Source organism: Spodoptera frugiperda, chromosome 28 (genome assembly GCF_023101765.2).
Source record: "Spodoptera frugiperda isolate SF20-4 chromosome 28, AGI-APGP_CSIRO_Sfru_2.0, whole genome shotgun sequence".
Taxonomy (NCBI): domain Eukaryota; kingdom Metazoa; phylum Arthropoda; class Insecta; order Lepidoptera; family Noctuidae; genus Spodoptera; species Spodoptera frugiperda.
The window spans coordinates 3,749,845-3,879,279 of record NC_064239.1 but is presented as its reverse complement, the minus strand read 5'-3'; the positions used below and the strand labels follow the sequence as shown (position 1 = coordinate 3,879,279).

Below are 129,435 nucleotides of genomic sequence, written 5' to 3'. Positions count from 1 at the left end.
ATTCGTGATCGTCCGCTGCTAAACTAAGCTGTAGGTACGCTGTCAGCAGGTGGACCGCGCGCTTACAGCCTTTTTATATTGACGTTATAAATTATTTCATACCACTTAGGATTGAAGGTTCAAATTTAAATGACAAGACAATAGTTGGGATGGAGTAGTGCTGTTACTGTATGCGATGACCATAACTTTGCTGTCACCTCACTTCTTATAAATCGAACAACATGTGAAGTAGTCTTACAAAAAATAATTTCTGGTACAAATCCTGTATTAGGAGTTACACATAATAAAAGTAATAACGAGAAACATAGCAAGTATCCAGTTCTTGCCACACTCATTATTGGAATTAGTTTTCTGATTCTGTCAATCTAACTTCTCGAGTTCCGAATGTTCCGATTGACGGGTCCGGAAAAGGATTCGGATGAGTAATTAGTTAGATAATGTTGTAAGGCATATTTTATTACGACTAGTAGGCAATATTACTGGAATAACATAGAATTTGGAATCGTCATCAGTTACCGTTATTTATAACACCGTTTTAGGAATTTAGCACTTAATCTTTGGTAGATATGGTAGTAAATTAATTTGTATCAACATCAAGAGATCCTTACAGCTCAGTGCTGGAGCTAAGCTACAGGCGTCTCATCCATGCAAAGGCTTGCCAGGTTTGGCAGAAGGGATAACTTCAAAGTTAAAAAAAAGTAGGTGTACCTATCAGCGCACTGCTGCTCTGTCTTTGTCACATGCGAATTAAAATTATTTATTGTACATATAAGAGTGGTAAGAACCACTCTTATATGTACAATAAATATATTCTAATTAACCGTTACCACATAGCCCAGTTCTATGTGAAATTGATAATGATAAACGTATTGGTATATGGTTCACTCACCTCTCTAGAATCACACCTTCCTCCACAAGCAGGTACCTTCACAGTGTCCCAGCATTTACGGCCGTGCTCATCAGTCTGTTCAGCCCTTGCCAAGTAGACTCGCAGTTTGCAAGGCGCAGTAGCATACACCAGTGTACTTATATATAATATCAGGAGTGGTATAAGGCACATTGATTTTAACATGGTTATCTGTAAAAAAGTCAAGTCAAATAATTTATTCCAATCAAAAATAAATAGGTACTTTTGTAATATCAACAAATAAAGAAATACATATTAGTCTGTCAGTCTGTCCGTTAGTGAAGGTACTCTTTCCAAAGTGAAACTTCGATGAGAGTAGAACGAGCAAGAAACTTCATTCGAAATTATTACATGAAAACTACATTCATTTGAGTATAGCTTATGAGGTTTCAATGGAACAAGTTAATAAGTGTTTATTATAAGAGTTCAATGTTAAAAATAAACTTATTTGTATGGCTACCAGTACGTGACATCAGAAATATTTCAAATATTGCACATTAGTCGACCTCACAGAAAAGCTAATGCTTTTAATGTTTGTAACTCAAAGGCAATTTAAAACTGAAACAACATCACTTGCAAACAGAACAAATAAATGATCATAGCTCCACAGAAGTGCACTACTATATTATTCTGTTAATCATTGCATAAATCTTCAAGTAGCATTGTGTAAATACACCGCAAGACTTCATTTTATTTAAAAGGGTAACACGCTGTACACTTCATAAACTATGCAAGGCAATACTAAATGCTAGATAACATAATCTCTGTGAAATTGTAGAGAGCTTTCTTAAATAATCCTCGAGAACACTTCATCAAGTTAGTTAAACACTTTCAGAGTGAGTTAAGATAACCAAGAGAACATCCAGTTAAAAAGATTAGTTAATTTCACTTTAATCTAAAGTTAAGAGCACTCACCGGCTTAACAAGGAGCGTAGTATTACTGAGAGAGGCTGCTAGGAACTGGTTGTCTTTTAGCTCAAACTCTTTTGTACACGCACTTTTTCCCCATGGGTTCACATCATGGTTTCCCATTCCGGCTGTTTAACAATAAACGGTCAAGTCAGCCAGTAAAAAGCATATAAAATAACAATATAAAATACGTCAAGGGAATTTTAGTATTGTATGCAAATTGTGAATTTTACAGCGCGTAAAGTAGGGCGTCCCTTACCTATGCTGCGATGTAGGATGAACCTTGAAAGACTTAGAGGAATTTCTTTGTAACAAAAGAAGCTTTTATCGTTCGCTCTTTGTTTTTTTATTCTGTATTGGTATTACGAGATAACGATGCCTAAAAATAACAAATTGTATGGCTTCACGTTAAAAGCTGGTTTGATTACCCCGATATAAATTGGAGTCTTCATAAGTAGACTATAAATACAACCTACGCATTATATTTAACAACTGGGCCTTGTACTCGTTACGTAAATTTGTTTCACAAAGACGGGTAACTTTAATTAAAGCTCATTAATAATAATTAATCGGTAAATACAGCGGACTGTAGATAGTTTCACCACTTCTGTAATCGCGAATATGTTGGAAGCTTCATTAACAATTACCGACCTCACTCACCGCGCACAGGGATTTTAAAATACATGTAAATGTTGTATTTACGATAATGTAGTCTTTAAAACACATAGTTTAACTGTCGTACTCGGATACAATTAATGGTTACTCAAACTATTCCTTAGTAACGAAAACTATTGCTAAGGAAATGGTTAAGTACCCATTAAATGACTCTGGGTACGGCATGAAGAGTGTGACATAAGTGGTAAACGAGCAGATATATAAATAATCTGATAAAAGCCTGTAGCACCTGAGGAGTGGTTTATAAAAAAGGTTTAAAGCTTCTTACTTGAAGGTGAAAATTTTCTGAACTATTATTAATATTGTCGCTAGGATTAAAGGCTATGTCGCTTTTAGGTTTGTTAGCTGTAAAGTTACCTAGAAAATAATATATATTGGCATTATATTTTGTTACTAACTGACTTGGTCGCTATGGCCATTACTATCGTCGAGATCTAGAAGCTGATTAAACATGGTATTATCAGAATTTTCCGTTTTGATTAATTCGGTAATCGTTATTTCTCGGTGGTGTTATGTTTCTCTAGATTTTGATCACAATACGTAGCTATTTTTATGAAATTAAAATTAATACATTTTAATTTTCAAGGCTTAAATGGCAGAAGCGCCGGGTTTCTATAGAAAGTTTCAATTGAAATTGCTTTTTTTTCTCTTCTGCAAGCGAACATTTCGAAGTTTCATTCTCAACCATATAACTGTCAAGGACAGTGAGTGATTTAAGTAGTGGAGACTCTGTGTTTCCAAAAGAGTTCAATCTATGACATGCTCTAATAATATTTAGAGTGAATAAATTGTCCATTAATAAATATGCGAGGTCCATTATTGGTCAACATTATCGCTTACCACAAAGCGAGTTGATCAAGGCAGATGAAAATATTTGTATAAAAGAATTATATAAGCTAGTTTCAAGGGTTACAAGTTTCTAAAGTCTTTGGCTATTATCACAAAGTGCCACTTTATTATGAACTATATTTTAAGCCAGTTAATAGGCTTCGTGCTGGCTCCTATTAAAAAAAAATGGGTGCTTATAAAAAATAACTGGTCCGGTGTCAAGATTTCGGTAATTGAAACGCAACTTGTTATTACTGCTTTAATATTTTATAAGTCGGAAATAGTAGGCAGCCATTTAATTTTGACAGTTAATGTTGAAACTTACTGTAATTTGAATAATTTGTAGGGAAATTGTTTTGGTAGTAAATGTGGAATAAATAATGCTATAATGATTTAAGGATAGGGATTTACAAGCAGCTATATATAGCTACGAACTTTTTTTATGAAAAACACTGTTATATCACAGTAATTTTTATGGACCAAAGTCACTTAACAGGTAGGTTCTGTGGGTAGATTATACTTGAAGATATAGAAGACTAATAATTAAAAACAAGCCTTTATTTGTACCTTATGAAATCAAAAACAGATTATTTGCATTATTCTACGGCCAGGGTTTTATTCTCGAACTCAATTCCAATCGATCGACATTGATATTGTAAAATTTCGTACTCTTGAGTTGCAACACTAGCGTCCATTGCATCCGTATTGCGTGGATATTGAATGTACTAAATGGTATTGAGTTTGGCTTTATTTTCCTTACATTGAATGCTATTCTAACAGCTACGATTGGGGTTTAAAAGTTTTGATGTTTTTGAAATTGAAATTGAACTGATTATTGCGATTGGTTTCAAGTGTAAGTGCCCAGGTTTCAGTAATTAATTATTATCTATTACATTCCTACCCTTTATTATAGGAACTCCCTTTTATCTTATAGTTATCATTTGGTAGAAACTTCAGATATATCTTTTAGTTCAATATTAGTTATCAGGTAACCTGCATACCCTAAACTAGTTTGATAAAATAATATCAAACAGTTACAAAGTCCACTGCAGCAGTTTAATGGAAAATACTTGATGCTTTGAAAATAGCTCTCTAAGCTATGAGGAATGTCTTTGAACATGGATCCATGCATGAAGCTTTGTGGTGTTTGGAAACCAGTTGGTTCATTTAATATATGGTATATAAGTATAAAAACTATAAAGTTTTTACTTATATAAGTTTGTAAACTAACATGGTCACTAACACTATCATTAGAACATAAGGCGGGGTATTTACCATGTTTATTTATGTCATATGTATGTTGCAAGCGCCATGATCACGGATGAACGTATCATACGTAACGTATAGTTCTTATGACCTTTCCCATAAATTTTGGATGTCGATCTCAAGCCACAGAACTAGTCTTTAATTAAACATATCCATGTCGGAATGACAAGAGCGCTACACAAAGGAAAATAATGTAAAGAAAATTAGCCTAAATATGGGCCACAATATAATCCATTACAAAATTAAGAAAACACTTCCTTCTACCAGCTTTGTTCTAAAACTTAGCACCATTGTTTGTGGCCTCATTCTCAAGGATTCTACTAAGTATATAAGCGACGTAAACAAAAAGAAATTTGAAGGTGAATGTTCAATTTTTTTTATGTTTGCAACATCGTACCATCCATCATTCAGGACACCCCAAAACGTCAAACTCGCAACACGATATTGGAAAAGCTATATAGCTAGCTAATTTTTTTTTATGAAAATATACTTATTTTTTGTTAGTAGAACACAAAACGGCATACGGCATTTAGACATCTATTAATTTACCAAGACCATACAACCAGATATCAACTAAATCTTACAATGGAAAAAGAGGTATATTTTGAGCTACAATTGACGAATTTCAACTCCATTACCTATACAATAAAACTTGTGGACTGGATACAATCCAGAATACCGGTTCCTACAGAACCGTTTTGCAACTTTTATGATTACAATCACAATGCAGCGGAGTTCGTTGAAATGTATCCAGAGAAATAATACTAAAATAAATAAAACTATTGCCGATGACGCTCTTAATTAAGTTCCTGTTCGAGCGAAATACAAGTTTATTCAATTACGGTAAATATTGCAGTGACATCGATTCAAATGGATTCGATTTATTTTTGAAACGATCCGCCGAATGTAAGCGTAGAATTGAGTTTCTGGAACTTTCTTGAATTCAAATTATATTAATTAGTGGAATTCTAAAAACAATTTAGTGCCTAGTAAAATATAGAAAATTAATACCGAGTTCTTCGTATTGTGGTATTTGTTATTGTTAGGGAACATGGGAGCTCTGAACATTAGTTTCGAAGTCAAGTGTAGATTTGGTGTTGGCGTTGTGTTGAATACGACATTGTGGTTACAAAGTTTTGTTTGAAAACTAATTCTTATACCTAGTAGATATAGGAAACTTACTTCAGTACGTATGTTTCTGAGACAGTATGTATAAGGATAAAAATTGTGTTACAGAATGAGAACGTGAATGTCGTGGTAGTCCGGAGATTTAAGGTAAGCGTCCACAGGCCCGGGTGTTTCTTCAAAAAACTTTAACTTTTATTTAACAAATCATTATTCTCCCGCGTTATTAAGCATCATGGTAGCTTATTGTCATCCTTATTTATATTTGATTGGTTGAGAGCAGTGTCACAGCTTAATTTATTGAAACCAAATTTTGTGTTTCAATCGCCAGAATTGTTAACTTTTGGGTGAGGATAATGACGCCGTTAACTTTTTGTGACTTTTTTTGAAGAATCACCCGCCCGCATCGTACGCATTCCACGCATCGTACGCGTATGGTATTCCGGTACGCATCGCATGTAGGCATTGCTGATGATGCGGTCCGTACGATGCGGATTGTACAGTGTACGCAGTTGTATGAGTTTCTATATAAGACAAACTATATATATAATCCGTTGCGTGTGATGCGTACGATTCGGGTCTGTGGACGCTTAGCTTTAAGATTCTCATACCTGCATATGGATTCAAATTTTACCAACGGTAAGTACCAATTTGAATTTTCGAGTTATAAGTTATTTCTAATATTATAATAGATATCACTCATAAACGGCGAAGAATACAAAGGAGAAAACCTAAGCTTATAATTTGTAATTATTATAATATTATTAAATCGCCAACCCACATTGAGCAAGCGTGGTGATTAATACTCAAACCTTTTCTGTGCGAGATGAGGCAGTACCCACTTATAGGGTGTTGTTGACGTGCTATAGGGTGTAGTAGTTTTATTGTCATTTATTGCATAATTTAACCAAAAAAAAAAAAATTAAACCAATCTAGAAAAAGTTCAGCTGTTAACAAAAAAAAAACAAACCTGAAAAAAAAACAACAACAAGAACAAAAGGGGCGAAACTTTATGCAAAAATAAGGGTTGAAGAAGACTTTAGAAGTTGTAAAGGCGCCCTTATATTTGTAAAAACTGTAAGCGAAATAAGAAAATCAGAATTAAGGTAAGCAAGGAACGTGTTGGGAATAAGATTTCATCTAGATAATTTAAAAGATGAAGCAGATAGTGTATTGTAGGTGGAATCGACGGGTAAAGGCAAAAATTTCTTTGAAAGCAAGAAATGCATGAACAACTTTTAAAACACCCTGTTGATTTTCCTTAGTGTTTTTGAATGAAAATTGTTTTCTTTTTTAATGAGATTGCCTATTGTGAGTTTGATAAGATTTTGAGAGCGATCCAATAGATTTTTATGGGATTTAAATGTTTCTGTTTATATTTCTGAGATTTTAAATGGTTTTGATTTTGTTTGTGTTTATTTTCTACAGAATTTGGTCATTTTTGTTTTTGTAATGCAAGTAACTAACTTCTGCCAACAGCTTTGCTCGTGTTTCCGTGGGACAAATAAGTAGCCTATATTTTATTCCAGACCATAATCTACTCTGTTCCGAATTTCATCTTAATCCCTCAAGCTGTTTTGACGTAATTGAGTAGCAAATATTCACGTATACTCATAAGCTTTCGCATTTCAAAGAGCAGATACATAAAATACGTATTGCTTTACCAAGGGATTTAATACAATTGTAACTATTGAGATCCATTTTATAATCCCTTTTAAAACGAAAAGTTTTGTTTATTTATACGTTTACGTATATGAATGTTAAACGATGTTCACCAAGCATTATTATACAATATTGTATATTTCATTGTTAGACCCTTTCTATTCATAATCGTTCATAATCCAATAAACAATTTCTGTTTTGATGTAGGGAACCAATGGATAAAGGCAGTGAGAGGATTATCAAGCGAGAATTAACATTGTTTTCTTGTATAATATAATAATAATAACTAAGATCTCTTGTATAATTATTACAATATTTCTGTTGTATTGAGGTTAATGACCTTGGTTATTCTTTGCATGAAGGGTTCAATGATTGCTTATTGTAAGGCAATAATTGTATTGTTATTTATTTTGTAACCTTGGGAGCAAAGAGTTGGTGATTCCTTATATGGAAGGTTCAATGTACGTACAATTATTGTTGAAGCGTTAAAGGCAAGAAACTTTAAATCATACAAAGGTCTCTTCTTACACGCAGAAGGTGCAATACTTAAAGCATTAATCACTGCACTTGCTCAATGCGGGTTGGCGATTAAAACTTATAAGCCCAAGATTCCTCATGATGTTTTCCTTCACCGTTTGACAGTGGTTGCTAAATGATCTTAGAAAATACATATAACTCGAAAAATTCACATTGATATTTAACGTAGGGAGGTTTCCGAACCGCATCCAGCGCATCCTCGTGCATGACAAGATGACCTCCAAAAATTGTTGAGTTTCGACAGCTGCAGCAATTAAAACAAAAAGATTTGAGACGAACTGTACAGTGACGATTAAAAAAACTTTTCATAAAATTCCTTAAAAAACATTGTTTTCCTTATTCAAGTAGATTTCTCGACCGTTTTTAATAAGATAAAGGTATTACAATAAACGTCCGGCGAACGCTAAGCTTTTGTCCCGTTTTACACTTTTGTACCTCTCTCTTAACTCTAAATTACATAACAATACTTCAGGTACCTATTAAGCTAATTAATGCTGCACTTTCTTTGTGAGTTGTTGCAACGTTAATTAGTATGGTAGCGTATTTTATTATTATCTGTAATTGTGTGTGTGTGTGCTATGTAATTAGATAGATTAGGTAACAAGCGTAAATTATTATCGGCTTACTCACGTAACTGTTTGACGAGGAACTCGACTAGTTTCAAGCCATGCTAGAGGTTCATATTACACTCAGTAGCATTACGCGACACATGACGCCGCAATTTTGCGCGCTGCTATTGTTGTTGCTGTTGTGAAACTTGTCGAGTTCCTCGTCAAACAATTACGTGAGTAAACCGATAACATAATAATTAATTTAGTATGTCTCACGAAAGTTATAATAAAACAAGCGTACATGTTTAAATGACAAGCAAGATCAATGGCTATTATGTATCGAAATAAATCTGCTTCGCTTTGTAGACAGTCATTGTAGTTGTATGGTCAGGTGGATCAGTAGAAGTAGATGACATAGTAGATAGACTAGATGACGTAGATATAGTAGATAAATGAAATGGCTGACTTTCAAATTTATAGATCAATCTCGGTAAACACCTATTGATTAAACATAAATATTTAATGTTTTTCGGTTTACTTACGTAACAGTTTGACGAAGAACTCGACTAGTTTCAAGTCATGCTAGAGACTCATATTCATGAGCATTATTCCGCGACATACTTACAAAGCGGCAACTATCGCGGTGCTATTCAAAAAGTTGCTACTGCATATAGTATGTCTCACGAAAGTTATAATACATACGTATGTATTATAACTTTAGTTGTTTAGTTAAATCAAATTTTAGTTCATTCTTCTATCTTCTCTATTTAATATCTCATTAGACAGGATTCCGATTTTCGAATCAATATTCTATTAATATTCAGTAAGTTTGCATATTTTGATCCTAAGACAAGCCTACGCAACTAAACAGGGACCTCCTAGATATAAAGTAATCTAAACAACTACCTTTCCACCCTATAAATATTGCTGATGAAATAATATTTCGTGATGCCGTAGCAACATGAAAACTGTATTTAACCCTTCTCGGTTTGTTTACATAGGACTTAACCGCTAAACAAAGGAGAATGGACTGTCTTGCAGATATCTACGCCGTGGAATATCTTTTAAAAGGGTCTGTATTAAGAGGTTTATGTTTTTGAGTAACTCTTTGTTTATTTTGTTTGATTTTGGGGTGTTTTTTTTAAGAGTTCGTTTGTGCTGTGAGTTTGTTGGATTTGGCAGTTTATTACCCCTTTTTATTAAAGCGTAAGTTATAAATTGGTGTTGCTGGTGTTGCGGGTGTCCTTATGCGGCGCTGATCGCTATTAGGTGACCCGTGTGCTCGTTTTCCACCTATTCCATAAAAAAAACTTACTTGGTGTTAAAAGTGCTCATATTCACCTTGAATCATCATGATCACTTACTATTTAATAAGTCTGCAAACAAACTGGTCAAACTGCTCGTATGTTACATATAAATGGTAATTTAGTATATTTGCCGATCGAGTACAAATTTCTTAGAACTTAAGACGAGATGTTCACCATGTTTATTTATGTCTATGAGTTTTCATAACTGTCCTTGTAAATATCCCGTCTTAAGTTCTAATGTAAGTGTTAGTGACCATTATCAGTTTAAAAACTTATATTACAAATTTCTTCTCTATATTATCCAAATTTTCTTGACAGAAAGTCTCCATAACTTTGTGTAATTAACCTTGAACTTTGGACCTTGGGTTCAGTGTCTTACGGGTCAAATTACTAGCAGATAACATTTCATCTTTAAAATCAATCCCGTAACCATTAGCGTTAGTAGCAGTAATGCTTAAAACTACAACAACAGCGAGGTTTTCTTTATTTTGTAGTTCTAAGAATATTAATAATAGCAACACCTTAAGAAATAATGAAGTAAATAGGTATAAAAATTCTCAGAATTCAACAAGAGAACAAGAAAATAAAGTATATAAAACAGAATTATTCATATAATAAACTTACCTATAAGAAGAGAGCAAAAAAGGAAAGTAATTAATTTTTATAAAAAACTGGCGGTCAATTCAGAACTGTGTTTCATAGAACTAAGTACCTTTAGAGGTATTTTTTCTTTTTATCCTCTATTGATAAGTATTTATAGTCTTCATTTTAATTAAGATATTTCAGGATTCACTCGCAGGTCCCCGTTCAGACTCAAACCTATTTATTTTGCACTTGTCGTGCTTGTTTTCATGTTGTTGGTTTTGGGTTTATTATTGCTGTATGCCATTTATTTATTATTTTGATTTGATTAATATTAATTTGATCTAACTTGACTGAATTTAATTTCAATGTATTCTTAATTTTATACAAATTCTTGGTAGTATTTTACATGATTTTGTTAATAAAAATGATAATGATATAAACTGCGAATACATGAACGAATGAGTGACGAATTTACAGCAAATTGTTGAACAAATATGTATAAAATCTAATGAATAAATTACAGAAATAAAATAATGAATAGCTAAATTACTAGTTCTTTCCTAAATACTCTGTTTTCTTTAGGTACATTTACTCAGAGAATTTCCTGGATATATACAATGCAAATTATTGTGACTTTCAAATATATCATTTTTAAGATGACTGCCTCGTTGGTCGAGTGGTCGCAAGTGCGACTGCCGAACAAGGGGTCTCAGGTTCGATTCCCGGGTCGGGCAAAGTATTACTGGGCTTTTTTCGGATTTTCGAAAAATTTCTCAGTGGTAGCACTACGGAGTCTGGAATTGTGTCCAGGATATGGCAATAGGCTCACCCCCTATTACATGGGACTTTAACACAAAATGGTGAAAAGTGGGTGTACATTGTATAGCGGCATTACGTGCCGTAATGTGCACCTCTGCCTACCCCTTCGGGGATAAAAGGCGTGACGTTGTGTGTGTGTGTGTGTGTGTCATTTTTAAGATTTGACGACGGTACAGAATCTTCCTTTTTATAAGACACATCATCATCATCATTATCATCAGCCGAGAGACATCTACTGCTGAACAAAGGCCTCCCCTTTAGTCCTCCACGTGGAACGACATGCCGCCACCTGCATCATATAAGACACAATCATAAATAAACATTTTGTAACAAAAAAAAACATGGTCGATAAAGATAAATCTGTTCCAGTCCATCCCCAAGTTACTATCAGTACCGCACCACAACTTCTCATAAAACATTAAATCAGTTATAGTTTTAACTTGCCAACCAAAATGGTAACCGTGTTCCACATTATAATAATGCCGTCGTACCGTGAACTTAAGTATTCCCCTAAAACTTATCCCCAACCTCAATGCATGCAGGAGATAAAAATAAACAGTAGTGACCATTTTACATTGACCTGTCTTAGATTCCATGTCTTCTGTGATATGGTTGTAATATCATACTTAAGGGTATTAGCGGAGGCCTTGGTAAAGTGGTTGGGGTGACGGCGAGGCATTCTTGCATTGGAGGCAGTCGACTAGACGGCGCCGGTCGGTGACTCATCCTACCATCCAGCTGCTTTATAGCTTTTCCGCTGAATCACTATAATTCATCATTGATTTAATTTTCGTGAGACGAACATTATAAAGGAGGATGTCCGCTTCGTTAGGTTGAAGAAGTTCGTCTTGTAAGTCTTTTGTTTCTTTAATAACCACTTTTGAATATCCATTAATTTTCATATTGATTTTAAGAGGAACGAGATTTTGTTGGAGCTTAGCTTTTATTGTGTTAAGATACTTCTCTTTACGAAGTTTGGACTCTTGGATTGGATGTTAAAATGAGCGTGACTTTTGGTTATGAAAATAATTAGCGAAATAAATTTTATAGCTATATATAGAAAAAAATATACCGGCCGAATTGAAAACCGCCTCCTTCTTGGGAAGTAGTTAGTCATAAGCAACTTACGATTGTCATAAATTAAAACTGATATTTTTGAAAACTTACAATTTTTATTTACACGTGGTACCTTCAAGATAATCGTAAGGAACGGATAAATTCAAACAAAAATACTTGCAGCACGCTATAAACAGAAATCTTAAAAAAAAAATTAAACAATAATACAAATATACAACATTCACAAACCATTTTATAACCAATATTTATTTTATTGCACCCCAATATCACTCAAGAAGAACTTGCAACTACTTGAAGCGCTTTAAGCAACACCCTTGTAGTATTTTGACATCCGACACTATATAACATTTTACTATAATGTTCTAAGTTTTGTCCCCTAAACATGAAACCCCTGCGTCGCAGTGCGGGTATCAATGAATGTTACACTCTTATAAATTGCTTTAATTTAATACATCGCCTTCGACTTTGATGGGGAGCGCATTTGGGAACATTTTTCTGGCCAAAATTACTTTAGCATTGCGAATGAATGAAAAAGAAATACTTTTAAGCGAAAATCTTCTTTGAGTGCAATAGAAATACGTAAAATCTTGAAAAATATTTTTTCGAAATCATTTGCATTGGTGAATAATCTCATGTCGTACTGCCGTACTCAAAGTCATAATTGTAACTTAACCCAGTTCTTAGCTATTGTTTTCGATTCAAAACCGTTACTAAGGATTAGTTTAAGTAATCATTAAATGTCTGTGAGTGTGATAGTTAAAGGGTTATCTTTAAACGGATATAACAGGCCACGATCATTGATGTTTCGATAACTTACTATATAATTAGGAGTTAAAATATTCCAGTTAAAGTTACAATGTCAATAAATTTATTTAAGGTAACAGATAGATTACATGCTCAACTTTTCAATTGCTTACTTTATCTTCATAATCATATATTTAAGCAAGAACTCGTGGATTCCATTCTTTAATCTAGCTAAACTATTTTGGACTATTTAATTTATGGCTGTGACATGACATTTGTAATATATTTAAGTTTCTGATTGTGGGTGTATAAAACCTACGCTTTTCGAGGAAATAAATTCTATTAAATTGTATAACAATAATGAAATGGTTTACATTTAATACTCCATTGACTTTGTTACTGTTTAAAGTTATTTAAATAATTTAATTTTTCTTCGAATTCATGAACACAGCTTTAGCGATTACAAATATGGTTGCCATACTACACTATAATTCCGATTTAAGGAGAAAAGTAGCTTTTGTATTGTTGGAATTTATGATATTGAAATTCTCTGTAAGTTGGTGGACTTTATAATTACGCCCAACCGATACTTAGTAAAGTATGACATTAAATTATACAAAGCTGAAAATGTATTCTCAGAATATCTACCAGTACTATTTATCTCATTATAAACTCCCAGTATTAAATTTATGTCATAGGTTGTGATTGTGGCTTCAACTTCATGGTCAAAGGAATACAAGATGTGGAGGCTGAGTCACTCTCGTCCGTTGGAGAGCACCCATAAAAACTAAACCCCTACATGTGGCCTCTGGGTGGGGCTAAACAGGTGACACTCAGGTGGTAGGTTTCGGCCGACGGCATTATAACCACCCACCGAGCAAAACCGTGTCGCCAAGCGGCCTAGCCGTGTTCCGCCACGATGCTCGGTGACGCCGTACGAGAGGATGGGTCGAAATGTTTGTTCCACTATGGGTAGACCGATCTGGCGTGCGCTGGTGTGGCTGCATCGGGTGGCCAGTCGCGGAGGGTAGCGGGATCCGAGGCACGGTGCACCGCTGGCCGACCGCAGATAGTTGGGGGCCCAATTAGCGTGCTAGCCACACGTGAAAGGCTGCCCCGCCATCTAGCGAAAAATCCCACGTATACGCCATCGTGCCGGTTGGCGACCGGAAGAGAGGGCCCGATGGATTTACGTGGGGGGGCTCGGGCGTCCCCGCAGTCTCCAGGCTGGCCTCCCATTGATGTGGCTAACTGCAGTGCGCGTCTGGGGTCGCCTGTGAGGAGGAACATTTCACTGGCATCCTCTCAGCAACTTATTTACGACTATGAAAACGAGAGCTAAGAAAAGGGTTCAACAGCGGCTGCACTCCTCTCCCTCAAAGTGCACCTCTCCAACATCCGAGGCTTGCACTCAAATCTCATTGCGGTCCATCACCATCTGGAGTCCGAGAACCCAACGCTCTTGTTTCTCTCGGAGACCCAGATCAGATGTCCGTCGGACGTATCATACCTGAACTACCCAGGCTTTTCTCTGGAGCACAACTTCGTTCCCCGTGCAGGCGTATGCCTATACGTCCAAGACGGCGTCTGTTACCGGCGTCTCCGAAACTTTGAGGACCCCAGTTTTTCAACCTTGTGGATACTGGTGGACACAGGCATAGAGAAAATCCTCTATGCCTGTGTCTACCGGTCGCACAGCGGAGATTTGGAGACGACCAGATTAGCTCAACACCTTGTGGAGACGGCGGATGCGGCTCGGCAAAGGTACCCTTCGGCCCAGTTGGTGTTACTGGGGACTTTAACGCTCATCACCAGGAGTGGCTGTTCCCATACCAGTGCACTGACCATGCTGGGAGGAAATGCGTAAGCTTGCGCTAACGCTTGGCCTGACCCAGCTGGTCCAGGAGGCCACAAGGGTGCCCGATGTCGACTCGCACACTGCCAACTGCCTAGACCTTCTGCTGACAACTGATCCAGACAGCTACTCGGTGTCAGTATCTTCACCCTTGGGTAGCTCTGACCACTGTCTGGTGAAATCCGTATCCACGTACTCCCCACCGGATCCTTGTCCCAGAGGATCTCGGCGGATGTGGCGGTACAAGTCAGCAGATTGGGATGGGATGCGATCCTTTTTTGCATCCTATCCTTGGCGGCCTGTCTGCTTCTCTACTGAAGACCCGTCAGCTTGTGCGGATGCCATAACAGGGGTGTTGCGTCAGGGCATGGAATACTACATTCCATTCTCTGACGCGACATCTTTCGGTGGGACTCGTCCATGGTTCGATGCCGACTGCAGACGTGCTGAAGCGCGAAAGCATGCGGCATACTTGGCATGGGCGGATGCCAGGCGTCGTAAGGCTGACGACACTCTTCAGAGGAAGAGAGCCTATAACAGGGCTGCCAAGTCATGCAAAAAGGCATTACGGATGGCCCGGTTCAACCACATTGGCCGAATAGGGAACAAACTGGCTTCTTACCCAGCGGGTAGTAAAGCATTCTGGTCCCTGGCCAAGGCGGTTGAATCGAACTTCTGCCGCCCTTCACTCCCACCTCTCCTGGGGCCTAACGGGACGCTGGCACACACCGCGGTAGAGAAGTCAAATCTGTTTGCTTCTCTATTTGCGGAATCTTCACGTCTTGATACTGGTGGCGCTATACCTCCTTCTCTAAATAACGTATGCGAGACGAAAATGTCGAAAATTCGCATCCGACAGAAGGAGGTGTATAAGACGTTGCGTAATCTCGACGTGAACAAGGCCAGTGGCCCCGACGGAATCCCGGCCGTGGTTTTAAAAACCTGTGCGCCTGAGTTGTCTCCAATCCTGACACGCCTGTTTCGACTTTCCTTGGAGTCTGGTCAAGTGCCGGTTGCATGGAAGCTGGCCAACGTGCAGCCTGTGCCCAAAAAAGGTAGTCGTGCCGACCCTAACAATTACCGACCAATCTCGGTCACGTCCATACTCTGTAAGAGTATGGAACGTGTACTCAACAACAGGCTCCTGGCATACCTTGAAGGTAACGACCTCCTCAGCGATCGATCGCAACCGATCCACTGGGGACCTTCTTGCGTATGCCACCCACATTTGGAGCGAGGCCATCGAGAAGCACGGGGAGGCAATAGCGGTCTCTCTCGATATATCGAAGGCCATTGACAGGGTTTGGCACGACAGCCTTATCGGCAAGCTTCCTGCATATGGACTTCCCGCTGATCTGTGCAGATGGATTGCAGACTTCCTGAGGGATCGGTCAATTCGAGTAGTCATCGATGGCTGCTCGTCTGACCAATTTGGTATCAACGCCGGAGTCCCTCAGGGGTCAGTACTTTCAGCAACGCTCTTTTTGCTGCACATCAACGACCTGCTTAAGCCCGGTATCTTTGGGTATGCAGATGACAGCACAGTTGTTGAAAGGTATGTGTCCGATGCGCGGACTAGCGGAACACAGATCCAGTCTCTAAGAGAATCCATGGTCGAACGGTTGAACTCGTCCTTGAAGGCGGTCTCCGATTGGGGTGACGCCAACTTGGTCAAGTTCAACGCTACCAAAACCCAGGCGTGTCTATTCTCTGCCAAACGGAGTCAATTTCCGCTGGCTCCTACTTTCCGAAATGTATCCGTTCCAATATCGGATCATCTAGAGCTTCTTGGCGTAACTCTATCGCCAACGCTAAACTTCGGCTCTTATATAGAGTCGAAGGCGCATCTGGCTGGTAGGAAGTTGGGTATCCTCTCGAAGGTGAGACGGTACTTCACACCGAAACAACTGCTGAGCCTGTACCAAGCGCAGGTTCGGTCATGTATGGAGTACTGTTCTCACCTTTGGGACGGCTCGGCTAAATGCCAGCTAGATGCGCTCGAACACATTGAAAGGCGTGCCAAGAAGCTCATCAACGATGATGCGCTTGTGGAGGCCCGGCTTCATAGCCTTGAACACAGGCGCAAGGTCGCAAGCCTTTCCGTTTTTTACCGGATACATTTCGGAGAGTGTGCGGGGGAATTGCACAACTTGATTCCCCCTAGTCCTTTTCATCATCGAACCACAAGACAATCGGCGAGGCGTCACCGCTTCATGGTAGATATCCCACCAACTCGCACGAAGCGCTTCGCTTCAAGCTTCCTTGTGCGAACTGCTAGGGAGTGGAACTCCTTGCCGGAGTCTGTATTTCCGGATGGGTATAACCTATTCACTCGGGCCTTGAAGACTTCAAGGCCCGAGTGAATAGGTTGCTTATGGGCAGACGTGCTCCACCGTAGGCCGCATCATCACTTACCATCAGGTGAGATAGCGGTCAAACGTCGACCCATTAAATGTAAAAAAAAAAAAAACAAATATTCAATAGGTATAATACTACTTAATTATATCTTGAAAACAAAATCATACTATAAACAGCTGCGCAACGTATCACAAGTCCGATTCTCATACGGAACAACTCTTTGTGTGATCAACATATTGTTGTTCCGTGTTGGGTTGGACAAATTTGTATATTTATTAACGTACCCACGATACAAAAGAGGGTTATATTAAATTGACAACTTTTAATTACTATTCCTCAAATTAATTTCTATTCAAAACCAAAGTCTTTGCTTAACACTTAGCCATAATCGTAATCTTCATCTTCGCGGGCCATAAAATACTTAGTCTATAAAGCTCCAAGTTTATTCTTAATGCTGACGAACGATCGTAAAAGTTGACGCGGATCACCATTTATAATACTCCTGCATTTCCTACCAGTATTCTTTTAATGACGTCATTCGGTAATTTCTTGATGTGACCATAAAAAATATGGGCGACATCGCCACTTAGATATTGCTTACCATTAAAGTTTGGCACAGAAAAAGTTTTGAATTCATTGGCTGTTGGCGCAGTGGTTAGCGGAATGACTGCGGTGAAATACAATTTAGTTTCTAGTACAAATGCCAAATTATAGTCATCCATAGAATCTACCATATATTGTGGATTTTACTTTATATGTGGATAGCTTTTATAGGTAAATATGAATTCTACCTATAACTGCATATTGTTTTAAAATTCTTTTTATTGTAAAAATTGTGGTATTTTTTCTCTTTGCTACTATACAGTCTGTTTGAGACTTACACATCCAGTATCCAGTAAATATGCATTTTCTGTCACTCTTCAGTCATATTTCGTCACAATATTTTAAATTTCCTCATTTGATTCGTATAAAGACAATAAAACCGGGGTTTACTATCAATTTCCTATACTAGGAACTTTTCCAAGGGTCAGGGCGTCTCCGAAAGTGACAGCTTAAGCTTCTACTTAAGCTCCCTGCCCACCTTTCTGTCGTCTCTCGAATCTGCCATTAAGTAGCGGTATAAAAATGATTTTGGATTTATAAATATTTTGCGGTTTTGACATTAGTCGAAACCTAAAGACATTAAACATTTAACCGCTTGTATATAAGACATAATAGAAACAAATGCTGTAATATACGGTGCTGTACTTGTTGTTTGCTTGCTTCGGTCTAGAGTTTACTTCTATGGCGTGATCATGGCCTAGTTTTTTTTTATATGGGACAAGCCTGCCACAACCTCCCATACCGCTGCAACTCCTGTAAGCCAGGATCTACAGTAGATACAACCATGAAAACACCGGAACATTGAAGTCCGGCGCGTCCCAGGGACATGAATGACTGTCTTGGATCCCACAACGAAATAAATCAGAAGATATTATTAGAGGAGAAGAAAAAAAAAACGATAGTTTCCACTTCCCTCGGTGAATTTAATGCAGGAGACAGAATGACTTAAGCCTTAAGGCACAAAGAGACTCCACAACTGGGAGAAGCCCAGTCGCCAAGCACCACGGAAATTTGACTTAAAACTAAGTGGGTCCTATGTGTGAGCTGTTATACTTGCTTCCAATAATAGGTATGGCAAAAACGCCTAAACGCACGGAAATTTGTTCTAGACTCCACAAGGTCCGTATAATAGACCATCATGGCCTAGTTAATGATAGTAAAATAAAATATAACAAAACAAGTATAAAATTATTCTTTGGCCGTGAACTATCATCTACAACATACAAACAAGACTGCCATCATAACATTGCAAGAAAACCATCCATAATTCACGTGTTTTGGCCCATAAAATACCTCGCCTTAGAAAAAAAAAAATACAGTAACGCCAAACTTCTTTCCATATATAGCATTAATATGATTCTGAATAAGCAGGAAACCGTATAATGTTATATATAAGGGCCCAACTACCGAAAATATTATCCCGGATATGTAACCCAGAGATTTACCAAAGGTTTTGATTGAAGTACGTAGAATTTATGAATGAGTCTCTTTTAATAAGTTGGCAGAAATATACGAAAATTTCTTGGCATTTGGAATCTGATTAAGAAGACATATTAAATTTGCGATAGCTTACGTACTTGGTAGAATTTATATTTCTTTTAAAGGTTGCTTCGCAAATAGTACGATATAAATTAGTATCGTAGGTGTGCAAGTATGAGCTGCGGACTACCAAGCGGGTTTACCGGGGCTCTGGTTCGAAAAGCAGGAGTAGGAACGGGGTGGTTTTTAGTCAGTAAGAGTCTGACATTCCCTCTCGCCTCACCCAAAGTGAGAAAAGTCATTGGATGAATTTCCCGCCACAAAAAAGGTGTACTGTTATGAATAAACTTACATATAACATCATAATAATATAATATCAGGCTAAATTCAGATTTATTCAAACCTTATTTATTCGTACAACCAGAAAGAGTCATAAGTTTTTATAATCTATACCAGCCTGCATGAAGCCATTAGAAGTCAGACACAACCATAACTCATTTCAAAATTTCGTATTTCGAATGCTAACATGGAATTCGAAGCAGATATTTTTTTGGTACTTTTGGAAGTCGGTAATAAATCTCTTTTTTATGGAATTAAAACAGCTGTAAGCTTTATTAGTGGAATTGTACTGAGTTTTAATTTTATCATTTCTTGTTCTAAATGGTTGTACTTTTTGATGGTGGTCGATGAGAGCCAAGCTATCTATATCGTCTCTGATTTCCCTTGGGGACTTTAAATCCACGGATCCGGACATCTGGTGGAAATAAACCTGCCGATTCTAAAAAACTTTTGTGTAGCTGAGTTTCTACTAGGTAGTTCGCAGAAGTAAATACTTAGGTGCAACTTTATAAGTTATACGTTTTAGTTTGTTTACTGTAGACGCGCCAAAGTTTAAATGCTGAGGCAGAACAAAATCATTATTATTTACAACAAAATATTTCTGGGTACAATACTGCTGCACACGGTCCTGAGAACATTTTCCTCCTGTCAACGTAGACGCCAGCTATTACGCACCTACCCTTACAGTACCTATTTCTCATCTAATCGTGGGACACTGCGTGCTCACCACTCCTACTCGCTGGGACTAGGGGCATTCTACACTGCCTCTGGTACCGCTCATCTCAAGCATCGAAAGCCGTCTCTTCCCTTAGGGTGACTTAATGAATAATGACTGCTATACTTATATGTATAGTGTAATCATATTTTGATTCCAATTTTATTAATGCTATTTTTGTTTCTAAACTTTTATACAAAGGCTAGATTTACTGTATTACTCTACAGGTATGAGACAGATGAATATCAGATTATATTCGCGTATTTTCTCCACTTTTGGGATCAGCTATCATTATATATCTAAAATACACATTATTAATGCTTCTGTTGCTAGGAATTAAATAAAATTACAGTTAGTCTAAAAATACCTAATTATAACAAAATTACTCTCAATAATTCATAAGTTAATAAATTACCTTATGTAATTATATCAAGAATAAATCCAGTATACATTTAATTTGTACTTGGTAAATTAATTGTTGATTTAATTTACCCTGCCATGTTCGTAAACTCCCCTCCCTGTCTTTACTAAAGGGTAGGGGTAACATTCCCCTAGTTGATCCTTTTGACTTTTGATTACGCCTATGGGTATGCTTTGCTATGGAATGCGCTATAGAAGATTTGCGACCGTAGCGAAATATTGTAAAAGTTTCTTTTTTAATTATATTCATTTAAAGTTCTTTATTGGATTTATTATTTGTTTTGGTACAGAAGTCCAAATTACTTGATTTTCTGGTCTTCTGTAAACAAGTACCTACATTAATGGGTGTAAGTTCACTTCAGTCGCAAGAGAACATTTACCTTGAATATATTGTTTTTACCTTATAAATAATATCACATCTGAAAAGACAGACTGACAGCAAGATATTACGAAATATGCGCGTAGGTAACTGAATATTTACTCTTGAATATTTTCCTCTGTTTCGATGTAAATAAAATAGTCGTTTTAATTGGTACGATTCAATTTGGTGCTTCTTTAATTACTGTCATCCATTGAATGGTTGTTCGAACTATTTACTCGCTGTAGGCCCATTAATTTCGATACAGTGGAATACCTAGCGGGTTTACCCGGGCTCCGGGTAAAAAATCAGGAGTAGAAACGGAGTGGTTTTTGTTAGTAAGATTCTGATACTCCCTCTCACCTCGCCCAAAGCGGGAGAAGTCATTGGATGATTTTACCCCACAAAAAATAGGCACATTAATTTTGTTTGTTAATTCGATGGATCCGCTTCCTGCTACTGTTGTAAATAGTTTGTTAAATATAAACATTTGCTGTTTAAAAAATATAAATTTTTGTGATGTTTCGTTGATTTACTGATTATAGGTGTGACGAAATCTCGTAAGTATATGTAATAAACGTATATTGTACACTACGGACTTCATTATTTCAAACATCAGTAGGGAAAGATATACCTATATACGTACACGATGGTTTTCAGTAAACATTCAAATATATACGTAAATAGGTAGGAATAAAACTGAATATATTTTGTCACAAATCTCTCGCGCGCCTTAAGTGTCACATTTCAAGGTTCTGAAGTGTGCGAGGGCAATAACGTCTATCACGGTGTCACGCGATATGTCGCGAGAAATTCACCCAACAACAAACTTATAACAAAATGATAGTCCCCAAGGGAAATCGAAAGAAAACACTAGCAAGTTTATCGAGTGATTATAAATACAACATGTATGTACAGTTCCCGGTAGTCACTATAGCTTTGTCTGTTCCAATAATTGTATAATCCCTTATCTCTTAGCAATAGGGTCGATTTTTCTACTTCAAATGTTAGTTTGGCCGGTACACCTGTACAAATATGAAGTTTTTGTTCGATAAGTAACTGGATGATAATGGACACTTAAAGGGATGTCCAACGTTTGTGTGTGAACTGTTTTAGTGAAAGTAAGCGAGGAAGTAATCATAGAGGGTGGATTGAATTTTGTACCTTATTAATTATTTACATACAGTTATGATTTGTTTATATATTTATCTGAATTTATAATGTTTTTGGACACGTGTATGTTACTTAACTTCTATTTTGACGCATTGATTTGTATATTTAAGTGGATTCTAAGAATGTTTTTAACTTGGGGTGGTAGGAGGAATAAGATACCTATTATACCTTCTAAATATACCTTTTTAGTAAAGAAACAGTTTAATTTTAACTTTATAGACGTGTTAAAATTAGTTAGTTTCTTTGTATCTTTTAATGTATACTATTACAGGTATATGTATAGTTCAACCTTTATAGCGCTACTAAGGAAATACCAATTCATCATCTCGATCAAACCCGCCGTGCCTTAATGGCACAGCTTTTAAAAAAAAACTAGGTTAACCCTTTAAATAAACGAGATTTTACATGTATGATACTAACTTTTCTCGAAACTGACCTCAACGTATCAAAAGTGAAAATATCAGCAAAATATTTGTGCCCACGTTTCTTGGAAATTAATCATTTCAACGAACTAACCTTTGCTTTGATTTGGTACACGGAAAAACCTAGATATTTGGTATTCACAGGGTAAACCTATAGAATTATGTTAGAAAATTTAATAACACAAAAGTACTTTGACGGTTTTAGTGGTATTTTGTCCTTTACTCAAAGTATTACTGGGTTTTTTTCAGATTTTCGAAAAATTCTCGGTAGTAGCACGGAGTCTGGAATTGTGTCCAAGATATGGCAATAGGCTCATCCCCTATTACATGGGACTTATAACACAAATGGTGAAAAGTGGGCGTACATTATATAGCGGCATTACGTGCCGTAATGTGCACCTCTGGCTACCCCTACAGGGATAAAAGGCGTGACGTTGTGTGTGTGTTTGTCATTTACTGACTTTCTTTTCTACTAGCTGTGCTCATCTTATACCTTTAAAGTTGACTCGGTACCATTTCAGATATTTCTATTAAATTTTATCCAAACCTGTTTAGTTATTTTGGCGTAATTAACTATCTAACAGAGATTTATATCTAAATATATGTAAAGTTTCACATTGATAATACTAAATTAATTATTATGTTATCGGCTTACTCACGTAACGTTTTGAAGAGGAACTCGACTAGTTTCAAGCCATGCTAGAGGCTCATGTTCATGAGCAGCATTCCGCGACACCCGACGCGGCGATTGTCGCGCTGCTACTCCTGAAACTAGTCGAGTTCCTCGTCAAACAGTTACGTGAGTAAACCGATAACATAATAATTAATTTAGCATGTCTCACGAAAGTTACAATAAAATTCATAATACTAGTTTAGATACTCAGATATATGTTAGGAAACCTATTCCACAATCGGACAGCGTAAGTAAATTACGTGCTTTGATTTTTGTCTGACAGCTGTACATCCCAAAGGGAAAAGTGTTATATGATTCGAGTTATTGCGGTACATGACTTGAATAGGTCAGCGTTTATTAGCGTCCAAACTAAAGCTGGATATTCGGCCTATATAAAATAACTGAAACTGTTTTTTTCTAGCTACGGATTTGGTGTGGACTGCCTTGTTGGTCGAGTGGTCGCAAGTGCGACTGCCGGACAAGAAGCCTCGGGTTCGAGGCTACTACCGAGCTTTTTTCGGTATTTCTAAATTTTCTCAGTGGTAGCGCGGAGTCTGGAATTGTGCCCAGTATATGGTAATAGGCTCACCCCCTATTACACGGGACTCATAAGACAAATGGTGAAAAGTGGATGCAAATTGTCTAGCGGCATTACGTGCTGTAATGTGCACCTGTTTGGGGCGTATAGCCGCGCATACTGAGCGGTATGATCAACTCAAAAATGCTATCTTACTACAAAACATATTGTCAGGTGACAGTAAAACCAGCCTATAAGGGTCCTAGTATATCGTAGTACCGATCTAGGCATATGTTAATACTTTCCCAAATTCGGTCAAACATAATGTTTTTAGGATCAGTAGGGTTAGTATTTGGCATTATTTTTTGTGCTATATTAAAAAAAAAACATAGTAAAGTTATTAATAACATTAGGAATGCAATGTGTGCACAATTTGGTTCCATTCCTTAATTTTAAAAATTGTTATGTATATATTTTTAAAACGGTTTAACTTATCAGCTATGATTATTTTGTACATAAATTTGTTACCAGCATTTGTTCGTAGTTCCAAGAAAAATATAGGTATGTATTTAATAATTTATCTGTAATAATAAATTATTATCATTATGTATCATTAATTTATAATAATAGTCCGAATTTCTGTTGAATTAACGATTACAATGAATTTTAAATAAGTACAGTATAGTACAGATAATTATTGGTACTAGTGGTCGCCTAGTGGTCGAAATTCGACCATATACGATTTAATTTACAATACCACTTAACATACGTTCAAGGATAATTTGTATTTAACGAATTGCTATTAGTTTTGTAAAATTCAAATTAATATATTCCGGCGCATCATGAATAACCAAACCTCCTTCAATTAGAAACCTCTTTTCATATGAGACGTGAGAATATCTTCGCAATGTCTGTCAATTTTGTCGTTTTGTCAAATACGATACTATGTATGGTAGTGTGTGTAATGTTTTATTTATTAATTTAATGTATTTTATAAGCATTATTTTTGAAAAATATTAGCGTTCTGGACTTCTCCTACACATATACTATAAGTGTACCAAATTTTATGCTCCTACGTCCGCGCAATTTTCGTAAAAAGTGTTACAAAGTTTTTGCTTCACGTATTAATATATAGATAACAAAATTCATTTATTTTTAATGAATGTTGGTTTATTTTTAAAATAAAACCAATTTAATATGACTGTACATTTTAGTACGGTACGTCAACAGATACCTCATGTATTTATTGTGAATCTTTCGATCGTCAGTTTTCGATTCCCTAAAGAAACCCCACGTCGATGGATAGAACAAAAATGTTTTAGTAATTTTGGACTTCGTGTTCAAAATATTGATAATAAAAAGAAATAAAAACTAACATCAAGTATCGAAAAAATAATCCTCATTGGAGTCGTGAGGTAGGGTGCCCGAAAGACTGGCACTGGCATTGCCACGTTGAATGGCGATGCTTAACTTTTACTCAAGGTAGTAGCTAGCCTTTGGGCCACCCGAAGGGTCAACCATCCTCTTTACAACATCTTTGTATAGGAGATGTGCAGTTGGGTCCCACGGCCCTAAAGCCTCAACCTCAAAAGTTTCGAAAGTATAATTGCCAAATACTAAATTAATTATTATGTTATCGGTTTACTCATGTAACTTTTGACGAGGATTTCGACTAGTTTCAAGCCATGCTTTTTTTTTAAAGGGGAAATCATCCAGTGACTTATTCCACCTTGGGCGAGGCGACTCTTACTAACTAAAAACCACCAGGAACTCTTGCTTTTCGAGCCGGAGACCCGGTAAACCCGCTAGGTAGTCCGCAGCTCCAGATCAGGCATCAGCCCTACTGGGCCCCATTTGTCGTTCAAGCCATGCTAGAGATTCATATTCATGAGCCGATAACATAATAATTAAATTAGTATATCGCACAAAAGCTACAATACAATTATACAGGCTATATATACTTTCGCCGTTTTTTCTTTTTAGGTATTCTAAGTTGTAAGTATTTCAGTCATAATTAATATTTAAATATCGATTAAAAATATAAACCAGCAATAAATAATTCAATAGTAAAACTAAAACAATTGTTTTGTTATTTCAATCGCGTTATATTAATTAACAGATGTTCAATGACTGTCACGCCACGTGATTAATTGTTATTGTTAAATTAGCATTCGGTAAATGAATTCAAATATCATGATAAATGTAGCATAATACCTACTAATGCATTTAAAATATTATTCTCTTAAAACAATTATATATTTCGGGCCAATGAATTGAGGGTTCACCCACTATTACAAATGGGACTTATAACACAAATGGTGAAAAGTAGGCGTGAATTGTATATAGCGTAATATGCTAATGTGCACCTCTGCCTACCCCTTTGGGGATAAAAGGAGTGACGATATTTTTGAAGAATGTAATAGAGGGTGAGCCTACTGCCATATAACGGGCCCAATTCCAGACTCCGTGTCCTTTAGTATTTGTCTAAAAATTACCTCTGCTTAAATTATAAACATGACAAAAATACTTCAATTTATTAAATCTTGTTACCTTTGAACAATAAACCATTTAAGTTGCCAATAACAACTAATCAAAGTAAAGTGTCGGATGGCAACCAACAGGCTATAGCCTAAACCCCTTACGGTCATGGGTTCAGTACCCGCCATAAGCTATTGTGGTAAATTTGGCGTAACCCAAGAAATTAACGTTATTGGAATCCTTAATTGATTTAAACGGGGCTGTTAGTAAAATGTGTTCCTAATAGATATTATTAATCCTGTTTCAATTAATCGAGAATTTGTTCGTGTAATTTGATATAAGTAAAATGCTTAGTGGAAACCTGTAGCGTTGTTATTAAGGTCGTTTATCGTATAAATAATGCTGAATTCTAACTCAGTTTTTTATGGTTGTAAGCAATTGCCGCCGCCCGTAGACACCCGAAACACTAGACGCGTTAGAAGTGCGTTGCTGACCTTTTGAGGGTTAGGAATTTAAAGGTTGTTGGAGATCGGGGATTGGTAAGATTGGTAGGGGGGTAATCGGTAACCTCACTCACACAACGAAACACAAGCCAAGCGTTGTTTCACGTCGGTTTTTTGTGAGGTCGTAGTACCACTTTTGCCGAGCCGGTTCATTTGTGCCGATGCATGGCGTTTTGTATTTAATTTAAATTTCTCGGTTTATGTTGCTTTCATTGTAATATCAATATTTTTGAATGTATAAGTAGTTATTTCAAACGATTTACTCAGAAAAAACGCAAAAAAACGGTTTTTTTCAGGTAACCAGCTCCAAATTCTATTTTAAAACCTTCTTTGACTGGTAACCCACAGAATTATGTAAGTAAAAAGGCCAAATATTCAAGGGCTTTTCGACGTATAAAAGTTCCTTAAAATGATATACGACGTTATAAGACCAAGTAGTGGCTCCAAACTGACCTTTCCCATACGGTAATATATCACTTCTTGGCGTAATGTGGCCTATGGGACTACTAACCGATTTCAAATCGCTTCCCTACCTATTGTTGACATTATTCTGCTTCGCGTGAAACAGGGATGGAACTTCCTATGATAGATAGTTTGATATTTACGAGTGGAGTAAGATATTCTTGTCATTTTATCTACGTACGCTTCTATTACGTAAGTATATTTGTTTAAATAATGCTAATTCATGGCTGTTGAGTTATTTTTTTGGAACAAAAAGTGTGTAAAAGGTGCGTTTACAAACATACAAGTTCACATACACACAACACCCAGACCCGAAACAACAATTTATGGATTACACAGTATGGCTCCGAGCGGGAAACAAACCCGCTACACGTCATACGGTAACTGGTTGCCCAGCTACCGCGTCAACCGTGCAATCCAGTTGTTACTAGATTTTAAGGAAAATGATTTAAACAAGAACCAAGGTTATACATTTTGGAACGCCAGGATAGATGTCCACCAGTTTGCTAGTTTTAACTAGCAGCTCCAAAGCGTAAATTACAAAGAAGAACGAGCAAGAAACAGGCAGCCAAGCTAGCAAGACTTATATAAACGACGCTTTACTCTCAGTACTACAACAAATACTCAAAGATTTAGCGTATTAAGGGATTCTGGATACAATGTACATGTGGACTCAGCTCGTTGCTCTAAACTTTAGACTAAACGGCCCGCAACATGTTGATATAAAGTTCTAGAACAGTCGCTGGCTACATCTGCATTTTAGATCTGTGTTTTGTATTCTATGTACAGTGTAGGACAACCTGCAAGTTGGGTGCCAGGTGCATATTTCTGTTGTTTAATGTAACAATCATCGTTCAACAGTATTTTTATAAGTTTCTTGTATGACTGGGTGATCATCATTCTACCATAATTTACCGATAATATAATGAAATCTAGTATGAATTCATATTCACTGACAATTATGTTTTCTTTGAGGGGTGAAAATCATCCAATGACTTCTCCCGCCTTGGGTGGGGCGAGAGGGAGTGTCAGACTCTTACTGACTAAAAACCACCCCGTTCCTACTCCTGCTTTAAGCCGGAGCCCCGGTAACCCGGTTTTACGTTGTCGGCAGCTCCGTGTCTTGAAATATGTTATATACACTCGGCGTCACAAAAATCGCACCTCTTGGAAAATTGTAAGTTTAAAACATGTCCCGCCAGTAACGAATACATTACACATTATCAATATTGGTATCAATTGAAAGTACGTTTAACGACCTTTAAATTAACAACAGTTAGAATTCCTAAACACAACAGATCTCATCAGCACGAACGTAACCTAAAAAAATTTTGTCAAAATAATCAGAATGGGATAACATTCCTCAAGAGACTGTTGTCACATTAATTCGTCCATGAGAGAAAGCATGGAAGCAGTCATCAGGGCTAGGGAGGGTAACACTAGGTTTTAAGTTGTTTATTACTGATAAAATAAAATGTAACTTTTTAACCATTTGCATTTGCTTGCTTTTTTTATTCCCTGGTAAACAAAAAACCAAATCCATTGATTTATTCTTAAACTTAAATGAATTGCCTTTCCAGTGATACCTTACAGTCATATGTCTGCCATTGATTAATAGGGTTAAAATGACTATGAAGGGAACTTTTAAAGAGGTGCGATTTTTGTGACGCCGAAACCAAAAACTTACTGCTCAGTGGTCACGTCTGAAATTACTCGTCTAACAACACAGTCTTGTTTTCCCACGATGTGATATTCCTCTGTATTTGAACCTGAACATATTCACGTGTATTTCGCCTTCAGGATTTATAGGTGGTGTTCATAAATGAGGTTGTTGGAGACAAATTTATTGCCTTGTGACAATCGCCGAACACAGCGGTGCAATTAGGTGAACTATCGGGAGGGATATTGCCTCATTCATTCGTGAGAAACGAGGTTCATTCATTCATATTACTGAGTTACCGAGCTATGTTTGTTTGTTTAGGAAATTATTCGTTAACAATTTTACTTATCTCGTTTGTTTAGCTAGAAAAAGTAGATATTATTTTTCTTACTTATTTTGTAGGTAAATAAACTCTGCTACAACATTCAGATTCTCCACAGTATTTCTAAAATAGGTCGTATAGTAGGTCTAGTAATACTTTCCCCATTTTTATGTCATCATACTAGCTACATTGCTTTTAGAACTAAACTAGAGTCAGTCATTGAAACTTAGGAAATTGCAACGTCAAAAAGCACCAATTTTGAAGATTCATGCCAATTTTTCCAGTCGGTTTCCATTCAATTTCGAGGGAAAAAGAGAATGAATGATTGTGTGCGAGAGTCCCAAATTGAAGCAAATTTTTGGATGGTTTTCGCAGATATTTTTGATTCTGATCTGTTTGGTCGTTACAGAACTGTACTGTAACGTGTATACTACTTTTTACTGGAGACAAATTCTGATTTTGTGGTCCACTATTCTTAGGAGGATAGAAGGTCTTAGCAATATTAAACTACTGTTAAAGTCGGTCTTCCAATCTTCTACAAAAGTTTTGTAACATTTGTATAACAAAAATGTCATTACAGCAAAACTACGATAATATCTAATAGAACATCCCCGAGCAACGAGTGCACTTTTCGAGTATGGAAATGATCAAAATTTGTACGTGAACACCGTAGCAATGTAACACACACTTTAGATGAATTATTGCAGTCTATTCCGCAAACGACTGCAACACGTTGCATTAGCTTGTGAACAGGGTACAATTTTTGCTCTTTTACCGCGGTCTGTCAAGGCACTCTAAGCTTTATGGACACAATAGAGGTTTAAAAATACGACGCTTTACAACCAAGCATTCCACTCTGGCTTTTCGTCGTGTGGTGACAATACCTTGCTGGGTTTTGAAAGAATGTGTTTTGTCGACGGTGGTTTAGCTCTCTTGTGTTATTTTTCCAGTTATCTCATTCATCATGTGGAGTTATAGCTTTATGATTCTTATGATAAGAGCTAAATTTGCGTGGCTTTAATTCCCGAAGGAGAAGGCAAAAGTACATAGATCAAATATATTAACAATTGGTTTCGACATTTATGTAACGATATCTAAAAGGTAAGTAATAAAGTTGTGCTATACCTCAAACATAAGAAACGTTAATTATATTACTCGTACTATACTTATTTTGTGAATTCTCAATGTTTTATTAGATCTTGGAAACAAAACTAAAGATCACATGCATATTAATCCTCTTGTGACACTCAATGTTCACAGCTATAATTTTTCAGAGAAGTGTTATGGCGCGGCTGTGAATAACTTGTTTGGGTTCCCACCAAAAGATGTTTAGGACGATTGATATGCACGAAGTCGTACATTTTGGTTGTAGATTTCGGGTTTGGGTACAATATTACTGTTTCTCCTTCTCGAAACAAGACCGTAACGTAATTACTTATTCAATTATGTATTCCTGGTCTGTTTTCAGCTTGATGCAATAAGATTGCTATGTATTTTACGTTTGGATATTTATTTACATTTCTTATATGATATTGTTGTGATTTTATCTACGTTGTTGGTTTAAAACTGAAATTAATAATCGATATCATTGTAGAACCTGTGAATTAAAATCGAGTTTTGACGTATTAAGTTCTATTTTTATGTCTTAGACTGATCCAGAGACTTTGGACCAAGTTCAGATCTCTAGGCCAGGTAAAGTATTAAGTATTCGATTTTCAGCACTCAAAGTAAAATCAAATAGTCTGAAAATGAATCTTACCCAACTCATAAGAACTGTGACGAAATGTTACTATATCTTTGCAAGCATTCATAGGCCACGGTAACCACTTACCATCAGGTGGGCCGTATGCATTCATGCCGCGATCGTGGTTTAAAAAATACTGTTTCATATTCGTATATTGTTCCAAAAATATAATTGATGATGTTAAGGTTGCAAAAACAGAATAAACTTTTAGTTTGTCAAAATAAAATCTAATGTTCGGATATGGATGATTAGTGGCAGCCGCGGGGTAAAACATTTAACACAATTTACATGCTACATTCAAGCTTCGTTTACTGTGCACTATCGTGTAGTGACACGCTGGACTAAAACAATGCGAATATTGTTCTAACTTTATTTATTTAGCTTTTTTATGGTTGAAAGTATTTTTTGTATTGAAACAGGGATGGTATGGGTTTTTTTTGTTGGAAATTGTGGTCGAATGGGTTTTGCAATAATATGGATGCTTTTCTACTAGATACTTTGTGCTATGCTACGTTGCTGTGGATGCGTTTGGCTTCCACCAATCATATTCATTGATACACATAGATAGCACCCGTTCAACTAAGACATGTTTTTATATGGAAAGATTCGTGTTATTGATGCGTGAAAGTTTATCTATTATAGATACATCGCATACTCGAGCTGTGCATTTTGCTCGTGCAGCTACGTTACGGCGGCGCATTTTCATAGCACATCTTACTCGCACAGATACATAGCTTAGTATGAGTGCAAACGAGCACATAGTACACACTACATCTCTGGTGGAAAATCACCCTTATACACGCATTTTATGAATTCTACTAAATTGCCAATTTAATAAATTAATCAAATAGGATGGTTTCATTTATTATAGAATAACATTTACAATTGGATAGTATTTTATTAAAATTGTATGTAATTAACCATCCACGATATAACATTTATCTACCACTCATTTGTATCGCATCAAACAGAATCTAAATAAACAGAAGCACAATTTTCCAATCCCAGAGCTATGAAAGTAAATAATATAAAATATAACTAGAAAAGAAAAAGAAATCTGTAATCTTTAAAGGATCGGTCTAGCGCCTCGTTGGCAATCGTTCAATTGTGTGTAAACATACAAAAATATTGTGGTAGGTACCGTATATTTCAATTTGTATTTACTAAGCATTTTTACTGATTGAAATCGAAACGATTCTGTAAACGTATCATACCCAAGGGCAGAAACCTTTCTGTTTGTAAATGAAATGTCAATGAACTTTGGATTCCCAAAAAATATTTCTTATATTTTTTTAAAGTTCAAAGGTTGTTTAAGAATTATTGTGTAAGATAAACGGAGACATTGTTTTGCTAGTTATAGTTTAATTGGACTTGTAATGTATTCAAGGTATAAAAGGTGGTGTAATAATATTATTTTATGTAATCAAGGCCTATTATATAGTGATAAAAGTCAAAAACCCCCATAACGAGCACGGCTTCAGCATGGCTTCGGCTCCGGTTTGGCTTTAGCTCGGCTTCGGCACAGCGTTGTTTCTGTGTGTGTATTACCTACCGCCGCTACCGCCAGCTGATCTGGCAGCTCGCTTGCGGCGCGTTGCCTGCGAGTTGGAAGCGCGTGGGCGTCTCAACTACAGCTCAAGATGACTGTGCACTGGCCACTTGCCTTTGGATTTTTTTATTGACGTTATGAAATGTATCATACGACATACGATTTAAATTACAAGTTAATTGTTGGCTTGGAGTGATGTATCTTTAAAAATTCATCTTTCACAGCTGCCCTCTCTACAGGATTTGCCATTGTAATCTCCACACTTGGCTGGTGGGTAGGGTCACAGTCGAAAAGGCTCAGTTTGCTGTCCGACCTCTGACAAATTTGTAGTCATTGGATTTTCGTGGGAAGTGGAGAGGTGGTGATAAATAATAATGTACTGTAAACACCTGGCTTATTTTTTAAACCAGATATTTTAAATTCATTAATGAAGATCTAATATTTATTTATATTTGTGACATTCAAAGGTTTTAGGTCAACGAAAATTTAAATGGCAGAGTGGGCTTAATTCAATAAATAAATTATAATGATAGGTTTAATGTATTGTTTTACTACTTTCATTGTTTTACACCTACGTTTAAATAGTCGTTTGTTAAGTTCCTTTAAGTAAACAAAGAGTCGATTCAATTGTCATACACAGGACTGCTCCATGCTTTTACAAAATCGATTATTTTAAAATCGATTCGGAAACAACTTTTTCCTATTCTAGGATAAACATATAAATTCACATACACATGACACCCAGACCACAAATGATGATGGACCACACATAAAGAGTTGTTCCGTGCGGGAATCAAACCTGCTACACGCTGTGTGACAGATGGTTGCCCAGCTATCGCGCCAACCTTGTGGTTGCCTTGGTTTTCCTTCTTTGTTTTAAGAATTCCTTGTTTGAATTCAAAATGGTAACCACTCACCCAACTAAAGTATTATAATTACAGTGCACTTAAAAACAACATAAGATTAACACCATTTTACGTTTAAAAAATCTCCAAACTATAAGTAAAAAATAAAAAGATGTTGAAGGTGGATCCTTTCAATAAAATCTGAATGCCTCCATTCACTTTGGAACCACTTCGGAACTATAACTGCCGATATGCTAAAAAGGATTCCAGGAAATCTGACGATCGAAATTGCTTACTACGAAACTCTATGGAGGCGTAACAGTATCATTTCATTTTTAAAATTTAAAATCTCTTGTAATTTTAGTCCAAAGTCTTTAATAAGGAGAAGAAATAGCAACAAAAGCCTATCAAGGGAATAAAATTAATTCAATATTCAACCTTCCTTGCTTTGTTATAAAATTCTTATATTATTATTATTAAATCGAATTCCGGGATCTGGATTTTGTATGATTATAAAATAATGCCATGTTTTGTATTCTTCAAAGTAGATAGTAATGGTTCGCTTAGCAAAAATGTTAAGTGTACATTAATTTTTAATCGACTTCAAAAAAGGAGGTTCTTTGTTTAACCTGTATGTATCTATGTATGTTTGTGCGCGATTATCTCGTGTTTAGCCTAACCGATTTCAATGCGGTTTTCAGTATAGTATTTTTAGGACTTAGGTAAAGGTGTTAGAGATATTACCTGTTTAGGACGTAAAGAAAATTGAAGGTTCCCTTTTTTAAAGTTAATTGATATTTTTTAAAGTTAATCTCTAAATACATACATCAACGGTCCGCCGCAGTGTACAACTGTCCAGCAGCACATTGTAGAAGAATAGGAGTAGTGACAGATCTATTCTACTCCAACAACCCTTAAATTCCTAGCCCCGAAAAGGCCGGTAACGCACTTGTAACGCCTCTGGTGTTGCGGGTGTCCATGGGCGGCGGCGATTATTTACCATCAGGTGATCCGTTTGCTCGTTTACATAGCTTAGACATAAAGTCATAGCTTAGGTTAGAAATTACTTTTTGTATTGTAGTGTGTGTGACACAGTATATTACGTATAATATATAGATTTCCGATTTAAAATATTCCCAGAACTGAATTCAATTAAGCACGGCACACAAACGTCCAGTTAACAAAGGGAAATTACATTATGTTATTGACTTATGTATATGAAAATCTAATTTTCCATTTCCATTTTATGTAGGTACAGGAAAAAATTACTTGTTAGAATCATTCAAACAATACAATAGATAGCATTTATATATTTATTTTATTTTAATTATTATGTTATCGGTTTACTCATGTTACTATGTGTCGCGGAATCCTGTTACTGAACATGAGTCTCTAGCCTAGCTTGAAACTAGTCGAGTTCCTCGTCAAACAGTTACGTGAGTAACCCGATAGCATAATAATTAATTTAGAATGTCTCACAAAAGTTGTAATTAAAGTATTTACTTATCATACAATTGTTCTTACTGAAACACTCGTAGTATGGGAAATTCACCATTCTGTGATCAGCATATTTATAGACCATAGCCATTATAGACCATATAGTTTGTTCAGCAAATTCTAATCGTACCATTTTGTTCTTAATTATTTTCTGTGTTGACTGTGTTGTGTATAATAATGTATACAATAATTTTCAAAAGTTACATAATTGTAAAACGAAAAAAACGAACACCCGCTAAGTTTATTCGCAGTACTCGGCAGAGTACCCTACGCATTCACCGTTGTCATGCCAACCCTAACCGGCGAAACTTTACCTATAAACAACACCTGCCTTTCAGCCAGACGACTAATTATTGTTTAATCTTTATCAAAACTTTAGTTGAAAACATGGCTAGCTAATCAAAGGATGTAGAAGTAACTTAGCGTACTTTTAAACGAAGTTCGGTTTCGGTAATTAATATTGCTGGTATTAAAATAAGTCTATGAAGTCGGCGGTTCGTTCGGCGCTCGTTAGTTTAGGGTTGACTCCTGTCAGATATTTTTTGTTCTGTCTCCATCTCGATATTGGCATTTTTTCTCACTTTTAACTTTTGTACTGAAAGGTTTTCACTAAATTTTTTTGTGTAAATTTTTAATAGAAAGTTTTGGATTTTAGACATTGTTTTGATACTCGAACGTTTCATTTTTAAATGTGTATATAAAATTTTTATAAATGCTAGCCATATTTTCTTCATAATGGTTTCGTTTTGAATACACGAATTATTATCTATTATCTATATATATAAAAATCTATTGCTGTTCCTTTGTCTCGCTAAAACTCGAGAACGGCTGGACCGATTTGGCAAATTTTGGTCTTGAATTATTTGTAGAAGTCCAGGGAAGGTTTAAAAGGTGAGAAAATATCAAATAATTGACGGAAAAACCCTAAAAACTCCCCTTTCCTTTATCCCATACAAACGTTTTCTAACTAACACGTAGAGTCAATTTGAGCTTTATTGCTATTGGATAAAGTTCATTGTTGGATAAATGCTATTGGATACTAAAAAACAAATGCTATTGAATAAGTGTGCGTTGGAGACTTGGAGCACAGAATCCCTACTAATATTATAAATGCGAAAGTAACTCTGTCTGTCTGTAATTACGCTTTCAAGCCTAAACCAGTGAACCGATTTTGATGGAATTTAGTACTGCGATAGAATAGACCTTGATACTTTTTATTGTAAAAATAAGGAATAAAATGGTCATATGGAAATTCGTCATTTTAAAAGCTGTAACAGTAAAACTTTGTATTTAGATACTTAATGAGGAATGAAAGAACATGGTCTACTTTTTATTGCAAAAAAATAGGGGAGAGTGGGTAAAAATAGGGGATGAATAGGCAATATATAGGAAATTAAAGGATAATAATATAGATAACCTTGGCTACTTTTCATCATGATTATAAAATGATGAATCGGCGGTCGTGGTTTCTTTGGAATACATATCTTTAAAAATGCTAACAGTAACAACATATTCTCAAGTAATTCACATTTTAGATGACATACGGCAGCATTTTGACCACTAACACCACTACGCGGACGAAGTCGCGGGCAAAAGCTAGATTCGATAAATTTTCATTTGTACATGTCAAATATTTGTTGTTTCTAAATTCAAATTCTGTAAATAATGATTGACATTTATGCATAAACTATTTGAAAAGGGTGAATAAACAATTGTCTGGATATTTTTTAAATCTATTGAAAATGTTGAAAAGAGCATTAAGCATTAATAGAAATTCCTCAAATATTAATTATGCGTGCGTTCAGAAATAATGACAAATTATCAACAGTTACGCGTGTGTTCAGAAATTTATTTTGTGTAAATTAAAGTTTCTATTCACGTTTTCGAACAAACGATGCTCTTTCAATATAGTCTATTGGTGTGAATGACATTGACATTTGTATTGCGCGTTTTTTAAAATATGCAAAATGAAATGTATATTTTTCAATATTTCTGAGAGATTATCTTAATATTGTTTCGAGTTTTAAAGACTAAGAAGATTTTTATTTGCTAATAAGTGTTGTTAATCAAGGTAAGTTCACATCTTCATATTGATTTTAGTAACTTTTGGTGACTACACAATACTACAATTTGGTATACATTTTATTTTCAGTTGGAATTTCGTTTTTAACAATGCTACCAACCAGACGTACAAGCTTAGGCCACAGAACTCTAAATACAGCAAGTCAAAGAAATATAAGAGCAAATCAAACTGATGAGCATCGCGAAGCGCAAAATGAACTTGAACTGAATCGATATCAAGATAGAAATGTTGTGTTTAATCCCCACAAAGCTGCATTCATTTATAATGTGGCAATTGATTACAGTTCAGAGCAATTTGTTGCTATTGGACTAATGAACATTGTGTGTCCACATTGGGATTGAAATTCAAAAATGAAGCCTCTGGATTGTGTTGCGCCAGCGGCCAAGTCAAATTGACGTCATTGGTACCGCCACCAGAGCCACTACATTCATTGGTTCATTTTTTGACTCATATCCAGCAGTACAATAATTGCTTTCAAATTACATCATTTGGGGCAACAAAAGTTATACAAGACAAGATTTTGCCTACTTTTAGCAAGTAAGTATAATGGCAAACGTTTTTTTTTAGTTTTAAAACCATGTAGCTGGTGCAAAATATGTCGAGTCAGTGATGTGTTTATTTTGTAAACAATAAATCAAATACATAATAATAGTTCTTGGTAAAGCCTACTACCTAAAGCTGCCGTGGAAGGCTGTTTAATGTCGAGGTTAAAAGTAGTTTTAATTTGAAATGATGTAAAGTATTGTGGCAGTATTTTGCGAGCCACATGGTGGTACAATTTGCTATACAATTGCCTGTATACATATTTATATTCTTGCAGATTCAGGGATTCAAATATATCATCAAACAGGTTCCTTATTGCCAGTGCCTGTTGAAGACTATACATTTTTGCAAATATATTTTATGGACAATTCAGCAAGACACACAACAACTCAGTAAAGAGATCCATTGTGATGAACAACTTCAAACATTTTTCCTTCAACACAATGAATTAGTTGCATTAGACTGATGCATTAGACATTCACAAATGCATTAGACCGCATGCCATCAGATAATCACAAAATTGTCATCAGAGCCGATAAGGCGCCTGCAGAACAGTGAAATGATTGAATCCTATGAAATAAACACTATTATGAAAATATATTTTGTTTTTTTTTTTTTAATTAGTAAAGTCCTTTTCAGGTATAGTGAGATCAGGAAATTATGGATTCATTTTTATATGGAGGATATTTATAGATTCCAATTCAAATTGAATAGGGACTCATACATAACTCAGCTATACAAAATAAAGTAGAGCATCATTGCTACGCGAAAGCGGTACGAAGTTCGCTGGGTCAGCTAGTGGTTAATATAAATAGACCTTTGTTGAATGAAACTACTTTGTTAGAAAAGTGATTGCGGAGGAGACCAAAGCTCGCTTAGCGATGTCTCAACCTTTACACGTCATTGTTGTCGAACTAAATTCGATTTCCTAAGCTTCTATTTTAACAAACACTAACAAATAAAACATTAAGTAATAAATTTTCAACTTTGTTGTTAAATAATAGGGTTAAAAGTCTTTTAAAGCAATTTTCAAAAGGGGACAACTCTTTTAAGTATCTTATCTGAACATTATAGTTTATATTCCACGTAAGTAAGCCATATTTTTTAATTAAAAATTATACATATAGGTAAGTGTTGAACATTAAGAAGAAGAAAAAATTTTGTAAATTGAAATATTTCGATTTAAAATCGTTGAACGTTAGTAGTAAACATTCCGCTACACTGTTACCTTGTGAGCAGAGAAAGTTCTGGAATTGCTCATGTTCTTGCATAAGCGATGTAATAGAATCCTTTAAGCGGCGATATTGCTCGTTTTGCATGATACATTGCCTTAAGCGGTTCTGGCGTGCATCTTCCCATTTTTGGGAAACAAAAGAGGTTTTAAAAACATGCTTGTGTCATTACTTTGTATACATTGTGAGGATATATGTTTTTAATGTGCATAAGCATGGTTCGGTGGTCCATGCAATTTAAGAATGAGGTTCAGGATTTCAAGAGCGACTTGTTAAAAGTGAATTGGTAATCAATGGAAATTAACACCTCGTTTTATGTAACTGCTTGCTAAATGACTAGGCAATAGGTCTTACATACTGTTAGGTTCGGAGCAGCGGACTACCTAGCGGGTTACCGGGGCTCTGGCTTGAAAAGCAAGAGTAGGAACGGGGTGGTTTTTAGTCAGTAAGAGTCTGACACTCCCTCTCGCCTCGCCCAGGCGAAAAGAGAAAAGTCGTTTGATGATTTTCCCCCCTCAAAAAAGGGTACTGTTAGGTTTATTTTATAATATGTAAATGGTTACTCGCCATCAATACCTCTTTCATTAGTCCGTTTCCATCCATTACTGGACAGTTGCATTTGCCTTGTATAATAATTAATTAAGGATGTTCACTTTAATACAGATTTATACCTAACAACACCTTATAATAAAATCGATCTGGCAATGGAATTCCGATTCGATCTATATTCATCATTCACCAACCGTGACCAAGAGTACCAAAACGTTGAACCTATTTAAACAAAGATCCATTCCAATTGAAAGATTAAAGGTACCGCAAATAAATGTATCTATAGACGCTAACATTGGTTTGCTTTTAAAAGGATTCCTCATTTTGCAGCATTCTCTGAATCAATGTACATTCAATTTTCTGTGTAAGAGGCGAGGATGCAACGTATTTCAAACACATTTTTAGCACTTAGCTCCACACCGGCACATGTTCCATTAACTTTTTTACTCGAATTTTGGACCTGGATACTTACATTACCATTTTGTTGAGGTTGTTAAGAATATCCTGTTATTTCTGTTAATGTGATGTTGTCTAATGATAAGTGTTTAAACTGTATATCGATAATCTTTATGCTAGTTTTGTTTTTAACTGCTTGTGATCTTGCTGCATGGTAAGTAAATAGAAAGTGTAAATAGGGTAACATTTACGTACCCGTCAAGATATCTGGTAGTTTGATAGCGTGATGTTTTGTAATTATATGGAGTCAAAAATTTATAAAATAAATCTTCTCATTTTCAATCGATTTGATCTATTTCTTGTACGTACTAATAGACAAGCATCACTTAAAGTCAGGTAATTTAACACAACTAGTCTAAACAAGCTCAAATAGCAAACCTATCCGTTGGCCTTTGTGCTGAAACTTTACGAGCGACCTATGTACCTATCTAAGAAGTTATCGATACATGCGTACGTATCTCATATTGTTATTGGCAGAGATTATGGCGTAAGACTTGATCAGGGGTAAACTAGTCCTAAGTCAACAATGCGGTCCGTGGGACTGATACGCCAACTATTGGCGGCCAACCCCGCCAATACAAACCCACACATATATATAAGTACATACGTATTATACAGCGTGTTGTTTATCCACTACGTTATAGAGATTGCCCAATATTTTGAAAGAAACAGTGATGGAGCTCGTGTTATGGGAAAAACTGGGTGTGGATTTTATCGTGTAGACACAAACGTTGACGTATATTTGCATTTTTGTGTGGATACCGCGACAGTTATTTGTTTAGCAATGTATTCGATGTACAAGTACTTCAACGTTGTGTTACACAATATTGTGTAAAGGAATCAATTGATTCGATGATTGATGATAATTTTGTTTGCTTGGGGCTAATGGTTCATTATGAAAAATTAAGTTAAGGAAAATAATGAATAACAGTTTAGTAATTCCATAAATATAATATAGTTTAGTCGTTTGAAAATTGAACTTAATACGCTGAGGGCAATTTTGAACTACATGATATGAATCAATTTCGTTGTTGCAAATGTATACAAAACTTTTAGACATAACATTATGCTTTTAAGTATGTATTAGCTAACCTGTGAACCGCATGTAATAGGTTGTGAGCCTATTGCCATACACGGGACAATGCAAAAAAAGTACATAAAATATTGCACCTTACTGCTACAAGTTCTAAGGTCTAAATATAACATACGTGTATACATATACTAGTGAAAGTAGGTTATAAATCTCGACTCAGAAATATTGTTTGAATTCGGGTAAAGGTTAAGAGTATTGCAATCCCTTCCCTCCAATCAACATTTATGAGTTACGAGGGAAAAGAAAAACAAAAATGTTTAAGAATAATAAGATATGGGTAGGAAAGCCATATATTGTATTTATTCTGGTTCAGTATTTATCCTTTTTGCTAAGTCCAAGTTTGGGAATCAGGTGTATCTGCTAGTTTTTTGGTAATAGAATTTATGGAATTGACGAGTAATTTAAAAGGTTTATTTTTTTTTTGAAAGGGGTCCTTTCTCTTTTCTTTACTGCCTTTATTTTTTTCAGTCAGTAGATATTCCTAAAACCTAATGATAAATATTATGCTGAAAGCCGCATCATAATCAGTTTTGCCAAACGTGAGATAATATTACGCAAACATATGTACAACATACATTCGTAAATTGGTTAATAAAATAAAAACAAGCATTTATCAATTTAACATAATTATATTTTTATTTGGCCTCTTATCTTTACATTTGGATGTTATTTATAGTTACGTTGATAAAAAACCACAATATCGCTAAGTGCCACCTATGGTAGCTTAGGAGCTCTTTAAAATTAAACAGCAGTTCGTGAAAATGGGCCTACTCTTCAATTGTCCATTAAAAAAGTTATTGTCTACCATGCAGAGGGTTCTGCCCCATACCACTTTGAACCAAATTCTGAGCCCAGTCGTGGATACCGTCCCATGTTTTTATGAGTGGAGGTCTCTGAGGAGCTTGTGGCTGCGGTGGGTAATACTGAGGAGGTGGGTAGTACGGCTGTGGGTAGTACTGCGGCTGTGGGTAGTACGGCTGTGGTTGGTACTGTGGTTGGTACTGCGGAGGTGCGTGGTACCCGGACCCTCCTGTAGAAGACACAATGTGATTTATAAAATCAAGAGCCAAGCTATACCAAGTGTTTGGTAACAAAATTTTTTTAAACGTATTTTATGCTGAAACTTTGTGTAGAGATTCTATTCAACCTGTATTCTTCATTGCTTCTTGATGTATATGGGTATTTTGTTACACACTGTATAACTTAGTAGTTACAAGCCTTCTGGTTATTAACTATCACATTTTTAAAATTAACTAAAATTTACCGTAAGTTGACACCTGATTTGGATTTTGATCCACACGCGGCTCTTGCGGCTGCGGACTCGCAGAAATTTTCAATGTCACGAATATCAGTTATTGTAATACTTAGAATAGTGAGGGGGAAAATCATCGAATGATTTCTTCGGCACTGGGTGAGGCGAGAAGGAGTGGACTCTTACTGACTGAAAGCCACACCGTTTCAACTTTTGCCGAGCGGGCCGCGGGTCGCGTAGCCTAGACACGAGCCACGAAAACAACAAGATAATTCGGACGTCGGCGGGATATCCAGAGTGATAACTGCTATACATATGTGACGTGCAATTTATTTAGTATACCTATTTTTAATAATAAAATTATCAGTTAATGATAAACATAGTTTTATTTTTTGTACCCCTTCGGAAACTTGAGATTCAATATAATAAACGCCTCGGTATCGATGGAGCATAGAGGTACTCGTAGCTTGTGCTGCTTGGTCTGAGCGCCGCCGTGTACTCAGAGAAGCGACTTCTCGCGCCTGGCACTGGTTCAGTCGTCTCCATTTACAGTGAAGCAGTTATGGAGGAGACGGAGTATGTTAAATAATGATCCTCCCCATGTCCCTGTCACGCCAACGGATGCTCTGGTCTTCAGGGATTGTGTCAAGGAAGGCCTGCTCATGGTAATCAAGAGTCAGACACAGGGAGTGTTAGACTCGCCTCACATAGGGTGAGAAAAAGTTAATGATTTTCCTAAATTGTTGCGCTGATTTAGGCGAAACAAAGAGACAGACAAAAAGACAAACAGACAGACTTAGTTTGGGCTGCACGACTGCACGGTTGGTGCGAATGTTATTTCGGGTCTGGGTGTCATGTGTATGTGAAATTGTATGTTTGTAAACGCACCCACGATACCAGTCCAGTCAAATTAGACCAAAAAATCAGTAAACTCACGATAAATTCACTCCTAGCTGAAAATTGGTACAAACGTTCAAATCACAATTATAAACATTGTGCCAAAAGTCCCAATTGATCCCGTTTAAGGAAAAAATATTAGCGAGGTAAGAAGGTCCAAAAATGGGGATTGCGCGATTTTCTTGAAAACAGTAAGTTTTATCGCAAAATTATTTCCAGACATAATTTGTAGACCAGTAGAGTTGATAGTAAGGAAGATATTACATAAAAATTTTGGTAATTCACTCAAAAAGTTGAAAAACATTGAAGAGGAATTACGTCGTTACACACTCGACGAAAACCCAAAAAGACGCCGTAGATTGCGTATTTTGTCCAGTTCATCAGATTCATCGGGAGAGGATTCAACGTAATCAACTAAAAATGGTTAGTATTGAAAAATTTTACGTTATTTTTCCTTGTGATTGATATAAGTAGGTACCTACCGTCACAAACAGTTACCGTTTCCAATTCATAGACAATGCTAAACGGTATTGTGGACAGTCTTAAGGGCTGTTTCTTACCATAACTAGTACTGTGGATAGCTACCAGAACCAGCTAAAGAAATAGCCCCTTTTTTTCCAATGACTTCTCCCGCCTTAGGTGAAGCGAGAGGGAGTATCAGACTCTTACTGACTAAAAACCACCCCGTTCCTTCTCCTGCTTTGAGCTAGAGCCCCGGTAACCTTTTACGTTGTCCGCAGCTCCGGAAAAGAAATAGCGATCTTAGATAGAGGGACGGAGCTATGTAGGTTGTATAGCTCTTTCCCTCTTGCACTGCTCAATGATCGACCATTCTGACACAATTGTAATAGCAGACTAAGGGCCCAGGACTATTTCTTTACTATAAAAATCCTTTGGGATTGTGCAATGTCTACCTACACATATTGTTAATGAGTTTTGTGACCAGTACATAGGTCTGTTTCTTAGCTCCTCAGCTATGATACAGGCTAATAATTTCTACCAACTAAGAGTTGATTCTTACCTGTACAAGAAATTACATGACATTTGAGAAGTGTCCACCCACTTATTTAGTGATAATGAGTTTTGTAAACAATACATACATAGGTTTGTTTCTTAACTCATTAGCTACATTACACCCTAAACTTTAAAATGTTATGTATGTATGTATGTTTGCGTATAAATTATCTCACGTTTGCGAAACTGATTTTGATGCAGTTTTCAGCATAATATTTTTTATAAGGTTTAGGGATATTTACTGACTGAAAAATATAAAGGCAGTAAAAAAAAAAGAGAAAGGGCCCCTTTCAAAAATAATCTTATTCTCCTTCCATGACTTAAATTACTCGTCAATTCCTTGAATTCTATTACCAAAAAACTAGCAGATACACCTGATTCCCAAACTTCGACTTGGCAAAAAGGATAAATACTGAACCAGAATAAATACAATATATGGCCTTCCTACCCATATCTTATTATTTTTAAACATTTTTGTTTTTCTTTTCCCTCGTAACTCATAAATGTTGATTGGAGGGAAGGGATTGCAATACTCTTAACCTTTACCCGAATTCAAACAATATTTCTGAGTCGAGATTTATAACCTACTTTCACTAGTATATGTTATATTTAGACCTTAGAACTTGTAGCAGTAAGGTGCAATATTGTGTGTATTTTTTGCACTGTCCCGTGTATCTATGCCAATAGGCTCACAATCTATTACATGCGGTTCACAGTTTAGCATATACAAACTTAAAAAGTTGATTCAAGATTGCCCTCAGCGTATTAAGTTGCACTTTCAACTCATTAGCTCGTTATACACCATACAACATACATTCAATTAAATTGGTTAATAAAATAAAAACAAGCATTTATCAATTTAACATAATTATATTTTTAGGAAATTCCTGGCCTCTTATCTTTACATTTGGATATTATTTATACGTTCACAAAAAATCCAGAATATCGCTAAGTGCCAAGTATGTCAGCTTAGGAGCTCCTTAAAATTAAACAGCAGTTGGTGAAAATGGGCTTACTCTTCAATTGACAATTTAAAAAGTTATTGTCAACCGTTCAGAGAGTTCTGCCCCAAACCACTTTGAACCAAATTCTGAGCCCAGTCGTGGATACCATCCCATGTTTTTATGAGTGGAGGTCTCTGAGGAGCTTGTGGCTGCGGTGGATAATACTGAGGAGGTGGGTAGTACGGATGTGGGTAGTACTGCGGCTGTGGGTAGTACTGCTGTGGTTGGTACTGTGGTTGGTACTGCGGAGGTGCGTGGTACCCGGACCCTCCTGTAGAAGACACAATGTGATTTATAAAATCAAGGACCAAGCTATACCAAGTGTTTGGTAACAAAATTTTCTTAAACGCATTTTAAGCTGAAACTTTGTGTAGAGATTCTATTCAACCTGTATTCTTCATTGCAACTTGATGTATATGGGTATTTTGTTACACACAGTATAACTTAGTAGTTACAAGCCTTTTGGTTATTAACTATCACATTTTTAAAATTAACTAAAATTTACCGTAAGGTGACACCTGATTCGGATTTTGATCAACACGCGGCTCTTGCGGCCGCGGACTCGCAGAAACATCTCCCGTAAACCCTGCAGAAAAAACAATGATTTTCAATGTCACGAATATCAATTATTGTAGTGCTTAGAATAGTGAGGGGGAAAATCATCGAATGATTTCTTCGGCACTGGGTGAGGCGAGAAGGAGTGGACTCTTACTGACTGAAAGCCACACCGTTTCAACTTTTACTCCGAGCGGGCCGCGATATACTATTGCGCTTGACTCGCAAATCCGGCTGGGCATCGGTTTTCGTATTAATGTGTAGTAGTGGGATGGCTATAGTCAAGTAGAGCAGAAGAGGCCCATAGTCAAGTAGTGGACTCTCATCGGCTGTTAATAATGATGGTGATCAAAGAAAATACAATTTAAACAAACACAATGAAAAATTAAAATAAATATTTACTTACATGAGGTCCCCAAGAAAGCGACGAGGAGAACGACGCAAGTTTTGTTCAGGAACATGTTTGCTCTCTAGATCTCAAAGTTGACTGTGCTCTGAAGTTCATTGGGTTCACTTTTATTTAGCAGTCTAGATACGAGCCACGAAAACAACAAGATAATTCGGACGTCGGCGGGATTTCCAGAGTGATAACTGCTATACATATGTGACCAATTTATTTAGTATACCTATATTTAATAATAAATTATTACTTAATGATAAACCTAGTTTCATTTTTTGTACCCCTTCGGAAACTTGAGATTCAATATAATAAACGCCTCGGTATCGATGGAGCATAGAGGTACTCGTAGCTTGTGCTGCTTGGTCTGAGCGCCGCCGTGTACTCAGAGAAGCGACTTCTCGCGCCTGGCACTGGTTCAAGTCGGCTCCACTTACAGTGAAGCAGTTATGGAGGAGACGGAGTATGTTAAATAATGATCCTCCCCATGTCCCTGTCACGCCAACGGATGCTCTGGTCTTCAGGGATTGTGTCAAGGAAGGCCTGCTGATGGTAATCAAGAGTCAGACACAGGGAGTGTGAAATTGTATGTTTGTAAACGCACCCACGATACCAGTCCGGTCAAATGAGACCAAAAAATCAGCAAACTCACGACAAATTCACTCCTAGCTGAAAATTGGTACAAACCTTCAAATCACAATTATAAACATTGTGTCAAAAGTCCCAATTGATCCCGTTTAAGGAAAAACAGTAGCGGGGTAAGAAGGTCCAAAAATGGGTCTTGCGCGATTTTCTTGAAAACGGTAAGTTTTATCGCAAAATTACTGCAGACATAATTTGTAGACCAGTAGAGTTGATAATGAGGAAGATATTAGATAAAAATTTTGGTAATTCACTCAAAAAGTTGAAAAACATTGAAGAGGAATTACGTCGTTACACACTCGATGAAAACCCAAAAAGACGCCGTAGATTGCGTATTTTGTCCAGTTCATCAGATTCATCGGGAGAGGATTCAACGTAATCAACTAAAAATGGTTAGTATTGAAAAATTTTACGTTATTTTTCCTTGTGATTGATATAAGTAGGTACCTACCGTCACAAACAGGTACCGTTTCCAATTCATAGACAATGCTAAACGGTATTGTGGACAGTCTTGAGGGCTGTTTCTTACCATAACCAGTACTGTGGATAGCTACCAGGGTTCTTTCTTTACTATAAAAATCCCTTGGGATTGTGCAATGTCTACCTACACATACTAAGTGTTGTGAGTTAATGAGTTTTGCGAACAGTACATAGGTCTGTTTCTTAGCTCCTCAGCTATGATACAGGCTAATAATTTCTACCAACTAATAGTTGATTCTTACCTGTATTGTGTTGTGGATAGCTACCAGGGCTATTTCTTCACTACAAGAAATTACATGACATTTGAGATGTGTCTACCCACTTATTTAGTGATAATGAGTTTTGTAAACAATACATACATAGGTTTGTTTCTCAACTCATTAGCTACAATACACCTTAAACTTTAAAATGTAATGTATGTATTATTTTATGTATGTATGTTTGCGTACAATTATCTCACGTTTGGCGAAACTGATTTTGATGCAGTTTTCAGCATAATATTTTTCATTAGGTTTGGGGATATCTACTGACTGAAAAAAATAAAGGCAGTAAAGAAAAGAGAAAGGACCCCTGTAAAAAAAATATTCTTCTTCCATTACTTACTTGTGTTGATTTTAAATTACTCGTCAATTCCTTGAATTCTATTACCAAAAAACTAGCAGATACACCTGATTCCCTGATACTCCGACTTAGCAAAAAAGGATAAATACTGAACCAGAATGAATACAATATATGGCTTTCCTACCCATATCTTATTATTCTTAAACATTTTTGTTTTTCTTTTCCCTCGTAACTCATAAATGTTGATTGGAGGGAAGGGATTGCAATACTCTTAACCTTTACCCGAATTCAAACAATATTTCTGAGTCGAGATTTATAACCTACTTTCACTAGTATATGTATACATGTATGTTATATTTAGACCTTAGAACTTGTAGCAGTAAGGTGCAATATTGTGTGTATTTTTTTGTATTGTCCCGTGTATCTATGCCAATAGGCTCACAATCTATTACATGCGGTTCACAGTTTAGCTAATACATACTTAAAAAGTTGATTCAAGATTGCCCGCAGCGTATTAAGTTCCACTTTCAACTCATTAGCTACAATACACCATACAACATACATTCAATTAAATTGGTTAATAAAATAAAAACAAGCATTTATCAATTTAACATAATTATATTTTTAGGAAATTCTTGGCAAAATCTTTACATTTGGATATTATTTATACGTTCACAAAAAATCCAGAATATCGCTAAGTGCCAAGTATGTCAGCTTAGGAGCTCCTTAAAATTAAACAGCAGTTACCATTATATAATTCATTATATATATCATCCCATATTTTTATATAAGGACTTAAATCCTTATATAAGGACTCGAGTGCTTGTGTCAGGATAAATGGGGACTACACGGAGTGGTTTGGCATTAATCGGGGTGTTAGACAGGGCTGTGTAGCATCTCCTTGGCTGTTCAACTTATTCATGGACAGTTGTTTGAACGATTTGAAAGTAGGTGAGTGTGGGTTAAGAATGAGTGACACAGTAATCAAAACATTGTTGTACGCCGACGACCAGGTACTTATTGCCTCATCGGCCGAAGAACTACAACGAATGATCACTGTGATGAATGATGCTTTTGAAAGGAAAGGTATGAAAGTCAATGTGAACAAGACGAAAGTGTTGGTGATAGAAAGGAATGAATTAGTAACAGAATGCCAGGTAATGATAGGTGATGAAAAATTGGAACAAGTGAATGAGTTTGTGTACCTAGGTTCTTTATTTACGAGAGATGGAAAGTGTAAGGGAGATATTGAAAGGAGAGTGAAAGCGGGAAATAGTGTCAATGGTGCTTTACACTCTGTAATGTCGAGTAAAATTATATCCAGCAAAGCTCGACTTGCGGTAATACAGCGTGTACTAGCACCTACACTTATGTATGGTAGTGAATCATGGGTGTGGCAGAAGAAGCATGAAAGCAGGATTAATGCGGTGGAAATGAGAGCCTTGAGAAGTATGTGTGGAGTAAAACTGAGTGATCGAGTAAAAAATAGTGTTGTTAGAGAAAAGTGTGGTTTGAAAGACGATGTAGTGACAAGGATTGAAAGGGGAATGTTACGATGGTTTGGACATGTAGAAAGGATGGATGAAAACAGATTTACGAAAGAAGTATACAAGGCAAATATGAGTGGGACCGTCGGTAGAGGGCGCCCCAGACGGACATATAGCGACCAGATTGGCGATATATTAAAAAAGGGCCAAATTAAAAGTACCTTTAACCGACGAGCATGCATGAAAAGACTGATGACTGTTGATGAAGCGAAAGAAGTGTGTAAGAACCGTGGCAATTGGCGTTTCATTGTCTCTGCCTACCCCCATGGGAGACAGGCTCACGCCTGTCTTTATGTTATGTTTATGTATGTACGCCTCTGGTTATGTATGTATGTACGTATATCATCCCACGTTTTAAAGATTGTAGGCTGTGTCTGAGGTGCTTGTGGCTGCGGTGGGTAATACTGAGGAGGTGGGTAGTACGGCTGTGGTTGGTACTGCGGAGGTGCGTGGTACCCGGACCCTCCTGTAGAAGACACAAATAATTTTATTGACAGTAATATATATATCTATACATATAATAAATCTGTAGAAAGGTCAATTCTGTACATTGAAAATATTGAAAAAATAAATAGCAGGGGGTGTTACTGGATCGACACCAAACCCAAATATGTGATGAATGAAATGTTCTTAAAATTGTTAAAAAAATATTCCACGACAGCAAATGTCTATATCTTATGGTTGACTCACAATAACACGTATAACTCCCGATCGCTTAGCAGGTCGGAGCTTTCTGATTATATTTATCTACTCTTACGTTTATAACACATTCATTCATTCATTCATTCATTCATATTAGAATAAATCTGTACAAGGGTCAATTCTGTACATTGAAAATATTGAAAAAATAATTAGCAGGGGGTGTTACTGGATCGATACCAAACCCAAATATGTGATTTTTTTTGTCTGTCTTTTTGATTTCGATGAAACTTGGTATAATTATACCTTACTATCCTGGGCATAAAATATGATACTTTTTATCCTTGAAAAATACGTACAAAAAATCTTTATTTTTCAGTTTTATTCTACAGAACGCGAGCTCAACAGCAGTAGCTCAATAGAGGGATCTCCTTAATTATTATGGGCCTCGCCGTATTTGGGTCCAATCAATAGATAGATATTTATAAGATGTCATTGTCAGAGTTACTCAAAATGGAGAAATAAAACTTCCACGCGAGACCGACATCCGCGCGGACGGAGTCGCGGGCGGAAGCTAGTTTATTAATATACTATTTCAGTTTACAAGTTACACATAACAGAGGTATAATAACACTCAGAGTGAATTTACTTCAAGTGTGGTTGAGTTTTTGTGGGAGAGCAATGCTTCGGTACGAATGGACCGATTGACCGGAGTGATACTGCGGCTTCCCCAATAACCTTTAAATTCTTAATCCCCAAAAGGATAACAACGCACTTGTAACACTTCTGGCTTTTCGGGTGTCCATGGGCGGGAGCGATTGTTTACCATCAGGTGATCCACCTGCTCGCTTACCGGATTATACCATAAAAAAATCTTCTTGGCGAAACTATGACGCCAACTCGCAACTTTGGTACTTAACACAACTGGCTGGTAGGATAGAACTTATCGAGGATGGGATGATACTTCATACCGGAGCTATTACTGACCTTATGTCAAGCACAATGTCTTTATTTTTCATGCAAATTAAAATTAGGTAGATAGGTACTAGGCGATCACATTTACAGATGAAATGTTTCGTAATTAACGAGGGACCCTTGTAGTGTTGTGACACGTTTGTATGATTTATAAAATCAAGAACCATGCTACACCAAGTATTTGGTTCCAATTTTTTTAAACGTATTTTAAGCTGAAACTTTGTATAGAGATTCTATTCAACCTGTATTCTTCATTGCTTCTTGATGTATATGGGTATTTTGTTACACGCTGTATAACTTAGTAGTTACAAGCCTTTTGGTTATTAACTATCACATTTTTAGAATTAACTAAAATTTACCTTTAGGTGACCCCTGATTCGGATTTTGATCCACACGCGGCTCTTGCGGCCGCGGACTCGCAGAAACAACTCCCGTAAACCCTGCAGAAAAAACAATGATTTTCAATGTCACGAATATCAATTATTGTAGTACTTAGAATAGTGAGGGGGAAAATCATCGAATGATTTCTTCGGCACTGGGTGAGGCGAGAAGGAGTGAACTCTTACTCACTGAAAGCCACACCGTTAGCCACACTTTAACTCCGAGCGGGTCGCGATATACTATTGCGCTTGACTCGCAAATCCGGCTGGGCATCGGTTTTTGTGTTAATGTGTAGTAGTGGGATGGCTATAGTCAAGTAGACCAGAAGAGACCCATAGTCAAGTAGTGGACTCTCATAGGCTGTTAATAATGATGGTGATCAAAGAAAATATAATTTAAACAAACACAATGAAAAATTTCAATAAATATTTACTTACATGAGGTCCCCAAGAAAGCGACGAGGAGAACGACGCAAGTTTTGTTCAGGAACATGTTTGCTCTCTAGATCTCAAAGTTGACTGTGCTCTGAAGTGAATTGGGTTCACTTTTATTTAGCAGTCTAGATACGAGCCACGAAAACAACAAGATAATTCGGACGTCGGCGGGATTTCCAGATTGATAACTGCTATACATATGTGACCAATTTATTTAGTATACCTATATTTAATAATAAAATTATCACTTAATGATAAACCTAGTTTCATTTTTTGAACCCCTTCGGAAACTTGAGATTCAATATAATAAACGCCTCGGTATCGATGGAGCATAGAGGTACTCGTAGCTTGTGTTGCTTGGTCTGAGCGCCGCCGTGTACTCAGAGAAGCGACTTCTCGCGCCTGGCACTGGTTCAAGTCGGCTCCACTTACAGTGAAGCAGTTATGGAGGAGACGGAGTATGTTAAATAATGATCCTCCCCATGTCCCTGTCACGCCAACGGATGCTCTGGTCTTCAGGGATTGTGTCAAGGAAGGCCTGCTGATGGTAATCAAGAGTCAGACACAGGGAGTGTGAAATTGTATGTTTGTAAACGCACCCACGATACCAGTCCGGTCAAATGAGACCAAAAAATCAGCAAACTCACGACAAATTCACTCCTAGCTGAAAATTGGTACAAACCTTCAAATCACAATTATAAACATTGTGTCAAAAGTCCCAATTGATCCCGTTTAAGGAAAAACAGTAGCGGGGTAAGAAGGTCCAAAAATGGGTCTTGCGCGATTTTCTTGAAAACGGTAAGTTTTATCGCAAAATTACTTCAGACATAATTTGTAGACCAGTAGAGTTGATAATGAGGAAGATATTAGATAAAAATTTTGGTAATTTACTCAAAAAGTTGAAAAACATTGAAGAGGAATTACGTCGTCACAAACTCGATGAAAACCCAAAAAGACGTCGTAGATTGCGTATTTTGTCCAGTTCATCAGATTCATCGGGAGAGGATTCAACGTAATCAACTAAAAATGGTTAGTATTGAAAAATTTTACGTTATTTTTCCTTGTGATTGATATAAGTAGGTACCTACCGTCACAAACAGTTACCGTTTCCAATTCATAGACAATGCTAAACGGTATTGTGGACAGTCTTGAGGGCTGTTTCTTACCATAACCAGTACTGTGGATAGCTACCAGAACCAGCTAAAGAAATAGCCCTTTTTTCCAATGACTTCTCCCGCCTTAGGTGAGGCGAGAGGGAGTGTCAGACTCTTACTGACTAAAATCACCCCGTTCCTACTCCTGCTTCGAGATAGAGCCCCGGTAACCTTTTACGTTGTCCGCAGCTCCGGAAAAGAAATAGCGATCTTAGATAGAGGGACGGAGCTATGTAGGTTGTATAGCTCATTCCCTCTTGCACTGCTCATTGATCGACCATTCTGACACAATTGTAATAGCAGACTAAGGGCCTAGGGCTATTTCTTTACTATAAAAATCCTTTGGGATTGTGCAATGTCTACTTACACATATTGTTAATGAGTTTTGTGACCAGTACATAGGTCTGTTTCTTAGCTCCTCAGCTATGATACAGGCTAATAATTTCTACCAGCTAATAGTTGATTCTTACCTGTATTGTGTTGTGGATACCAGGGCTATTTCTTCACTACAAGAAATTACATGACATTTGAGAAGTGTCTACCCACTTATTTAGTGATAATGAGTTTTGTAAACAATACATACATAGGTTTGTTTCTCAACTCATTAGCTACAATACACCCTAAACTTTAAAATGTAATGTATGTATTATTGTATGTATGTATGTTTGCGTACAATTATCTCACGTTTGCGAAACTGATTTTGATGCTGTTTTCAGCATAATATTTTTCATTAGGTTTAGGGATATCTACTGACTGAAAAAAATAAAGGCAGTAAAGAAAAGAGACAGGACCTCTTTAAAAAAACATATTCTACTTCAATTACTTACTTGTGTTGATTTTAAATTACTCGTCAATTCCTTAAATTCTATTACCAAAAAACTAGCAGATACACCTGATTCCCAAACTTGGACTTAGCAAAAAGGATAAATACTGAACCAGAATAAATACAATATATGGCTTTCCTACCCATATCTTATTATTCTTAAACATTTTTGTTTTTCTTTTCCCTCGTAACTCATAAATGTTGATTGGAGGGAAGGGATTGCAATACAACCTTTACCCGAATTCAAACAATATTTCTGAGTCGAGATTTATAACCTACTTTCACTAGTATATATACACATGTATGTTATATTTAGACCTTAGAACTTATAGCAGTAAGGTGTAATATTGTGTGTATTTTTGGATTATCCTGTGTATGGCAATAGGCTCACAACCTATTACATGCGGTTCACAGGTTAGCTAATACAAACTTAAAAAGTTGATTCAAGATTGCCCTCAGCGTATTAAGTTGCACTTTCAACTCATTAGCTCGTTATACACCATACAACATACATTCTTAAATTGGTTAATAAAATAAAAACAAGCATTTATCAATTTCACATAATTATATTTTTAGGAAATTCCTGGCCTCTTATCTTTACATTTGGATATTATTTATACGTTCACAAAAATCCAGAATATCGCGAAGTGTCACCTATGTTAGTTTAGGAGCTCCTTAAAATTAAACAGCAGTTGGTGAAAATGGGCCTACTCTTCAATTTATTTATTTATTTATTTATTGTTAATATGTTAACACGGTTTAAGAAACCAATTACATTAACACACACAAAATAGAATTATAGAATTATAAAAATAAAATTGAAATAAAATTAAGAAAAACATAAAAAATACAACACTATAAAATTGGTAAAATAAAAACAAAAAACAATCAATAATATATACCATTGCACAATACACGTAAGGCAACGAAAAGGACTTACACTTCTATTATTTCACAAAATTGTCGTGACAGAATTAAAATTACAATTAAACGCATTACAAAAAAAATTCAATTGACAATTTAAAAAGTTATTGTCAACCGTTCAGAGGGTTTTGCCCCAAATCACTTTGAACGAAATTCTGAGCCCAGTCAGTGATACCATCCCATGTTTTTATGAGTGGAGGTCTTTGAGGTGCTTGTGGCTGCGGTGGGTAATACTGAGGAGGGGGTAGTACGGCTGTGGGTAGTACTGCGGCTGTGGGTAGTACGGCTGAGGTTGGTACTGCGGTTGGTACTGCGGAGGTGCGTGGTACCCGGACCCTCCTGTAGAAGACACAATGTGATTTATAAAATCAAGAGCCAAGCTATACCAAGTGTTTGGTAACAAAATTTTTAAGCTGAAACTTTGTATACAGATTCTATTCAACCTGTATTCTTCATTGCTTCTTGATGTATATGGGTATTTTGTTACACACAGTATAACTTAGTAGTTACAAGCCTTCTGGTTATTAACTATCACATTTTTAAAATTAACTAAAATTTACCGTAAGGTGACACCTGATTCGGATTTTGATCCACACGCGGCTCTTGCGGCCGCGGACTCGCAGAAATTTTCAATGTCACGAATATCAATTATTGTAATACTTAGAATAGTGAGGGGGAAAATCATCGAATGATTTCTTCGGCACTGGATGATGCGAGAAGGAGTGGACTCTTACTCACTGAAAGCCACACCGTTTCAACTTTTGCCGAGCGGGCCGCGGGTCGCGTAGCCTAGACACGAGCCACGAAAACAACAAGATAATTTGGACGTCTGTGGGATTTCCAGAGTGATAACTGCTATATATATGTGACCAATTTATTTAGTATACCTATTTTTAATAATAAAATTATTACTTAATGATAAACCTAGTTTCATTTTTTGTACCCCTTCGGAAATTTGAGATTCAATATAATAAACGCCTCGGTATCGATGGAGCATAGAGGTACTCGTAGCTTGTGCTGCTTGGTCTGAGCGCCGCCGTGTACTCAGAGAAGCGACTTCTCGCGCCTGGCACTGGTTCAAGTCGGCTCCACTTACAGTGAAGCAGTTATGGAGGAGACGTAGTATGTTAAATAATGATCCTCCCCATGTCCCTGTCACGCCAACGGATGCTCTGGTCTTCAGGGATTGCGTCAAGGAAGGCCTGCTGATGGTAGTCAAGAGTCAGACACAGGGAGTGTCAGACTCGCCTCACATAGGGTGAGAGAAATTTAATGATTTTCCTAAATTGTTGCACTGATTTGCTAAGCGGTATTGTGGACAGTCTTAAGGGCTGTTTCTTACTATAACTAGTACTGTGGATAGCTACCAGGACTATTTCTTTACTATAAAAATCCTTTGGGATTGTGCAATGTCTACCTACACATATTGTTAATGAGTTTTGTGACCAGTACATAGGTCTGTTTCTTAGCTCCTCAGCTATGATACAGGCTAATAATTTCTACCAGCTAATAGTTGATTCTTACCTGTATTGTGTTGTGGATACCAGGGCTATTTCTTCACTACAAGAAATTACATGACATTTGAGAAGTGTCTACCCGCTTATTTAGTGATAATGAGTTTTGTAAACAATACATACATAGGTTTGTTTCTCAACTCATTAGCTACAATACACCCTAAACTTTAAAATGTAATGTATGTATTATTGTATGTATGTATGTTTGCGTACAATTATCTCACGTTTGCGAAACTGATTTTGATGCTGTTTTTAGCATAATATTTTTCATTAGATTTAGGGATATCTACTGACTGAAAAAAATAAAGGCAGTAAAGAAAAGAGAAAGGACCCCTTTCAAAAAAACATATTCTACTTCAATTACTTACTTGTGTTGATTTTAAATTACTCGTCAATTCCTTGAATTCTATTACCAAAAAACTAGCTGATACACCTGATTCCCAAACTTGGACTTAGCAAAAAAGGATAAATACTGAACCAGAATAAATACTATATATGGCTTTCCTACCCATATCTTATTATTCTTAAACATTTTTGTTTTTCTTTTCCCTCGTAACTCATAAATGTTGATTGGAGGGAAGGGATTGCAATACTCTTAACCTTTACCCGAATTCAAACAATATTTCTGAGTCGAGATTTATAACCTACTTTCACTAGTATATGTATACATGTATGTTATATTTAGACCCTAGAACTTGTAGCAGTAAGGTGCAATATTGTGTGTATTTTTTAGCATTGTCCCGTGTACCTATGCCAATAGCCTCACAATCTATTACATGCGGTTCACAGTTTAGCTAATACACACTTAAAAAGTTAATTCATGATTGCCTTCAGCGGATAAAGTTCCATTTTCAACTCATTAGCTACAATACACCATACAACATACATTCGTAAATTGGTTAATAAAATAAAAACAAGCATTTATCAATTTAACATAATTATATTTTTATCCTGGCCTCTTATCTTTACATTTGGATGTTATTTATAGGTTCACAAAAAATCCAGAATATCGCTAAGTGTCACCTATGTTAGTTTAGGAGCTCCTTAATTTGACAATTTAAAAAGTTATTGTCCCAAACCACTTTGAACGAAATTCTGAGCCCAGTCGTGGATACCATCCCATACTTTTATGAGTGGAGGTCTTTGAGGTGCTTGTGGCTGCGGTGGGTAATACTGAGGAGGTGGGTAGTACGGCTGTGGGTAGTACTGCGGCTGTGGGTAGTACGGCTGAGGTTGGTACTGCGGTTGGTACTGCGGAGGTGCGTGGTACCCGGACCCTCCTGTAGAAGACACAATGTGATTTATAAAATCAAGAGCCAAGCTATACCAAGTGTTTGGTAACAAAATTTTTTTAAACGTATTTTAAGCTGAAACTTTGTATACAGATTCTATTCAACCTGTATTCTTCATTGCTTCTTGATGTAGGTATATGGGTATTTTGTTACACACAGTATAACTTAGTAGTTACAAGCTTTCTGGTTATTAACTATCACATTTTTAAAATTAACTAAAATTTACCATAAGGTGACACCTGATTCGGATTTTGATCCACATACGGCTCTTGCGGCCGCGGACTCGCAGAAACATCTCCCGTAAACCCTGCAGAAAAAACAATGATTTTCAATGTCACGAATATCAATTATTGTAATACTTAGAATAGTGAGGGGAAAATCATCGAATGATTTCTTCGGCACTGAATGATGCGAGAAGGAGTGGACTCTTACTCACTGAAACCGTTTTCACCGTTTCAACTTTTGCTCCAAGCGGGCCGCGATATACTATTGCGTTTGACTCGCAAATCCGGCTGGGCATCGGTTTTTGTATTAATGTGTAGTAGTGGGATGGCTATAGTCAAGTAAACCAGAAGAGGCCCATAGTCAAGTAGTGGACTCTCATAGGCTGTTAATAATGATGGTGATCAAAGAAAATATAATTTAAACAAACACAATGAAAAATTAAAATAAATATTTACTTACATGAGGTCCCCAAGAAAGCGACGAGGAGAACGACGCAAGTTTTGTTCAGGAACATGTTTGCTCTCTAGTTCTCAAAGTTGACTGTGCTCTGAAGTACATTGGGTTCACTTTTATATAGTAGCCTAGACACGAGCCAACAAAACAATAAGATAATTCGGACGTCTGTGGGATTTCCAGAGTGATAACTGCTATATATATGTGACCAATTTATTTAGTATACCTATTTTTAATAATAAAATTATTACTTAATGATAAACCTAGTTTCATTTTTTGTATCCCTTCGGAAACTTGAGATTCAATATAATAAACGCCTCGGTATCGATGGAGCATAGAGGTACTCGTAGCTTGTGTTGCTTGGTCTGAGCGCCGCCGTGTACTCAGAGAAGCGACTTCTCGCGCCTGCCACTGGATCAAGTCGGCTCCATTTACAGTGAAGCAGTTATGGAGGAGACGGAGTATGTTAAATAATGATCCTCCCCATGTCCCTGTCACGCCAACGGATGCTCTGGTCTTCAGGGATTGCGTCAAGGAAGGCCTGCTGATGGTAGTCAAGAGTCTGACACTCCCTCTCGCCTCGCACAGGGTGAGAGAGAGTTAATGATTTTCCTAAATTGTTGCACTGATTAAGGTGAAACAAAGAGACAGACAAAAAGACACACAGACAGACTTACTTTGGGCTGCACGACTGCACGGTTGGTGCGGTGGCTGGGCAACCGACTGCCGTACATCGGGTAGCGGGTTCGATTCCCGGACGGAGCAACACTTTGTGTGATCCACAAATGTTGTTTCGGGTCTGGGTGTCATGTGTATGTTTGTAAACGCACCCACGATACCAGTCCGGTCAAATTAGACCAAAAAATCAGCAAACTCACGACAAATTTAGTCCTAGCTGAAAATTATGAACATTGTGTCAAAAGTCCTAATTGGTCCCATTTAAAGAAAACACATTAGCGGGGTAAGAAGGTCCAAAAATGGGGATTGCGCGATTTTCTTGAAAACGGTAAGTTTTATCGCAAAATTACTTCCAGACATAATTTGTAGATCAGTAGAGTTGATAATAAGGAAGATATTAGATAAAAATTTTGGTAATTTACTCAAAAAGTTGAAAAACATTGAAGAGGAATTACGTCGTCACAAACTCGATGAAAACCCAAAAAGACGCCGTAGTTTGCGTATTTTGTCCAGTTCATCAGATTCATCGGGAGAGGATTCAACGTAATCAACTAAAAATGGTTAGTATTGAAAAATTTTACGTTATTTTTCCTTGTGATTGATATAAGTAGCCTACCGTCACAAACGTTTCCAATTCATGGACAATGCTAAACGGTATTGTTAAGGGCTGTTTCTTACTATAACTAGTACTGTGGATAGCTACCAGGACTATTTCTTTACTATAAAAATCCTTTGGGATTGTGCAATGTCTACCTACACATATTGTTAATGAGTTTTATGAACAGTACATAGGTCTGTTTCTTAGCTCCTCAGCTATGATACAGGCTAATAATTTCTACCAGCTAAGAGTTGATTCTTACCTGTATTGTGTGTGGATATCTACCAAGGCTATTTCTTCACTACAAGAAATTACATGAGATTTGAGAAGTGTCTACCCACTTATTTAGTGATAATGAGTTTTGTAAACAATACATACATAGGTTTGTTTCTCAATTCATTAGCTACAATACACCCTAAACTTTAAAATGTAATGTATGTATTATTGTATGTTTGCATACAATTATCTCACGTTTGGCGAAACTGATTTTGATGCTGTAGTATAATATTTTTCATTAGATTTAGGGATATCTACTGACTGAAAAAAATAAAGGCAGTAAAGAAAAGAGAAAGGACCCCTTTCAAAAAAACTTATTCTACTTCCATTACTTACTTGAGTTGATTTTAAATTACTCGTCAATTCCTTGAATTCTATTACCAAAAAACTAGCTGATACACCTGATTCCCAAACTTGGACTTGGCAAAAAGGATAAATACTGAACCAGAATAAATACAATATATGGCTTTCCTACCCATATCTTATTATTCTTAAACATTTTTGTTTTTCTTTTCCCTCTAACTCATAAATGTTGATTGGAGGGAAGGGATTGCAATACTCTTAACTTTACCCGAATTCAAACAATATTTCTGAGTCGAGATTTATAACCTACTTTCACTAGTATATACAGTACATGTATGTTATATTTAGACCCTAGAACTTGTAGCAGTAAAGTGCAATATTGTGTGTATTTTTTAGCATTGTCCCGTGTACCTATACCAATAGGCTCACAATCTATTACATGCGGTTCACAGTTTAGCTAATACATACTTAAAAAGTTAATTCATGATTGCCTTCAGCGGATTAAGTTCCATTTTCAACTCATTAGCTACAATACACCATACAACATACATTCTTAAATTGGTTAATAAAATAAAAACAAGCATTTATCAATTTCACATAATTATATTTTTAGGAAATTCCTGGCCTCTTATCTTTACATTTGGATATTGTGTATAAATAATTAAGTAAAAAATCTAATATAAAGTTCACAAGTCAAAAATAATAAAGTTCACAAAAAATCCAGAATATCGCGAAGTGTCACCTATGTTAGTTTAGGAGCTCCTTAAAATTAAACAGCAGTTGGTGAAAATGGGCCTACTCTTCAATTGACAATTTAAAAAGTTATTGTCAACCGTTCAGAGGGTTTTGCCCCAAACCACTTTGAACGAAATTCTGCGCCCAGTCAGTGATACCATCCCATGTTTTTATGAGTGGAGGTCTTTGAGGTGCTTGTGGCTGCGGTGGGTAATACTGAGGAGGGGGTAGTACGGCTGTGGGTAGTACTGCGGCTGTGGGTAGTACGGCTGTGGTTGGTACTGCGGTTGGTACTGCGGAGGTGCGTGGTACCCGGACCCTCCTGTAGAAGACACAATGTGATTTATAAAATCAAGAACCATGCTACACCAAGTGTTTGGAACCAAAATTTTTTTAAACGTATTTTAAGCTGAAACTTTGTGTAGAGATTCTATTCAACCTGTGTTCTTCATTGCTTCTTGATGTATATGGGTATTTTGTTACACACTGTATAACTTAGTAGTTACAAGCCTTTTGGTTATTAACTATCACATTTTTAAAATTAACTAAAATTTACCATAAGGTGACACCTGATTCGGATTTTGATCCACATACGGCTCTTGCGGCCGCGGACTCGCAGAAACATCTCCCGTAAACCCTGCAGAAAAAACAATGATTTTCAATGTCACGAATATCAGTTATTGTAATACTTAGAATAGTGAGGGGGAAAATCATCGAATGATTTCTTCGGCACTGGGTGAGGCGAGAAGGAGTGGACTCTTACTGACTGAAAGCCACACCGTTTCAACTTTTGCCGAGCGGGCCGCGATATACTATTGCGCTTGACTCGCAAATCCGGCTGGGCATCGGTTTTTTTGTTAATGTGTAGTAGTGGACTCTCATAGGCTGTTAATAATGATGGTGATCAAAGAAAATAAAATTTAAACAAACACAATGAAAAATTAAAATAAATATTTACTTACATGAGGTCCCCAAGAAAGCGACGAGGAGAACGACGCAAGTTTTGTTCAGGAACATGTTTGCTCTCTAGATCTCAAAGTTGACTGTGCTCTGAAGTTCATTGGGTTCACTTTTATTTAGCAGTCTAGATACGAGCCACGAAAACAACAAGATAATTCGGACGTCGGCGGGATATCCAGAGTGATAACTGCTATACATATGTGACGTGCAATTTATTTAGTATACCTATATTTAATAATAAATTATTACTTAATGATAAACCTAGTTTCATTTTTTGTACCCCTTCGGAAATTTGAGATTCAATATAATAAACGCCTCGGTATCGATGGAGCATAGAGGTACTCGTAGCTTGTGCTGCTTGGTCTGAGCGCCGCCGTGTACTCAGAGAAGCGACTTCTCGCGCCTGGCACTGGTTCAAGTCGGCTCCACTTACAGTGAAGCAGTTATGGAGGAGACGGAGTATGTTAAATAATGATCCTCCCCATGTCCCTGTCACGCCAACGGATGCTCTGGTCTTCAGGGATTGTGTCAAGGAAGGCCTGCTGATGGTAATCAAGAGTCAGACACAGGGAGTGTGAAATTGTATGTTTGTAAACGCACCCACGATACCAGTCCGGTCAAATGAGACCAAAAAATCAGCAAACTCACGACAAATTCACTCCTAGCTGAAAATTGGTACAAACCTTCAAATCACAATTATAAACATTGTGTCAAAAGTCCCAATTGATCCCGTTTAAGGAAAAACAGTAGCGGGGTAAGAAGGTCCAAAAATGGGTCTTGCGCGATTTTCTTGAAAACGGTAAGTTTTATCGCAAAATTACTGCAGACATAATTTGTAGACCAGTAGAGTTGATAATGAGGAAGATATTAGATAAAAATTTTGGTAATTCACTCAAAAAGTTGAAAAACATTGAAGAGGAATTACGTCGTTACACACTCGATGAAAACCCAAAAAGACGCCGTAGATTGCGTATTTTGTCCAGTTCATCAGATTCATCGGGAGAGGATTCAACGTAATCAACTAAAAATGGTTAGTATTGAAAAATTTTACGTTATTTTTCCTTGTGATTGATATAAGTAGGTACCTACCGTCACAAACAGGTACCGTTTCCAATTCATAGACAATGCTAAACGGTATTGTGGACAGTCTTGAGGGCTGTTTCTTACCATAACCAGTACTGTGGATAGCTACCAGGGTTCTTTCTTTACTATAAAAATCCCTTGGGATTGTGCAATGTCTACCTACACATACTAAGTGTTGTGAGTTAATGAGTTTTGCGAACAGTACATAGGTCTGTTTCTTAGCTCCTCAGCTATGATACAGGCTAATAATTTCTACCAACTAATAGTTGATTCTTACCTGTATTGTGTTGTGGATAGCTACCAGGGCTATTTCTTCACTACAAGAAATTACATGACATTTGAGATGTGTCTACCCACTTATTTAGTGATAATGAGTTTTGTAAACAATACATACATAGGTTTGTTTCTCAACTCATTAGCTACAATACACCTTAAACTTTAAAATGTAATGTATGTATTATTTTATGTATGTATGTTTGCGTACAATTATCTCACGTTTGGCGAAACTGATTTTGATGCAGTTTTCAGCATAATATTTTTCATTAGGTTTGGGGATATCTACTGACTGAAAAAAAAATAAAGGCAGTAAAGAAAAGAGAAAGGACCCCTGTAAAAAAAATATTCTTCTTCCATTACTTACTTGTGTTGATTTTAAATTACTCGTCAATTCCTTGAATTCTATTACCAAAAAACTAGCAGATACACCTGATTCCCTGATACTCCGACTTAGCAAAAAAGGATAAATACTGAACCAGAATGAATACAATATATGGCTTTCCTACCCATATCTTATTATTCTTAAACATTTTTGTTTTTCTTTTCCCTCGTAACTCATAAATGTTGATTGGAGGGAAGGGATTGCAATACTCTTAACCTTTACCCGAATTCAAACAATATTTCTGAGTCGAGATTTATAACCTACTTTCACTAGTATATGTATACATGTATGTTATATTTAGACCTTAGAACTTGTAGCAGTAAGGTGCAATATTGTGTGTATTTTTTTGTATTGTCCCGTGTATCTATGCCAATAGGCTCACAATCTATTACATGCGGTTCGCAAGTTAGCTAATACATACTTAAAAAGTTGATTCAAGATTGCCCGCAGCGTATTAAGTTCCACTTTCAACTCATTAGCTACAATACACCATACAACATACATTCAATTAAATTGGTTAATAAAATAAAAACAAGCATTTATCAATTTAACATAATTATATTTTTAGGAAATTCTTGGCAAAATCTTTACATTTGGATATTATTTATACGTTCACAAAAAATCCAGAATATCGCTAAGTGCCAAGTATGTCAGCTTAGGAGCTCCTTAAAATTAAACAGCAGTTACCATTATATAATTCATTATATATATCATCCCATATTTTTATATAAGGACTTAAATCCTTATATAAGGACTCGAGTGCTTGTGTCAGGATAAATGGGGACTACACGGAGTGGTTTGGCATTAATCGGGGTGTTAGACAGGGCTGTGTAGCATCTCCTTGGCTGTTCAACTTATTCATGGACAGTTGTTTGAACGATTTGAAAGTAGGTGAGTGTGGGTTAAGAATGAGTGACACAGTAATCAAAACATTGTTGTACGCCGACGACCAGGTACTTATTGCCTCATCGGCCGAAGAACTACAACGAATGATCACTGTGATGAATGATGCTTTTGAAAGGAAAGGTATGAAAGTCAATGTGAACAAGACGAAAGTGTTGGTGATAGAAAGGAATGAATTAGTAACAGAATGCCAGGTAATGATAGGTGATGAAAAATTGGAACAAGTGAATGAGTTTGTGTACCTAGGTTCTTTATTTACGAGAGATGGAAAGTGTAAGGGAGATATTGAAAGGAGAGTGAAAGCGGGAAATAGTGTCAATGGTGCTTTACACTCTGTAATGTCGAGTAAAATTATATCCAGCAAAGCTCGACTTGCGGTAATACAGCGTGTACTAGCACCTACACTTATGTATGGTAGTGAATCATGGGTGTGGCAGAAGAAGCATGAAAGCAGGATTAATGCGGTGGAAATGAGAGCCTTGAGAAGTATGTGTGGAGTAAAACTGAGTGATCGAGTAAAAAATAGTGTTGTTAGAGAAAAGTGTGGTTTGAAAGACGATGTAGTGACAAGGATTGAAAGGGGAATGTTACGATGGTTTGGACATGTAGAAAGGATGGATGAAAACAGATTTACGAAAGAAGTATACAAGGCAAATATGAGTGGGACCGTCGGTAGAGGGCGCCCCAGACGGACATATAGCGACCAGATTGGCGATATATTAAAAAAGGGCCAAATTAAAAGTACCTTTAACCGACGAGCATGCATGAAAAGACTGATGACTGTTGATGAAGCGAAAGAAGTGTGTAAGAACCGTGGCAATTGGCGTTTCATTGTCTCTGCCTACCCCCATGGGAGACAGGCTCACGCCTGTCTTTATGTTATGTTTATGTATGTACGCCTCTGGTTATGTATGTATGTACGTATATCATCCCACGTTTTAAAGATTGTAGGCTGTGTCTGAGGTGCTTGTGGCTGCGGTGGGTAATACTGAGGAGGTGGGTAGTACGGCTGTGGTTGGTACTGCGGAGGTGCGTGGTACCCGGACCCTCCTGTAGAAGACACAAATAATTTTATTGACAGTAATATATACAACGTGTAACAAAATACCCATATACATCAAGAAGCCCTGATGAATACAGGTTGAATAGAATCTCTACACAAAGTTTCAGCTTAAAATACGTTTAAAAAAAATTTGTACCAAATACTTGGTATCGCATGGTTCTTGATTTCAAATCATACAAACGTGTCACAACACTACAGGGATCACTCGCTAATATTACGAAACATTTCTTCTGTCAATCTGATCGCCTAGTCCCTGTCTACCTAATTTTTATTCGCGCGGCGGCGCGATTGGAAAAAATCATAACTTGGTACCATGAAAACATGAGTTTAAAAAACTCTTCCCGTATCGTTTGTTATGTTATCTAGAAACCGTGCAATTGATATGTATACCCCCTTTTTGTTACACGTTGTATATCTATACATATAATAAATCTGTAGAAAGGTCAATTCTGTACATTGAAAATATTGAAAAAATAAATAGCAGGGGGTGTTACTGGATCGACACCAAACCCAAATATGTGATGAATGAAATGTTCTTAAAATTGTTAAAAAAATATTCCACGACAGCAAATGTCTATATCTTATGGTTGACTCACAATAACACGTATAACTCCCGATCGCTTAGCAGGTCGGAGCTTTCTGATTATATTTATCTACTCTTACGTTTATAACACATTCATTCATTCATTCATTCATTCATATTAGAATAAATCTGTACAAGGGTCAATTCTGTACATTGAAAATATTGAAAAAATAATTAGCAGGGGGTGTTACTGGATCGATACCAAACCCAAATATGTGATTTTTTTTGTCTGTCTTTTTGATTTCGATGAAACTTGGTATAATTATACCTTACTATCCTGGGCATAAAATATGATACTTTTTATCCTTGAAAAATACGTACAAAAAATCTTTATTTTTCAGTTTTATTCTACAGAACGCGAGCTCAACAGCAGTAGCTCAATAGAGGGATCTCCTTAATTATTATGGGCCTCGCCGTATTTGGGTCCAATCAATAGATAGATATTTATAAGATGTCATTGTCAGAGTTACTCAAAATGGAGAAATAAAACTTCCACGCGAGACCGACATCCGCGCGGACGGAGTCGCGGGCGGAAGCTAGTTTATTAATATACTATTTCAGTTTACAAGTTACACATAACAGAGGTATAATAACACTCAGAGTGAATTTACTTCAAGTGTGGTTGAGTTTTTGTGGGAGAGCAATGCTTCGGTACGAATGGACCGATTGACCGGAGTGATACTGCGGCTTCCCCAATAACCTTTAAATTCTTAATCCCCAAAAGGATAACAACGCACTTGTAACACTTCTGGCTTTTCGGGTGTCCATGGGCGGGAGCGATTGTTTACCATCAGGTGATCCACCTGCTCGCTTACCGGATTATACCATAAAAAAATCTTCTTGGCGAAACTCTGACGCCAACTCGCAACTTTGGTACTTAACACAACTGGCTGGTAGGATAGAACTTATCGAGGATGGGATGATACTTCATACCGGAGCTATTACTGACCTTATGTCAAGCACAATGTCTTTATTTTTCATGCAAATTAAAATTAGGTAGATAGGTACTAGGCGATCACATTTACAGAAGAAATGTTTCGTAATTAACGAGGGACCCTTGTAGTGTTGTGACACGTTTGTATGATTTATAAAATCAAGAACCATGCTACACCAAGTATTTGGTTCCAATTTTTTTAAACGTATTTTAAGCTGAAACTTTGTATAGAGATTCTATTCAACCTGTATTCTTCATTGCTTCTTGATGTATATGGGTATTTTGTTACACGCTGTATAACTTAGTAGTAACAAGGTTATTAACTATCACATTTTTAAAATTAACTAAAATTTACCTTTAGGTGACCCCTGATTCGGATTTTGATCCACACGCGGCTCTTGCGGCCGCGGACTCGCAGAAACAACTCCCGTAAACCCTGCAGAAAAAACAATGATTTTCAATGTCACGAATATCAATTATTGTAGTACTTAGAATAGTGAGGGGGAAAATCATCGAATGATTTCTTCGGCACTGGGTGAGGCGAGAAGGAGTGAACTCTTACTCACTGAAAGCCACACCGTTAGCCACACTTTAACTCCGAGCGGGTCGCGATATACTATTGCGCTTGACTCGCAAATCCGGCTGGGCATCGGTTTTTGTGTTAATGTGTAGTAGTGGGATGGCTATAGTCAAGTAGACCAGAAGAGACCCATAGTCAAGTAGTGGACTCTCATAGGCTGTTAATAATGATGGTGATCAAAGAAAATATAATTTAAACAAACACAATGAAAAATTTCAATAAATATTTACTTACATGAGGTCCCCAAGAAAGCGACGAGGAGAACGACGCAAGTTTTGTTCAGGAACATGTTTGCTCTCTAGATCTCAAAGTTGACTGTGCTCTGAAGTGAATTGGGTTCACTTTTATTTAGCAGTCTAGATACGAGCCACGAAAACAACAAGATAATTCGGACGTCGGCGGGATTTCCAGATTGATAACTGCTATACATATGTGACCAATTTATTTAGTATACCTATATTTAATAATAAAATTATCACTTAATGATAAACCTAGTTTCATTTTTTGAACCCCTTCGGAAACTTGAGATTCAATATAATAAACGCCTCGGTATCGATGGAGCATAGAGGTACTCGTAGCTTGTGTTGCTTGGTCTGAGCGCCGCCGTGTACTCAGAGAAGCAACTTCTCGCGCCTGGCACTGGTTCAAGTCGGCTTCATTTACAGTGAAGCAGTTATGGAGGAGACGGAGTACGTTAAATAATGATCCTCCCCATGTCCCTGTCACGCCAACAGATGCTCTGGTCTTCAGGGATTGCGTCAAGGAAGGCCTGCTGATGGTAGTCAAGAGTCTGACACTCCCTCTCGCCTCACATAAGGTATGATGAATTTGATGATTTTCCTGCTGTTGCACTGATTTAAGCGAAACAAAGAGACGGACAGACAGACTTACTTTGGGCTGCACGACGGCACGGTTGGTGCGGTGGCTGGGCGCGGTTGGTGCGGTGGCTGGGCCGACTGCGGCACATCGGGTAGCGGGTTTGATTCCTGCACGGAGCAACTCTTTGTGTGATGTAAAAATATTGATACCTTTTAATAGGAAATTTCCTGATCTAGCATTTACGTCAGAAGTAATTTTGCGATAAAACTTACCGTTTTCAAGAATCGCGAAATACACATTTATTGGACCTTCTTACCCCGCTAAAATGTTTTCCTTAAACGGGACCAATTGGGACTTTTGACACAATGTTTATAATTGTGATTTGAAAATTTGTAATTGTGATTTGAAAATTTGTACCAATTTTTAGCTAGATGTGAATTTGTCGTGGGTTAAATGTCTAATTTGACCGGACTATACAGAAGACAAACCTAGTGTGGATTAAGGTTTCTTAAAAAAAATAGTATTTATAACATTATAATTTTATTCATGATACAAGTTATCTCTGTTTAATTACAAATTGGGTTTCTACGTATTTGTTATCAGTACTTTATTTTAATACAATTTATCACTTGACCTTAGGCAGTAAGATTTATTAGTTCATATACCTAGCAGCTCTTTGTGTGATCCAAAAACTGTTGCTTTGGGTCTGAGCGTCATGTGTATATGAAATTATTATATTTGTAAACGCACCCACGACACACGAGAAATACGTTTATTGTTAAAAGAGAATAGGTATTTTCGATTTATCAAAAGTTCTCAGTACTTAGGCGGAGTCTGGATTTTTGTCTAATACAATTACCTCCGCGAATTTACATAAGACTCATCTGCTTAAAAGTTAGCCTCTAGATTATGGTTCTGGGAATTTTATACGTTTATTAAAGCGTACAAAATACCTTTTTTAAAAGCTTATATTATTTGCGAAGCATACATTATGCAAAATGGTCTTTAAAACTATACAACGGATGCGAAGCCGCGGGTTAATTTAGTAAAGAATAGAATTAAAATTATTCTGTTGATTGTATTTAAGTGTAATGGATTGCAAATGGTCGACCCCACGTGTAGTATTCGAAACTGATTGCTAAATAAAACTAACGGTGTGAAGTTATTTAGCCAGTTAATGTAAATCACAAGTGTGGGAGAGCCATGCTTCGGCACGAATGGGTCGGCTCGACCGGAGTGATACCACGGCCTCACAGAAAACCGACTTGAAACAAAGCTTGCGTTGTGTTTCGTTGTGTGAGTGAGGTTACCGGAGGCCCAATTCCCCCCTTCCCAATCTTCCCCATCCCCATTCCCGAACAACAACCCTTAAATTCCTAACTCCCAAAAAGCCGGTAACGCACATGTAAAGCCTCTGGTGTTTCAAGTGTCCATGGGCGGCGGCGATTGCTTACCATCAGGTAATACGTCTGCTCGATTGCCGGCAAGTCTCATAAAAAAAAAAAAAATCAACTGGTTAGTGCCTCGTTAGCTGATAATTTGGCGCAAATAGGAAATGGTTCAGGTATAAAATGGATATTGGTTAGTGATATTCGTTCGATTATTTTGTAGATTGAAATTGGGATGGTATACATTATACCCTAATTCAATAGTAATAGAGGTTACAAAGCTATCAATGTTTACTCTATAGCTACCTAATTTATTTAATCTCATTGCAATTTGCAATTTTGATGGGATTATTACCAAGTTTCGGCTCTTGTATAATCTTATGTAACAGTCATTAATTTTATCACCTATCATATTTATATTCATTACTAATTCATCTTATTATTTTTAGTTTAAACACTAATCTATCAAATAGCAATATTCTTAAAACCCGATGATAGTATTTATTATAATTTAAATCGACTCATAAATCGATTCAGTTTTCGAACGTTGCAACACTGTCTCGGCCCGCCATTCGCCATTTTGGTGGGATTTTCGAATTGTCTTGTTGTTGAGAGACTCGCCGATATTTTTGTGCAGTAAAATAAAATAAACTACCTACTTTGTGAAAATTTGTGTTTAACTCAAGAACCCCATCCTTCTGAGCGTTTTTCAGCTCAGAAGTGGGATAACAGCAAAATATATTGTTTTGCTACGCCCACAAGTCAACATCTAAGATAATGGAACGAGGTAGCTCTGGTGAGAAACAGTGTCGAAGTCGTAGACTTCGAACACCTTTGCTCCCTGGGAGCCCAATACTACCAACAATGGGAGTCGAACGTGATGCAGGGAACAGCGGTGGTATGCGACGAAGCCGGAGCCGCGTGAGGCACGAACATGGAAGTAAAGATCGAAGCCGAAGCCGAAGCCGAAGCCGTCACCGCACCCACAGTATCCAACGTAGCCACCACAGTAACCGTGAGTTATCATATCAGAACCAGAATACAAACCGTAACTTACTTAAGAATAGACCCAGTCGCAGACGGGAAATATATGGTGGAAATCAGCAACGCAGTCGCAGTCGCAGTAGACCTAGAAGCAGCCGTCATAGCCGTAGTCATTCTCGCAGAGAAGCCAATCGACGAAGTCGCAGTGGTACTCGTAAACGGAACGATGAGAATGATGAGTTGCGTGAGAGGCTATGCCTGTTAGAACAAGAGGTGAAGAGACAACGTAGCCGCAACGTGATATCACATGATGTCGCTGGCAGCCACCGACAGCAGTTTTCCCCGTCCAGAATTATTCGTAGCCCCCTCGAAAGTGACAATGAGAACCCAGGTTCCCAGCGGCCAAGGGTCGAGCCTGCTAAGTTCTTTGAAGAATTTGTTAATATTTTTAAGGGCAGGGATCGTGAATCGTTTCCCGTGCTAAAGAATGTTCTTCCTGATTTTGATCCGCTTTCTCGAGAACAGACCATAGAGATGTGGATAAGTAAAGTAGACGAATGCGCGGAGATCTATAATTGGAATGACCGTCAAACGGTTCACTATGCCCTGCCCAAACTTGTAGGACATGCTAAGACCTGGTACCAGGGAGTAGGTTGAAATTGGGGTTTCTGGATCAGATGGGATCCAGAAACACCCAATTTCAACTATCATTCACATATTCGAAAATAGGGGTTCCGAGATTAGATCCAGAAACACTCAATTTCAACCATCATTCATATATTCGAAAATAGGTGCAATGATTTAATTATTCATGAAATTAATATTAAGGTATGTATTCTGCGACGCACCTGTATACGTGTAATGAGCAAGTGTGTATCTGTGCTAATACAACTTATCCATTCAGTATTCAATTGTGTATTCGATAATTCAATATCATCTATTCAGCACATTGCAGTGCAAATAATTGAATGCGGTTATACGTTCTCCGATGTCGTCTTATATAAAGCTTACGATATACGTCAGTGATGCGATAACTTATTTATGTCATTTCCACAAACAAGGTACACAAATATCATTATTAAAACTAGGGAGGTCCTGGGTTTGGTCCTGATTCGAAACAAGTATAACTAAGTATAGTTTTCTATTAGTAAAATATAAACACGGTTACACAGATATAGCTTGGTATGTAAAATGATGTATGTATGTATATATGTATGTCTTGATATGTTAGACCTTATCAAGGTATAGCACCCTATCTACTTCTACAGGAATGATCTATTTACTTAAAATTTTATGACGTAGAAATAAAAAGCAAATAATATTTAGAATGATTATATTTTAAATATCAATTACATGAAGTTGAACTTAACTTTTTAACTATTTTAGTAACTAAATACTCAGTTTCACTCATGATTTCATCAATATCGCTTCGCACTAAATATTGTATATTGACGCTTGCACTATCTGGATCACTGTCTATTTCGTCCATATGACGACCATCCACATCATGTACAATTATTTTTATTATTCGGCGAACGGTCCCGGACTCTTTACGCATGACAAAGGATTTGTTTTTAAAAGATTTTGATTTATTTTTTTTCTTCTTTAATTTTTCCTTTTCTATTTCTTGCTGTCTACTCTCCTCACATGCCTGTGCCGACACTTCGGCGTACCAGCTCTCTCGGTCTTGAGCATAGTAAAATGGATTAAAAACTGGATCTGAGCTCTCTATCAAATTCTGAAATAAAAATATGCATGATTTTAATTGCGTTATTAAATAGAATTCATTGTTAACATCGATAGTCGTTTAGATACTTACGTTACGTTGTTGGTCAATGTTATCTAAAACAGGACTGTAGGAAGGTGAGCGTGACATATTCAATTCTACGTCTAGACTTTGTTAAATACCTAGAAAAAAAAACACTCTAAATTAATATTTCATTTACTATTATTTTATCTCAAAAAGATAAATAAAAATAAAAACAACTATGATTAAAACATAGTGTTATGTAGAAATAAATATTGACTTATGTACTAGACATATTAAATAATGATTGTACCGTCTGATAATAATGTTGGTAATGTTTTTTAATTGTTGGATAAAATACTGAGAAATAATATTAAAACTTACCGATATTACACGATAAAGACAGCTGCAACAGTCAGGTGTGAAATCAGATTAGATTTTAAATAATTTTTCTCTTTATATATAATTTAATTGTAATCTATAGAGTTCAAAATCGTACGTTTTTGCTAGGTATTACATCCTATACGAAAATGGTGTGATGAAATTGAAAACATCTCAACACGTGCCCAACAACTTTGCAATGTAAGTTGTAATTCTTTTTAAGGGATGGATCAAAACATCAAAACGAAATAGCAATATCGATATACTATTGTTACGCCTGGCTTTGCCCGCTATTATTAAACATTTTTCATAGTTATAATTTTTATATCACCTGAAAAAAGAAGGTAATATTTTTATTAGTTATTAATTTACTTATAAAGAAGTGTCGGTACATCTATCTGCTGGGATCGAATACAAGATTGAGTGAATCGATATATATCGATTCACTTAATCTTATGTGGTGTGGTTTACACCTTCAAAAAGATTTAAAATTATTGATGAATCAGTACTTCTATAAAAAAGTATTTTATATATTAAATATATCTATATCTCTCTCTAAAATAAAAGTTTATGAAAACATCACTGTCTTTTGCTTGACGCAGTCGGGTAAAAATTTTTACAGTAAGCTAAACTTATTGTAACCACAAAAGAGATAGGCACAGAAGGTTGGCTCCATACAACGAGTGACGACAGATGCACGTAAACATAGACGGGTACGTACATCAGTTGCATGGATCCATGGCAAGTCGTGAGCCAGTGCCCGCGCTTCGCTTTTATGTTCGTTGCATTATTGCTCAATATAGGGAGCTGGCCTTCTATACTTATCTATTTTGTGACTTGTAACCGTGTAGTATTACAATATTGAAGACAATGTAAACTATCGTATTTGGATGCAGTCAACTGACACAGCATTTTGATTACACGTGCCATTTTTCATATTTGGGATAATATGACGTAGATTTACCACTATTTAAGAGGGTAGCAGTTGAAGTTCGATTGCAATACATTTCTACAAGGGCTAGTAGAATCACTGACTACCTACGAGATTACCAGTATCTACCAGATCTACAAGATGTAAGTAACCTTGGTTTACATAACCTTATTATCTATTATACAATTACGCTATTGTCCAATCATTCTACTATTCGATTATTCTACTACTCGATCATTCTACTATTCAATCATTCATTAATTGAGTAATATAATAAAACATACAAAACAATTATTTATCCACTTAATAATAAAATACTAATACTGTTTATTTAATAAACTTTACTTTACTTTCAGGTCCACGCAAATGGCCGATCAGTTGTTCCCGTCTTCAGATGAGTCAATAGTTGACGCTCCAGTCCCAGTCAAGACCAGTAAAAAGAAGCGGAAGACTGCAGAGAAGGCATCGGGTAGCCAGCCTACCGCTAGTAAGAAGACTAAGTCGAGAGCTACGGTGCGTGATCTCTTCGGCACGGATAGCGACGATGACGAACTGGATCACAGCGTCGGTAAAAAAGCAGCACCTATCTATTCCTATGTTACGCGTAGGCTAGCTAACGGTTTCTCACGACAAATTGATGAAGAGAAAACTGGGGCTTTTTATATTGAGCTAAAAGTTTATAATAGTGACGAAATCGAGCGGGTACCACCAGTCAATCGATGGCGGCACTCCGTTATAACTATCAAAAATAAAACTAATTCGGACACCGAGTCCTGGAGGCATTTAAATGCATTCATAAAGGAGACAAGGAAAGAATTTAAAAACCGTACACCTACTTTTATAAGCTCGTACCAGTAGAATTAAACAGCTGTATAATAAAGAATAGATAATGAAGTACGTAATCATAACTCTCAATTAATCATTTATATGGACCTGTATAATCATTAAACTGTATTTACTAATTAACCTAAGACAACTATGTATTTTAAATGTAGTTTTGTTTAATTAAATGTATGTATATCTTATAGTATGTATCATTTTTCTTTTCAGTGAAATCACCCTCTACTGATTCACCATCAAGTTATATGTATTGTGATAAATGTAAAACAGAGATACCGAAACCTGAATTCAGATATCATAAACGAACTAATATCCATAAATCGAATTGTTTGATAAAGTCAAAGTTTGAACATATTGATATAATAGCTACAGCATTTAAAAACAGAATAATGACATATCGCTTAAACCCATCTATAGAAGACGAGTACCTCCTGCCGGAGGCGTTCTTAGATGGAAAACGAGACGATGTTTATAAATTAATTGAGTTATCATTATTAAAACATACATGTATTAAAGTTAACTTTGAGCTGTTTGCTTACTTTGTTTTACCTAAATCAGGTGAGCAGCAGCTGAAGTCATTTAATACAAAATACGAAGTTATTTATAAGAGTACTGATTTTGATCAGATTTATTTAAATATGAGAGAAACTTTTAAGATGAAATTAACTGAATTTGAGCACTGTGAATCGGGATGGTCATTCACATCACTAAGTCATTTAGAAATAAATATAAATAAGTATTCTCCCATGAGAGGTGGATCTTATATAGAACTACCCGTTGTTATTAAAAATACGAAGAGCTGTATAAATGTCTACAATAACGATGAATATTGTTTTTTATGGAGCATCTTAGCAGGATTATTTCCAGTCAAAAACAATGTCTGTAGGACAAGCTCTTATCCGCATTTTAATTCGATATTTAATATAAAAGGGATGTCATTCCCACCATCCGCCAAAGACATCAGGTTGTTTGAAAAGAATAACAGTAATTTAAGTATTAATATTTACGGATTGGATCAACATTACACTGTAACTGGTCCTCTTTATGTGACAAATTTTAAGAAAGATAAGCATATTAATTTATTGTATTTCGAGAAAAATGACAGAGCTCATTATTGTTTGATCAAAGATCTTTTACGCTTAGTGAGACGTCAAGTTTCCCGTCATAAAGGTCGAATGTATTTATGTGAGACATGTTTGCAATTTTTTACTAGTGAAATGAAATTCCACTCTCATGCCTGTTCTAAAATTATAACATTATTACCAGACAAAAACAGCACGTTACAATTTAAGCATTTTGAGAGACAGCAAAAAATCAATTTTGTTATATACGCGGATTTTGAAAGTCTATTATGCAATTATGATGAAGAAAATACTAATAAAAATACTATAAAAAATAAATTACACCTGCCTTCATGTTTTGCATATTATGTATGTTGTTCACATGACACTAGTTTAAATAAATTTGTTACTTACACAGGGACAGACTGTGTACAAGTGTTTGTCAAAAAATTAATTGAAGAAACAAAATCAATACATAAGGTTTTGATTACTAAAAAAGCTATGAAACCTATGACTCCAGAACAAATGAATAATTATCGTAGTGCAAGTAGATGTCATATTTGTAAAAATTTATTATTTGATGACAAAGTGCAAGATCATGATCATATTACATCAGAATATAGAGGTGCAGCTCACTCACACTGTAATTTAATTTATAAAGTCTGTCCATTCATACCTGTCATATTTCATAATTTATCTGGCTATGATTCCCATATATTTATCAAGGAATTGTCTAAATATGATGGTGAAATAAAAATAATTCCAAAAACAAAAGAAAAATATTTATCCTTTACAAAAATTATTGAAACTGATAAATGTTATAAACCTTTGCAAATTAAATTCATAGATTCATTCCAGTTTCTTAGCACAAGTCTCGATAATCTGAGTAAAAGTTTAACAGACAGTGATTTCTTAAATTTAAAATCACATTTTCCTGATGACAAAAAATTCGAGTTAATACGAAGGAAGGGTATATATCCATATGAATATATTGATTCATGGCAGAAATATAATGAGACACAACTTCCACCAAAACATTGTTTTTACAATAGTTTGCAAATGAAACATATAACTGATAGCGAGTATGAACATGCGCAAACCGTTTGGAATTACTTTAATATTAGTAGTCTTGGTGAATATACTGATTTATATTTAAAAAGTGACGTATTATTATTATGCGATATATTTGAAAATTTTAGAAAAATATGTCTACAGCATTATAATCTCGATCCTGCACACTATGTAAGTTCACCTGGTTTAAGTTGGGACGCCATGCTCCTTTACACGGGTGTTCAACTCGAGTTGATTCATGATTTAGAAATTTATAAGATGATAGAAAAAGGAATACGTGGTGGACTAGCACAGTGCTCTCACCGATATGCTAAAGCCAATAACATTTACCTCCCTCATTTTGATGATTCTAGACCGTCGTCATATTTAGTATATCTTGACTGTAACAATCTTTATGGATATGCAATGACTAAAAAATTACCTATATCAGATTTTAAATTCATGACAAGTTTCGAAATGGCCAATTTTTGTTTGTTTGATATTCCTGACGATGCTGAGTACGGTTACATTTTAGAAGTTGACATGATGTATCCAGATAATTTACATAATTTACACAAAGATTTGCCTTTCGCTCCGGAAAAGTTCATACCCATAGGAGGGAAAACAGAAAAGTTAATCGCGAACTTGTATGACAAGTACAACTATGTTATACATTATATATATTTAAAAGAATGTATTAGACATGGACTTATTTTAAAAAAAATTCATCGGATACTCCAATTTAAACAAGAAAACTTTTTAAAAAAATATATAGACTTAAATACTCAATTACGTCAATCAGCTAAAACATCATTTGAAAGAGATTTCTTTAAACTTTTGAATAATTCAATATTTGGAAAAACTATTGAAAATAAACGAAAACAGGTTGATGTTAAACTGGTGACTAAGTGGAATGATAATAAGAATAGAACAAATAAAACATTATGTGCTGAGAAACTAATTGCAAAACCAAACTTAAAAAGTATTAGTGTTTTTAGTGAAGATTTTCTTGCAATTCAATTGGATCCTGAAAAACTTGTTTTAGATAGACCCATATATGTTGGCTTTGCCGTACTGGAATATGCTAAACAACATATGTATAATTTCCATTATGACTTTATTAAAAAAAAGTACGGTGACAATGCAAAACTGTGTTATACCGATACTGACAGTTTATTATACTTAATACATACACAAAACTTTTATAAAGATTTGAATGATAATATATTGAAATTTGATACTAGTAATTTTGACATTAATAATCCTTATTGTATACGAAAGTTAAACGATAAAATTCCCGGCTTGTTTAAAGATGAATTAGGTGGTGATGTAATAACCGAATTTATTGGATTGAGAGCAAAACTGTATTGTATTAAATCACTGAAAACACAGATTAATAAAGCTAAAGGTGTATCAAGGCCAATTACAAAAAGTTTAAAAATATCTAACTATAAGAAAGTTTTATTTAAGAATATTACTTTTAAATGTAAGATGAATATGATTAAATCAAGCAAACATGTACTGTATTCACAGGCAGTTAATAAAGTAATTTTAAATAGAATAGATGATAAAAGATTAGTTCAACCAAATCAAATAGATACATTACCTTGGGGTCATTGTGATTACATATGCTAGAAATTTTGTATTATACAATGTATACTGCTATGATTCAAAATATATAGTTGTATCTTAAATAAAGATAAGATTTGCCTAATAAACTATACATTTGGTTTATATTTGACTTTTATTTCCTACAGACTTATATAAATCCTGAAACCTATAACAATCATCATTTTGCAATGAGAATCTTGTACTCAACACCTGTTTGACTTAATATAACAAAATAAAACAAGTATATATGTGTCTGTTAAGTAGTTTTTGAATTAATAGGTAAGATGAAGTTGATCAAGCAACCCATATCCCTCAGTGTTAATAATATAAGATTAAATGACTCCGTTCACCATATCAGACATAGCGCTTTATTACCGAATACCATTCGCTGTATAATATGTGGTCCATCGAACTGTGGTAAAACGAATGTTATGATTAGTTTACTGCTGCATGAAAATGGGCTCAAATTTAGAAATCTGTATCTTTACTCTAAAACTTCTTTTCAACCTAAATACCGTTTCTTGACTGAAGTATTGAAAAGAGTACCACAGGTTAATTTCTACGAGTTTAATGATGATAAAGATGTCATTTCTCCGAGTGAAGCTTTAACAAATTCTGTATTCATTTTTGATGATGTTGCGTGTGAAAATCAAGTAAATATCCGAAATTATTTCTGTATGGGTAGACATAAACAAATAGATTGTTTCTATTTATCTCAAACCTATTCAAAAATTCCAAAACAATTATTACGTGACAATGTTAATTTTCTTATTATATTCAAGCAAGATGATGTGAATTTAAAACACATTTATGAAGAGCATGTTAGTTCTGATTTACAGTGGAAAGAATTCAAGAATATTTGTCGAACTGTTTGGAGTAAACCTTATAATTTTCTACTTATTAATAAAGAATCGTCACTAAATAATGGAAGATACCGACAGAATTTTGATATATTTTTTAAATTTGACTGACTGTTTTACATATAAGTAATTAACATGCCAAATCAAATTCAGTATAACTTGTTCTTTAGCTGAACGTAGTTGTTATATATAATATAACATGGAGAAAAATATTAAAATAGAATTAATGAAGTCTGTAGACTCCATAAAGAATAAAATAAAACAAATGAAAAACCAGGAACACTCAATGAATTTGTCACTTGATAAAATGTTAAAACCTGTCACAGATCCCCTTAAAACCCTTGTTGATTCGAATAAGACAATAGAGAAAATACAAACTTTTGAAAATACACACTCTAATTTTGAAGACATGGAATTGGATGACATTAATACTAGTTCATCAACGAAGTTTGAAGAATGCTACGATCCACAACCGAATCCTATACAGATCGTTAAAAAGTCTCTATTATGAAAATATATTTAGTTTTTTTTTTAATTAGTAAAGTCCCAGACGGAATTAGTGGATGATTTAGAAATATCATTAGAGGGTCGTGATATCCATGATATTTATGATGGGGTAAATATACCATTTGGAATAAGGAGTGCAAACAAAAAATTACTAATGGGTAATTCAATAGTTTCATTTTCTAAAATAGATAGTGTGAATGATGACAATGTCGTTTTAATTAAAATTGGTGACAAAAGCTACAATTTAACCCCTGGTTTAAAAGAACTTTTACTTCGAAGAAAACCTGATTTGAAACTAATATCGAGCAAAGATAAACTTGTCTATAAAGATATGTTGCATTATACAAATGCACATAAGAGAGATTTTAATCCCAATGGGCAAATAAGAGGCGATAAAGGTATAAAATATCGTGAAATAATCAAACCATTGTTTTCTGAAACGTTAAACAATAATGTTGTCACTAAATTTGGAAGAAGCTTACCAACCCTAAAGAAATACAAAAATAACACTGACTTGGTATATTGGGATGATCCTAACGAACTGGTTGACAGATTGAAACTATTAATTGCTTCGCGAGATGCCGGTAATACAAACCATGATAATGAAATTTTATCAATAATCGAAGAATTAAAAGAAGCTGGCATAATTAAATAATAAATAGTCATATTAACATGCTTTTTATTCAGTATTTTAGCTGAATTCAAGGCAAATATACTAAATTGTGAACATGAGTAAAGCTGACGTGGTAAACGAAATTCATAAAAATGCGAGGGTGAACTATCCACGAAGACGTGTTATCATGAAAGATATAGACGACTTGTGGCAAGCAGACTTAATTGATATGCAATCAATTTCAAAAGAAAATAAAAATTACAGATATATTCTTGCTGTCATTGATACATTTTCGAAATATGCTTGGGCCTTTCCTATGAGAAGTAAAACCAAAGAAGATATGTGTAACTCTTTCAAAACTTTGTTAGATAAAGGACGTGTTCCTAAAAATCTGCAAACAGATAATGGAGCAGAATTTTATAATAACAAATTTCAGAAGCTTATGAAATCGTATCATATTAACCATTATTCAACTTTCTCAACAAAAAAGGCTTCAATAGTTGAACGATTTATCAGAACATTGAAATCGAAAGTCTATAAAGAATTTAGTTTAAAAGGCAATTACAATTGGGTAAATAATACCCTCAATGATGTTATTTACAAATACAATCACACTCACCATCGCACTATTAATGAAATCCCTGCTAATGTGAACAATATTAATAAAAAACTGATATTAGAAAGGTATATAAAATTGTTAAAAAATGATAATTTAAAAAGCAAGTACAAAGTAGGTGATTATGTACGTATCAGTAAATACAAAGGAACATTTGAAAAAGGTTATACTCCCAACTGGTCAACAGAAATATTTAAAATTCGTAAAATACAAAATACAACTCCTATAACTTACTTAATCGAAGATACTATCAGAGGTCAGCCTATTTTAGGTGCATTTTATACACAAGAACTTCAAAAAACAAAACATCCCAATGTATATCTAGTCGAGAAAGTTCTTAGAAGAAAAGGTAACAGGGTTTTAGTAAAATGGTTAGGTCTATCTTCAGCTGAAAGCAGTTGGATTGATAAATCGAATGTAATATTATAAAACTCGAATCACGTAACTATTTATTACAGTATTCAAAGCAGAATCATCAGTCTTATAATGTGTTTTGGAGAGAGTAGTCTTCTCAATTGGCTTATTAATAATATACCATTTGAATTACATTTACCAGGATATAATTACTGTGGTCCTGGTACTAAATTAATAAAAAGACTTACACAAGGAGATAAAGGTATAAATAAGTTGGACGAATATTGCAAAGATCACGATATTGCATATCACAAGTCATCAAACTTAAAGGATCGACATAAGGCTGATTTAATTTTGTTAAAAATGGCGAAACAGCGAGCGGTTGCTTCCGATGCCAGTATAGGTGAAAAACTCGCGGCACGCTTAGTAAGTAAGGCTATGTCGGCAAAAATTAAAACTGGTTCTGGTTTGAACAAAAAGCATTCTCCAAAAATTACACCTGGAAAAGGGTTAAAAAGTAAATTAAAATCTGTTATTACAAAAGCAAAAAGACACATAAAAAAATTAAAACCTAAGACCAAGAAAATGGCTATAGAATTAGCTATTGCCGCTACCAGAGAATTAGCTGATGATTCATCGATTAAGCTCCCTCGTATTATTCCTATTCCAAAAACTGGCGGAGTACTACCTTTGATTCCTATTTTTGCGGGATTATCAGCGGCGGGGGCTTTAGCAGGCGGTGCAGCTGGTATTGCTAAAACCATAAATGAATTCAAAATGGCTAAAAAGCTGTATGAAGAATCGAAGAGACACAATGAAAAAATGGAAGCTCTATGTATTGGGAAAGGACTACACCTTAAACCACATAAAGGCGGACTTGGAATTTTTGTATCAAAAGAAAAAAACTAATAAATCGGCTACCCAAACGGGCCTTAACTAACTTTGACATTTTAAAGTACGGAAATAGAATTCCTTATTTTAGAGGTGTCTTTATGAGAGATGAGCTCCCTAAATATCCTAATAAAAAAGAATGTGGAGTTATTAATTTAGATAGTTCTAAAAATCCTGGTTCTCATTGGGTAGCCTATGCAAAATATAATGATTATGTTGAGTATTTCGACAGTTATGGAAATCTTAAACCTCCAAGGGAATTTATAAAATATGTAGGTTCTAACATTCAATATAATTATGAAAATATACAACGTGATCACCCCTTCAATTGTGGACATCTATGTTTAAATTTTTTAAAGAATTTTTGGTATAATCAAGAAATAAAATAAACAGGATCATATAAAAGAGTTCAGTATGCAAGCATGTCTACTACGATTACAATCTCTGGAAATAAATCAGAACTGGTCTCGTATTTTCAACCACCTCTTCATTTATCTGATCAATACGAGTGCGGTTTACTATACTTTTCAGTAATAAAAAAAGACCAAACGTGCCCGTTAATAACAACAGTTTAACAGCTGTAATCAGAATCGAATGTGATCTTGTGCACGGTTCATATTACAACGGATTACCGACTCATTTTATTCATGAATTTATATCTGATACTGCTCCAGGTCGCAGCTACACAGAAATACCTCAGAACGTTATTTACTTCCCAGTGAACAAAAATATAATTTCATCCATATCTGTCAGGATCGTAGATCAGTTTGGTTACTGCATTGACTTTGGTGAAGAACATATTCAATTACGTCTTCATTTAAGAAAAGCAAAATGATAGTATATAATAAAAACCCTCCAGTGAAAATAAAACGTCCTATTCCGTCAACAACCGTTAAGGTGCACAGACGTAAGAAAAACGTGAAGAAATTGACTAAATCAAATAAAGATTTTCTTAAAGCTTTAGGGTTTAAAGTATGAGTATACTACAGATTACTGATTTACCACACTTTGATAGTTCAATCGAAAGCTATGAAGTCCATTCATACAATCCCTACAATAACAGCTTTAGAGAAAACGATGAAATCAGAATCCCCATACATCAGCAAGACATATACGTGCTACCATCAGCCAGTTCAATCTACATCGAAGGCCAGGCAAAGCTGTTCGGTAAGGATGGGCATCCGAGCAAGAAAACTGTTACGTTCACTAATAACCCTGTTATGTATTTGTTTCAAGACATCAGATACGAAATGAATGGAATTGAAATAGATCGTATAAAAAATTCCGGAATAACATCAACAATAAAGTCATACATCTCATTAAATGAAGCAGAAAGTAAAGTTGCTGCATTGTGGGGTTGGAATTTAAACGGGTTCCAAAGTGATGGGCATTTTAGCGTTGTGGTGCCATTAAATAAGATTTTAGGGTTTGCAGAGGATTATAATAAAATTGTAATAAATTGTAAACACGAACTTATATTGAATAGGAGTAATTCTAACTTAAATAGTATTATTCTTACTGATGAAAACGTCCAGCTTCAAATAGATATACAAAGGGTTCAGTGGAGAGTACCACATATAAAAGTTTCAGATAGAGAACGTTTAACACTTTTAAAGCATTTAGAAAGAGATAAACCTATTCAGATGGCTTTTAGAAATTGGGATTTATATGAGTATCCTTTACTACCTAAAACCACAAAGCATTCTTGGTCAGTAAAAACTGCTTCTCAATTAGAAAAGCCCCGGTATGTAATTTTTTGCTTGCAGACTAATAGAAAAAGTAATAAATCAAAAGACAGCTCAGTATTTGATCATTGTGATGTGACAAATGTAACGCTATTTTTGAATTCTCAATATTACCCTTATGAACCTTTAGGTTTAAAGTTTTCTGAAAACAAGTACAGTATATTATATGAAATGTATGTGAAATTTCGTCAGTCGTATTATAGCAGCCCAATCGATCCCTTGCTTGATCTGAAAGATTTTAAAGAAAAAGCACCACTTTTTATTATAGATTGTTCAAGGCAAAATGACTGTTTAAAAACAGGTCCGGTAGACGTAAGGTTGGAATTTGAATGTTCAACATTAATACCAGATAACACAACTGCCTACTGTTTAATTATTAACGATCGACTTGTGGAATACAAACCGTTAAGTAACATTGTGCGCAGGCTATCATGACTGCAATTGTAGATGTTCAAGGTTTCAAAACAGAAGCTAATGAATTTATAATAAAGGAGATTGCGATATTATGCGATAAAAAAATACAGGTATTTCTAATAAAACCTCCATTTCCATTTTACAATTTGACTAAACAAGAACGGCGACAAGTAAGTTGGATTGAGCGCAATAGAAAGATACACTGGAATGAAGGAATTGTGCCTTACTCAAATTATCAGAATTTGGTTATAAATATTTTAAGAGATAAATGTGTTTATGTCAAAGGTTCAGAAAAAGTGTCATGGTTAAGAAACATTGTAAATAGTACTAATGTTAATAACTTAGAAGATAAAGGTTGTCCTAGTTTATTAAACTTATATAAAGAATATGAAAACTCTCATGATCTGTATAGCTGTATTAATCATGATTCAGTATGTGCATTAAAAAATGTTTTCTGTTTAAATAAATGGCGTATAGACAATGTAGTATAAACACTCTAAGTAACTAATAAATTTTTGAAATAAATATTTTCTTGTTTTATTCCTTAAAGGTCGATTATATAGTAATTCCCACAGTTCATGGTTTATTTCTCGAACAGATGATCGAATCAAACGTATTGGCTAAGTGAATACAATGAAAACCATATCAGGAAGTGCATCGAATGAATGATGAGTGATGTCATACAACATGCTTATCGTTAAAGTAAACAAAGGGCATGAAGTAGTCCGCTATTTTGTTACATATTTGATGACACGTTTGTGACGAGTGATTGAATATGAGTACATAGTACCTATTTTTGAATACAGTAAATAGTAGGGTAAATTGGGTGTTTCTGGACATGCATATTAAAATGAATAGATAAATATAGGAGCCACTAGATCATTCTTTTCAATTAAATGAATGATAGTGAAAATTGGGGGTTTCTGGATCTCCTCTGATCCAGAAACCCCAATTTCAACCTACTCCAGGGCTTGCCTACTATTAGGCATTCGTGGGAAGAGTGGAAGGCTTTATTGAGAGAATCTTTCCCGTCTACCGAGAACTATGCTGAACTTCTGACCGAAATGCTTAATAGAAAGGCACGCCTTGGTGACTCCTTAGAACTATACTATTTTTCCAAGATAAACTTATTAAATAGATGTAAAATATTTGGTAAGCAGGCCGTAGATTGCATAATATTCGGGATTGAAGACAAAAGCATTCGGTTAAGCGCTCAAGCAGGAAAATTTAACAAACCCGAGGAAACTTTAGAGTTTTTTAAGACAGTTAAGTCTCACCCTAGGGAGTATAGTGAGAGTATTCGGAGAGAAGGAACCAATAGAGATAAGCGTTTTCAAAGTTCTACTTCAATCGCGACCAGCTCTGAACCATCTAAAATTGTTGATAAAACTTTTAGAAATCGACCGAAAGGAAATGCGGTTTGCTTCAATTGTAAGGAAGCTGGTCATATGAGCTTTCAATGTCGTAAACCAATAACCAAATGCTCTGAATGTAACTTTTTAGGACACGACTCAAACACCTGCCCTAAAAAGACCTCCAGTAACTCTAACGTCTCTAGTAAAAATGATAGTAAACCTAAAAGTGTTCTTGAAGTATCCATAAATGATGATAGCAATGACAAGTATAGAGTAGGCATAAAAATAAACAGCGTAGCTATTGCTTGTCAAGTTGATTTAGGTAGCCAAGTTACTCTTATACGTAAGACCGACGCTCATAAAATTGGTCTTCAGTGGGACACCGTACAGGGTCCATTGTTGAGAGGATTAGGCAGTATTCCCTATCTACCCGTAGGTAAAGCTTTTGTTACAATTGAGATCCAGGATGTAAGAGAAGAACATGTAGAGGTCCTGATAGTTGATGATTCACTCATAAACATTCCAGTACTCCTTGGGCACAGTTTTACGGAACGACCTAATTTAAGAATAGTAAAGACAGCCACTGATTTACGAATCGAAAAGGTTGATGTAAGTGGTGAAGCTAAACTTCTGCTTATTACAGTTGATGATTTTGAATTAGATATAGGAGAACTTAGAGCAGTTTCAGTTGGAGCTAAAACGAATTATAGTGGTAATATTTATGTTGGAGGCTCGATAAGGGGTAGACCCGACAGGGAATACTATTTGTTACCTGGTGAATATCAAATGACCGATGGAGTGTGCCGCGTTCTAATACAGAGCTTAAGTTCTCATAAAATTCGTTTTAACAAGAATACATTGGTTTCTCGAGCTAGGACGACCTTTTCTCAGAATCGACTTTTAGATGTGTTACAGATAAATACCGATTCGGTTAATGGAACTCATGGTAATTCCGTGAAAATGGGAGAGGGACTTACTATTAGTGAAAAGGATAAATGTCAGGCTTTATTATCGAAGTATAAGGCTTGCTTTTCAACTGGTTTGCATGATTTAGGCTACACATCTGTGGCTGAAATGGAAATTCATTTAACTGATACAACACCAGTCGTATACAGGCCTTATCGACTTTCGCATTCGGAACGTGCCTATGTTCAAGGTTTGGTGGAGGAAATGGTAGAACATGGTATAATTCGTGAATCTAGCTCGCCTTATGCGAGTCCGATTGTCCTTGTTCAAAAGAAATCGGGTGAGAAGCGGTTGTGCGTGGATTACCGTGCCCTTAATCGACGCACGAAAAGAGACCACTACCCGCTTCCGCGCATAGAGGATTTGCTTGACCAGCTTTCAGGGCAGTCACTTTTCACGACGCTTGACCTTGCATCCGGTTACCATCAGATCGCCATTGCTGAAGCTTCCAAAGAGAAAACGGCATTTGTCACACCCGAAGGGCAATACGAATACAATCGTATGCCCTTTGGATTGGCAAATGCACCTGCTGTTTTTCAGCGGGTAATCCATAAAATTCTCAATAAAACTAAGGTGCCATTCGTCATCATATATATGGATGACATTTTAATTCCATCGAAAACATTCGATGAGGGCTTACAACGCCTCGAACAAGTCCTTAGCTTATTGCTGGATGCTGGGCTGACACTAAAAATGGAAAAATGCAATTTTTTCCAAGAGAAAATTGTATTTTTAGGTTTCGAGATCGGCAAATTCGGTATCAGACCTGGAGAACAGAAGACCCAAGCTGTGTCCAAGTTCCCTGTGCCGCGCAACCAAAGTGACGTTAGGAGATTTCTTGGCCTGGCCGGATTTTTCCGCAGGTTTGTCAAGGACTTTGCCCTACTGGCGAGACCTTTGACAAACCTGCTAAGAAAGGATACTGCTTGGCATTGGGCGGAGTCACAGCAAAACGCATTTGATACCTTAAAGAGGTTGCTAGTTGAGAGACCAATCTTAGCACTATATGACCATAGGGCCGAAACCCAATTACACACAGATGCGAGCAAGTTCGGCTTGGGAGGCATTCTGATGCAAAAGAACGGGAATAATTCGTGGCAACCCGTGTCTTATTATAGCCGTCAAACTAGCGCTGATGAACAAAAACTCCACTCCTTCGAACTAGAGACGCTCGCAGTCATAAACGCGTTAAATAAGTTCCGCACCTACTTATTGGGTATAAAATTTACCATCGTGTCTGACTGTAATGCATTACGGTCGACATTTACCAAACGAGATCTGATCCCTCGGATATCGCGGTGGTGGATCCAATTTCTTGAATACGACTGCAGTATTGAATATCGTCCAGGTGAGAAAATGACTCATGTTGATGCTTTAAGCAGAGGCGCAATCGTAGACCAACAAGAAACAATACACGTGCTCGATATTTTAAATGTTAGTGCAGATGATTGGATTTCAACAGTTCAATCCGCCGATGAAGAAGTAAGGCGCATCAAAGAAATCGTACAGGATCCTGAAACCGCCAAAATTGCTGCTGTTCATAAAGAGTATCAGGTCAAAAATGGTCGCGTATATAGGGTAATCGAAGGCGGAGGATTAAGATGGCTTGTCCCGAGGGGTGTGCGCTGGCAGGTGCTCAAAACCAACCATGATGACGTAGGTCATTTTGGTTTTGAGAAGACCTTGCAAAGGATCAAGTCGACATTCTGGTTCCCAAAGATGCGGAAATTTATTCGAAAGTATGTATCAGCGTGCTTGGAGTGTGCACACCATAAGGTCCCATCTGGCGCTAAAGAGGGTATGTTACATCCGATTCCAAAAGTGGATGTCCCACTACATACCGTACACGCAGATCATCTCGGACCATTTCCACGCAGCAAGCACGGTAATATGTATATTTTAGTGATTGTGGATTCTTTCACAAAATATGTCTATTTATCTGCAGTCCGTAGCACAAAATCAAAGGCAAGCATTAAAGTTTTTAAAACATATTTTAGTTTATTTGGGTGTCCATCGCGGCTGATTACCGATAGGGGTACCAGCTTTACCAGCAAGAGATTTAAAACGTTTGTTCAGTCTGTTGGGGTGAAACATATACTCAATTCAGTCGCAACTCCACGTGCTAACGGACAAGTCGAACGATATAATCGCACGATTTTGGCTTCCTTGGGAAGTATGACTCACGGAAAAAGTAGTGACATTTGGGACATCTTTCTTCCCGATGTCCAATTAGGCATAAATACCTCGATACATGACGTCACAAAAAGATCACCAACTGAATTGCTGTTTGGGCGAAAATTAGGCAACCCATCGCAAGGTATTTTGAATAATGTCTCTGAAGATATTTTAATAAGTGAGACCAACGAATCCATAGAGCAAATTAGGTCAGACGCTAGTGATCGCATTAAAGAAAACCAAAACAAAAATAAAGATCGTTTTGATAAGCATCGAAAATCACCAAATAAATATAAAGAGGGTGACCTAGTCAGGGTAGTAAGATCTATTGTTTCAGGCTCAGGAAAATCGAAGAAACTAGAATCCAAATGCCAAGGACCGTATCGAATCAAAAAGATCTTACCTAATGACAGGTTTATTATAGTAGACACGCCGCTTACACGGAAGGGAAAAGCATACGAGAATGTGGTAGCGATAGATAAAATTTACCCCTGGATGAGCTTCGATGCACCGTCATGTTCTTCTAGTGACGAACGTATCTAGTTATAAGTAATAGATCATTATTTTAAAAATATCAATTTGTGAATACAGTAGATTTAATTATAGACTTTGTCATATTATACCTAACCTTATAACTAAGCTATACTCAACAATGTTTCCACAGACAAGTATAGTTTTAAATCATAATATTTAATTTGTTAACGCATAGAATTACAATATTAATTTCATTGTTTTTATGTTATACCTCGCAAATATGTAACTTTAGCCGATGATCTACTTGTATGACATTATTTTATAAGTCATTAAATAGGTATTTCAATGAAACTGATTATCTTAGTAAGAGAATTTAATTAATTTAAGCGATTCACACCTTGCACAAAGCTTTGGTTGGTTTAAATAGAGCATGAGTGCGTTTTGAAAAGGATAACTTACCTTAAATGAGAGCTTTGGCAGATTCGAGCCTAGCATGAGAATTATTTTATCTGTTCAGTGAAGGTGTTTCATAGCACAGAGCTTGATTAGATGCGAGCTGGACATGAGTGATATGGCCCAGAGGGTCTTAGCACAGAGTTCAAGCGGAATCGAGCCTAGCATGAGAATTATTTTATCTATTCAGTGAGGGTGTTTCATATCACAGAGCTTGGTTAGGTGCGAGCTGGACATGAGTGATATGGCCTAGAGGGTCATGGCACAGAGTTCAAGCAGAATCTAACCACGTACAAGTGATATGATATAACACGCAGTCACAGCAAATTGATGGTGAAAGATGTGAAGTAACCTCCTTTTGTTTGGCTATATCTAATTATATAAAAGTAGAATTAAGTAGATTTGTTGCTTTCAGTACAAAAGTAAATTTAAAAAAAATTGTTCGAAATTGATAAATAACATTAAAAATTACTTAAATGATCAGTTAAAATTAATGTTTGTTTTAAAATAAATGTGACCTTAAACGAAGGGACCCGTTTATGTGACGGATGGCCGACTGTAACAGTCATTAATTTTATCACCTATCATATTTATATTCATTACTAATTCATCTTATTATTTTTAGTTTAAACACTAATCTATCAAATAGCAATATTCTTAAAACCCGATGATAGTATTTATTATAATTTAAATCGACTCATAAATCGATTCAGTTTTCGAACGTTGCAACACTGTCTCGGCCCGCCATTCGCCATTTTGGTGGGATTTTCGAATTGTCTTGTTGTTGAGAGACTCGCCGATATTTTTGTGCAGTAGAATAAAATAAACTACCTACTTTGTGAAAGTTTGTGTTTAACTCAAGAACCCCATCCTTCTGAGCGTTTTTCACTTAGTAGTATTATAAATGCGAAAGTTTGTGTGCAGTTTTGTTTCTCATTCACGTCGAAACAGCTGAAGGGATCGGGATACAACTTAGAACGGGGAAAGATTATGGTTTGACATACTAGATCAATAAAACGTCAACATATATTATGTAAGAAGTATTAAACCAACTGTTTATAACATTTCAATGACATTAATACCTATAGCTAATAGCTTTGACACAAGAAGGTTGCTTTAAAAACTCATTGCTGTTTCTATATTACGCAACCTCGGAGAAAATATGTAGTTAGTTGCAGCTACTTGCATAATAGACAATCGTTTTATTCACATTGTAATGTTGGCAATAAAAATGTCCAGCGGCCACAAGTTTTGTGCAGTTTGCAAGAAACTTATTGTTATTTCCCATCTGAACTGTCTATATCCCGACGAAGTGCGGATGTTTTGTGTAACATTTGCATTTTTCTATGACCAGTTACATGAATGTGAAGATAGTTGAAATAGTATTGTAGCAGACGTGTGTGGCTTCTGTCAGGTTCTACGCGATAAAGACTTGGGTATGTTTATACAATACTACTTAAAATTACAAAACTTTTTAGTATACTTCATACAAAACACCCAAAATTCATTCGGCGATAGGACTATGGACGGTCTTATTGTCACAAACAGACAGACTTACTTTGGGCTGCACGACTGCACGGTTGGTGCGGTGGCTGGGCAAGTGGGCACCCGACTGCGGCACATCGGGTAGCGGGTTTGATTCCCGCACGGAGCAACTCTTTGTGTGATGCACAAATGTTGTTTCGGGTCTGGGTGTCATGTGTATGTGAAATTTTATGTTTGTAAACGCACCCACGATACCAGTACGGTCAAATTAGACCAAAAAATCAGCAAACTCGCGACAAATTCACTCCCAGTTGAAAATTGGTACAAACGTTAAAATCACAATTATAAACATTGTGTCAAAAGTCCTAATTGATCCCGTTTAAGGAAAAACATTAGCAGGGTAAGAAGGTCCAAAAATGGGGATTGCGCGATTTTCTTAAAAACGGTAAGTTTTATCGCAAAATTACTTCAAACATAATTTGTAGACCAGTAGAGTTGATAATGAGGAAGATATTAGATAAAAATTTTGGTAATTCACTCAAAAAGTTGAAAAACATTGAAGAGGAATTACGTCGTTACACACTCGATGAAAACCCAAAAAGACGCCGTAGATTGCGTATTTTGTCCAGTTCATCAGATTCATCGGGAGAGGATTCAACGTAATCAACTAAAAATGGTTAGTATTGAAAAAATTTACGTTATTTTTCCTTGTGATTGATATAACTAGGTACCTACAAACGGTTACCGTTTTCAATTCATAGACAATGCTAAACGGTATTGTGGACAGTCTTAAGGGCTGTTTCTTACCATAACTAGTACTGTGGATAACTACCAGGGCTATTTCTTTACTATAAAAATCCCTTGGGATTGTGCAATGTCTACCTACACATACTAAGTGTTGTGAGTTAATGAGTTTTGTGAACAGTACATAGGTCTGTTTCTTAGCTTCTCAGCTATGATACAGGCTAATAATTTCTACCAGCTAAGCTTTGATTCTTACCTGTATTGTGTTGTGGATAGCTACCAGGGCTATTTCTTCACTACAAGAAATTACATGACATTTGAGATGTGTCTACCCACTTATTTAGTGATAATGAGTTTTGTAAACAATACATACATAGGTTTGTTTCTCAACTCATTAGCTACAATACACCTTAAACTTTAAAATGTAATGTATGTATTATTTTATGTATGTATGTTTGCGTACAATTATCTCACGTTTGGCGAAACTGATTTTGATGCAGTTTTCAGCATAATATTTTTTATAAGGTTTAGGGATATTTACTGACTGAAAAATATAAAGGCAGTAAAGAAAAGAGAAATGACCCCTTTAAAAAAATTCTTATTCTACTTCCATTACTTACTTGAGTTGATTTTAAATTACTCGTCAATTCCTTGAATTCTATTACCAAAAAACTAGCAGATACACCTGATTCCCTGATACTCCGACTTAGCAAAAAAGGATAAATACTGAACCAGAATGAATACAATATATGGCTTTCCTACCCATATCTTATTATTCTTAAACATTTTTGTTTTTCTTTTCCCTCGTAACTCATAAATGTTGATTGGAGGAAGGGATTGCAATACTCTTAACCTTTACCCGAATTCAAACAATATTTCTGAGTCGAGATTTATAACCTACTTTCACTAGTATATGTATACATGTATGTTATATTTAGACCTTAGAACTTGTAGCAGTAAGGTGCAATATTGTGTGTATTTTTTTTGTATTGTCCCGTGTATCTATGCCAATAGGCTCACAATCTATTACATGCGGTTCACAGTTTAGCTAATACATACTTAAAAAGTTGATTCAAGATTGCCCTCAGCGTTTAATACGCTTTCAACTCATTAGCTACAATACACCATACAACATACATTCAATTAAATTGGTTAATAAAATAAAAACAAGCATTTATCAATTTAACATAATTATATTTTTGGGAAATTCTTGGCCTCTTATCTTTACATTTGGATATTATTTATACGTTCACAAAAAATCCAGAATATCGCTAAGTGTCACCTATGTTAGTTTAGGAGCTCCTTAAAATTAAACAGCAGTTGGTGAAAATGGGCCTTATCTTCAATTGACAATTAAAAAAGTTACTGTCTACCTTTCGGGAATTTCTGCCCCAAAGCACTTTGAACGATATTCTGAGCCCAGTCGTGGAAACCATTCCATGTGTTTATGAGTGGAGCATTCTCAGGTGTTTGTGGCTGCGGTGGGTAATACTGAGGAGGTGGGTAGTACGGCTGTGGGTAGTACTGCGGCTGTGGGTAGTACGGCTGAGGTTGGTACTGCGGTTGGTACTGCGGAGGTGTATGGTACCCGGACCCTCCTGTAGAAGACACAATGTGATTTATAAAATCAAGAACCATGCTACACCAAGTGTTTGGTAACAATTTTTTAAACGTAGGTATTTTAAGCTGAAACTTTGTGTACAGATTCTATTCAACCTGTATTCTTCATTGCTTCTTGATGTATATGGGTATTTTGTTACACGCTGTATAACTTAGTAGTTACAAGCCTTTTGGTTATTAACTATCACATTTTTAGAATTAACTAAAATTTACCATAAGGTGACACCTGATTCGGATTTTGATCCACACGCGGCTCTTGCGGCCGCGGACTCGCAGAAACATCTCCCGTAAACCCTGCAGAAAAAACAATGATTTTCAATGTCACGAATATCAATTATTGTAGAACTTAGAATAGTGAGGGGAAAATCATCGAATGATTTCTTCGGCACTGGGTGAGGCGAGAAGGAGTGGACTCTTACTGACTGAAAGCCACACCGTTAGCCACACTTTAACTCCGAGCGGGTCGCGATATACTATTGCGCTTGACTCGCAAATCCGGTTGGGCATCGGTTTTTGTGTTAATGTGTAGTAGTGGGATGGCTATAGTCAAGTAGACCAGAAGAGACCCATAGTCAAGTAGTGGACTCTCATAGGCTGTTAATAATGATGGTGATCAAAGAAAATATAATTTAAACAAACACAATGAAAAATTTCAATAAATATTTACTTACATGAGGTCCCCAAGAAAGCGACGAGGAGAACGACGCAAGTTTTGTTCAGGAACATGTTTGCTCTCTAGATCTCAAAGTTGACTGTGCTCTGAAGTGAATTGGGTTCACTTTTATTTAGCAGTCTAGATACGAGCCACGAAAACAACAAGATAATTCGGACGTCGGCGGGATTTCCAGATTGATAACTGCTATACATATGAGACCAATTTATTTAGTATACCTATATCTATACATATAATAAAATCGTAGAAAAGTGCTGTCTGTACATTGAAAATAAAAATAAAAAAAATAGCAGGGGTTATTGTTATGTCGATGTCGAACCCAAAAATGTAATTAACTTTTTTTTTGTCTGTTTGTCTGTTTGTCTGTTTGTCTGTTTGTCTGTTTGTCTGTTTGTCTGTTTGTCTGTTCGTCTGTGCGCGCTAATCTCAGAAACGGCTGATCCGAGTTGGATGCGGTTTTCACGAATATATTGTGGGATGCTTAAATTTACATTTAGTGTTTGTTTCATGTCAATCGGTTCATAAATAAAAAAGTTATGTCAAATTAAAGAATCACGTCGAACATTCTATGCTTATACCATTAATCTCCGCAACTATTTGACGGATTTGGTTGAAATTTGGTACAGATATAGTTTAGAACCTTAGAAAGGACATAGATATATATTTTTATTTCAAAAATCAAAAAATAAAAATAAGAAATAAATTATTTATAAATAATTCTATGTCGATCGTTACACGACTTCGGTTCATGTTATTGTTTTAATTCATCGAAAAAAAGTAAATAAATAGTAAAAAGGTATGAAAAAAATAATATCAATATAATTAAACTTTTAGTACAAAGAAAATGCCCGAACGGAGTATAAATAAATAATCCAAGTTGTCTTTATCCTCGATAGATGGCGTTGGGATCGAAATAGATCGCGCTATGGTTTCGTTACATTCATTTGGTTGGGTATCGGCCGAGCGCTTCGGTACTATCGTAGAAAAAGTGTATTATCAGTCGTATGATTATTTGTCTGTAGTGGTCCTGCTGTTTCGTATATTCTAAATTGGTTTCGTTGTATTTGTCAATTAATAAGTTTATTTGTTGGGTTTTCCTGGTTTTTTGGTTAAACTATTTAACGTAGGTTTAGTTTGATATCGATTATTAGTAGTTACTGTAGTTAGTTTTTTTAATAAAATTGTAAGTCTAATTTATAAATTAATTAGATTAGATTTAAGTCGTTTCTTTTAAATTATTTAGTTTAAGCTTGGTTATTATAGCATAGAGGATAGGTTGTAATATAGTTTCTTTTTTAGGGTTCCGTAGCCAAATGGCAAAAAACGGAACCCTTATAGATTCGTCATGTCTGTCTGTCCGTCCGTCCGTCCGTATGTCACAGCCATTTATTTCCGAAACTGTTGGGCCTACATAGTTGAAACTTAGTAAGATGGTGTATTTCGGTAACCGCTATTAGAATTTAGAATAAAAATTTTTTTTCAGCTTACATATCCGTGATGGGTGTCTATGGATAGGTCTTTAAAAAAGACATTAAGGTTCCTAAAACCACTTTTCGTCAAAATCAATCGTTTGAAAGTTAGACGCTTCCAAAGTGGAAAAATGTGTGTCCCCCCCCCCTCTAACTTTTAAAATAAGAGAGTGAGAAAACTGAACAAAATATATGCTGTAGATTTCAATAGAAACTAACAACGAAAATTGGTTTGAACGAGATATCATTATTAGTTTTTAAGAAATAAAACATTTTCAAAAACCGCAAATATAACTTTGTCGTTCATACAAAGACTATGTAAAACCAAGTTATTTTACAACTTTTATATTATGTCATCTACTTGCTGTTACGGAACCCTTCATGAGCGAGTCCGACTCGCACTTGGCCGGTTTTTTAATTGTTATAAATTCGTAATTCGTAGCTTTCTTTAGTTTTAAGTTAGTTTAAGTCCGTTTTTAAACTATTTTTTCAATGCCCTAAGTGAGTATACATCTATTAAATTCAAACGCAGAGCTCATTATGTTGATTTTTGAAGAGTTCCCTGGAATATCTTCCACATCTCATTTTTGAAGAGATCCCGCGAGATCGGGAACTATGTGTTTAAAACCAAAAATTTGCCGGAAGTCACTATTCCACGCGAACGAAGTCGCGGGCAAAAGCTAGTTTAATAATAAAATTATCACTTAATGATAAACCTAGTTTCATTTTTTGAACCCCTTCGGAAACTTGAGATTCAATATAATAAACGCCTCGGTATCGATGGAGCATAGAGGTACTTGTAGCTTGTGCTGCTTTGTCTGAGCACCGCCGTGTACACAGAGAACTTACTTATATTACAGCTACAGAAAGCATATGCGTGAGGTATACTTAGGCATATTAGGACGTTTGCAATTTTTGCGTCGTTATATCTCGGATACGGTGGCTATTAGGAAAAAAATATTGATCTACAAATTATGTCTGAGGTAATTTTGTGATAAAACTTACCGTATTCAAGAAAATCGCGAAAAACACATTTTTTGGACCTTCTTACGCCGCTAAAATATTTTCCTTAAACGGGATTAATTGGAACTTTTGACACAATGTTTATAATTGTGTTTTGAACGTTTGTACCAATTTTTAGCTAGGTGTGAATTTGTCGTGGGTTAAATGTCTATTTTGACCGGACTATAGAGAAGACAAACCTAGTGTGGATTAACGTTTCTTAAAAAAATAGTATTTATAACATTATAATTTTATTCATGATACAAGTTATCTCTGTTTAATTACAAATTGGGTTTCTACGTATTTGTTATCAGTACTTTATTTTAATACAATTTATCACTTGACCTTAGGCAGTAAGATTTATTAGTTCATATACCTAGCAGCTCTTTGTGTGATCCAAAAACTGTTGCTTTGGGTCTGTGCGTCATGAGTATATGAAATTATTATATTTGTAACCGCACCCACGACACACGAGAAATACGTTTATTGTTAAAAAGAATAGGTATTTTCGATTTATCAAAAGTTCTCAGTACTTAGGCGGAGTCTGGATTTTTGTCTAATACAATTACCTCCGCGAATTTACATAAGACTCATCTGCTTAAAAGTTAGCCTCTAGATTATGGTTCTGGGAATTTTATACGTTTATTAAAGCGTACAAAATACCTTTTTTAAAAGCTTATATTATTTGCGAAGCATACATTATGCAAAATGGTCTTTAAAACTATACAACGGATGCGAAGCCGCGGGTTAATTTAGTAAAGAATAGAATTAAAATTATTCTGTTGATTGTATTTAAGTGTAATGGATTGCAAATGGTCGACCCCACGTGTAGTATTCGAAACTGATTGCTAAATAAAACTAACGGTGTGAAGTTATTTAGCCAGTTAATGTAAATAACAAGTGTGGGAGAGCCATGCTTCGGCACGAATGGGTCGGCTCGACCGGAGTGATACCACGGCCTCACAGAAAACCGACGTGAAACAACGCTTGCGTTGTGTTTCGTTGTGTGAGTGAGGTTACCGGAGGCCCAATTCCCCCCTTCCCAATCTTCTCCATCCCCATTCCCGAACAACAACCCTTAAATTCCTAACTCCCAAAAAGCCGGTAACGCACTTGTAAAGCCTCTGGTGTTTCAAGTGTCCATGGGCGGCGGCGATTGCTTACCATCAGGTAATACGTCTGCTCGATTACCGGCATGTATCATAAAAAAAAAAAATCAACTAGTTAGTGCCTCGTTAGCTGATAATTTGGCGCAAATAGGAAATGGTTCAGGTATAAAATGGATATTGGTTAGTGATATTCGTTCGATTATTTTGTAGATTGAAATTGGGATGGTGTACATAATACCCTAATTCAATAGTAATAGAGGTTACAAAGCTATCAATTTTTACTCTATAGTTACCTAATTTATTTAATTCCATTGCAATTTGTTATTTTCCATGGGATTATTACCAAGTCTCGACTCTTGTATAATCTTACTAGTATATTATAAATGCGAAAGTTTATGTGCAGTTTTGTTTCTCAATCACGTCGAAGCAACTGAAGGGATCGGGGTACAACTTAGAAGGGGGAAAGATTATGGTTTGACATACTAGATCAATAAAACGTCAACATATATTATGTAAGAAGTATTAAACCAACTGTTTATAACATTTCAATGACATTAATACCTATAGCTAATAGCTTCGACACAAGAAGGTTGCTTTAAAAACTCATTGCTGTTTCTATATTACGCAACCTCGGAGAAAATATGTAGTTAGTTGCAGATACTTGCATAATAGACAATCGTTTTATTCACATTGTAATGTTGGCAATAAAAATGTCCAGCGGCCACAAGTTCTGTGCAGTTTGCAAGAAACTTATTGTTATTTCCCATCTGAACTGGCTATATCCCGACGAAGTGCGGATGTTTTGTGTAACATTTGTATTTTTCTATGACCAGTTACATGTATGTGAAGATAGTTGAAAAAGTATTGTAGCAGACGTGTGGTTTCTATTAGATTCTACGCGATAAAGACTTGGGTATGTTTATACATTACTACTTAAAATTACAAAACTTTTTAGTATACTTCATACAAAACACCCAAAATTCATTCAAAAGGCGATAGGACTATGGACGGTCTTATTGTCACAAACAGACAGACTTACTTTGGGCTGCACGACTGCACGGTTGGTGCGGTGGCTGGGCACCCGACTGCGGCACATCGGGTAGCGGGTTTGATTCCCGCACGGAGCAACACTTTGTGCGATGCACAAATGTTGTTTCGGGTCTGGGTGTCATGTGTATGTTTGTAAACGCACCCACGATACCAGTCCGGTCAAATTAGACCAAAAAATCAGCAAACTCACGACAAATTCACTCCTAGCTGAAAATTGGTACAAACGTTCAAATCCCAATTATAAACATTGTGTCAAAAGTCCTAATTGATCCCGTTTAAGGAAAAAACATTAGCGGGGTAAGAAGGTCCAAAAATGGGGATTGCGCGATTTTCTTGAAAACGGTAAGTTTTATCGCAAAATTACTTCCAGACATAATTTGTAGATCAGTAGAGTTGATAATGAGGAAGATATTAGATAAAAATTTTGGTAATTCACTCAAAAAGTTGAAAAACATTGAAGAGGAATTACGTCGTTACACACTCGATGAAAACCCAAAAAGACGCCGTAGATTGCGTATTTTGTCCAGTTCATCAGATTCATCGGGAGAGGATTCAACGTAATCAACTAAAAATGGTTAGTATTGAAAAATTTTACGTTATTTTTCCTTGTGATTGATATAAGTAGGTACCTACCGTCACAAACAGGTACCGTTTCCAATTCATAGACAATGCTAAACGGTATTGTGGACAGTCTTGAGGGCTGTTTCTTACCATAACCAGTACTGTGGATAGCTACCAGGGTTCTTTCTTTACTATAAAAATCCCTTGGGATTGTGCAATGTCTACCTACACATACTAAGTGTTGTGAGTTAATGAGTTTTGCGAACAGTACATAGGTCTGTTTCTTAGCTCCTCAGCTATGATACAGGCTAATAATTTCTACCAGCTAAGAGTTGATTCTTACCTGTATTGTGTTGTGGATAGCTACCAGGGCTATTTCTTTACTACAAGAAATTACATGACATTTGAGATGTGTCTACCCACTTATTTAGTGATAATGAATTTTGTAAACAATACATACATAGGTTTGTTTCTCAACTCATTAGCTACAATACACCTTAAACTTTAAAATGTAATGTATGTATTATTTTATGTATGTATGTTTGCGTACAATTATCTCACGTTTGGCGAAACTGATTTTGATGCAGTTTTCAGCATAATATTTTTCATTAGGTTTGGGGATATCTACTGACTGAAAAAAATAAAGGCAGTAAAGAAAAGAGAAAGGACCCCTGTAAAAAAAATATTCTTCTTCCATTACTTACTTGTGTTGATTTTAAATTACTCGTCAATTCCTTGAATTCTATTACCAAAAAACTAGCAGATACACCTGATTCCCTGATACTCCGACTTAGCAAAAAAGGATAAATACTGAACCAGAATGAATACAATATATGGCTTTCCTACCCATATCTTATTATTCTTAAACATTTTTGTTTTTCTTTTCCCTCGTAACTCATAAATGTTGATTGGAGGGAAGGGATTGCAATACTCTTAACCTTTACCCGAATTCAAACAATATTTCTGAGTCGAGATTTATAACCTACTTTCACTAGTATATGTATACATGTATGTTATATTTAGACCCTAGAACTTGTAGCAGTAAGGTGCAATATTGTGTGTATTTTTTTGCATTGTCCCGTGTATCTATGCCAATAGGCTCACAATCTATTACATGCGGTTCACAGTTTAGCTAATACATACTTAAAAAGTTGATTCAAGATTGCCCGCAGCGTATTAAGTTCCACTTTCAACTCATTAGCTACAATACACCATACAACATACATTCAATTAAATTGGTTAATAAAATAAAAACAAGCATTTATCAATTTAACATAATTATATTTTTAGGAAATTCTTGGCAAAATCTTTACATTTGGATATTATTTATACGTTCACAAAAAATCCAGAATATCGCTAAGTGCCAAGTATGTCAGCTTAGGAGCTCCTTAAAATTAAACAGCAGTTACCATTATATAATTCATTATATATATCATCCCATATTTTTATATAAGGACTTAAATCCTTATATAAGGACTCGAGTGCTTGTGTCAGGATAAATGGGGACTACACGGAGTGGTTTGGCATTAATCGGGGTGTTAGACAGGGCTGTGTAGCATCTCCTTGGCTGTTCAACTTATTCATGGACAGTTGTTTGAACGATTTGAAAGTAGGTGAGTGTGGGTTAAGAATGAGTGACACAGTAATCAAAACATTGTTGTACGCCGACGACCAGGTACTTATTGCCTCATCGGCCGAAGAACTACAACGAATGATCACTGTGATGAATGATGCTTTTGAAAGGAAAGGTATGAAAGTCAATGTGAACAAGACGAAAGTGTTGGTGATAGAAAGGAATGAATTAGTAACAGAATGCCAGGTAATGATAGGTGATGAAAAATTGGAACAAGTGAATGAGTTTGTGTACCTAGGTTCTTTATTTACGAGAGATGGAAAGTGTGAGGGAGATATTGAAAGGAGAGTGAAAGCGGGAAATAGTGTCAATGGTGCTTTACACTCTGTAATGTCGAGTAAAATTATATCCAGCAAAGCTCGACTTGCGGTAATACAGCGTGTACTAGCACCTACACTTATGTATGGTAGTGAATCATGGGTGTGGCAGAAGAAGCATGAAAGCAGGATTAATGCGGTGGAAATGAGAGCCTTGAGAAGTATGTGTGGAGTAAAACTGAGTGATCGAGTAAAAAATAGTGTTGTTAGAGAAAAGTGTGGTTTGAAAGACGATGTAGTGACAAGGATTGAAAGGGGAATGTTACGATGGTTTGGACATGTAGAAAGGATGGATGAAAACAGATTTACGAAAGAAGTATACAAGGCAAATATGAGTGGGACCGTCGGTAGAGGGCGCCCCAGACGGACATATAGCGACCAGATTGGCGATATATTAAAAAAGGGCCAAATTAAAAGTACCTTTAACCGACGAGCATGCATGAAAAGACTGATGACTGTTGATGAAGCGAAAGAAGTGTGTAAGAACCGTGGCAATTGGCGTTTCATTGTCTCTGCCTACCCCCATGGGAGACAGGCTCACGCCTGTCTTTATGTTATGTTTATGTATGTACGCCTCTGGTTATGTATGTATGTAAGTATATCATCCCACGTTTTAAAGATTGTAGGCTGTGTCTGAGGTGCTTGTGGCTGCGGTGGGTAATACTGAGGAGGTGGGTAGTACGGCTGTGGTTGGTACTGCGGAGGTGCGTGGTACCCGGACCCTCCTGTAGAAGACACAAATAATTTTATTGACAGTAATATATACAACGTGTAACAAAATACCCATATACATCAAGAAGCCCTGATGAATACAGGTTGAATAGAATCTCTACACAAAGTTTCAGCTTAAAATACGTTTAAAAAAAAATTTGTTCCAAATACTTGGTTTCGCATGGTTCTTGATTTCCAATCATATAAACGTGTCACAACACTACAAGGAACACTCGCTAATATTACAAACCATTTGTTCTGTCAATCTGATCGCCTAGTACCTGTCTACCTAATTTTGATTCGCGCACCGGCGCGATTTGAAAAATTCATAACTTGGTACCATGAAAACATGAGTTTAAAAAACTGTTCCCGTATCGTTTGTTATGTTATCTAGAAACCGTGCAATTGATATGTATACCCCCTTTTTGTTACACGTTGTATATCTATACATATAATAAATCTGTAGAAAGGTCAATTCTGTACATTGAAAATATTGAAAAAATAAATAGCAGGGGGTGTTACTGGATCGACACCAAACCCAAATATGTGATGAATGAAATGTTCTTAAAATTGTTAAAAAAATATTCCACGACAGCAAATGTCTATATCTTATGGTTGACTCACAATAACACGTATAACTCCCGATCGCTTAGCAGGTCGGAGCTTTCTGATTATATTTATCTACTCTTACGTTTATAACACATTCATTCATTCATTCATTCATTCATATTAGAATAAATCTGTCCAAGGGTCAATTCTGTACATTGAAAATATTGAAAAAATAATTAGCAGGGGGTGTTACTGGATCGATACCAAACCCAAATATGTGATTTTTTTTGTCTGTCTTTTTGATTTCGATGAAACTTGGTATAATTATACCTTACTATCCTGGGCATAAAATATGATACTTTTTATCCTTGAAAAATACGTACAAAAAATCTTTATTTTTCAGTTTTATTCTACAGAACGCGAGCTCAACAGCAGTAGCTCAATAGAGGGATCTCCTTAATTATTATGGGCCTCGCCGTATTTGGGTCCAATCAATAGATAGATATTTATAAGATGTCATTGTCAGAGTTACTCAAAATGGAGAAATAAAACTTCCACGCGAGACCGACATCCGCGCGGACGGAGTCGCGGGCGGAAGCTAGTTTATTAATATACTATTTCAGTTTACAAGTTACACATAACAGAGGTATAATAACACTCAGAGTGAATTTACTTCAAGTGTGGTTGAGTTTTTGTGGGAGAGCAATGCTTCGGTACGAATGGACCGATTGACCGGAGTGATACTGCGGCTTCCCCAATAACCTTTAAATTCTTAATCCCCAAAAGGATAACAACGCACTTGTAACACTTCTGGCTTTTCGGGTGTCCATGGGCGGGAGCGATTGTTTACCATCAGGTGATCCACCTGCTCGCTTACCGGATTATACCATAAAAAAATCTTCTTGGCGAAACTCTGACGCCAACTCGCAACTTTGGTACTTAACACAACTGGCTGGTAGGATAGAACTTATCGAGGATGGGATGATACTTCATACCGGAGCTATTACTGACCTTATGTCAAGCACAATGTCTTTATTTTTCATGCAAATTAAAATTAGGTAGATAGGTACTAGGCGATCACATTTACAGAAGAAATGTTTCGTAATTAACGAGGGACCCTTGTAGTGTTGTGACACGTTTGTATGATTTATAAAATCAAGAACAATGCGACACCAAGTATTTGGTACCAATTTTTTTAAACGTATTTTAAGCTGAAACTTTGTATAGAGATTCTATTCAACCTGTATTCTTCAGTGCTTCTTGATGTATATGGGTATTTTGTTACACGCTGTATAACTTAGTAGTAACAAGGTTATTAACTATCACATTTTTAAAATTAACTAAAATTTACCTTTAGGTGACCCCTGATTCGGATTTTGATCCACACGCGGCTCTTGCGGCCGCGGACTCGCAGAAACAACTCCCGTAAACCCTGCAGAAAAAACAATGATTTTCAATGTCACGAATATCAATTATTGTAGTACTTAGAATAGTGAGGGGGAAAATCATCGAATGATTTCTTCGGCACTGGGTGAGGCGAGAAGGAGTGAACTCTTACTCACTGAAAGCCACACCGTTAGCCACACTTTAACTCCGAGCGGGTCGCGATATACTATTGCGCTTGACTCGCAAATCCGGCTGGGCATCGGTTTTTGTGTTAATGTGTAGTAGTGGGATGGCTATAGTCAAGTAGACCAGAAGAGACCCATAGTCAAGTAGTGGACTCTCATAGGCTGTTAATAATGATGGTGATCAAAGAAAATATAATTTAAACAAACACAATGAAAAATTTCAATAAATATTTACTTACATGAGGTCCCCAAGAAAGCGACGAGGAGAACGACGCAAGTTTTGTTCAGGAACATGTTTGCTCTCTAGATCTCAAAGTTGACTGTGCTCTGAAGTGAATTGGGTTCACTTTTATTTAGCAGTCTAGATACGAGCCACGAAAACAACAAGATAATTCGGACGTCGGCGGGATTTCCAGATTGATAACTGCTATACATATGTGACCAATTTATTTAGTATACCTATATTTAATAATAAAATTATCACTTAATGATAAACCTAGTTTCATTTTTTGAACCCCTTCGGAAACTTGAGATTCAATATAATAAACGCCTCGGTATCGATGGAGCATAGAGGTACTCGTAGCTTGTGTTGCTTGGTCTGAGCGCCGCCGTGTACTCAGAGAAGCGACTTCTCGCGCCTGGCACTGGTTCAAGTCGGCTCCACTTACAGTGAAGCAGTTATGGAGGAGACGGAGTATGTTAAATAATTATCCTCCCCATGTCCCTGTCACGCCAACGGATGATCTGGTCTTCAGGGATTGCGTCAAGGAAGGCCTGCTGATGGTAATCAAGAGTCAGACACAGGGAGTGTCAGACTCGCCTCACATAGGGTGAGAGAAATTTAATGATTTTCCTAAATTGTTGCTCTGATTTGCTAAACGGTATTGTGGACAGTCTTAAGGGCTGTTTCTTACCGTAACTAGTACTGTGGATAGCTACCAGGGCTATTTCTTTACTATAAAAATCCCTTGAGGTTGTGCAATGTCTACCTACACATACTGTTAATGAGTTTTATGAACAGTACATAGGTCTGTTTCTTAGCTCCTTAGCTATGATACAGGCTAATAATTTCTACCAGCTAATAGTTGATTCTTACCTGTATTGTGTGTGGATATCTACTAGGGCTATTTCTTCACTACAAGAAATTACATGACATTTGAGAAGTGTCTACCCGCTTATTTAGTGATAATGAGTTTTGTAAACAATACATAGATTTTTTCCTCAACTCATTAGCTACAATACACCCTAAACTTTAAAATGTAATGTATGTATTATTGTATGTATGTATGTTTGCGTACAATTATCTCACGTTTGGCGAAACTGATTTTGATGCAGTTTTCAGCATAATATTTTTCATTAGGTTTAGGGATATCTACTGACTGAAAAAATAAAGGTAGTAAAGAAAAGAGAAAGGACCTCTTTAAAAAAAATATTCTTCTTCCATTACTTACTTGTGTTGATTTTAAATTACTCGTCAATTCCTTGAATTCTATTACCAAAAAACTAGCAGATACACCTGATTCCCTGAACTCCGACTTAGCAAAAAAGGATAAATACTGAACCAGAATGAATACAATATATGGCTTTCCTACCCATATCTTATTATTCTTAAACATTTTTGTTTTTCTTTTCCCTCGTAACTCATAAATGTTGATTGGAGGGAAGGGATTGCAATACTCTTAACCTTTACCCGAATTCAAACAATATTTCTGAGTCGAGATTTATAACCTACTTTCACTAGTATATGTATACATGTATGTTATATTTAGACCTTAGAACTTGTAGCAGTAAGGTGTAATATTGTGTGTATTTTTTGCATTGTCCCGTGTATCTATGCCAATAGGCTCACAATCTATTACATGCGGTTCACAGTTTAGCTAATACATACTTAAAAAGTTAATTCAAGATTGCCCTCAGCGTATTAAGTTCCACTTTCAACTCATTAGCTACAATACACCATACAACATACATTCTTAAATTGGTTAATAAAATAAAAACAAGCATTTATCAATTTAACATAATTATATTTTTAGGAAATTCCTGGCCTCTTATCTTTACATTTGGATATTATTTATACGTTCACAAAAAATCCAGAATATCGCGAAGTGTCACCTATGTTAGTTTAGGAGCTCCTTAAAATTAAACAGCAGTTGGTGAAAATGGGCCTACTCTTCAAATTTGACAATTTAAAAAGTTATTGTCAACCGTTCAGAGGGTCCTGCCCCAAACCACTTTGAACGAAATTCTGAGCCCAGTCAGTGATACCATCCCATGTTTTTATGAGTGGAGGTCTCTGAGGAGCTTGTGGCTGCGGTGGGTAATACTGAGGAGGTGGGTAGTACGGCTGTGGGTAGTACTGCGGCTGTGGGTAGTACGGCTGAGGTTGGTACTGCGGTTGGTACTGCGGAGGTGTATGGTACCCGGACCCTCCTGTAGAAGACACAATGTGATTTATAAAATCAAGATCCAAGCTACACCAAGTGTTTGGTACCAAAATTTTTTTAAACGTATTTTAAGCTGAAACTTTGTGTACAGATTCTATTCAACCTGTATTCTTCATTGCTTCTTGATGTATATGGGTATTTTGTTACACACTGTATAACTTAGTAGTTACAAGCCTTTTGGTTATTAACTATCACATTTTTAAAATTAACTAAAATTTACCATAAGGTGACACCTGATTCGGATTTTGATCCACACGCGGCTCTTGCGGCCGCGGACTCGCAGAAACATCTCCCGTAAACCCTGCAGAAAAAACAATGATTTTCAATGTCACGAATATCAATTATTGTAGTGCTTAGAATAGTGAGGGGGAAAATTTTCGAATGATTTCTTCGGCACTGGGTGAGGCGAGAAGGAGTGGACTCTTACTCAGTGAAAGCCACACCGTTTCAACTTTTACTCCGAGCGGGCCGCGATATACTATTGCGCTTGACTCGCAAATCCGGCTGGGCATCGGTTTTTGTGTTAATGTGTAGTAGTGGGATGGCTATGGTCAAGTAAACCAGAAGAGGCCCATAGTCAAGTAGTGGACTCTCATCGGCTGTTAATAATGATGGTGATCAAAGAAAATACAATTTAAACAAACACAATGAAAAATTAAAATAAATATTTACTTACATGAGGTCCCCAAGAAAGCGACGAGGAGAACGACGCAAGTTTTGTTCAGGAACATGTTTGCTCTCTAGATCTCAAAGTTGACTGTGCTCTGAAGTTCATTGGGTTCACTTTTATTTAGCAGTCTAGATACGAGCCACGAAAACAACAAGATAATTCGGACGTCGGCGGGATTTCCAGAGTGATAACTGCTATACATATGTGACCAATTTATTTAGTATACCTATATTTAATAATAAATTATTACTTAATGATAAACCTAGTTTCATTTTTTGTACCCCTTCGGAAACTTGAGATTCAATATAATAAACGCCTCGGTATCGATGGAGCATAGAGGTACTCGTAGCTTGTGCTGCTTGGTCTGAGCGCCGCCGTGTACTCAGAGAAGCGACTTCTCGCGCCTGGCACTGGTTCAAGTCGGCTCCACTTACAGTGAAGCAGTTATGGAGGAGACGGAGTATGTTAAATAATGATCCTCCCCATGTCCCTGTCACGCCAACGGATGCTCTGGTCTTCAGGGATTGTGTCAAGGAAGGCCTGCTGATGGTAATCAAGAGTCAGACACAGGGAGTGTGAAATTGTATGTTTGTAAACGCACCCACGATACCAGTCCGGTCAAATGAGACCAAAAAATCAGCAAACTCACGACAAATTCACTCCTAGCTGAAAATTGGTACAAACCTTCAAATCACAATTATAAACATTGTGTCAAAAGTCCCAATTGATCCCGTTTAAGGAAAAACAGTAGCGGGGTAAGAAGGTCCAAAAATGGGTCTTGCGCGATTTTCTTGAAAACGGTAAGTTTTATCGCAAAATTACTGCAGACATAATTTGTAGACCAGTAGAGTTGATAATGAGGAAGATATTAGATAAAAATTTTGGTAATTCACTCAAAAAGTTGAAAAACATTGAAGAGGAATTACGTCGTTACACACTCGATGAAAACCCAAAAAGACGCCGTAGATTGCGTATTTTGTCCAGTTCATCAGATTCATCGGGAGAGGATTCAACGTAATCAACTAAAAATGGTTAGTATTGAAAAATTTTACGTTATTTTTCCTTGTGATTGATATAAGTAGGTACCTACCGTCACAAACAGGTACCGTTTCCAATTCATAGACAATGCTAAACGGTATTGTGGACAGTCTTGAGGGCTGTTTCTTACCATAACCAGTACTGTGGATAGCTACCAGGGTTCTTTCTTTACTATAAAAATCCCTTGGGATTGTGCAATGTCTACCTACACATACTAAGTGTTGTGAGTTAATGAGTTTTGCGAACAGTACATAGGTCTGTTTCTTAGCTCCTCAGCTATGATACAGGCTAATAATTTCTACCAACTAATAGTTGATTCTTACCTGTATTGTGTTGTGGATAGCTACCAGGGCTATTTCTTCACTACAAGAAATTACATGACATTTGAGATGTGTCTACCCACTTATTTAGTGATAATGAGTTTTGTAAACAATACATACATAGGTTTGTTTCTCAACTCATTAGCTACAATACACCTTAAACTTTAAAATGTAATGTATGTATTATTTTATGTATGTATGTTTGCGTACAATTATCTCACGTTTGGCGAAACTGATTTTGATGCAGTTTTCAGCATAATATTTTTCATTAGGTTTGGGGATATCTACTGACTGAAAAAAATAAAGGCAGTAAAGAAAAGAGAAAGGACCCCTGTAAAAAAAATATTCTTCTTCCATTACTTACTTGTGTTGATTTTAAATTACTCGTCAATTCCTTGAATTCTATTACCAAAAAACTAGCAGATACACCTGATTCCCTGATACTCCGACTTAGCAAAAAAGGATAAATACTGAACCAGAATGAATACAATATATGGCTTTCCTACCCATATCTTATTATTCTTAAACATTTTTGTTTTTCTTTTCCCTCGTAACTCATAAATGTTGATTGGAGGGAAGGGATTGCAATACTCTTAACCTTTACCCGAATTCAAACAATATTTCTGAGTCGAGATTTATAACCTACTTTCACTAGTATATGTATACATGTATGTTATATTTAGACCTTAGAACTTGTAGCAGTAAGGTGCAATATTGTGTGTATTTTTTTGTATTGTCCCGTGTATCTATGCCAATAGGCTCACAATCTATTACATGCGGTTCACAGTTTAGCTAATACATACTTAAAAAGTTGATTCAAGATTGCCCGCAGCGTATTAAGTTCCACTTTCAACTCATTAGCTACAATACACCATACAACATACATTCAATTAAATTGGTTAATAAAATAAAAACAAGCATTTATCAATTTAACATAATTATATTTTTAGGAAATTCTTGGCAAAATCTTTACATTTGGATATTATTTATACGTTCACAAAAAATCCAGAATATCGCTAAGTGCCAAGTATGTCAGCTTAGGAGCTCCTTAAAATTAAACAGCAGTTACCATTATATAATTCATTATATATATCATCCCATATTTTTATATAAGGACTTAAATCCTTATATAAGGACTCGAGTGCTTGTGTCAGGATAAATGGGGACTACACGGAGTGGTTTGGCATTAATCGGGGTGTTAGACAGGGCTGTGTAGCATCTCCTTGGCTGTTCAACTTATTCATGGACAGTTGTTTGAACGATTTGAAAGTAGGTGAGTGTGGGTTAAGAATGAGTGACACAGTAATCAAAACATTGTTGTACGCCGACGACCAGGTACTTATTGCCTCATCGGCCGAAGAACTACAACGAATGATCACTGTGATGAATGATGCTTTTGAAAGGAAAGGTATGAAAGTCAATGTGAACAAGACGAAAGTGTTGGTGATAGAAAGGAATGAATTAGTAACAGAATGCCAGGTAATGATAGGTGATGAAAAATTGGAACAAGTGAATGAGTTTGTGTACCTAGGTTCTTTATTTACGAGAGATGGAAAGTGTAAGGGAGATATTGAAAGGAGAGTGAAAGCGGGAAATAGTGTCAATGGTGCTTTACACTCTGTAATGTCGAGTAAAATTATATCCAGCAAAGCTCGACTTGCGGTAATACAGCGTGTACTAGCACCTACACTTATGTATGGTAGTGAATCATGGGTGTGGCAGAAGAAGCATGAAAGCAGGATTAATGCGGTGGAAATGAGAGCCTTGAGAAGTATGTGTGGAGTAAAACTGAGTGATCGAGTAAAAAATAGTGTTGTTAGAGAAAAGTGTGGTTTGAAAGACGATGTAGTGACAAGGATTGAAAGGGGAATGTTACGATGGTTTGGACATGTAGAAAGGATGGATGAAAACAGATTTACGAAAGAAGTATACAAGGCAAATATGAGTGGGACCGTCGGTAGAGGGCGCCCCAGACGGACATATAGCGACCAGATTGGCGATATATTAAAAAAGGGCCAAATTAAAAGTACCTTTAACCGACGAGCATGCATGAAAAGACTGATGACTGTTGATGAAGCGAAAGAAGTGTGTAAGAACCGTGGCAATTGGCGTTTCATTGTCTCTGCCTACCCCCATGGGAGACAGGCTCACGCCTGTCTTTATGTTATGTTTATGTATGTACGCCTCTGGTTATGTATGTATGTACGTATATCATCCCACGTTTTAAAGATTGTAGGCTGTGTCTGAGGTGCTTGTGGCTGCGGTGGGTAATACTGAGGAGGTGGGTAGTACGGCTGTGGTTGGTACTGCGGAGGTGCGTGGTACCCGGACCCTCCTGTAGAAGACACAAATAATTTTATTGACAGTAATATATACAACGTGTAACAAAATACCCATATACATCAAGAAGCCCTGATGAATACAGGTTGAATAGAATCTCTACACAAAGTTTCAGCTTAAAATACGTTTAAAAAAAATTTGTACCAAATACTTGGTTTCGCATGGTTCTTGATTTCCAATCATATAAACGTGTCACAACACTACAAGGAACACTCGCTAATATTACAAACCATTTGTTCTGTCAATCTGATCGCCTAGTACCTGTCTACCTAATTTTGATTCGCGCACCGGCGCGATTTGAAAAAATCATAACTTGGTACCATGAAAACATGAGTTTAAAAAACTGTTCCCGTATCGTTTGTTATGTTATCTAGAAACCGTGCAATTGATATGTATACCCCTTTTTGTTACACGTTGTATATCTATACATATAATAAATCTGTAGAAAGGTCAATTCTGTACATTGAAAATATTGAAAAAATAAATAGCAGGGGGTGTTACTGGATCGACACCAAACCCAAATATGTGATGAATGAAATGTTCTTAAAATTGTTAAAAAAATATTCCACGACAGCAAATGTCTATATCTTATGGTTGACTCACAATAACACGTATAACTCCCGATCGCTTAGCAGGTCGGAGCTTTCTGATTATATTTATCTACTCTTACGTTTATAACACATTCATTCATTCATTCATTCATTCATATTAGAATAAATCTGTACAAGGGTCAATTCTGTACATTGAAAATATTGAAAAAATAATTAGCAGGGGGTGTTACTGGATCGATACCAAACCCAAATATGTGATTTTTTTTGTCTGTCTTTTTGATTTCGATGAAACTTGGTATAATTATACCTTACTATCCTGGGCATAAAATATGATACTTTTTATCCTTGAAAAATACGTACAAAAAATCTTTATTTTTCAGTTTTATTCTACAGAACGCGAGCTCAACAGCAGTAGCTCAATAGAGGGATCTCCTTAATTATTATGGGCCTCGCCGTATTTGGGTCCAATCAATAGATAGATATTTATAAGATGTCATTGTCAGAGTTACTCAAAATGGAGAAATAAAACTTCCACGCGAGACCGACATCCGCGCGGACGGAGTCGCGGGCGGAAGCTAGTTTATTAATATACTATTTCAGTTTACAAGTTACACATAACAGAGGTATAATAACACTCAGAGTGAATTTACTTCAAGTGTGGTTGAGTTTTTGTGGGAGAGCAATGCTTCGGTACGAATGGACCGATTGACCGGAGTGATACTGCGGCTTCCCCAATAACCTTTAAATTCTTAATCCCCAAAAGGATAACAACGCACTTGTAACACTTCTGGCTTTTCGGGTGTCCATGGGCGGGAGCGATTGTTTACCATCAGGTGATCCACCTGCTCGCTTACCGGATTATACCATAAAAAAATCTTCTTGGCGAAACTCTGACGCCAACTCGCAACTTTGGTACTTAACACAACTGGCTGGTAGGATAGAACTTATCGAGGATGGGATGATACTTCATACCGGAGCTATTACTGACCTTATGTCAAGCACAATGTCTTTATTTTTCATGCAAATTAAAATTAGGTAGATAGGTACTAGGCGATCACATTTACAGAAGAAATGTTTCGTAATTAACGAGGGACCCTTGTAGTGTTGTGACACGTTTGTATGATTTATAAAATCAAGAACCATGCTACACCAAGTATTTGGTTCCAATTTTTTTTAAACGTATTTTAAGCTGAAACTTTGTATAGAGATTCTATTCAACCTGTATTCTTCATTGCTTCTTGATGTATATGGGTATTTTGTTACACGCTGTATAACTTAGTAGTAACAAGGTTATTAACTATCACATTTTTAAAATTAACTAAAATTTACCTTTAGGTGACCCCTGATTCGGATTTTGATCCACACGCGGCTCTTGCGGCCGCGGACTCGCAGAAACAACTCCCGTAAACCCTGCAGAAAAAACAATGATTTTCAATGTCACGAATATCAATTATTGTAGTACTTAGAATAGTGAGGGGGAAAATCATCGAATGATTTCTTCGGCACTGGGTGAGGCGAGAAGGAGTGAACTCTTACTCACTGAAAGCCACACCGTTAGCCACACTTTAACTCCGAGCGGGTCGCGATATACTATTGCGCTTGACTCGCAAATCCGGCTGGGCATCGGTTTTTGTGTTAATGTGTAGTAGTGGGATGGCTATAGTCAAGTAGACCAGAAGAGACCCATAGTCAAGTAGTGGACTCTCATAGGCTGTTAATAATGATGGTGATCAAAGAAAATATAATTTAAACAAACACAATGAAAAATTTCAATAAATATTTACTTACATGAGGTCCCCAAGAAAGCGACGAGGAGAACGACGCAAGTTTTGTTCAGGAACATGTTTGCTCTCTAGATCTCAAAGTTGACTGTGCTCTGAAGTGAATTGGGTTCACTTTTATTTAGCAGTCTAGATACGAGCCACGAAAACAACAAGATAATTCGGACGTCGGCGGGATTTCCAGATTGATAACTGCTATACATATGTGACCAATTTATTTAGTATACCTATATTTAATAATAAAATTATCACTTAATGATAAACCTAGTTTCATTTTTTGAACCCCTTCGGAAACTTGAGATTCAATATAATAAACGCCTCGGTATCGATGGAGCATAGAGGTACTCGTAGCTTGTGTTGCTTGGTCTGAGCGCCGCCGTGTACTCAGAGAAGCGACTTCTCGCGCCTGGCACTGGTTCAAGTCGGCTCCACTTACAGTGAAGCAGTTATGGAGGAGACGGAGTATGTTAAATAATGATCCTCCCCATGTCCCTGTCACGCCAACGGATGCTCTGGTCTTCAGGGATTGCGTCAAGGAAGGCCTGCTGATGGTAGTCAAGAGTCTGACACTCCCTCTCGCCTCACATAAGGTATGATGAATTTGATGATTTTCCTGCTGTTGCACTGATTTAAGCGAAACAAAGAGACGGACAGACAGACTTACTTTGGGCTGCACGACGGCACGGTTGGTGCGGTGGCTGGGCGCGGTTGGTGCGGTGGCTGGGCCGACTGCGGCACATCGGGTAGCGGGTTTGATTCCTGCACGGAGCAACTCTTTGTGTGATGTAAAAATATTGATACCTTTTAATAGGAAATTTCCTGATCTAGCATTTACGTCAGAAGTAATTTTGCGATAAAACTTACCGTTTTCAAGAATCGCGAAATACACATTTATTGGACCTTCTTACCCCGCTAAAATGTTTTCCTTAAACGGGACCAATTGGGACTTTTGACACAATGTTTATAATTGTGATTTGAAAATTTGTAATTGTGATTTGAAAATTTGTACCAATTTTTAGCTAGATGTGAATTTGTCGTGGGTTAAATGTCTAATTTGACCGGACTATACAGAAGACAAACCTAGTGTGGATTAAGGTTTCTTAAAAAAAATAGTATTTATAACATTATAATTTTATTCATGATACAAGTTATCTCTGTTTAATTACAAATTGGGTTTCTACGTATTTGTTATCAGTACTTTATTTTAATACAATTTATCACTTGACCTTAGGCAGTAAGATTTATTAGTTCATATACCTAGCAGCTCTTTGTGTGATCCAAAAACTGTTGCTTTGGGTCTGAGCGTCATGTGTATATGAAATTATTATATTTGTAAACGCACCCACGACACACGAGAAATACGTTTATTGTTAAAAGAGAATAGGTATTTTCGATTTATCAAAAGTTCTCAGTACTTAGGCGGAGTCTGGATTTTTGTCTAATACAATTACCTCCGCGAATTTACATAAGACTCATCTGCTTAAAAGTTAGCCTCTAGATTATGGTTCTGGGAATTTTATACGTTTATTAAAGCGTACAAAATACCTTTTTAAAAGCTTATATTATTTGCGAAGCATACATTATGCAAAATGGTCTTTAAAACTATACAACGGATGCGAAGCCGCGGGTTAATTTAGTAAAGAATAGAATTAAAATTATTCTGTTGATTGTATTTAAGTGTAATGGATTGCAAATGGTCGACCCCACGTGTAGTATTCGAAACTGATTGCTAAATAAAACTAACGGTGTGAAGTTATTTAGCCAGTTAATGTAAATCACAAGTGTGGGAGAGCCATGCTTCGGCACGAATGGGTCGGCTCGACCGGAGTGATACCACGGCCTCACAGAAAACCGACTTGAAACAAAGCTTGCGTTGTGTTTCGTTGTGTGAGTGAGGTTACCGGAGGCCCAATTCCCCCTTCCCAATCTTCCCCATCCCCATTCCCGAACAACAACCCTTAAATTCCTAACTCCCAAAAAGCCGGTAACGCACATGTAAAGCCTCTGGTGTTTCAAGTGTCCATGGGCGGCGGCGATTGCTTACCATCAGGTAATACGTCTGCTCGATTGCCGGCATGTCTCATAAAAAAAAAAAAAAAAATCAACTGGTTAGTGCCTCGTTAGCTGATAATTTGGCGCAAATAGGAAATGGTTCAGGTATAAAATGGATATTGGTTAGTGATATTCGTTCGATTATTTTGTAGATTGAAATTGGGATGGTATACATTATACCCTAATTCAATAGTAATAGAGGTTACAAAGCTATCAATGTTTACTCTATAGCTACCTAATTTATTTAATCTCATTGCAATTTGCAATTTTGATGGGATTATTACCAAGTTTCGGCTCTTGTATAATCTTATGTAACAGTCATTAATTTTATCACCTATCATATTTATATTCATTACTAATTCATCTTATTATTTTTAGTTTAAACACTAATCTATCAAATAGCAATATTCTTAAAACCCGATGATAGTATTTATTATAATTTAAATCGACTCATAAATCGATTCAGTTTTCGAACGTTGCAACACTGTCTCGGCCCGCCATTCGCCATTTTGGTGGGATTTTCGAATTGTCTTGTTGTTGAGAGACTCGCCGATATTTTTGTGCAGTAGAATAAAATAAACTACCTACTTTGTGAAAGTTTGTGTTTAACTCAAGAACCCCATCCTTCTGAGCGTTTTTCAGCTCAGAAGTGGGATAACAGCAAAATATATTGTTTTGCTACGCCCACAAGTCAACATCTAAGATAATGGAACGAGGTAGCTCTGGTGAGAAACAGTGTCGAAGTCGTAGACTTCGAACACCTTTGCTCCCTGGGAGCCCAATACTACCAACAATGGGAGTCGAACGTGATGCAGGGAACAGCGGTGGTATGCGACGAAGCCGGAGCCGCGTGAGGCACGAACATGGAAGTAAAGATCGAAGCCGAAGCCGAAGCCGAAGTCGTCACCGCACCCACAGTATCCAACCTAGCCACCACAGTAACCGTGAGTTATCATATCAGAACCAGAATACAAACCGTAACTTACTTAAGAATAGACCCAGTCGCAGACGGGAAATATATGGTGGAAATCAGCAACGCAGTCGCAGTCGCAGTAGACCTAGAAGCAGCCGTCATAGCCGTAGTCATTCTCGCAGAGAAGCCAATCGACGAAGTCGCAGTGGTACTCGTAAACGGAACGATGAGAATGATGAGTTGCGTGAGAGGCTATGCCTGTTAGAACAAGAGTTGAAGAGACAACGTAGCCGCAACGTGATATCACATGATGTCGCTGGCAGCCACCGACAGCAGTTTTCCCCGTCCAGAATTATTCGTAGCCCCCTCGAAAGTGACAATGAGAACCCAGGTTCCCAGCGGCCAAGGGTCGAGCCTGCTAAGTTCTTTGAAGAATTTGTTAATATTTTTAAGGGCAGGGATCGTGAATCGTTTCCCGTGCTAAAGAATGTTCTTCCTGATTTTGATCCGCTTTCTCGAGAACAGACCATAGAGATGTGGATAAGTAAAGTAGACGAATGCGCGGAGATCTATAATTGGAATGACCGTCAAACGGTTCACTATGCCCTGCCCAAACTTGTAGGACATGCTAAGACCTGGTACCAGGGCTTGCCTACTATTAGGCATTCGTGGGAAGAGTGGAAGGCTTTATTGAGAGAATCTTTCCCGTCTACCGAGAACTATGCTGAACTTCTGACCGAAATGCTTAATAGAAAGGCGCGCCTTGGTGACTCCTTAGAACTATACTATTTTTCCAAGATAAACTTATTAAATAGATGTAAAATATTTGGTAAGCAGGCCGTAGATTGCATAATATTCGGGATTGAAGACAAAAGCATTCGGTTAAGCGCTCAAGCAGGAAAATTTAACAAACCCGAGGAAACTTTAGAGTTCTTTAAGACAGTTAAGTCTCACCCTAGGGAGTATAGTGAGAGTATTCGGAGAGAAGGAACCAATAGAGATAAGCGTTTTCAAAGTTCTACTTCAATCGCGACCAGCTCTGAACCATCTAAAATTGTTGATAAAACTTTTAGAAATCGACCGAAAGGAAATGCGGTTTGCTTCAATTGTAAGGAAGCTGGTCATATGAGCTTTCAATGTCGTAAACCAATAACCAAATGCTCTGAATGTAACTTTTTAGGACACGACTCAAACACCTGCCCTAAAAAGACCTCCAGTAACTCTAACGTCTCTAGTAAAAATGATAGTAAACCTAAAAGTGTTCTTGAAGTATCCATAAATGATGATAGCAATGACAAGTATAGAGTAGGCATAAAAATAAACAGCGTAGTTATTGCTTGTCAAGTTGATTTAGGTAGCCAAGTTACTCTTATACGTAAGACCGACGCTCATAAAATTGGTCTTCAGTGGGACACCGTGCAGGGTCCATTGTTGAGAGGATTAGGCAGTATTCCCTATCTACCCGTAGGTAAAGCTTTTGTTACAATTGAGATCCAGGATGTAAGAGAAGAACATGTAGAGGTCCTGATAGTTGATGATTCACTCATAAACATTCCAGTACTCCTTGGGCACAGTTTTACGGAACGACCTAATTTAAGAATAGTAAAGACAGCCACTGATTTACGAATCGAAAAGGTTGATGTAAGTGGTGAAGCTAAACTTCTGCTTATTACAGTTGATGATTTTGAATTAGATATAGGAGAACTTAGAGCAGTTTCAGTTGGAGCTAAAACGAATTATAGTGGTAATATTTATGTTGGAGGCTCGATAAGGGGTAGACCCGACAGGGAATACTATTTGTTACCTGGTGAATATCAAATGACCGATGGAGTGTGCCGCGTTCTAATACAGAGCTTAAGTTCTCATAAAATTCGTTTTAACAAGAATACATTGGTTTCTCGAGCTAGGACGACCTTTTCTCAGAATCGACTTTTAGATGTGTTACAGATAAATACCGATTCGGTTAATGGAATCATGGTAATTCCGTGAAAATGGGAGAGGGACTTACTATTAGTGAAAAGGATAAATGTCAGGCTTTATTATCGAAGTATAAGGCTTGCTTTTCAACTGGTTTGCATGATTTAGGCTACACATCTGTGGCTGAAATGGAAATTCATTTAACTGATACAACACCAGTCGTATACAGGCCTTATCGACTTTCGCATTCGGAACGTGCCTATGTTCAAGGTTTGGTGGAGGAAATGGTAGAACATGGTATAATTCGTGAATCTAGCTCGCCTTATGCGAGTCCGATTGTCCTTGTTCAAAAGAAATCGGGTGAGAAGCGGTTGTGCGTGGATTACCGTGCCCTTAATCGACGCACGAAAAGAGACCACTACCCGCTTCCGCGCATAGAGGATTTGCTTGACCAGCTTTCAGGGCAGTCACTTTTCACGACGCTTGACCTTGCATCCGGTTACCATCAGATCGCCATTGCTGAAGCTTCCAAAGAGAAAACGGCATTTGTCACACCCGAAGGGCAATACGAATACAATCGTATGCCCTTTGGATTGGCAAATGCACCTGCTGTTTTTCAGCGGGTAATCCATAAAATTCTCAATAAAACTAAGGTGCCATTCGTCATCATATATATGGATGACATTTTAATTCCATCGAAAACATTCGATGAGGGCTTACAACGCCTCGAACAAGTCCTTAGCTTATTGCTGGATGCTGGGCTGACACTAAAAATGGAAAAATGCAATTTTTTCCAAGAGAAAATTGTATTTTTAGGTTTCGAGATCGGCAAATTCGGTATCAGACCTGGAGAACAGAAGACCCAAGCTGTGTCCAAGTTCCCTGTGCCGCGCAACCAAAGTGACGTTAGGAGATTTCTTGGCCTGGCCGGATTTTTCCGCAGGTTTGTCAAGGACTTTGCCCTACTGGCGAGACCTTTGACAAACCTGCTAAGAAAGGATACTGCTTGGCATTGGGCGGAGTCACAGCAAAACGCATTTGATACCTTAAAGAGGTTGCTAGTTGAGAGACCAATCTTAGCACTATATGACCATAGGGCCGAAACCCAATTACACACAGATGCGAGCAAGTTCGGCTTGGGAGGCATTCTGATGCAAAAGAACGGGAATAATTCGTGGCAACCCGTGTCTTATTATAGCCGTCAAACTAGCGCTGATGAACAAAAACTCCACTCCTTCGAACTAGAGACGCTCGCAGTCATAAACGCGTTAAATAAGTTCCGCACCTACTTATTGGGTATAAAATTTACCATCGTGTCTGACTGTAATGCATTACGGTCGACATTTACCAAACGAGATCTGATCCCTCGGATATCGCGGTGGTGGATCCAATTTCTTGAATACGACTGCACCATTGAATATCGTCCAGGTGAGAAAATGACTCATGTTGATGCTTTAAGCAGAGGCGCAATCGTAGACCAACAAGAAACAATACACGTGCTCGATATTTTAAATGTTAGTGCAGATGATTGGATTTCAACAGTTCAATCCGCCGATGAAGAAGTAAGGCGCATCAAAGAAATCGTACAGGATCCTGAAACCGCCAAAATTGCTGCTGTTCATAAAGAGTATCAGGTCAAAAATGGTCGCGTATATAGGGTAATCGAAGGCGGAGGATTAAGATGGCTTGTCCCGAGGGGTGTGCGCTGGCAGGTGCTCAAAACCAACCATGATGACGTAGGTCATTTTGGTTTTGAGAAGACCTTGCAAAGGATCAAGTCGACATTCTGGTTCCCAAAGATGCGGAAATTTATTCGAAAGTATGTATCAGCGTGCTTGGAGTGTGCACACCATAAGGTCCCATCTGGCGCTAAAGAGGGTATGTTACATCCGATTCCAAAAGTGGATGTCCCACTACATACCGTACACGCAGATCATCTCGGACCATTTCCACGCAGCAAGCACGGTAATATGTATATTTTAGTGATTGTGGATTCTTTCACAAAATATGTCTATTTATCTGCAGTCCGTAGCACAAAATCAAAGGCAAGCATTAAAGTTTTTAAAACATATTTTAGTTTATTTGGGTGTCCATCGCGGCTGATTACCGATAGGGGTACCAGCTTTACCAGCAAGAGATTTAAAACGTTTGTTCAGTCTGTTGGGGTGAAACATATACTCAATTCAGTCGCAACTCCACGTGCTAACGGACAAGTCGAACGATATAATCGCACGATTTTGGCTTCCTTGGGAAGTATGACTCACGGAAAAAGTAGTGACATTTGGGACACCTTTCTTCCCGATGTCCAATTAGGCATAAATACCTCGATACATGACGTCACAAAAAGATCACCAACTGAATTGCTGTTTGGGCGAAAATTAGGCAACCCATCGCAAGGTATTTTGAATAATGTCTCTGAAGATATTTTAATAAGTGAGACCAACGAATCCATAGAGCAAATTAGGTCAGACGCTAGTGATCGCATTAAAGAAAACCAAAACAAAAATAAAGATCGTTTTGATAAGCATCGAAAATCACCAAATAAATATAAAGAGGGTGACCTAGTCAGGGTAGTAAGATCTATTGTTTCAGGCTCAGGAAAATCGAAGAAACTAGAATCCAAATGCCAAGGACCGTATCGAATCAAAAGATCTTACCTAATGACAGGTTTATTATAGTAGACACGCCGCTTACACGGAAGGGAAAAGCATACGAGAATGTGGTAGCGATAGATAAAATTTACCCCTGGATGAGCTTCGATGCACCGTCATGTTCTTCTAGTGACGAAAGTATCTAGTTATAAGTAATAGATCATTATTTTAAAAATATCAATTTGTGAATACAGATGGTTTAATTATAGACTTTGTCATATTATACCTAACCTTATAACTAAGCTATACTCAACAATGTTTCCACAGACAAGTATAGTTTTAAATCATAATATTTAATTTGTTAACGCATAGAATTACAATATTAATTTCATTGTTTTTATGTTATACCTCGCAAATATGTAACTTTAGCCGATGATCTACTTGTATGACATTATTTTATAAGTCATTAAATAGGTATTTCAATGAAACTGATTATCTTAGTAAGAGAATTTAATTAATTTAAGCGATTCACACCTTGCACAAAGCTTTGGTTGGTTTAAATAGAGCATGAGTGCGTTTTGAAAAGGATAACTTACCTTAAATGAGAGCTTTGGCAGATTCGAGCCTAGCATGAAAATTTTATCTGTTCAGTGAAGGTGTTTCATAGCACAGAGCTTGATTGGATGCGAGCTGGACATGAGTGATATGGCCCAGAGGGTCTTAGCACAGAGTTCAAGCGGAATCGAGCCTAGCATGAGAATTATTTGATCTATTCAGTGAGGGTGTTTCATATCACAGAGCTTGGTTAGGTGCGAGCTGGACATGAGTGATATGGCCTAGAGGGTCATGGCACAGAGTTCAAGCAGAATCTAACCACGTACAAGTGATATGATATAACACGCAGTCACAGCAAATTGATGGTGAAAGATGTGAAGTAACCTCCTTTTGTTTGGCTATATCTAATTATATAAAAGTAGAATTAAGTAGATTTGTTGCTTTCAGTACAAAAGTAAATTTAAAAAAAATTGTTCGAAATTGATAAATAACATTAAAAATTACTTAAATGATCAGTTAAAATTAATGTTTGTTTTAAAATAAATGTGACCTTAAACGAAGGGACCCGTTTATGTGACGGATGGCCGACTGTAACAGTCATTAATTTTATCACCTATCATATTTATATTCATTACTAATTCATCTTATTATTTTTAGTTTAAACACTAATCTATCAAATAGCAATATTCTTAAAACCCGATGATAGTATTTATTATAATTTAAATCGACTCATAAATCGATTCAGTTTTCGAACGTTGCAACACTGTCTCGGCCCGCCATTCGCCATTTTGGTGGGATTTTCGAATTGTCTTGTTGTTGAGAGACTCGCCGATATTTTTGTGCAGTAGAATAAAATAAACTACCTACTTTGTGAAAGTTTGTGTTTAACTCAAGAACCCCATCCTTCTGAGCGTTTTTCACTTAGTAGTATTATAAATGCGAAAGTTTGTGTGCAGTTTTGTTTCTCATTCACGTCGAAACAGCTGAAGGGATCGGGATACAACTTAGAACGGGGAAAGATTATGGTTTGACATACTAGATCAATAAAACGTCAACATATATTATGTAAGAAGTATTAAACCAACTGTTTATAACATTTCAATGACATTAATACCTATAGCTAATAGCTTTGACACAAGAAGGTTGCTTTAAAAACTCATTGCTGTTTCTATATTACGCAACCTCGGAGAAAATATGTAGTTAGTTGCAGCTACTTGCATAATAGACAATCGTTTTATTCACATTGTAATGTTGGCAATAAAAATGTCCAGCGGCCACAAGTTTTGTGCAGTTTGCAAGAAACTTATTGTTATTTCCCATCTGAACTGGCTATATCCCGACGAAGTGCGGATGTTTTGTGTAACATTTGCATTTTTCTATGACCAGTTACATGAATGTGAAGATAGTTGAAATAGTATTGTAGCAGACGTGTGTGGCTTCTGTCAGGTTCTACGCGATAAAGACTTGGGTATGTTTATACAATACTACTTAAAATTACAAAACTTTTTAGTATACTTCATACAAAACACCCAAAATTCATTCAATAGGCGATAGGACTATGGACGGTCTTATTGTCACAAACAGACAGACTTACTTTGGGCTGCACGACTGCACGGTTGGTGCGGTGGCTGGGCAAGTGGGCACCCGACTGCGGCACATCGGGTAGCGGGTTTGATTCCCGCACGGAGCAACTCTTTGTGTGATGCACAAATGTTGTTTCGGGTCTGGGTGTCATGTGTATGTGAAATTTTATGTTTGTAAACGCACCCACGATACCAGTCCGGTCAAATGAGACCAAAAAATCAGCAAACTCACGACAAATTCACTCCTAGCTGAAAATTGGTACAAACCTTCAAATCACAATTATAAACATTGTGTCAAAAGTCCCAATTGATCCCGTTTAAGGAAAAACAGTAGCAGGGTAAGAAGGTCCAAAAATGGGTCTTGCGCGATTTTCTTGAAAACGGTAAGTTTTATCGCAAAATTACTGCAGACATAATTTGTAGACCAGTAGAGTTGATAATGAGGAAGATATTAGATAAAAATTTTGGTAATTCACTCAAAAAGTTGAAAAACATTGAAGAGGAATTACGTCGTTACACACTCGATGAAAACCCAAAAAGACGCCGTAGATTGCGTATTTTGTCCAGTTCATCAGATTCATCGGGAGAGGATTCAACGTAATCAACTAAAAATGGTTAGTATTGAAAAATTTTACGTTATTTTTCCTTGTGATTGATATAAGTAGGTACCTACCGTCACAAACAGGTACCGTTTCCAATTCATAGACAATGCTAAACGGTATTGTGGACAGTCTTGAGGGCTGTTTCTTACCATAACCAGTACTGTGGATAGCTACCAGGGTTCTTTCTTTACTATAAAAATCCCTTGGGATTGTGCAATGTCTACCTACACATACTAAGTGTTGTGAGTTAATGAGTTTTGCGAACAGTACATAGGTCTGTTTCTTAGCTCCTCAGCTATGATACAGGCTAATAATTTCTACCAACTAATAGTTGATTCTTACCTGTATTGTGTTGTGGATAGCTACCAGGGCTATTTCTTCACTACAAGAAATTACATGACATTTGAGATGTGTCTACCCACTTATTTAGTGATAATGAGTTTTGTAAACAATACATACATAGGTTTGTTTCTCAACTCATTAGCTACAATACACCTTAAACTTTAAAATGTAATGTATGTATTATTTTATGTATGTATGTTTGCGTACAATTATCTCACGTTTGGCGAAACTGATTTTGATGCAGTTTTCAGCATAATATTTTTCATTAGGTTTGGGGATATCTACTGACTGAAAAAAATAAAGGCAGTAAAGAAAAGAGAAAGGACCCCTGTAAAAAAAATATTCTTCTTCCATTACTTACTTGTGTTGATTTTAAATTACTCGTCAATTCCTTGAATTCTATTACCAAAAAACTAGCAGATACACCTGATTCCCTGATACTCCGACTTAGCAAAAAAGGATAAATACTGAACCAGAATGAATACAATATATGGCTTTCCTACCCATATCTTATTATTCTTAAACATTTTTGTTTTTCTTTTCCCTCGTAACTCATAAATGTTGATTGGAGGGAAGGGATTGCAATACTCTTAACCTTTACCCGAATTCAAACAATATTTCTGAGTCGAGATTTATAACCTACTTTCACTAGTATATGTATACATGTATGTTATATTTAGACCTTAGAACTTGTAGCAGTAAGGTGCAATATTGTGTGTATTTTTTTGTATTGTCCCGTGTATCTATGCCAATAGGCTCACAATCTATTACATGCGGTTCACAGTTTAGCTAATACATACTTAAAAAGTTGATTCAAGATTGCCCTCAGCGTATTAAGTTCCACTTTCAACTCATTAGCTACAATACACCATACAACATACATTCAATTAAATTGGTTAATAAAATAAAAACAAGCATTTATCAATTTAACATAATTATATTTTTAGGAAATTCTTGGCAAAATCTTTACATTTGGATATTATTTATACGTTCACAAAAAATCCAGAATATCGCTAAGTGCCAAGTATGTCAGCTTAGGAGCTCCTTAAAATTAAACAGCAGTTACCATTATATAATTCATTATATATATCATCCCATATTTTTATATAAGGACTTAAATCCTTATATAAGGACTCGAGTGCTTGTGTCAGGATAAATGGGGACTACACGGAGTGGTTTGGCATTAATCGGGGTGTTAGACAGGGCTGTGTAGCATCTCCTTGGCTGTTCAACTTATTCATGGACAGTTGTTTGAACGATTTGAAAGTAGGTGAGTGTGGGTTAAGAATGAGTGACACAGTAATCAAAACATTGTTGTACGCCGACGACCAGGTACTTATTGCCTCATCGGCCGAAGAACTACAACGAATGATCACTGTGATGAATGATGCTTTTGAAAGGAAAGGTATGAAAGTCAATGTGAACAAGACGAAAGTGTTGGTGATAGAAAGGAATGAATTAGTAACAGAATGCCAGGTAATGATAGGTGATGAAAAATTGGAACAAGTGAATGAGTTTGTGTACCTAGGTTCTTTATTTACGAGAGATGGAAAGTGTGAGGGAGATATTGAAAGGAGAGTGAAAGCGGGAAATAGTGTCAATGGTGCTTTACACTCTGTAATGTCGAGTAAAATTATATCCAGCAAAGCTCGACTTGCGGTAATACAGCGTGTACTAGCACCTACACTTATGTATGGTAGTGAATCATGGGTGTGGCAGAAGAAGCATGAAAGCAGGATTAATGCGGTGGAAATGAGAGCCTTGAGAAGTATGTGTGGAGTAAAACTGAGTGATCGAGTAAAAAATAGTGTTGTTAGAGAAAAGTGTGGTTTGAAAGACGATGTAGTGACAAGGATTGAAAGGGGAATGTTACGATGGTTTGGACATGTAGAAAGGATGGATGAAAACAGATTTACGAAAGAAGTATACAAGGCAAATATGAGTGGGACCGTCGGTAGAGGGCGCCCCAGACGGACATATAGCGACCAGATTGGCGATATATTAAAAAAGGGCCAAATTAAAAGTACCTTTAACCGACGAGCATGCATGAAAAGACTGATGACTGTTGATGAAGCGAAAGAAGTGTGTAAGAACCGTGGCAATTGGCGTTTCATTGTCTCTGCCTACCCCCATGGGAGACAGGCTCACGCCTGTCTTTATGTTATGTTTATGTATGTACGCCTCTGGTTATGTATGTATGTACGTATATCATCCCACGTTTTAAAGATTGTAGGCTGTGTCTGAGGTGCTTGTGGCTGCGGTGGGTAATACTGAGGAGGTGGGTAGTACGGCTGTGGTTGGTACTGCGGAGGTGCGTGGTACCCGGACCCTCCTGTAGAAGACACAAATAATTTTATTGACAGTAATATATATATCTATACATATAATAAATCTGTAGAAAGGTCAATTCTGTACATTGAAAATATTGAAAAAATAAATAGCAGGGGGTGTTACTGGATCGACACCAAACCCAAATATGTGATGAATGAAATGTTCTTAAAATTGTTAAAAAAATATTCCACGACAGCAAATGTCTATATCTTATGGTTGACTCACAATAACACGTATAACTCCCGATCGCTTAGCAGGTCGGAGCTTTCTGATTATATTTATCTACTCTTACGTTTATAACACATTCATTCATTCATTCATTCATTCATATTAGAATAAATCTGTACAAGGGTCAATTCTGTACATTGAAAATATTGAAAAAATAATTAGCAGGGGGTGTTACTGGATCGATACCAAACCCAAATATGTGATTTTTTTTTGTCTGTCTTTTTGATTTCGATGAAACTTGGTATAATTATACCTTACTATCCTGGGCATAAAATATGATACTTTTTATCCTTGAAAAATACGTACAAAAAATCTTTATTTTTCAGTTTTATTCTACAGAACGCGAGCTCAACAGCAGTAGCTCAATAGAGGGATCTCCTTAATTATTATGGGCCTCGCCGTATTTGGGTCCAATCAATAGATAGATATTTATAAGATGTCATTGTCAGAGTTACTCAAAATGGAGAAATAAAACTTCCACGCGAGACCGACATCCGCGCGGACGGAGTCGCGGGCGGAAGCTAGTTTATTAATATACTATTTCAGTTTACAAGTTACACATAACAGAGGTATAATAACACTCAGAGTGAATTTACTTCAAGTGTGGTTGAGTTTTTGTGGGAGAGCAATGCTTCGGTACGAATGGACCGATTGACCGGAGTGATACTGCGGCTTCCCCAATAACCTTTAAATTCTTAATCCCCAAAAGGATAACAACGCACTTGTAACACTTCTGGCTTTTCGGGTGTCCATGGGCGGGAGCGATTGTTTACCATCAGGTGATCCACCTGCTCGCTTACCGGATTATACCATAAAAAAATCTTCTTGGCGAAACTATGACGCCAACTCGCAACTTTGGTACTTAACACAACTGGCTGGTAGGATAGAACTTATCGAGGATGGGATGATACTTCATACCGGAGCTATTACTGACCTTATGTCAAGCACAATGTCTTTATTTTTCATGCAAATTAAAATTAGGTAGATAGGTACTAGGCGATCACATTTACAGAAGAAATGTTTCGTAATTAACGAGGGACCCTTGTAGTGTTGTGACACGTTTGTATGATTTATAAAATCAAGAACCATGCTACACCAAGTATTTGGTTCCAATTTTTTTAAACGTATTTTAAGCTGAAACTTTGTATAGAGATTCTATTCAACCTGTATTCTTCATTGCTTCTTGATGTATATGGGTATTTTGTTACACGCTGTATAACTTAGTAGTTACAAGCCTTTTGGTTATTAACTATCACATTTTTAGAATTAACTAAAATTTACCTTTAGGTGACCCCTGATTCGGATTTTGATCCACACGCGGCTCTTGCGGCCGCGGACTCGCAGAAACAACTCCCGTAAACCCTGCAGAAAAAACAATGATTTTCAATGTCACGAATATCAATTATTGTAGTACTTAGAATAGTGAGGGGGAAAATCATCGAATGATTTCTTCGGCACTGGGTGAGGCGAGAAGGAGTGAACTCTTACTCACTGAAAGCCACACCGTTAGCCACACTTTAACTCCGAGCGGGTCGCGATATACTATTGCGCTTGACTCGCAAATCCGGCTGGGCATCGGTTTTTGTGTTAATGTGTAGTAGTGGGATGGCTATAGTCAAGTAGACCAGAAGAGACCCATAGTCAAGTAGTGGACTCTCATAGGCTGTTAATAATGATGGTGATCAAAGAAAATATAATTTAAACAAACACAATGAAAAATTTCAATAAATATTTACTTACATGAGGTCCCCAAGAAAGCGACGAGGAGAACGACGCAAGTTTTGTTCAGGAACATGTTTGCTCTCTAGATCTCAAAGTTGACTGTGCTCTGAAGTGAATTGGGTTCACTTTTATTTAGCAGTCTAGATACGAGCCACGAAAACAACAAGATAATTCGGACGTCGGCGGGATTTCCAGATTGATAACTGCTATACATATGTGACCAATTTATTTAGTATACCTATATTTAATAATAAAATTATCACTTAATGATAAACCTAGTTTCATTTTTTGAACCCCTTCGGAAACTTGAGATTCAATATAATAAACGCCTCGGTATCGATGGAGCATAGAGGTACTCGTAGCTTGTGTTGCTTGGTCTGAGCGCCGCCGTGTACTCAGAGAAGCAACTTCTCGCGCCTGGCACTGGTTCAAGTCGGCTCCACATACAGTGAAGCAGTTATGGAGGAGACGGAGTACGTTAAATAATGATCCTCCCCATGTCCCTGTCACGCCAACAGATGCTCTGGTCTTCAGGGATTGTGTCAAGGAAGGCCTGCTGATGGTAATCAAGAGTCAGACACAGGGAGTGTGAAATTGTATGTTTGTAAACGCACCCACGATACCAGTCCGGTCAAATGAGACCAAAAAATCAGCAAACTCACGACAAATTCACTCCTAGCTGAAAATTGGTACAAACCTTCAAATCACAATTATAAACATTGTGTCAAAAGTCCCAATTGATCCCGTTTAAGGAAAAACAGTAGCGGGGTAAGAAGGTCCAAAAATGGGTCTTGCGCGATTTTCTTGAAAACGGTAAGTTTTATCGCAAAATTACTTCAGACATAATTTGTAGACCAGTAGAGTTGATAATGAGGAAGATATTAGATAAAAATTTTGGTAATTTACTCAAAAAGTTGAAAAACATTGAAGAGGAATTACGTCGTCACAAACTCGATGAAAACCCAAAAAGACGTCGTAGATTGCGTATTTTGTCCAGTTCATCAGATTCATCGGGAGAGGATTCAACGTAATCAACTAAAAATGGTTAGTATTGAAAAATTTTACGTTATTTTTCCTTGTGATTGATATAAGTAGGTACCTACCGTCACAAACAGTTACCGTTTCCAATTCATAGACAATGCTAAACGGTATTGTGGACAGTCTTGAGGGCTGTTTCTTACCATAACCAGTACTGTGGATAGCTACCAGAACCAGCTAAAGAAATAGCCCTTTTTTCCAATGACTTCTCCCGCCTTAGGTGAGGCGAGAGGGAGTGTCAGACTCTTACT

The 129,435-nt window shown here is 36.6% G+C and overlaps 3 protein-coding genes and 1 long non-coding RNA gene across 54 annotated transcripts; 2 read left to right on the top strand and 2 right to left on the bottom strand.

Annotated features, from left to right (window-relative positions):
* Positions 1-41,529: 41,529 nt before the first annotated feature.
* LOC118265576 (spore coat protein T-like) lies at positions 41,530-128,341 on the bottom strand. 50 transcript variants are annotated; one of them, XR_007707349.1, is made up of 5 exons: positions 113,318-113,496; positions 112,859-112,939; positions 107,287-110,973; positions 67,213-67,293; positions 48,321-49,735 (listed from the first exon to the last, which is right to left on the bottom strand). XR_007707349.1 is itself a non-coding variant. In XM_050706133.1 (4 exons), the coding sequence occupies exons 1-4, from the start codon at positions 58,142-58,144 to the stop codon at positions 41,715-41,717; spliced, it is 357 nt and encodes a 118-aa protein (XP_050562090.1). In that variant the 5' UTR covers positions 58,145-58,232; the 3' UTR covers positions 41,530-41,714. The 50 variants fall into 49 exon arrangements, 44 of the variants coding, with proteins under 44 accessions (XP_050562090.1, XP_050562083.1, XP_050562087.1 ...); XR_007707353.1 differs by lacking the exons at positions 48,321-49,735; positions 67,213-67,293 and adding exons at positions 63,913-65,327; positions 103,947-104,027; XR_007707351.1 differs by lacking the exons at positions 48,321-49,735; positions 67,213-67,293 and adding exons at positions 93,075-93,499; positions 106,831-106,911.
* Positions 71,945-72,987, bottom strand: LOC118267877 (uncharacterized). 2 transcript variants are annotated; one of them, XR_007707358.1, is made up of 3 exons: positions 72,760-72,987; positions 72,448-72,536; positions 71,945-72,366 (listed from the first exon to the last, which is right to left on the bottom strand). It is a non-coding gene; the product is annotated as an uncharacterized LOC118267877 (long non-coding RNA). The 2 variants fall into 2 exon arrangements; XR_007707357.1 differs by having other exon boundaries at positions 72,448-72,987.
* LOC118281466 (uncharacterized) lies at positions 73,319-74,712 on the top strand. Its single transcript, XM_050706148.1, has 2 exons — positions 73,319-73,830; positions 74,044-74,712. Coding segments are annotated over exons 1-2 (504 nt in total). The 5' UTR covers positions 73,319-73,828; the 3' UTR covers positions 74,546-74,712.
* On the top strand, positions 74,773-78,372 carry LOC118281422 (uncharacterized). Its single transcript, XM_050706099.1, has one exon. It carries the CDS (start codon positions 74,773-74,775, stop codon positions 78,271-78,273), a length of 3,501 nt encoding a protein of 1,166 aa, XP_050562056.1. The 3' UTR covers positions 78,274-78,372.
* Positions 128,342-129,435: the final 1,094 nt, after the last annotated feature.

What these genes read in the sequence shown, in the direction of transcription:
- LOC118265576 (XM_050706120.1), bottom strand. Translation starts at nt 65,109, where the DNA reads ATGAAACGCCAATTGCCACGGTTCTTACACACTTCTTTCGCTTCATCA.
- LOC118281422 (XM_050706099.1), top strand. Translation starts at nt 74,773, where the DNA reads ATGTATTGTGATAAATGTAAAACAGAGATACCGAAACCTGAATTCAGA.